The 110496-nt window shown below is 38.3% G+C and overlaps 2 protein-coding genes across 4 annotated transcripts; one reads left to right on the top strand and one right to left on the bottom strand.

Annotated features, from left to right (window-relative positions):
• Positions 1-10432: 10432 nt before the first annotated feature.
• COL6A6 (collagen type VI alpha 6 chain) lies at positions 10433-77837 on the bottom strand. Its single transcript, XM_054274063.1, is given in 33 exon segments — positions 10433-10605; positions 12269-12540; positions 12729-12822; positions 13638-14309; positions 17211-17301; positions 19187-19674; positions 19786-19797; positions 20361-20397; positions 21292-21327; positions 23561-23623; positions 23940-24002; positions 24130-24165; positions 25715-25765; positions 26240-26302; positions 27882-27944; positions 28631-28693; positions 29473-29535; positions 33941-33976; positions 34942-34995; positions 36054-36119; positions 37278-37340; positions 37572-37625; positions 37856-37900; positions 40367-40393; positions 40842-40913; positions 41398-41451; positions 42788-42880; positions 42975-43120; positions 43702-43780; positions 46805-47148; positions 50694-50790; positions 50793-50910; positions 77677-77837. Coding segments are annotated over 33 exon segments (3849 nt in total).
• A 68-nt stretch (positions 77838-77905) lies between these two features.
• CAPN7 (calpain 7) lies at positions 77906-107225 on the top strand. Of its 3 annotated transcripts, XM_054273515.1 has the most exons (21): positions 77906-78070; positions 82042-82150; positions 82788-82945; positions 85202-85269; positions 86395-86595; positions 87001-87087; positions 87772-87898; positions 88225-88310; positions 89978-90071; positions 91643-91789; positions 93428-93534; positions 95048-95168; positions 95428-95572; positions 97079-97178; positions 98890-99025; positions 99481-99556; positions 101829-101974; positions 102694-102756; positions 105140-105270; positions 106449-106541; positions 106622-107225. In XM_054273515.1, the coding sequence occupies exons 1-21, from the start codon at positions 77969-77971 to the stop codon at positions 106764-106766; spliced, it is 2442 nt and encodes an 813-aa protein (XP_054129490.1). In that variant the 5' UTR covers positions 77906-77968; the 3' UTR covers positions 106767-107225. The 3 variants fall into 3 exon arrangements, with proteins under 3 accessions (XP_054129490.1, XP_054129492.1, XP_054129491.1); XM_054273517.1 differs by lacking the exons at positions 98890-99025; positions 101829-101974; XM_054273516.1 differs by lacking the exons at positions 77906-78070; positions 82042-82150 and having other exon boundaries at positions 82863-82986.
• Positions 107226-110496: the final 3271 nt, after the last annotated feature.

The following is a 110496-nucleotide window of genomic DNA, read 5'->3' as shown; positions in this document are numbered from 1 at the left end:
GTCACTTCAACTGCCTTCTAGACTAGCAGGTCCTGGAATGGTTCTGTGAATAGTAGCACTTTACATATGTGCTATTCAAATAAGATATAGGGGCAATATAATTTTTTTCTTTTGTATTGTAGATTACCAGATTTATTTCCTTCTTCCCTTATTTGCTACATGCTGAATTAATAGCAAATGAGAAATAAGAAAGAATATGAGGTCTGACACCATTTTCACTCATAAGAGATGAACAACATGGATGGATAACATCAAAGCACCAATTTTCTTCTAGTAGTTCAGCTCATTTTTGTTAACTGAGTTATTCATCCAATATGTTCAAAGTCCATTTAAAAATACAGTCCTTAAAATAAAATGAGCACATGTTTCAGCATGGAGCAGCCAGCCCTTGTCAGTCCCTGTCATAGCAGAGAACATCTGAAGTTCCTATTCAGCCGTGCAAAAGCTTGTGAAGAAAAGGGAGAAAGAAACACATAAGAATCCACAAAAAGCCAGGATAAAAAAGTTGAGGGGAAATAAAAGTGATCATCTCACTGCTCTTAAACCAGCTTATTTCTTCTACAGCAGTTTTTTACCTAAAAGACAAGAAAGGAAGGTGAATTGGAACACATATAGTAGGATATTCAGAGATGGTCATTGCTTCTGTTTAGTGTGACTTACACAGGGACAGAGTATTAACAGCTTTTGCAAATGAGAGACATAACATTTAAAAATCAATACAAGTGTGAAATCAGCACATGTAAAGGAGGAATCTTAAAAAAAAAACCATTAAAGATCAATGATAATGTACTTGTCATTCTGCCTCTATATATTTTTAGTCCATGTTCTCCTGCAAGTCCCTTGTCCCCAGTTTTACCCTAGTTAGTTGGAAAAAATGCAATTAAAATCTGACAAGAAGTTCTTCTGATAAAAAAAACCAAGCTTCTCAAGAAATTATGATGGCATTTTCCCTCTGAAACACAAGGATATGGAATAAAAAAATTAGTCATAGATTTGTGTAAAAAACTCAAACCAATTTTGCACAGTAAAATAATTGACTAGTCAATAAATTTTACTGGAGAAAAGGAAAATGAGACACAGCTGTTACTTTACTGCAGCATCATAAGATAACAAAAGACTTGCAACATCTTGTTTCACAGAACTGAAAGTACTCCTCCTTTTAATCTGCCACAACTATCCTGTTGACTGGTGTGTTTTCTCCAAGTAATACTGTCTGTGGCAGAAACAGGCTGCTTCCAAAGTGTGATTTATCTACTTGTTTACTGAAGCACACACTGATTTCCCATGAGAACAGTGAAGAGCTGTCAGTTCAATTTATTTAACAAAACTTCTAATTACTCCCTAATTGCTGTGTAAGCACAAATCTTGGAGAAGATATTAACAGGCAATTTCTGTGAACAGAACATTGAAAATGTCCAGTGATATCAACAAGAACAAGCATCTGGTAGATTTTCTGTATCTATGGGGGAATGCATATCAGTCAGAAAACTGTGGAAACATGAAGTAATTCCTATTCTTCTTTATCCCATATACAAATGACAACTTACCAGAAAGTTTTGGGTCAGAGGTCTGCCCACAGTGTCACCAAACCATGGTGTTCAGCAGAGTGAACCAGCTTTTTCTGTGGTGATAGCTCTGCATCCACAGAGAGTACAGATGTTAAGAGGCCTTATTGTTTGAAGCCTAAAGTGTAGCACCAATTTCACAGATCAGTCCTATTTATGCAATTTGCATTGTTTTGAGAATTGACTGGGGTTTCATACTTCACATTCAGCCTGAAAAAAATAATTCAGTCTTTTGTCTGGCTAAATTATTCCATCAGATTGTGAAAATCAGTTTACTTACTCTGGTTTTAAATTAAATACACAATTATACAGAATATTTGAGAATGCCATGAAGGCTGCAGGAAGTGTGAGCATGAACAACAAAAATTCCAACTGCTCTTGAAAGCAAGTCCTTACAAAAGCCCCTGTGCCACTGCACTTGGAACAAGAGACACAAACAGAAAGCAGACCAAGGAGCAAAGGTATTTCATTTCACTAATGAACTAACTAGAATTCCTAGGAACTAAAATTATTATAATTATTAGATTAATAGCATCAATTCATACTTGATAGTTTCTGTATGACCAAATCTGTGACCTTTCATCTTGTTTTCTGTCTTAGCTTACTGTAAGAAAAGTTATTGTTATGAAAAACATTCAGACTTCAATCCTCAGCTGGTTACACATCCAGTACCTTATAATTAAACAACATAGCATGCTTTCAGTATATTCATTACTGGAAGACTCTTAGTTCCTGGTTCTTCTGTCCTTTTTGACCCCAAAAAATCAACATGTACAAAAAAGTTCAGTTAACACACACAAATAATTAATGTGAGGGGTTTTTTCCACTTGTGAATATTAAAAATGTTTACCTGAGGTCCTTTGTATCTCTATTTTCATTGCAAGCCACTGTAACCAGGCTGTTCACAATTGATCTGTTTCTAAATGACAACAAATCTTTTTCTTGTTAAGGCTTTTCTGTTTGACCTAACAGACAGTAATATGTCGGGATCCATTGTATCAAAAAGGTTTAACTTTTTCTTTACATCTTCCTCCTATGTGTAACATACTTCCTTGCATTTACAGATATCAATGAAGATTCCAGAAGGTCCATCTATTCAGTCTGATTTCAGCATTGAACACTGCAGACACAGAAAGAACTAGCAATCCACACAGCAAAAACAATTCAAAGTCAACAGTCCTGAAATTATACAGTAGTAATACTCTTGAAGTAAAATCTTGTGTATGAACATTAAAAAATCATTTCATACTGTTGTCACCAGAAAAGACTTGCTAAGCACTAGGCCTGGTGGTAGAAGCTGACACAAATAAATGAAAAATGAAATTTTAAATATCTAACAATAATTACATGCAAGCTATAAATACCTAAAACTTGCAGTTTTTTCTGTGCAATATTTGGAACATGTATAGCTCTGTGTGTTCTTCAGCATTTCTATAAGGACAGAAAGGGTAAGGAAGTTTTATCTGGAAGTGAGGTACCAAGTAGTTATTTTAGAGCATTGCATACTCCTGATAAAGACTACTACAACAATCTTAGCTGTTTTTTCCCCTGTCCTACACTGGCCTCTTCTACTGAATGTATATCCCATTTTCAAAACTACCTACTGGCTATTCATCAGTAGTTTGCTCTTTTTCAAAAGAGCAAAAAGTATTTTATGTCCTGTAATATCCCTTCTGATAGAAATTCTAACAAAAACAAGTGCGAATAACTTTTTGTTACAAAGTTGTGCCTTGTGCTTGAGAGTTTATTAAAGACATTTCTCACAAGGACAGTTTCATGAAATAGCCATACTATTGTCCTTAAATCCAAACCCTGACCAATAAAAGATGACTAAGTGTTACTGATATCCAAAGTCACCCTTTTTTCCTTTCTTTCCAGGAATCCCAAGAGATCTCTTAGAGACAAAATATAGTATATTATTTCATTTTTACCACTCAACAACTTTGAGGTCAAGAAGGCAAAAAAAAGGAAATAATCTATTTCTTCTCCTCTAATTCCATCACCCCCATCTTCGCCGTTGTTCCCTAAATAATAAACATGTGCATTAATTTTTTACATAAACAACCAACCAAACAGAAAAAATAAAAGAATACAAAACACCTAAACACAGGAATTAATGCTTGCATTTAGATTTCCCATGTGTTTCCTAGGCAAAACCACAAAGAGAGCACTGCAGCAGATATCTGCACAGAAAAAAGTAACATTGATGTAATAGTCACTGACATCTCTGCAAAACTCTCAAAATCTTCAATTATTGCAAGTGAGAACCCTGAAGAATACTGCATTCACAGATTCAGATTGTCTAGAGTAGTACTGTACATTTTCCCCAACAAATCCTTGCATCCATTAAAAGAAAAATGATGCCAAAAGTTAGAAAAATATGTAATAAAAACATTGAAGAATTATTCTAAATCGCAATTACACAGGATTTTCAGAATTTTTGTTAAATCTTTAGACCTCTTTTACCTGGATATCCCTTGTTACCTTGTCTTCCCTTTGGTCCTGGTGGTTCTCTCTGAGCATCCTCTCTGAGGGGGGTGAAAAGAATGGCCACAGTCAGAAAGCTGAACAAGCTGCTCTAACCATGCATGTGTACCAGGAAGAGCCAGCTCTATAGAAGTCCAGATGCACTCTGATTTTTTTTCTCTAATTTGAAGGAAAGTGGAAAACACAACTAGCCACCTATTAATCAAACAGTAACTATTTTTAAAAATGTGTTTTGAAGTTATTAACAAATGCCCTTAAGAAATGGGCGTGTTTGTGATTTCAGGAAGGCCGGGTCTCTTATATTGCTATACCACTATTTTTCAAAAAAGATTTTCATCTTCTTTTTAAAGTAATATGTGATGAAAATCTTTTTACAGAGTATTGAGTGGTCACTTCAGTTCCACAAATTTTAGTGGGAGCAAGTCTGTGCTCTAATATTTGATTTATGTGAACTTATTTTAGTTGAGAAGAATCCATTCCTATGAGTTTACTGATGACAGAACACTTGCTGCAAGAAAACATTTATTTCGCAGGATTGTTAGTATACTATTTACTAAAGATATATACATAAAAACACATATATGTGTATGCAAGTCATTAGGAAACAATTGTGAGTGCAAACTTCTGCAATGCAGTATTTCTGAACATAAAGCTGGTAGCTCTTTTAAAACCTCAGCAAGGCTACAGCCAAGCACCTAACTTCCTCATGAGCTCAGGCTCTGCTGATCCAAGGACTCTGGATGAGTCTCCACCACTCCATTACAGATACTGGGGGCAATCTAGGCACAGCTGAGATAGGGAGGCAGAACAAGAACAGGGATAAGATAATTGCAACATGGTCTTCAACTTCGAGAATATCTCTTTTGCAAGAGCTGGCAGTTCTGACTTTCAACCTCATTTTCAGTAGTTATAGAGTTGGCTCTTCATGGCCCTTCAGACATGCCCTTTCTTGGGGCTGTGACTTGCCTTGGGAATTCTGTGGCAGCTCAGAGATTTCTTGCCAGAGAAAGCGAAAAGATAAGAGAATCTCAGAACTTAAAGCTGTGGATTAAACTAGATGAGAAAACTAATTAAAGAAGAGGAATTATATGGTATTCCCCGCTAAGATCCCGCAAGAGAACATTGTCCTTCATGTCTCTATTACAGTAAACCCTTGACCTCTCTTGCTCTTAATTGGCTTTTCCTGTGTTGTCAGCTATTCAGCTATTTCTACAGGTTAGCAATAAATGTCTGGAAAGGTGTAATACACAGCCTTCTTCAAAGAAGCATTTTAATTGAAGAAGACATCAAGCAGTGTCTGGTTTTCACAATCAAATACCATATTTCTCAGATGAAACTTGTATGATCTTCCATTAGACACACTGAAGAGCTAAGGCTTTTCTTTTTTCTTATTTATTTACTTTTTTTTTTTTTTTTTTTTTAAGGAAGCAAGAATGGGATTTGGAAGTAAAAAGATTTTCCCTAAGATCTTAAAAACTGCTGACAGACATTCCTGGAACATGAAACATGCACTCATCCAGAAAGAAATCAATCTTGGCAGAAAAGGGTCATACAAAATGCTTCACTACACTACTTGACTCAGGAAACAGTGGATGCACATGGCAAAGGTGTCTGTTGTCCAGAAGGTGCATTCAGGTTTGATGTGAGTTGGACTATGCCAGCTGCCTCTGAAGTCATTGGGATCTCTTTTTTTGCTTCCTGTGAGAGACACAGTGATGTACACCTGCAAACAGGCTGTCCTGCACAATTGCTGGAGAGCAGCACTGCCATGAGGCTGCCAAAAAACTTGCGCCAGAGGTTCAGAGACTGTTTGGACACTTTCTTCTCCCTTCTTTCATCTCCTGAGCAAGGTCAGGTCCCAAGAACAGAAGATATACCATGTAGGAAAGAGCACATAGAGCACCCTCTGAAGGTAAAACAGTCAGGGAATATTGACCTTGACAAAGCAAAGGTGATACCAGTGAGCAGAAGGTGTCACCTAGATGAACTCGCATCTGCAGAGAAACCTCCTTTGACCAAGGACCCCAGAGCGATGTTACTCTGTCAAGCCAGTTTCTCGGCTCCTGAAAACTCTTGGATTTGTCATTGATGGACAGCCTGATACAACATTAAAAACAGCTTCAGGCACTTGGACACATCCTTCACCTGACAGGCCTGACAGAGATCTGGACTATGACTATCCAGGCATGAAATTATCAGCCTTTACAAAACTCTATCAAAGACTGCTACCAGATTTCCACAGTAGCTCAAGATTTGCTCAGAGATTTGTCCTAGTTGAGGGGAAGAGTTGAGACAGGTAAGAATGGCTGATGATGACTGTAACATAATCCATCTACAAAACTGCAGTTTTACATAGGGCTTTCAAAAGGGCACAGAGAATCTATTTGGTCTAGAAACAGACCAAAAAATTTAAACATCAAGAAAGTTGGTCCCTTGGAGAGAAGAGTCCATATTGGAGCAGATTTGCTGGCAGGACTGGTGACTCTGTAGGGGTCCCATTCTGGAGCAGCCTCTCCCTCAAAGGACTGCACTGTGTGGGAGGGACCCCACACCAGAGCAGGGAAAGAGCATGGAGAGTGGCTTGGTGGTCATCTGGCATCCAGACATGGTAAACCCACCACCTGTAGGGGTGGAGAATTTTCTGGTGTTTGCTGGCTGGGGTAAAGCTGATTTTCTTCACAATAGCCAGTATGGAGGTCTGCTTTGTGTTTGTGATGAAAACAGTGTTGATAATTCAGGGATGTTCTGGTTATTGCAGAGCAGTGCTTGCACAGAATCAAGGCCTTACCCTGCCACACCATCAAGAAAGCTGGAGGTGCACAACAAAGTGGGAGGGAGCACAGCTGGAACAGCAGATCCCCATTGATCCAAGGGATGTTCTATACCACATGGCAACATGCTCAGCATCTAAAGCTGAGGAAGATCAAAATGGGAGGTGTTCAGAGTGATGCCATTTTTCTTCCCAAGTAACCATTACACATGAGGTAGCCCTGCTTCCTAAGGGTGGCTGAACTGCCTCCCCATGGGAGTGGTAAATAAATTCCTTGTTTCACTTTCTTTGCATGCATGTCTTTTGCTTTAACTATTAAACTGCCTTTGTCCCAACCCTTGAGTTCTCTCCCTTGCATATTCCCAATTCTCATCCTTGGCTGCATGGGGCTTAGTTGCTGGCTGGGGTTAAGCCACAGCAATCCTTTCTAGCTGTAGGGTCTAGTGTACAATGGGTTTCTCTTTGCCTGAGGTAGGAATAACCCACACAGTTTGCCTCAGCACATTTTAATTTGTGCTACAGGAATTCTATCCCCTTCTACAGTATGTAAATTTTTGACTGGTCAAGGCCAGTCTGATTCCCTAGTGTTCACTAACCAGACGGCCTTCACTAAATGCCAAATGCCAGTATTTGAAGATCCCACCACCCAGTGCTCTCAGTGTCATCTTTAACAATCCATTACACTGTTTGATTTTTCCAGAGGCATGATTAGGAATGTGATACACCCACTCAAATGCCATGTTCTTTGGCCCAAGAGTCTATGAGACCGTTTAGGAAATGAGTTCCAATGATTAATTTCTTTCTGAAGTACTTTGTCCCGTAAGACTTGCTTCTCAAGTGGCAGTGGCATGGAGCACAGGGTATGTTTCCAGCCATCTGGCAGTTGCTGCCACCATTTTAAGCATGTGGCTCTTGCCATTGCAGGTTTGTAGGAGTGTGATACAGTCAATATGCCACACATCCTCATGCTTACATTTCAGACACTGTCCTCTGTACCAAAGACATTTCAACAGCCTGGCTTGCTTAATTGCAGTGCATTTTTCACATCCATGGATAATGTCTCCGCCTAAGTCCACTCCTCAGCCATGAGCCCACCTATAGACTGCATCTCTTCCTTGGTGTCACAAGGTGTCACGGACCCACTGAGATAGTAATAACTCATGCTTACATTGCCAATCCAAATCCACCTGAGCCACTTCAGTCTTGGCAGCTGCTGGTTATTCTTATGTACTTCAGTGGCCTGACTCTTGCATAATATGAGCATCTACATGACACGCCTGCACAATCAGATTCTCCACAGAGGCAGCAATATTTTACCACAATGTGGCAGCCCTGATGGGCTTAGTCCCATGCTGCCAGTTATCCTGCTTCCATTGCTGCAGCCAGGCCCACAGGGCACTTGCTAGCACCCAGAAATCATTATAAAGTGTTGACTACTTTTCCTATTCAGCATCTAAAGCCAGCTGGATGGCTTTGACTTCTGCCAATTGATTTGATTCACCTTCTCCTTTAGTAGTTTCTGTGGCTTGTAGAAGGGGACTCCAAACAGTGGCTTTCCATATCTGATGCCTTCCCATATGATGGCAAGATCCAGCAGTAAGCAAGGCTCATTGCTTCTCACATTCTGCTGATTTATTATATAGTGGGGCATTATCACCATGTGCTACCTCCTCCTCAGGTGACATTCCAAAATCTTTGTCTTCTGGCCAGCTCATGATCACTTACTTCTAAGATTCCTTAATGACTGGGGTTTCTTATTTGAACTCATTATGTGATCAGTGTGACCCAGTTACTCTATGTAACATTAGCTGCATGATGTGCAGAGGAACATCCAATCCAATATGGGTAATCAGGATGCCAGGAGAAGCACCTAAAAATATTGATCTCCTGTGCAGGTCCCTTCACTCTGTTTTGTTTTATGGCAAAACTGGCTTTCAAAAGGATTTGGACTACTTTCTTCCCTTTCTCAAAAACTTTTTTTGCTATATTGCCCTACACAATGGTATCATTGATGTACTGCAGGTGTTCTGGATCTTCACCCTGTTCCACTGCAGTCTGGATCAGTCCATGGCAGTAGGGTTTGTTCCCACCCCCAGGGCAGTTGATTTCATGGGTACAATGATGCCTCCAAGTGGAAGCCAAATGTGCCCTGCACTCTACCACCAAAGGGGCAGAGAAAAGGCATTGGCAGTGGCACCTGTAGCACAGCACTTGGCTGCCTTTGCAGTTCATATGGAAGTTCAGCATGTTTGGTCCAGTGGCACTGAGCAGTGGCACCAGAATGACTTCATTCATAAGATTCCCTGCTGATTTCTTCTACAAGTGGACAAGACCTTCCTTCCATGGAGTCAGTATTATAACCAGCCCTTCCATTTTGCTCACTGTTGTGTATGTGATTCCTCTGAATCAGCAAAGCCTATATTTTCAAAGGGAAATTATAAATTTATTTAAGGAAAGCTGGCACACATTGTTTATATCCAGTGGCATCTATCTTCATATATTGAATATATGTTATTATTTCCCTTTTTTTTTAGTAAGAAAAAAGTTCTGCATAATTTTTACAGCTTTTCTTCCAGTTTAATCTTTTTCTTATTTTTTTCAAGGGAGCATTTAGGAAGATGCTGCTAGATCAATTCTTGTATCTTGTAAGTGAATCCACAGAAGAACAAAATGCCAGGTAAGTACAGTCACCTCTGCAGAATGGCCTGTGGTGACAAAATTAAATGCACCATGACTTCTACAGCCATAAAATGGGCAACAACAGAATTTAGGTAAGTCATCAGAGTATGATCATCAGAATATGAAAGCTCAGCTAAGTCCTACCCTTCTGCAGGACACTGCATTTACTATCCTCAATCAGATGTCCTCAGGATTTTTTCTTTCACTCGAGAGCAGCCATGAAAATCGAATGTTCTAAAATAAAAGCACTTGTCTAACATCTGGTAACAAGGACAGTGGACCAATGTTTATTTACCAATAGGAAGCCACACCACGAGAATACACTTACACCTGCTTTAAGAACTAACAGCAGAAGTAAATAATTTGAGAATGATTGATTTTATTCACATGTTGGATTGTTCATTAAAAAAAGAAAAAGAAGCCAAGAATGATGCTATGGTAATAAATCTTTTAAATCCTTTAAGAGAATTAAGTTCTGTGAATTTTGTCATTTGAGATCTAAATGCTTTCTGGTATTTTCTACAAGCAGGATAAATGTAAGCAAACACATCAAAACATTTTGATGTCAGTGTCTTGCATCTGATATTATTTCATGTAAATCTCTGAGGCACTGCTTTGTTTTATGCAGTATATTCAGAAAGTGCACATTTTGGTATTTGTGGAAGAAAGTCAGGTTTCAATACTTTTATGCCTTTTAAATAGTACACTGTTGGCTAACTAGAGTTTCTCAATACTCAACATGTTAGATCAATGGAGAAACAGCCTAAGTTTTATTTTCACAATTACATTATCAGATAATAATTTTATAATCAAGTATTTCTTTCAGCTGAAACATGGGAGCTGAGTTGGTATGTAAAGCTTCCTCTTTGAATGCCTTTTCCACATCAACCTGATAGTGTCTAACTGAAGAGTTAATTTAAGAGTCTCTGCACTAGGTGGATTCTATACACAAGAATCCACATTCTTCTTGTGTTTCAAATCTATTTTTATTGCCTCCACAGCCCCCATACCAGAACTGACCACACATTTTCTGCTCTTTGTCGTAGTACCACTTCAAAATGTAATTCTGACATTCTCCACTATCTTGAACAAGGTCACATGCACCTGGAAAAGGGAAATAAGAGACAGATTTAATGAAAGAAAAATCTGCCCTTCTCAGCATTGTGAATTCAGGGGAAAATAACGTTCAGTGCAAACTGTTAGACAAAATGAGTAGCCAGTGTTCAAGGTCTTACACCAAGTATTCATCTATAACTCCACAGTGACAGTGTGAAAACCCACTTTTTATGGCTGCTTTTCCCAGAGAGAATGTCTGAAACTAGATTTTTCATTGCCATAACAGAAGGACTGCTAAAAGGTGTTTAGTTTTTTAACAAAAAGTTTTTTTAATGATTGTAAAATAACTATACCTGGTCCATAGAAACTAGGAGAATAAACTTTTTAATATTTCCCCTCTTCTTTATTCCAATTTCTTATACTGGTATCCATCAATAAAATTTCATAAATTAGTATATATAGGTTGTTAAACTATCCATGGTAGTCTCTTAGCCAAATCCAAGAGTATTACAGATTTAAATTGCATAAATTAGCAAAGTAGGTGAGAGAAGCATACTTAATAGCAAGCTGGTATTCGGTGAGAACAGCTCTAATGATCTTTCACTAATGTAAATTCAGAGTTACTTAAAAGAAGACAGAAAGGCAGCTCTAGACTTTGATGTCAATACAATATTAAAGAGGAAGAACTGAGAAATAAAGAAATATAATGATACAACTTAAAGATTTAAAATTACATTACCTTCTCCTACGCAACTGAAAAGCAAAAATCTCAAGCAAGAGATGAGCACAAAGCACATCTCTCAAAAAGCAAGCTCTGGAACTGGGCTACATGTTTTTAGAAGTAAACTGTTGGGTCACTAATTACAATACAGGACTGGGGAAGACAGTTCATACAGCTCCCATAAATGGCTTAGGTAGTTTCTTACTTAAGTGCAGTGACCATGACTACTTCATCAAAGGAAATATTTTATTAGTAAAGTATAAACAGTAACGTATCTTCCTGTTACTGATCCTCTCTCATCCTGAATGAGGCTACAATTCCAGAACTGTTCTTGAGTGGAGAGGGATGAAAAACGAAGGGATAACATCAATATAAATGAACAACCTCCCTCAAATCTATGCAGACACCTTTTCATTTATTTTCACATAAATTATCTCTAATTGTAGTTTAAACAACAAATTCACTCAATAGTGTTTTAAGAACGTTGGTGCCAAATAATCTCACAATCAGCTTCCCATGCCTATATCTAATGGCAAATCTGCAATGAAAAATGCATCATTACAAAGTACAGTTAAAAACACAAAGAATATGTATTTTGATACCTCTGCTGATGGATCCTGTTCTTCCTACAGGAACAGACTGTAGCAGAAATATAATTAGTTCATGTTGAGCTAAATTAGCAGCAGGAGTTACTCACTAACTACAGAGCAACTTGGGGATTTTAAAATTATCGGTTATTTTAGTAAGGAGGATTAGAACTTTACATGATATTGTTACAAAATTTATAAATCAAAACTGAAGTTATAATGAAACCTGTAGTTCAGTCTTTAACTACTATATAGTTTTGGACTAAATACTAACATGTGATGGCTAAAAACTTTGGAAAAATGTATCTGGAAATTCTTCATCGTGTAAAAATATTCAATTGAGTCCTTCACAGTTTAGTCTTTTTACTGAATCAAAAAAGATTTTCATATTCTAGAATCATACCATAATCATTACAGCCACTTCTAGTTTCTGCTGTGGTCTCTAAGTTTTTCTTGTTCTTCTCCTGAGCTTTTCCACACTCTTGAGGCTTTTCCCTTTTAGCATTTTCCTCTGTGAAATACACATTCTCCTCATAATCATCTCTCATTTCTGGCACTGTGTATACAGGTTCTTTGGTGTTCTCTTTCATACTCTTCATGAGTCTACTTTTATTTTTTTCCGTGTCTTCTAAAACTTGACTGGAACCACTTTCAGCCATTCCAGGAAAAGGTATCCTTCCAAGGAGAGAGGGGGGAAAAAATTTTAGCACCAATATAACCTTTCATTCCTTCTGAAAAACATGAAAAAAACTTGACCCCAATCCCATTTCTGTTAAAACTACTTTGAATGTAACAGCTAACCCAAAGGGATAAATCTTACATTCAGAGGTATGCACTCAAGAAGTTAAATGGGAATTTCCAACCTTTCAGTCACGGATGCTTCCTGTTGTATGTCTCCCCGATCTAAGTTTTCACACTCTTCTTGAAGTTCAGGTGAAGGATAACTGTTCATTTCTTCTGTAAGAAAGCACAGGTGGCAGGAGTGAGTTTTAAAGTCCTCAAAAGTAGGATTAATAAAAACCACTACATGGCTGGTTTTGTGAACTGGAGTTTGCATCTTTCAGTAAGTAACACACTATATTCAGAGTGACTGACACTGTGCCCAGAAAAATGAAAAATATTATAGAGATCAGATAGATGAGAATGATTCCTGAACCAACCTTTTATATTTTGTCTTACTCTTTAATACACTATTTATCCTTCTATAGAAACTTTGACATCTCTAATCATATGCTTATGATGAGAATTTTAAATAAATGGCAATTTCCTTTTTGCTATTCGCCTGTTTCCATGTCAAAGTATCTAAGACTAAGCATCTTCATGAATGTGTCTTGAAAAGTAAGTCCTGTCTCTGCTCTGTAGAGAGGTTAAGGTCAAATGTGCAAAATATTTATCTTGTACCTGTCCCAAAACCTAAATAGGTATAAACAGCTCAGTAGATCTGGACTTGTCAATGGTCTGAGGAGAAATGTGGGCCTAAATCAGGAACATGACAGTGTTCTCTTACCTAAAGAATGGTCTGTCTTTAGTGAAAGTGGAGTACACAAAGCCACACATTAAATAAAAACTTAAGGAAATAGACTGCTTTAGAATAGAATGCTGCTCTGTCATTACTGACACTTTTATTCATGTCCAGCATCTGAGGTAAACTAATCATGAACCATTAGCAGCAAAGTTATAACCAGGAACTGAATGATAGCACATATACACTGACTACACAACATTTGTCTTTTTTTCCACAAGTGAAGCAAATGCTGCTGTGTGATACTTACGTTGCAGAAGATTTAGGAATGCCCGGCTAAACCTCTGAGCATACGCCATCTCTGGGGTGGAAAACCTGCCCAGTGTCAGTGAGTGCTGATCTGTGGGGGAGCTGGACAGCTCCATCAGCTGACTGTCACTCACATCACTGCCAAGTGCAAGAGTGAATAAGGTGAACCCTTGGCACTTGGCTCCGAGTGAAATCTCTCTCAGCCTTTCTCTGTCCCATGTGCTTGTTCTGCTTCCAACTATTGTAAATATGACCCTGTGCTTCCTTTGTCTGGGGGCTTTAAAGAATACATTTTCAACTGTCCACTGTAGAGCAGAAGCAATGGCTGATGGCCCTTCCAGCTGGTGAACAGACTCTTGGATGTGTTTCTTCATCGAATCTTTATTGCTGTATGTGACTAGGTCAAACTCCAAGGCCACAGGTGTCTGGTTTCTGTCAGGCAGGAAGCCCCTGGGAGCCTGCTGCACCAGTGCCACTCTGATGCCTCCATATGATTCATTTGGCTGTGAGGAAACGACAAACTGATCCACCATGTTGCTCACAAAGTCTTTGGCTCTCTGAAAGTCTTCACTGCTAATGCTGCGAGAGCTGTCCATGATGTAAGTTATATCCATATCCATCTGAACCAGGGGAGAAAAAGGCACCTCACAGTTGGTTCTTGGATTGCATTTATCTAAAGAGGAAGACCCAATAGGCAGTGAACTATTTAACAATACAACAAAAGCAATGATTTATAAAAATGTCACACAGTCCTGTAGATCTGTATTAGGTTTGTGTGGTCAGGTTTTGGTAGTGGGGGGACACTACAGGGGTGGCTTCTGTAAAAAGCTTCTCATGTCCAGCAGAGCCAATGCCAGCTAGCTCCAAGAGAGACGTGCTGGTCAAGCCAATTAGAAATGGTGGACATGCTTCTGTGATAACATTTAAGAAGAAGACAAAAAATGCTATTGTGCAGATTTAAGTGTGGGCAGAGAAAAGCAAAGTGAAAATATATGAGAGAAACAACTATGCAGACACTAAGGTTAGTGGAGAAGGTGGAGAGGAGGTGCTCCAAGTACTGGAGCAGAGATTCCTCTGCAGCCCCTGGTGAAGACCATGGTGAGCTGTGCCCCTGCAGCCCATGGAGATCCATGGGGATGCAGAGATCTAATTACAACTTGTGGATGAACCCCACACTAGAGCAGGTGGACGCCTGAGAAGAGGCTGTGAACCTGTGGGAGGCCCATGCTGGAGTTGGCTCCCGGCAGGGACCCGCAGACCCATGGAGAGAGGAGCCCAGGCTGGAGCAGGTTTTCTGGCAATACTTGAGACCCTGTGCCTGAAGGACTGCACCCCATGGAAGAGTGACCCATGCTGCAGCAGTTTGGAGAGGACTCTTGCCCATGGGATGAATTCACATTGCACCAGTTTGAAGAGAACTGTTACTCGTGGGATGGACTCCTGTTGGAGAAGTTCATGAAGAACTATCTCCCATGAGAGGCACCCCTTGCTCTCCCTGAGCACTGGCAGAAACAATGTGTGATGAACTGACCATAAGCCCCATTCCTCATCTCCATGTGCTGCTGGTAGGGAGATGGTAGAGCTGAGAAAGCGGGAGTGGGGGGGAAGGTGGTTTTAAAGTCTAATTTTACTTTTTGTTAGCCTGCTCTTGTTTTGTTAGCAATAAATTCAATTAATATTTGTAATTCAAGTTTGTTACAGCTAATGAAGAAGCAATATAACTTCAATAGGTTCAGTGTATCTTACCATCCAATTGCTGGTGGGGCACCTACACATCGAGACCCTTTCCCTCAATCCCCAGGGAAGTAACCACAGAACCTGCATCCAGGCCCTGGGAAGAGGTCTCCCAGAGTTTCAGTGTGTGTGTGTAGAAGGCTTCTGCCTCTGTGATAACTCTGTGTCTTTTACAGTTTGTTAAACAGTGTCTTCCAGTCAAGAATATTTCCTGTATCTCTTCTCACATCTGTTCTCCAGACAAAGTTGATGATTCTTAGCTGAGGCCTGAGCCCTTTTGGAACAAGAGATAACCCCTTGCTGGGCCTTTCAGCCTCTAGGTTATCTCTTTAAGGACCAACTCTCTATGGTAGAGAGGAGGGGGTGTAGAAATCCTGCTGCAGCTCCCAAATTGATTAGAGGTTTTTTCATTTGTTTAGTTTGTTTGTTTTTTTAGTTGGTTTGTTGGGGGGTTTTTTGTTTGTTTTGATTTTTTTAGATCAAAGTTTAGGAAAAATAAAAAAAGCTTTTGTAGTGGGTTGACCCTGTCTGGATGCCAGACAATCCCTCCACAGCTGGGCAGGGGATAAGGAGATAAGGACAGAGAGATCACTCATCAAATGCTGCCATGAATAGGTACCTTTAACTTCATGCTGTATACATCTACTAGTAGTTTCTCTTTTTGTCCTCATTCCTGTGTCGTATTAGTTTGGTTTAAGCCTTATAACTCTTAGTTTTCTGTCTATTACTTAAATAATTAATTCTATAATAGACCAAATCAGCCATTATTAAAGAACTTGTGAATGAGAGTGGATTTTTTTTCTGGCTTCCTCAATAATGCTATTGCCTGCTGCCAGAGGCCTGGGCAAAAGGCAAGGACTTTTCTAAACCCCTACTTCCATTTGTAACAGGAGCTTGAAATATTTTGTGTTCTAGTAAGGAACAACAGATGAGTCTTACTGAAGAAGGTTTTGAGGTACCAGGGGAAATTATTCATGCATGAGAGCAGAAAAACATTCATAAGGAAAAATTTCATAGATAACAGTTCCCTGGAGAAATTTTCTTCTGTTGAAATCTGAACGTTGTAAAGGACACAGAATCAAACTCTATTTTTTCATCTCAGATCATTGTTCAACATTTTGACATACTATAATTTGGTAGCTTCTCCCCCTCTCACAGCATAGAATTTACAGCAAATGAGCTTGCCTTCCAAAAATCATATTGCTATTTTAAGTGCATTTCTATTAAAAAGGAAATGCTAAACACAGAAATTCATTTCACATGGCTGAGACAGAAATTAATTAAACAGCTTTTGTGATTTTGAGATTCTATTTCTTACCATCCACTGAAGAGGAAGTTAAAATTGTAACTCCTCATCAGTGGTATTCTGTAACCACAAAATTATCTGTCACAAAGGGTAAGAAGGCCCAGTTGCAGAAGGGTTCAACTGGCTGGAATGTTGAGACAGAAAAAGGAATAAAGTTTCCTCTTTAAAGGAGTGAAGTTTCTCTTGGAAATTATAAGAAGCAGGCACAGCACTGTCTTGTAGCCATCCTGGAATGGGAACACTCAGACATCCCCATGGACTGTAGAGCTGAGCTGAGTTGCTCCATGCAACCAACCACACTGTTCTTAATACATCTCTGCAAACTCCTTGTAGGACAATTTACAGCAGTCAGATTCTGACCAGTGCACACTTCATTAATATTTTTCTTTCATATTTAAGCACAGGTGTGTTTAAGGTGTACCAGAAAAATTCCCACCACCACATTGCAAAAAGAAAAAAAAAAAAAAGGTATAGAATTTGTTATTGAAATGGTAAATAGACAATACAACAGATGCAATTTGCAAAATGTCTTACCAAAGCACAGTGTACAATATGTGATGGCCTCCAAATTTTCGTCTTGTTGTCTTTCCCAAACAAATAACTGAAATCTTCTTGTGTCATCAATCTGTGTTGTTTTAAAGCAGACAAAAGCAACATTAAGAAGAAAGATGAAATATATGAAGACTCTCTTTTTTCTTTTTTTTCTGCCAGGGGAGGATTATCACTTTTTTCTTTTCTTAATAGTGTGCTATTTTTCTACAGAGAAAAGGGCAGAATATCTCAGCTTTTTCTGGGACAAAGAGTGAAGATGATTTCTTGGAGGGAAAATTCTAGCATTGGAAAGTACTAATATGAGAGCGACCTAAGTGTTTCTTGGGATCACCTGAAGAAAGACAATCTTTCACAGTGGAAGATTTGACCACAGAAATGCTTGAGGAGCCCTGAAGATGCTCCAACATTCTACAGTTTCACTGACCACCATCCAACCCATCCAGATGTGATCCAATGGAAAAGCATTTCCTTGTGGACTAAAATAAAAATGGCTCTAAAATATCACAGTATCACAGGAAATGAACATATATGAATAAGCTATAATGGCAAGCAAAGAAATAATTACTTCTTTGCATTAAACTTTGGCTTTGTGTGTTATACACCACACAATTAATTTCTGATTAAAGTCTCTATAGAATGTTACAGATAGAACTGTTCCAGGGAATTAGAATTGGCAATGGCTGCACGTGGTCTCTAAACTGCAGCTCCTGAAGCAAAGTAAAGCCAGTAAGTATCTGTGGCTACAGACTTGTAGGATCATAGAGATTTACACCACCTCTCAACTGCAAGGGCAGAAGTCCATCTGAAAGGAAAAGGGGAGTTGTATTTACTTGGGGGTGGTGGTGAGGTTGGTTGCCTTGCCATCACTGTAAACTTAAAGGAGTGCTGGGCAGTGAATTTTTTGCCTTTCCCCTGCTAAGCAGCTCTTTTAAACTCTTCTACTCTGAAGACAGATTTATGTTAAGTCACCAGATGTCAACACATGCATCCAGAGTTGTAATCTGCTTATACTAAGTAAAGAAAATACTGATTCTTGCTCCTGTTTATCCTGTGGAACACCCCAGGCAATAAACCATAAGTTTCCTTCTCATGTGTCAGCAGAAATTTTTCATTCTGCTAAATTATCATTTAGTCAGAAAAATACATGAATCAACTAATAAATAGGAGGCTGCATGAGAATAAATATAGCATAAATAATAAAGGACTGACTTAGATGTTGCTAGATCAGAACTTACACTCCAAGTTTTGCACTTTTTATCATGTACAAGTAAACATATTTCCTTTTAGAAGGACAATTTTGAGGAAACAGCAGCTGGAATGAATTTTACTTTGATAAAGTTAAAACTGAGCACAGATGATATTAAAACGAATTCAAAAGACAGAGAACATGCAATCTATATTATGAAACCTTAAATAAATATAGAATTGCTTTCCTTTTGTACCTTTTAAAATGGACTGTTAATTTTTTTTTTACTATCTTTTAGATGAAGTCATATTTTAAAACAAAATTTCATAATTTTCTCCTGTACAAATGGCAATAAAGATATCAAGAGGGGCTTTGCTAATTTAATTTTCTTTTGAAAAAACAGAAGGCATGCTTTAAGCTTTCTACTAATTTTTCTAGAAACTAGGGCCAGAGTTTGTTAGTTAAATTTCTATTACTTGTTACAACTTCAGAAATATAAAGGCATAGGCAAATAAGTGAAATTAACAGAATATTATGGAAATTTTCTGATTTTCTCTAAAAGTACAAGACATTAAAAATTCATGTTCAGAAAAAGGTCAGATGGTGACCACTATGGTCATGTGAATCACTGCTGCTTTGTTAAAATTGTAACATTTAATGTACCCCTTTCTAGTAAGGGATTGGACTTAGGCTGGAGAACAAGATTCACTCAAACCCTAGCAGATACTCAGCAAGTGGGTGACTGACTCAGTTTTCAATAGGTTCTACTTACAGAGAAGGCACGTCTGACATTTGGCACCTCACTGAAGGCAATAACCACCGGAGTGATATCCAAGGCACTCAACTCTAGCACAGCTGTGCTGATGGCAACATCATCCTGTGATGGACCATTGGCAAAAAACAGGGCAACTTTTCTCGTGAGGATGCCCTGACGAACACGTTTGAAGACATGTCTTGCAACAAATCTCATGGCTGCCCCAATATTTCGTTTTCCACTGGATCTCTCTAGTGGGATGCTCTGGATGGCTTGTAGCAGCAAGTTGTTCTTTTGGAATTCAGAGAAACGGATGAGGTAGTGCATGTTGGTATTGAAAGAAACAACAGAGACACGAGCGCCTGTTGGGCAATTGCTTTCACTGATCTTAATGGTCTTCAGCAATAACATAACAATGTTCCTCATTCTTTCAAATGCAGCTGGTGTAACATCATCAGACATATCCAAGGCAAAAACCACTTCAGTTGGATAAGCTGGGCATGTGTCTGTATATCAGAGCAGAAAAGTCACATGAGAATCTTTCCACAACTCAAACATTGTTCATTTCTTCTTCAAATCTATAAAATAATGGATACTCAGAGACCAGATGGGCTTACCTGATGAGCATGCTGGAAGGAAGAGAGGGAGAGCAATTAAATTATTTAGGACTAATATGCATTAAAATAGCGACTTATTCACTAGCTTTCAATGAAGAGCCTGGCCAAAGTTCAGACAACTGACAGTCTGTCAGTGCAAGATCATATTCCTCTTTTACAGTCAAATAGTCAAAATAGTCCAGTTTTACTGGATAAGAATTTAAAAAATTATCCTGAGTTATGCTGAGCACACATATCTGAGAATGAACACACCTAATCTGGGGGACAGCTGATACACAAATACTGTCTTTTCTCAGAGAGCACCCCAAAGGGTGTTGGCACAATGCCAAAGATTTGTTTAATCTTTAATGAGGAAGAGATATTTTTTAGAATTTTTGTAATAAATTGATAGGAAAAATAAGCAAAAGGCATAAGTCTGCTTCATACACCTGCTGAAACCCCTTACAATTAACAACTACCAGTTAAACTGAACCCAGACAAAAACTACCAGTTTATAGGGTTTCCAATGAAGGCTGTTCCATTCAGAAAGAGTGACTAGATGAAATCAGAGGTAAAAGAAGATGTTCCCCACTTACGGCAGTTTTTTCGGGTAAAATTCACAAGTTCACAAGGCTGCAGGTTCAAAATTTAAAAAAAGGAATTAATGGCAAATCTCAGACCACCCCAGACTGGGAATCTTAGAGTTGGTTTGAGCTGAAGGTTTTATCCCAGCTCCTAAAATAACTTTCATTACAATAAATTCAGAACCACAGAGTCCAGTCCCTTTTTATAACTGATAGTATAGGAACTCTCTACCCTTGCTGCAGAAACTAGGCACATTTTTTTTAGACGTGCTCTGTTGGCACTTAATGATGTTCTGAAGCATTAAAACAATCATTAAATTCTTTATGAATGAGTGCCATCCATTCTTTATTTTGTAGTGAACTGATCTAAGATATCATCAGTCAATGGCACTTCCATAAACAATGGGCATTCCAATAGTGACTCACATAGGAAGTGAGAAGCCCATGAAGGAGGAGAGATGTTCTCTGGACATAAAACACACCTGCAATAGTTCTGCCTGCAGGTAGTCATCCATGCAAGGATTAATGAAGCCTTTAATCAGAAGTGTTCCTTTAACATGGGATTAGGATTCTGAAGAAATCCTGCACTGTAATTCTCAGTGAAAACAACTGTTGCTGAAGAAATGCCTTCCTTTACAAGAAGAGAAATAGTAACCCTAATATGAGCTATTGTGTAAACTGATATAAGTGAAGAAACAGATAAATGAATATTAATTGTCTAACAGTTTGTAAAAGTTTGGACATGGTGTTAATCCACATGCATAAATGTTTCTCATTCCTTGGTTGCTTGCAGAATGGAAGAACCCACTGCACACTCTGACAAGCACATGGAAAAGATACTATTTTATAACAGCTAACTGTGCTCATTGCTGTTAGTGATTATTAATAGAAACTAAACCAGATAATTCCATGCAGTATAGTTAGCTGTAAGGTGATTACTTACTTCCATTAAAATGGTGCCCACTGGTCCCTTGGCACCCTGAAACAAATTAAACATAAGTCAAAAAAATCAGACCCTGCTAATGTATTCCCATGTATTACTCTGCAGCCCAAAGAAAATGCAGGCAAACAGTGTTTCCCAGCAATCATTCATGAATTTGAGAGGAGACAGCAGTTCCCTGCATAGATTTCTGTGGACCTGCCCAGTAGCTGCAGGCTACTACTCAGATTTATTTTTCAGTCCATTTTCCTTAATGGTTTTTAAATGTTCAATACTTGTTGCTCTTGGGGAGCAGTATAATTCAGAATTGGGTTCCCTTATAAACAGCAGTTTCTGTGCTATGGTTCTGTTATTTGCACTTCACATATTTTCCAACATCTGGTGTGTGACAAGCTTTCTCTCTCCTCTTGCACATTACAATCCCCACAGTTGTACCTTGAAAACTCCTGCAGACCATACACACATCATGACACCTTTGCCTACTCTGCAACTTTCTCCTTGGGAGCTGTGGAGAAACAACAGCACTCCAAGCATCTTTTTTTTTTCGAAATAAAAGTATTGTTTAATCTTCATAACAGGAATGAAATATAGGTAGAATAACTAATTTTCAAGGGAGCTTGAGTACTCATCATGTGTGCATTTCAGATGCATAATAAGACTACTGAAAAATTTGCCTTACTCCCATGGAGCTGCAGTGAGATACAGCAGGAAAATTTGAACTCCCCATCCAACTTCTTTTCCTCACCCTCTCTCTACCATAACACTACAGTTTACCAAAATGGTATACTTCCTTACATCTCCAAATTACAGCCCTGTCCCCATATTTGTTCTTTCCCCTTTTAGTTAACCTTCCATTCCTCCATCTGCCTGAGCTGCCTTCTTCACCTCCTCTGCTGTCTTGCTGCTAGCATCATCACTGCCATTCCATGCTTTTTTCTTCTTATGTTTCCCAGCAGTTTCATGTTCTTTGGTACTGTTCAGCAACAGTTAACTGTGAATTGCCTGGGGCCTAAAGAATGCTACTGATAGCAAATCAGTGGTGGTGTCAAGTCAGTGGTGCAGACTTGACACATATGGATAACCAAACCACCAAGGATGGATGAAACAAGCCTGTTTTGGCTGGCTCTGTCTACTACCTGTACCTCTTCCTGCTTTCCTAACTCTTCCACCTCTTACAGGGTTCCCGCTTTCTCATTTCACTGATGCACTGCTACAGCAATAACCCCACCAAGCCCATATACCCCAAGCTCTATTCTCACCTGAAGAGGAGATCTTGAACTTGAAATACCTCTGAAGATTTCTTGGACCGTGGACTGGCAAGGTCCACAGCTGTGGCTCATCAACTCACAAGATCTATCTGTAAATTTTGTGAGTGGCCAAGCAGCAGAGAGGGTAATGAGCTCCAGCTGGCACTCTTAACCATTCTTGTGCCCAGCATCATAGAATAAATTGGGACAGGTACATTCATTAACTAATACAGTGTAATGAGAAGGGAAAAAAATGTTTACTAAGATATGTACATCCTGTGATCCATGTTATTCAGGTAAAGACAGTATTACCAACAATGTTCCACATATAAATGGAAAGAGTAAGCTTAAGAAAGTTTAACAAGAAAATCATTAACAGTAGGGATTGTTTCTGGTCACTAGGGAGCTAATTTTCAGAATTGCCGCAGGATAAAGATAGACACATACAGGGATTTTCCTAACTACTTAAAGGGTTAGTCCTAAATCCTATTGAAATCCTTAATCCTTTCACCTGCTTAGATAGAGAATAAAACATTTTGTTGCTTAAAATGCAGAACACAGACACTGGAAAGTACATCAAGACATCTGGTTGTATTATGGATAAACAGGTTATAGTCAATTTAAGATTTAAATAAGTGCCTGCAACTGCAAGTTTCATTTTACCTGGCTTTTCTTTTTAAATTAAAAAAAGGAAAAAAAAGCATTGGCATTCAGCAGACCTATTCAGTTCTATATTTCAGTATTCTCTGTTCTTTCAATTAGATACGCACGCAGCCTGAAGAAAATACCAAATACTGTGGAAGAAATTCTGGCCAGCATTGTATTGTTGCAATTTCATTTCCAGCAGCAGGTGCTCCTGTGCACACATCCACAGGCAAGGCATAACTCTGTGCAACTGCCAGGCTGATTAAACATAGTTTACCATGTGAAACACTATTAGATATTCCACTAATCTAATAGTAATTTTAAGAACAATTTAAGAGTGATTTTTTTAAAAATAAAAATTTTATTTTAAAAAAAATTACCATAGGTCCTGATGGCCCTTGGTCACCTGGATCTCCCAGGGAACCTGGTGTGCCAGAATTACCCTAAAAATAGAAATAAATTATATTATTCTTTATAATTGCATGCACAGGTACCAAACTTCATCAAGGGAAGAAAAACCTCTGTAATGATACTTTGAATTCAATCCTGCATTTTCATAAAGATAGCCTACCACTCCTAACAATTATTAGCAACTAACACTTCTGAAGATTTTGACCAGCATTTTCTCAAGAATCTGCCTAATCATGGCAATAAAAGATCAGAGTGGTAACAAATTTAAAACTTTTGATAAAAAACACTTTTTGTGTAAGGATTTTACTTTAAGAACTCTCACAGAGTTAGCAGATTTATCATTCTTACTCTTCTACCCTTAATTCCTTTGGGTCCTTCAGCTCCTGGAATGCCCTGATCTCCTTCTTCTCCCTGAAAATAGATTAAATCCAGAATTTATTGGAAAGGAGAAGACAAACAGAAACACAGGCAACCTTTTATAAAGAAGAATAATGTAAAACAAGACAAAAATAAATTAAACACGCCCATTTAGTCATACCTCTGGACCAGGATATCCTATGAGTCCAGATTCTCCCTATGAAAAGAAAGGACAAAGACTTCATAAGAATCTAGAACTTTGTGATCTGGTTAGTGTTTGATGCCTTTAAACAAAAAACATTTTCAAAATTATTCTCAGCTTTACAACTTGTCCGAGCAATAGTGGCTGCTACTCTGGTCTCGAATGACATAATTTTAGATTAATACCTTGTTCATCTACAGGAAGGGTATTTTAAGAATATCTATCAGTTTCTAAATTTTTCACGAATATTCCATTTCTCAAGTGAGTGTTTTATCATAACTTATTCATGCCTCCTAATAACATGCAGAGGAATTCCCATGTAGCATGCGAATTCAGATTCAGAACTCAGTGTCTGAATGTAGCTTCAAAATTTTATACTACCCAGACTAAACAATGATACCATAATATTCCCTTGGCTTACTAGAAGTCAATTCATCAACTGTTTTCAGTTACTTCAGTTTCTAGTGTGTTCTTTGTTCACCTGTGAGAAATAGGGAAACTCTCACCAAAACCAATCAGAAGTGAAGTGTATCTTTTCTAAACATTGGAATTCACACTACTTATACATTTCCTTGTCCTCTTGCATATAACTCATGTGTAACCTATAAAACCCTGCTATCAAAGAAAACTGTTAGAGCTAAGAAGGTAAGAAAAGAGATTGGAAAATAAGAAGTATCAAGAGCCACTTTACCAAAGAGCCATTTAAGAAAAAGGAGTTCATCTGTTGGAGAGGCTCCTAGAAAGCCTTTCATATCTTTTTTGCAGTTATCTGCAGCACTCTGATTCTCTCACAGAAAGGGAGAGTGAAACAGATGGGCCTACTAGTGAGATTCACTGGACTCTTTCTGTTCACAAGCAAGAAGGGATTAGTGTTGCAATATTGCACAAACTCTTTGAAAGGAGATCTGCAGCTGTTTCCAATATCCTGACCACTTTGCTCATGGACTGATCCACAGGAACCATGATTTTGACCTCATACTTTCTGTATACTTTTTATTTTAACTGAATTCTTGTACAATTTTAGAAAAGAAGGCATTTCATTACCTTTTTTTTTTCAGCACTGTGAAGGGAATTCTAAGAATTTCTTAACAATCCAGAGGTTAATCCTCAGATCTTACTTCTGACAGTAGGAACACAAGGAAAAAAATTCACATGAAAAGAGTGAGGATGTTTGGAGACTATCACCCTCACCTTCGTAGTTAGGGAATCCCTCCTCTGAAACAAGAAAAATTAAAAGAGCCCATAGTGTCCAGCCCACCAACACTTGTCAATAGCAATGTTCAGTCAGGCAGGCTGAAGTGGGAAGAAAGCACTGTGCACTGCAAGTACAATCCTCCACATATATACATACACACATCAGGGAAAGAGTAAGAGTGAGTGGTCCTCAAAAGAATATCCTATGGAAGTGCGTCTCACATGGACTGTGGTAATCTTGAGCCTCTCACTGAACCTTAGGAATGCACTTTGCATGTCTTGCATTTTTCTTTTTAATCAAATATGGATGATCATGTTTGGTAACACAGTAGAATGGAGACTGAGAGGCTCTCTGACTTGAAGCACATACCTTTGTTCCTTTGCTTCCTTCAGGACCATAGACATCTCTGCCATCCATGCCCTGTGTAGGTTAAATATGCTATGAGTTAGCTTTTAATTGAGGATTAGGTTTATATCCAGTTTCATTTTGGAATTAAGATTGTCCCATTACAATGACTTGCCCAAGCTACTAAGACTGATGAAGCTGGACAAGCCATCAAAACACAATCTAAAAACACTAGCAAACAGTGGGAAAAACTGTAGAGGAAAAACAAAGATAGAGGTCATAGTTCCTTTCCACTGTGTGCCCCACCTTTTACATACTTTCTCTCTTCTAAAGAATTTGAGGGGAAAGATGATGCTGTCTCTAGCCCACAAGAAATCTGGTGTCTATAAGGAAACTGAGAATTAAAAGTGAAATCATTTTAATTGTATCAAATAGAGAAAATAGAAGGGAATGGACATTACTGATTCAGATGGATAGCTATTAAAATCCAGGGGTTCTGAATTAGGGCAGAAAAAATACAGGGGTCCTGAATAAGGGCAGAAAACTCACAGAAATGCCTCTCTGTCCAGGGGGTCCAGCTAAGCCCTTCTCTCCAGGGTCACCAGGTTCACCCTGTTATAATTGAAACACAAAAGACACTAGTTTGCCTCATTCAAGAGAATTCTTCTTTCTGAAATGCAAACCTGCCTGTTAAACTGAAGTGTGCCTATACATTTTATAGACTACTTGATGCTGGGCAAAAGTATTCTATTGCAGACCATGTTTCATGGACTGTTCCTGGTGGTAGAACTGGAAAGGACTTGGCAAATCAGAATATGCTGAGCATTCATGCAGCTAACCCCAAAGTTCAATAAAACTCCCATTGTAATACAGAAGTACAAAGTGGGGTTTGGAAAAAATTATATTAATGGTAGCAGGACATATTCTGGAATTCTACCAGTCTGAAGCACCTATTGATAGCAAATGATATTTCTCAGGCAGGCTGTCTGCAATGTGCTCTTAGCCCTCTTGCAGGGTTTCTTTTCTTCAGTTCCACTTTAGTTTTCACTTTCTAACTGAACATTTTTCTAACAAAGGCCCTAATATTAAACAGCAAAAAACCAGACTGAAAAAATGGAATGTATGATGGAAATTCCCATATATCTTCCCAATGTCAGTCACTGTTTTAATTATGTTTTCACACAGTGATTCTTTTCATGGCAGCACTTTGACCTTCTGATAGCTCTCTGTCGCTAAAGATTCCAACCCTTGAAAGAAATGGAAAGACTTAGCTGGCTGGTGTTATTTGTGATTTTTAGATTCAAATATACAACAGCACCTAAATTTAGTTATTTCTATTAAATAAAATCTCATATATCAACAAACATAAATGAAAGGTAAGTAAGGATAACATTTATTATAAGTAAGGGAACTCCAGTGTCAACAACCTGTTATCATAAGCCTTTCTGTTTGCCTTCATGTTTATTCAGTTCTTCTCAACATGTGCATTCCTTTTAAATAGACACCATAACAGCAAAAGTTCCTTGGACTGGTTTGGAATCTTTAGAAAAACAAGATTTAAATAAGCATCTATGGTTCTTTGAACTGAGAAGGTCAGATTGGACATTAGGAAAAAGTTCTTCACCTAAGGGTGAAGTCACCAATCCTGTGTTGGTCACTGGAACAGGCTCCTCAGAAAAGTGGTCATGGCACAGGGCCTGTCAGACTTCCAGCTGCAACTGAATGATCCTATTTATGGTTTAGTTTTAGGTAGTCCTGCAAGAAGCAAGGAATTGGACTTGATCCTCATGGATCTCTTCCAAGATAAGATATTCTATGATACACTGGTGAGTATTTTCAATGGATTGGACAGACTCTAGGAATCATCAAAAAACCACAAGGGTATGACCTGCCTTATTTCTGCTCCATTTTGTGAGAAGGCAGGTCCCATTCAGAACCATTACCACAAGAGCAATTAATGACAGTGATCATGGCAACACTAAAAACTTCTTAGTGTAGTTCTGATATGTGTAAGATTACCCTAAGCACATCACTTGTCTTGCCATGCAAGTGAAAAATATCTTTAAAATGTAACATTCTACACATGTTTCACAGCACTGAACTAACTCTTTGTTAGTCCATGCTTCTTTGGTCTGTCTTGAATGAATGACACCATTAGATTGCTGCAATTAGATACTTTGAAAATCTTTACCTTTGCTCCTCTTACACCTAACTTTCCAACAGAGCCAGGTGAACCAGGCATCCCCAGACTACCCTGTAATAAGAAGCATCAGTTAAAAGGTGCACAATGAAAAAATCAAGGGCTCACTCACTCACTCAAGGAATCATTGCCGCTTCAAATTACTATAGAAACAGTAAAAATATTGGGCTTTTGAGGACCACAAATAAGAGTTACTGGTCAAACTATCATTCTACTTATTTCCTGTCATCTGTAAAACTGCCATAAAATTCTCAAAATTCCATCAAGTATGACATGAATGTTATTTTCTATCTACGTAGATAGCTAGTGAAGACAGGCATATGTGTAAAAAATATTAATGTACATATATAATTGGTTATGTAAGCATGAGCATCATTAGTTGACTGAAACAGATGATCCAGGCTGACAGCATAGGACATTCAGTCCTGAGTTACAATGGTGTAATTCCAGAACAAGAATCCCCAAAATCAACAGCATCACAAAAGTGAGAAGTTCAGCAGACAGTTCAGCAGCTCAATAGTTGCAACCTCATCACACACTAGCACTTGCTATTCACACACCTAAATTTATTTTCAAGGCTGTTATTTTACCATATGAGACTGCAAATCAGTTTCCTTAAGTATTACACCAAAAATCCCTGTTTCTACTTTTTATAAGCTTTTTGAAAACTCTTTATAAGAACAACCCATCACTGATAATGAAAAAAAGGGTACAAGTGGAATATATTATTTAAAACTAACCAGAGGGCCTGGCATGCCTTGTGGTCCAGGAGGTCCTCTGATCCCTTGTGGTCCTCTTGGGCCCTGATGTAAAGAAGATATTGAAACAAAAAGTCAGTTCAATGCTAACAGCCCTTCAATGACTATCATATTGCTGCAATGACCAGAATCCCAGGGCCTGCTTCACAAGCTTTATTTTACAGGTGAAACTTCTTGCTGTTTTGTTATAAGGATTTGCCTGTTTGAAGCACCTGAGATGGCCTGACAGTCTGATTCAGAGACCCACTGAGGTGTCTAAGGATACCAAGGGAGCCATAAGCAGCCTCCTATCATCCAGGCATGCTTTCTCCATCCTAAAATGCAAGTTAAAAGCATCTTTAAACTTAAACATCTTTAAAAGTTAGAAGCACCTAAGAGCATCTTTAAACTCAAGGCTACTATAAGAAATCTATCACAATAATTCTGTTCAAAATTACTCCACCTAGCAAATTTTTTAAACACAAGGCTTTTCTCACTGGTTTTGTCAATGGAATAGGTTTTATGTATTTATTGTTGGCAATTTCTAATGAATTCATTTTGACAATTTCTGCTTGATAATATCATGTAAGTTGGAGATGTGTTGGCTAAATTACTTTTTTTGCTACTCATGCTCCTCTTTTAATTTCACTAGAAGTTGCAGCTGTATAACTTGTCACATTTAAATCCTTAGGCTTACAGAAAAGATTTGCCAAGACGGAGTCTTACTCATAACATTCATTAGTTGAAGTTAGCAAAGTTTTCCAAAATACAAACAAAACATCAAGGCAGAAAATTTATTTTCTCCATAGCTAACATAAAAACAATTCAGAAGTTCTATTAGTTACCTGGGGGCCTGGAAGACCAGTTTCTCCTGGGTAACCTGTTTCTCCCAGATCTCCTTGCTCACCCTGCCAGAACAAAACCCAAGAAAACAACAGTGAACACAGACAAATTAGTCTCTCTCATTTGTACATCAAAAGATAATAATCTAGTATCTGTACAGAGTAACAGTTGATAGAATGCTTTTCAATGCTCTCAAACAATTTTCAAAAAGCTTCAAATTCCTATTGAAGAAAACTCAAATAAAGAGCAGAGGAGTAGCTTTTCTTTGGTTTTTTGGAGGGTGTGATGAATACAAAAGCTGCAGCAGAAGAGGTCAGTTTTATTTTGCTGAATACATTTACACCATGTCTCAGCAATATTTGTGCATTACCTTTGTCCACTGTGGAGACCTGAAGTCATAAAGCCAGGCCACAAGGTCAGATCCTCTTTCCCCTTATCCATGGGAAATGGCTCTGGGGGGAATCATGACTTCACAATTACACTAGAATTAGACCCCTTTTTACTTCCCATCTTTCACTCTGGTTATTCAGTGAGGCAAATGAAATCTGCCTTGATGATGGAAAAAATAATTTCCTGCTCCCATCTCCATAAAGCTGCCATCTGAGGATGAGTCAGTTTAGCTGATGTCCATAAGAAATACTCACTGACTTCTGGATTGAGTAAAATGATGACAATTAGCATCAAGATATTACAGGCCTTGTAGATCCCCTTTCACTGGAGAAATCATAAACCTATGCCTGAAGATTCTTGGGAAACAGATGGTTCTGGAAAGAATCTTCTGAGGAAAAATGAATTTTAAAGGCTGAAATTTCATGCTGCACCATATGAATGAAACAAAAGATAACAACAGAAAAAAAAAAGCCAAAAGCAAAAAAGAATGTTAATTTATAGCCAGAGTAGGAGCACTGTAAAATAGCACATCAGCAAGTATATGATATTGACAAATGTAAAAAATCAAGTCAAAATAGATTTCTACAAAAATAATTTTGACAATAATAAAAATGGATACATATCTTAGGCACATTCTACTAAAACTCAAAACCAATTTAAAGTTTTCAGCTACTTAAATTTACTTTGAATCAAAACCTAGAAAAATTGCTGTCTTTTTTTCTCCCCTGCCTTTTCCTCTCTCTCTTGCCTTTCTCTAAGTTAATCTCCTTTTTCTCTTCACTATTTTGTTTTATTTCCATCACACAGATTGCAGTGCTGTTCTTGTCTGTGACAAACACCTCTCTGATACCACATCACACCTTCTATTCCTTCTGCCTGCTGACTACTTCTGACTGTTAAGAATGGCTATCTGTGCTTCTTTAGGTTATTTTAACTATTTGAAAAAATTAGCCTCCTTTTATCGCAGAAAGGCACAGACAATTGGAACTGCATGTGCTGGGAGGAGTCCTCTTTAGGATATGGTGAACAGCAGTGTGTTCATGCTGACTGCAAGAGAAGGTAATTACTTTGTTGATGAGGGTGTTATTTCAGTGCTTTTTATTAACAGCTGAACCTAAAACAAGTCCTTTTGTGTTAGGCGGGTGAATTCTGGCTCACTGTCTCTAACTTGATTATTTGTCTCTGACTATGTCACCACCAATATCTACAGATCTATCTATCTATCTATCTATCTATCTATCTATCTATCTATCTAATCTACGTGAAAGAGGGATTTTTTTTTATCCTATTTCAGCACAAAACCTTCCTCCTCCAGAGGGACTGGCCCTATCTAATTTCCCTACAAAGCAGGATACTGTGCTCCACAGAAGGGCCCTTGAAAACCCCACAAAAATCAAGACTAAATGGATCTGCTTCCTGGCCCAGGGACACCAGGAGAGCTTCACAGTGAAGTTCTCATAACTTCTGCTGATAGAGCTATGCTCTGTAGCAGCTTTGTAACATCCTGCCATGAAAGAGATCTCAGTGGGTGGACGCGACACACACAATCTCACCCAAAGATGGATGCCACTGTTATATTGCAGGGTTGACTGTTCCATCTTGCTTCTCCAGAGATGTGGAAGATAGAAGTGTGCAATTCTCTTTGCCATTCACTTGTTACAGCTTTTCAGTGATATCTACATTACCTGCATTTGATCATTGATTGGTACCTACCTTTCAATGCTCAACTGACCCAGACAAATGTTTTTTACATGCTTTTAGAAGTCAAAGCTGATCATCAAGTACTTGAATGAAAACAGTTTGAAAGTTCTCTGTTGCTGTGAGTTTCAGTAATTACTCTTGTTCCCTGCCATTTTAGAAAAGCATGGCTGAATGACTGGCTAAGGGGGCTTCCCTGGAGATGAAGAGGGTTGTCTCAACTAAGATTCAATAAGTTGAAAAGGTTCAACTAACTCTGTACTCTGTGAATTTACTAAACAAGTTGAACATTCTCATTTTTTAACCACATAAGGTTCTTGTGCTTGTCAGTACAACCAAGATATAGTAAAGATCCATTCCTACTGACTTCAGTTTTGGTCCTGTTACCAACCCATAGCTTAGTTGGACTATTTCTTCTTGTTGGTAGGTGACAGAATAATGCAAACATTCATGAGATATCAGCTGCAATCTAAGAGGGAAAAGAAAAAAAAAGCACCAAGTTTCCTAATTACCCAAGAAATGGTTTTCTGAGTGATCAAGCAAGGATTGGAATAATTAAGAGGCAGACTTGATGAATATTCTTCAAGATTTTAATCTAAAATGTCTTCATAAACCCTGTAAAGAATTTCTGAGATAGGAATAGGAAACAACTGCAAAATGCTTATATTTTTTCTAGTTATGCTGATCCTGGCAATAGCCAAAGCATGGTGCTTTCTTCCTGCTGGCAGATAGTATCAAAATTTTCCAGTCTATTCCTGTCTGCAATGACTCAGTGAAAATTTTGGATTCTCAAAGTGAAATCCAAATTGGGGCTTTCAGAAACCAGGAGGGGGAAAGGGTTTTGGCACATAGCATACATGTGTATTGCAAAAACCTGGGAAGTGACCAGACTGTAGTTTAGGGAACTTGTAGGACTCTCCCTTCTGATTGACAATGTTAATCTGAATCATTCTAAATGTAAAAAATCTGCATTATCTGGCTGCCACACAGAGGAAAAATGTAATAAAGGTATAGCAAAAACCTCTCAAAAGGAGAGCCCAGAAATCAGAGACAAATCAAACACTGTGCTGCTGAAGAAATATTATTGCCATAAAAGACAGTACTTTTTCTTCACTGAAATTTATGTTCTATATTGCGTCACTATGGTTATTCTTGTTATTATTTATTAATATTTTACACCTGACCTACTCAAAATGCTGGTTGACACTTTCATTCAGAAGCTGCAACTCTACCCATTCTCCAGACTCCAACACACAGCAGAACTTCAAGATATATTCCACACTGTTGGTACTGACAATGTTGTACAAAAAATTGCAATGTTTCCTTGGGTTTATATGCACTAAGATAAAGAGGGAAATGCTGTATCATGGCATATACCATCTTCCTTATCCGGGTTAGCAACTTGGCAAAGAGATTGGGTAAAATGGGAACCACTTGTGCTAAAGCAAGGTTTTCTGGAACAATCATGTAAACTATACTTGAGAATACTTAGAATTTAATTTTTACTTGCACTAACCCACTCTTGAATACAGCTGAGTTTAGATTTGCTTTGATAACTTTCATACCCTGGAAAAAACAAGTTTTCTTTTCCAAGAACATTATCTGGATCATCATTCAAGAGAATTGCAGTGATGTCTTTACTAAGTACGTCTCAGGAAAGTTTTCTTTCATTTTGACTCTGTGGAGTATAAATCTAGGAAAACCAGGGTTACCACCTAACAATGAGAAATATTTTGTCATCTCTCAATTACATGAGAGATTTTTCTACCAGAGGATCTTCCTGGAAAGATCAGTCAGCATGTAGTGGGTTTGACCTATTCTGTACATCCTATATTCTTCTAGATATTGACTTGGGAAATTATTTCCAAACTCTTGATTATGTTGTATGTTTGAGCCGATTGTCAGAGCTGCAGTTAACACTCTTTATTCTGAGCAAAGCATTGTGTAGAACTTGCCCTAATTCTATCTGTTGCTGCATGTGTGTATCACACTTATCTCTGTGCATGCAGCAAAGGAGGAATAAACTGTCAGACTTTGCAGCCTGACTTTTCATTCCTGTCATCTTTAGTGACAGTCTTTTCTCTAGTTACCGTCCCATACTTGCCCTAATAGTAAAAGTAACTGTCCTTTTATTTTGACTGTCCTTTCATCTCTTCCAATTCTAAATCCTTCAAGTCAGGAGGGTCTCCACTACATCCACCTGAGATTCAAAAGCTGCCTCAGCTTGAAATAGAGTTTTAATTGTTAAACATTTGTGTCTTGCCCCACAATGAGATTTTTCCCTTAAGAGGAGCAAACACTCAGGCTGGACATGTAGCTGCATACAAAGAGGTAGCAGTAGTGTCAAACACTCACCTTTATACCTGGAGGGCAAACACTCACCTTTTTACCTGGAGGGCCTCTTCGACCTGCTGCACCCTAGGAAGGAGTGGCAGGAGAGATTACATCCAGAATACTGAGCAATATGTGAAACAGCAGCTTATCATAAAACACATTATGCATACAATAAGGCCAAATACAGCTTAAAGAAAGCAGAGAATATTTCCACAGAAAGACTTAAGGTTAAAAAAATGAGAAAAAGGTGGATTTGGGACAGAAATTCTTACACAAGTAAGTATTTTCAAAAAGAAAAAATATTTTAGATCCTTAATGAGTGCAGAAAGAAGACATTTCAACAAAATTCTGGAAAATATTTTCCCAGTCAATTGCCCTTTGGCTAAAATAAAGAAAACAAAAGCCCCATTTTCCCCCTGTGAGCCCAGAGGTTTGCATCACTTCCTGCTGCACACTGCTCAGCAGTTCTAGTGAATGTTACTGCTAAACCTCACAAACTTAAGGAGGTCTTTAGGATGTTATTGCAGCCTGATTGAGGATTGATCATGCCAGACTTTGGCATTAGACACAATGCTGACAGACTAGAAGAGGGGCCTTCACTATTTCCAGTCTCCAGTGAGCTAAAAAGGAGCAGCTCAGCTGCCAGTGAGCTTATCTATATGCATGAACAGACATAGAAAACTTGTAGACTTGGGCAGAATGAAGACATAGATTAATCTGGGGTGGAATCTTGAAGCATTTAAGGCTCGTTGAAAAAGAAATTGAGTTTAAGGTTTGTTACTTTACATGAATCAGACCTGGAATTAACAGGAATGCAAATTCCTGATTTTAAAGAAAAGAAAACACATTGCAATATATATAAGCTACCAGAATTGAAGCCAAATGTGTTTCTCTTTGAAAACTTTAGACGATTTTTCTTCTCTCTCCTTGCAGGAGTTTGAAGGGTAGTTTAAAAGGAAGAAGACAAAAATGGGTTTTCTTGGTGGAAGCTGGAAGCCCCCTGTGTGTTTTATCAGTTATTTCCACCCCATATTGATTGTTATTCTTACATCTAGGCCAGCATCACCCTGCTCTCCTTGGGGTCCTTGTGGGCCTGGGTCTCCCTGCAAAGCAAAGTAATGACCAAGATCTTTTAACACTCTTTTGTTTTTCTTGTACATGAACATTCTTTTTTATACATTCCTTTGTTTCTTCTTCTAAGTATTTTCATTGCAATCAGTAGTGTCATACTAAAGTTGATTATTGCTTTTTACAAGTCATTTATACTTAAAAATTATAAACGAGATAGATCATGTCTGTTTTGGATTTCCAGTCACTAACAGCCTATAATAAGTCAAGGTTTCTGTGGAATCATTTCTGTTGCCTTCAGCCTTTCAGTTGGACTACTTAAGATGAGATTTGCTTCCAAAGCATCATCAAAACCCAATTATTCTTCCAAAAGTAAACCTCTGAATTTTTCTACTGCTTTCAGCACATTCTGCATAGACATACATGTATGCATACAATCCTACTTGTTCAGAGAGAAACAGACTTGTGAAGCAGTGGATTTTCCCCATATGTTTGCCATCCTCTTAAGCTTTCATTCACCATCATTTTTTGCCACTGTCCAACTACTTATCAGCTTTGTTTACTCTTTCCAAACAAATTGTAATGGTAATGCAAGCCATGCTTCTCCGTTATGCTTCTTTCCTCACAGTTTTGCTCAAACATCTGTTAAAAACTCAAATATCACTATACAAGCACATATCCCAGCTCTTATATTCTATTTACAGATCAAAATGGAGTTCACCCACCACCCTGAGGCAATAGCAGCTCCATAACAAAATTAGTATAGCCTGTTGGTACTCCATGAATTTTTCCCAGCACAATTTTTAACAGTATCCTTACAACCCATTACTGGAAGCCTTTCAGGCTGCTGATGTAGATTTGTGGAAGAATAACATATTTATACTAAATCCATGTTTTCCATTATCTCTACATTGTGAGAATATTTCCATAGTCTTTGCAAACATGTTTAATTTTTTTCTTTTTTTCTTGTATCAAGCAGTTCCTGAAGCTTTCTGTGTTGCAGACAAACAAAAACCTCCTTGGTCACTGGACAGCCAGTAGAAATTAGTCATTATGCAAATCCTCTCTCCACAAAATAGAACAGCTTGCTTACCTGTGATGCTAGGTTTCCTTTTTCACCCTTAGGGCCAGTAACATTATTGTTAGCCCCAGGATCTCCCTGAAAAGATCAATGGGAAGCTCAGCATTTTCTGTTACCATACCTTTATTACTTTGACTACGGCAGAAGGATATAGAAATAGAATTAATTAGATTTGTAATTGCAGAGACCAAGGAATAAAAAGCCTATTTTAAATGATGATGCTTGTAAGAGCTCAATATAGGAAGTTCTGCAAAGTCCACCAAGTTCTTTTCCACAGGGATTAAAAGCAAAATGACTAAAGGACAACAAATTAAACTGAAAATGTGAAACTGTTCTGGTTGATTTGGTATAGTTAATTGAGTTACAATCATAACTCATGAGTTTCATTTGGGGCTTACACTAGAATGGAATTCCATTTAGCCACTTAATGCTAGATCAGGTGAAATCCTGATCTCTCAAAGAGGCAAATTACCATGTCACTGGAACTCTTTTTTTTATCAATATAAGCTTTAAAGGCAGGAGTCAGCACAATATATGACTGTTTGGAACAAAGTGTTTGAAATATATGTGAAAAGACAAAGTTGTGTCTTTTCAGGACAAGAATTGTGGTATTTGCACTGGAATTTTAGTCCAGGGAATGCATTTATGTAGGTCTCTGGAATGTGCAAAGAAAAAATGTGAATATGAAGAAGCAACTTGCTTTTGCATCATAATAAATTGTTAACCAAGAGTCAGTGAGCAGGGCTTTCAAGTGATCCAGAATTCCTCTGCAGGGTGGGAAAAAACAGGGAAGACTGATCTAGTCCTGATGTTTTCATCAGACTGTCTGGTCTAGTGTGAGGTGTCCCTGCCCATGGCAGGGGGGGTGGAACTAACTAGTTGATCTTTAAAGTCCCTTTCAGTCCAAGCCATTCTAAACTTCTATGATAAGCAGCTCCAAAAGGAGTTACGTTGCCTACACTGAAAACAAACAAACAAAAAAACAAATAAACAAAATCATAAACAAGCAGGAGTCCTGAGGCTTAAACATCTGCTTCCAAGCAACACATCAAAACACATCATTCCATCTACATCTAAAGAGTTCAGGACTCCTAGAATATGCCATTCTTCTTGCAGAGTACTGCATTTTCTAGGACTGTGAAAAACTCTTCAAATCCTCAAATATTTCAGACCTCTCCATCACAAAATCGAGGAGCAAATCAGTGAAATATAGTAAAAATAAAGGAATGCACTTACATGATCTCCTCTTAGACCAGATTCTCCTTGTTCACCTGGTTCTCCTCTGGGGCCTTTTCTGCCCTAAATTCATAAAAAGAGAACAAACAATTCAGGTACAAGTATAAATAGTATCTCTGGCAGCAGAGGGCCAGATCTGTTGAAGTCAGTGGAGCTACACTGATTTAGAGCAGGAGTGACAGCATATCAGAGAACAGGCAGCTATTAAAAACAACTCACAGTCATTACAAACAGCATTACACTTTGGAAAGATGTTTCCATAAAATCTAAACATTACTGTAAGGGGTACATCACCAATTTCCCTCTGCTGCCTTTCTCTCCAGAAGGTCCAGGAAATCCACGTTCTCCCTAGATTCAGAAAGGGGAGAAAAAGAATAAAAATTAATATTTGCTCTTTCTGCTAAATCAGGTTCTCACATTTTTCTGGCAGAAACCAACTTCAATCAGATATACAATTCTAGACTCCCAACAACAGAACTACTGTTCAGCATTAGAGCCCATTCAAAGCACAAAATCTGTACCTTTGAACCCTGAGGTTGGTGTCTTTAGTAGCACTGCACATTTAAAGTAATGTTTACCTGCTCTCCATCAGTGCCATCAAATCCACTCTCACCATGTTCACCCTGTAGCAATAAGGAAAAAAAAAAAAAAGCCAGTTAGCATTAGTCCACTGATCTGTAGGAGCAAAGAAAGAAGTGTTCACCCACCCTGATTTGAAAACTTGAATAAGACCTGTGGTTTAAATGGCTAGCAAGAATAATAAATTTTAATTATTATAACACTGTCTAAATCAAGTAACTGTTACGGATGCTAAATAAAAAAATATCTACTTAAATTTTAGATTTCCATCAGGATTTAAATTCTGCTTTTTCTTGTTTTAGCTTTCAGATCTTTTCACAGCTGCAGCACCTTTAAAATCCAAATATATTCCAAAATAAATTACTAGTATTTGATCTATCATGCTGATAACCTTGTCATTTTGATTTCAGCCATCATATGTGTTTGTACTGTGCTTTTTTACATCATTTTATAACATGAACTGTGGATTGAAAAACCAGAAAGAATAGCCATGATTAAAAAATAGTCACAGAACACTGATCTTAGACTTTAGGATTTTTTAAGAAACTTCATAACTCTTTCAGCAAGAGTACATAAATACCAGGGCTACATGAATATCAGTCACCTTCACTTTCAAATTCACATTGTTTTTCTCTTCCCTTTGCCTGCAAAAATTATACACCCCATTTATGGAAGTGTATACAAACACATATGGAAGTCATTTTCCTACAAAATACTCATCCCAGACTTAAGGAGTTTGCAGTGTTTACTTGTGTGAAGCATCTAAATAAAGTTATGACTGTGAGACACTTATTTCATTTATGTATGCTCCCCAATGTTTCAGACTCAGCCAAATAACAAACTCAGTTTTTACAGGATATTTTGAAACTTCTTCCATCTTTCTTTACTAGGATAAAAATGAAGGAATTAACTGTGTTGGCTTAATTTGTAGTGAGAAATTAATTTAGCAGAGACAACTAACCAGAAAGCTGAAATGATATTCAACAAACACTGAAAGTGGCACAAGAACAAGTTAAAACCATCAGCAGTCTCACTCTGATAGAGACCACAGATATAATTGCTTTGTAGGTTTTGGTGCTAAATTGAGTTTGCAAAACCTCCTAGTTAAAATTCCTGAGGAAGAACTTCTTTCATTTAAAACAGTTCTGTACCTACTACAAGGAAAAAACAGCTGGCTGTACATTTTGATTAGATTAATACGTCACAAACAAGAATTTCTTGAATAAGCATTCCAGAAAAATTTTTAGCACTAAATAAGTAACCATGACTTTTATTGATGTGTTATTTTTTCTATCAGTCATTTCCTACCTCATATAAAACTTCATACTATGAAACATTCAGCATTTCCTTTTATTCAAATAGCTACAATAAAATGCCTTCCAGACTTCAGTAACTTCAATAAACTGCTTAAACCTTACTAAGTTGGCACAATTGAATCACTTTTTTATGTCCTGAAAGTTTCATATTTTTATTTTTAAAAAAATTGTGGATATAAGACACAACATAATGAAGATATTCATGTATTCACTGGATTTCAGTAGGGTGTGTGCAACTGGTAAGACCTACTGCACTATTTAACTTTGACAAATTGAAGTCATCAGCAAGTACTCTCCTTCTTCTATAATCAGACATTTTGAACATTGGAAGAAGGACAAATTACTTCAGAGAATGGAGAAAAAAAAGGAAAAGAAAAGAGAAACACATGAGAAGATTAAAAAGTTACTACAGAGTAGTACTTTAAATAGAGCTGAGGTTTCAGAAACTCTCTGAACTTTCTCCAAGCTGCTCAATTATGGAGGAAAACATCTTCTGAATCTTTGAGGCTCATAACTCATTTTTAGAAGTGGTTTTGTATCAAAGCATTCAATACAAGTTAATTTCATTTTAATCACTGTAGCTTGGAAGCTAATACTGTTATAGATAATTGTCTTCCAGGCTTCACTTTTCATTATCGAATTAGTGACCATATCTTCTTCATGTTTGAAAGGTTAAACAAGCAGACTTGAAATATCAACAGATGAGATGACAAACACAGCTTGAAAAGAAGTTTGGATATTGAAAACATGTCAATAATGATCTAGGGAAAATAATGTCCAAATCCCCAATAAGTATTAGTTACAACCTTTTTTTTCCCTCTGCTTCTCCTCACAATTAGAGTGAGATTCAGATAACCAGAATTATCACCTTAACAGATTATCAGACTAGTCAGTAAATAAATCCTTTTCCTGTCAGTTAGACTAATATCATATAAATATACTAAATCATATAAAAATACAATTATGACTGCTGATTTTGATTAATGTGATAGGTATCATAAATCCATCCTTACAGAACTATAGCAAAAGTAAATTGAATGCTGTTTTCACACTATTTTCACACTAAGCTGTTACACTATTTTTACATTAAATTTTTATGCTATTTGCCTTCCTTGTTGATTAATTTACAGGGTAATATGAAAGGGAGCCAACCTCCGTTCTCAAGGAAAATGGATCACACATGAAAATACATACCTGATTTCCTCTATAGCCTCTGGCCCCCTGAAATTGAAAATAAATATAGATGAAATTTGGTAAAAGTGTTTTTATTGAGCTTGAAAAGCAGGGCACAATAGCTTGTTGTGCAGAGGTATGCTGAGCTCAGTATTGGTAGTCCCTACTGTGAAACCTTCTACTGTCACGTATGGGATTTCCTTTCCTCTGGGAAGACAGCACAGGCTTAATTTTCATTCCCACTCCATAAAGCTTTATAGCTTTAACTAAGGTCAGTCTGGAGCTGATGGTGAAAAAGTCATCATCAAGTTGTTTAGTCAGCAAAATCCTGAGCCAATCAACCATGCTCACGTTACACAAAATACTTCTCAAAATTAGACAGCAAACACTGTCTGCCATTCTTTCAGCTGGATCTTAATGCTTATCCATGCTTCAGAGAGACAGCACAGGGTTTATGGGAAACAAATTAGGAAATGTTTCAAAGTTACACACTTGCCTTATGGCCTCTGACACCTGGACATCCCCTGTCTCCTTGAGTCCCACTGAAACCAGCTGGGCCTCTCTCCCCCTAGGAAACAAAGGAAAATGTTCAATCTCATCCATACAATGATGATTACCGGTTAATTTATCACACAAGACTAAAGCAAGACAGAACTGCACCATTCACTGCACTAAGAACACAAACGCAAGTCCTCTGGAAAATTTAATTCAGGCCATAAGAGAACATCAATTACTAATTTGAGTTGCACCTGGTTCTTTGCTCTCACTATCATGCCATGTTTATACTGCATTACCAATCTCTAACTCAAGTGTCTGTATTTGAAGGTGGGTTGTTTTTTTTAACTGATTAACTAACCCACTTTTGGTGAGTGGCTTTTTTAACTGTGTAACTAACTATGCTGAGGTGCAGAGGCACAGAGAAACAGATCTGTGTATTTACCTGTTCCTCTAACATATTTTGGGTTAACATTGATGGGTATTCAGTGAATAAGTGTAGACAGGCTCAGGCACTAACTAACATCATCATAGCAGGAAGACAAATGTTTACTTACAATCCCACCTTCCTCACCAGGATGGCCAGGAGATCCTCTGTAACCTGTACTTCCCTGAAAAAGAAGAATTTAAAAGTAACACTGTTCTCCAAGCACAATGGGTTCATCTCTATCAGATTATCCTGCACATAGAGATAGAAAATATTCCCTGAAAATTAGATCTAGTTATACTAAGGAGGTCAGCTGCTTGCATCTACACAGACACTCTCTACAGTCCTGTGTATTTGACATGGCTGGAAAAAAAACCCCAAATATAAACCCAAGAAAAGAACAATGGTTAATACACAGTTTCAGCTGTTATTTCAGGAAACTCTCTGATGGCTTAACAAAGCTCACGGGGATACCTGGTCAAATTAAACATCTTTCTAGTGATTTGGAAAAGAAAGCATTACAGTAATGAAATTCTAAGGTGAAATGAAAAATATGTGGAGTTGGAAACTTGTTAGGACAAAGTTATTGCAATGCCTTGCAAACACATAGGAACATTTCAACTTTATATTGGAAGTCATGCAAATATCATTACCCTTAAGGCAAAATTTGAGCAGAGAGAAACTGGAATACAGGGAATTTCTAGTTGCAAAACAACTATGTTTACATTCTGAACTGTCTAAGCACCTTAATCTAGTCTTTTAGTAAAACAGAAAGGTATAAGAAAAGCAACAAGAGCAATGGAAACAAACAATAATTTGGTTTACGAAGTATTAGAAGACTATACTTTTCTTAAGAGATAACCAAAACTTCATTTAACTGCAACCATATAATTGAAGAGTGTGAACTGCAGATATCAATTATCTCACATGCTGCTGGAATAAGTAGAAATAACGGAATTAACAGTAGTCAAATGGAGACTACATATTTAAAAACTTTAATAATTAATTCTACTAGTATGCTGTAGAAGTAGTGGTATCTGTAACATTCAAAAAGGCTTAAAAATCCAATTTTAAATAGTAAAAGAAGTAATCCTTCTGGATCAAAACAGACTTATAGAAGAGGACATTTGGAATAACCAGTCACAAAAGGATAAGGCACATATTGAGTGAAAAATTATCATTTTCGACTCTCAGCTTGTCAGTTGGAAGTTTCTCATTCCCAATAGATAATAAGCCTCTTGATTAATCAGGCTTATTTTTTTTAATCCCTCTCCATTTTCTGCTGAATTGGGGCAGTAAAATGCTTAATGATTTTTATATGTACAAATCATTTTCATTACAAAAATTTTTTCCACAGGAGAATGCAGCAGAGAAAGGATCACATTTCATGTTTCTCCTTCATCTGTCCTAACATTAAATGGTATGGAGACACATATGCATGCTCTGAAATACTACAAAAAGCCAGAAACACTTTGAAAAATGAAGAAGTTCTTATGTGATCTCTATCTTAGACCTCCTACCTTCTTTCCAGGATTTCCCCGGACACCATGATCACCATTTTCTCCAAGACACTTACAAATAACCTTACAGCATTTTCTCTCTGCAACAGTATCCTGAAAAATTACAAGAAACATTCCATTTACATATACTAATCATAAACAAAGACTGATTTCCCCTGCCTTTTATTTATATCACAGAAGGACTTACAAGATTTCTCTGCAAAATGTTTGCAATATCTGCAAACCCAACGCTCAGAGGTTCGTTGTATCCAAACCCTCTGCCAAACTCTATTTCCCAAAATTCAGTCAAGTTCTGTGTATTGTCCAGGCCAACTAGCAGAAGTGCATCAAGACCTTCAACATAAGAACAAATTTAAATTAGTGGATATCTGAAACATACAATTTAACCAACAATATAAACTTGAATAGCAGCAATCCTCTGGAAGACTTACATTTTATGTCTTCCATACAATATGTTAAAAGAAATCAAGCTATTGAGAAAAATGCGCAAGAGAAAAAACCACAGCAATAATTTTCCAATTGACTTTTCTCCCCAGCTGTCACACCAGAATGTTACTCAATGCCCAAACACAAGTTCAAACCTGCTTTTTCCTAGTGAAGTCAGAGTTGTATCTAACTTCTGGAGCTGTTCTCATCAGTGAGAAGGGTCTATCCTGAATTGCTCCAGCTGTTGGAGCTGGACTCCAGAAAATAGAACCTCTCCACCCCTAGGCATGTCTGGCATCATCTGCCATATAGTGACAAGTCAACATGTACACTGCTTCACATGGAGAAGCAAATACTCTCCCAGGGACTCCTGGGCAATTCCACATTAGCATGGAAAGGCAGTGTTAAGCAGAAAAGTTGCAGTGGGGAAGCTGTACCTCAGGCCTGTGATAGTAGGAGGCAGGAACGTCAAAGTGGTACTGTCATACCTTTAAAGCGAAGTGAGTCTGCTGCTTTCTTCAGGTCTTCCAGTGAATCATCCAGCCCATCTGAAAATACTAACAGAACCTGGCAGGAAAGGGTGTAATGACAAGTCAATTGCAAAGAAATGCAAAGCTCAGTCTTTGTAAGAATTACAGCTCACATTGAGAAATGGCTATGAGATGGTCAAATTGCACTACACTGTGATAGACCTGAAATGTGTGCTGGAAAATGGTAGTGAGGAACAATGAGAACAGAACACAAAAGCCTCTCTTCCCTGATAGCACTTCCATTTGAGGGATTTTTCTTGCTGAATATAGCATAGCTGTTATATTATATCTATCAGCTTAACATGTGAGGTAAGAGACAAATTCTTTTTTAACTTACCCCCTGAAAAACTTTCTCTGATGTCTGAAGAGTTCTCTTATACATGAATGTGGAGAAGAATGAAGAGCAAATTCTCCCATTTCTGCAAGAGCAGCTCCTGTTGGCTGTCAACTGAGCCACACCAGGAAGTGCATCCTCTCTGGGTCTAATCCTCCCCCATGCAGATATTTATGTCCTTTTGTCCTTCCACATAGGTAGGTCATCACCCTTCTCTGTTCTCTGCCCTATCTTTCCTTCTTAAGACATAAGGTTTAGCTCACTTCAGGATGCTAATAATTTGGATATGCATTGGATACCTTTCCATCATTTCAGGCCAAAGAGTTACAGTTAAGTTTCATCCAGTATGGAGGAAAAGCACAGTTTCTTAGTTCCCCTTCAAGCTGCCAGTCTCTTCCCATTTCTCTCCTCATATTTTCTCTTCAAACCAACAGAGGAGTTCTCAGGTCCCACTCACAGAGTGGATTAGTTTGCCCAGAAAGAAGCTGCACAAGTAAATTGTGTCCTATCACCAATGGCAATGACTTAAACTCCTCCTAAACTCTCTGACCAGCAAGTACACAAGGACAATTAGAGCTTTTTCCCTCCCACCCTTATTTTACATTCCCTATGCAAGGCACAGCTTCGATCAATGCAAAACCTGTCACTTTGGTTAAGGTAAATTTTTCCACATGTGACAAAAGCAAATGAAGTGACCGCCACACCAAACATCCCACTTCTGTACTAAAGCAGTTAGGAGACAAGAATTTAAGCTGGAACTAACTGGTAAGTTACCAAAAATACAATATGGAGGCATTGGTACAAATTCTATGCTTGCTCAAACACTGTGTGATACAGTGGAGAGCTGGACCATGGATGGGTAAACTCATCACAGATTGTTAGAGACAACGCTGTAGGCCTGGGTTTGGTTGTTTTTTTATGTTCTTTCCATTTTGAAAACATGGGGAACAGGGAATGTGGGGTGTTACTGTGGGTGTTATATGTAAATATATGTAAAGATACGTTATTATGTTTACGAAGCATTTGTTTATATCAAGCTCTTGTTGGAACACATCCATTGTTGAAAATGCTGGAATTAGGTCCAACTTTTTTGCTGCTAACATATAACAAAGAAAAGAAGAAATTCAACCAACAGATAATCATGGTCCCTGGTGAGTTTTATAACTAATAATCTTTACAGAACAAGCATGTTATTGCTTAGGATCCTAGGAAGATTAAATTGTGATTTCATGTGCATTCTAAAGTCTTGTACTTTCAATTTGTACATAAACAGTGTCAGAGAAGAATATTAATCCACTGGTAAAGTGCTGAGATATGCAGCATATTTGTTTACAATAATAATAATAATGCCTAAGCAGAAAGAAGCCTTTCTTGATGCTGATCTCCAGAACTGGCAATTAGGAGGAAAAAAAGCACTGCTTTTACTTTTATGTCAAACAAGTTCTTTCTCTGAGACTCAAAACAAGCAAAACCTTATGTGGTCATGTTCCCTGTTCAGACATTTTAAGAAATCTTTGGGAAAAAACTCATTAAATGTGCACTACATTGGTGCAACTTAAATTGGTAAATCAAACACACCTACGCAAATGCTGTAAAAAATAGAATGCCAACTTTCATCTGATAGCAGAGGAGTTTGTAATATGGCTTCCTCACTCCATGCCAGATTAAAATTGGCATTTCATAAAAGCAAAAATAAAGTTGGAAGAGGAAACCCCTTATGTATATAGCAAGAGCTAACCAGTCCTTCTTTAGTAGGAAGGTCTCCCTTCATGGAGACCTTAGAAGTGCTGGTATTCAAACAGCAACTACAGGACATACTCCGTGCTTTACACAGTCAGTGCCTCATCAAGAATAAACTGTAAAGGCATTGGCCCTGAAGCACACCAATGAGATCTGAATTTCTTGAACTCAAGTTGAAAGAATACCCATTCGTTTCAGGAGAGATTAGATGAAGCTTTATGCTTCTCCCCTCACTTCACTTCAAGATGGATAAATTCTGCATCTAGGCAGAATTTCCTGATCATCAGTTATCTGTAAGTAGAACTCAGCTTTGTGTTTTGAAATTATTTGACAAGTTAATGACATGAATAAATTTCTGTAAGCAAATTTCTCAGATGACCTTTTTCTGTGACTTCTGTTTCGATCCGTCACTATTCTGGAGAAAGATACAGAATCAGGAATAAGAAAGTAGTTTCCTTTTAGGAATAAGAGTTCCTGAAAGAAAACTACTTTCCACTCCCCAAAGTACAATAATTCCGTGGTAGATATAAGAAGGTTATCTGTAGGAATACTCATCACATGTATTAAGCTAAAAGTTCTGGGTACCATCTCACTACAGGAGTGCCTAGGGAACTGGAATTGATATATCAGGCTATATCAGGTCAACAAAATAATGAGAGGTTCTGTATAAACTTAAGAAAAGACAATGGTGACTGAGCACTAGCATTGGCTGTCTGGAGACATTGAGGAGTCTCCATTCTTGGAGATACACAAAAGCCATCAGGACATGGCCTTGGACAGCCTGCTTTAGTTGACCTTACTTCAGCAGAGGGACTGAAGAAGGTGACTTCCAGGGATTCCTTCTAATCTCTACCTTTCTGTGATTCTGTTGATTAGGATCATCTATTCCTGAACTTCTTTTTGTCTTCCTGGACTACTCAGCATCAGAGTCTGTAAATATTACACTGCCTAATTTTTCCAAGATATATGTTCATACCATTAAGTTACCTTAACTTTAGCAGAAGTCACATTAAAGAAGTTCTCCTCAAGTGCCTGCAAAAAGTCTGCATTCATGTAGGTGTCCACAGTGGTCTGTGCACCTAAGAACTTCTGGATGATCGCTTCATTATAGTCGTCAAAACCAGAGTCAAAGATTAATTGTTTGTTCCGTGCCAATACTTGGAACTTGAACCCAATTTCGACTGGAGCATCGCAGCTGGCATTTGGCAGTGACTTCATCTGGAGGAGAAGTCTGGGGAGGAATGCTTGCAGTCTCTGTTTCAGGAGCATTGTGGCTGCTGGCTGCACACTTCTTGAAATATCAATTGCTATAGAAAGATCTATATTGCATTCTGAAAAAAGAAAAGGAAACGGGAGACTATAAACATACATGCTTTGTGATCTTCTTTTTTGTCAGAATCATGGAACAAAATTCAACATAGTAGATTTAAAGCCAGAAGAATCGGTAAGATAGATTTTCCATACATGTAAAACGTCATCAACCCACAGGTGGTCATATGAACTTGCAAATACTAAATTACTCGACACCTGCACATTCCCAAACTGCAAAACTGTCTGTTCTCCAACTGCCCAGTGCCCTCAAAGGGATTAATCTTGAAAATGTCTCTATGAGTTTTGCTACCAACTGGGAATGTACCACACAAATTCTATTTGTGAAGGGAACCTAAATGACTGACTGTGCTTTGTAACTTTGTCACAAGAGCAGGTGATACATGCAAACATAGAACGGACCATAGAAACAAACATGAGAGAGAGAGGCAGCATTGCCTACATGAAATGTCATAACCATTGTGAAAAACAGCTGCTGTAAGGTGATGGCTACCTCAGCTAAAGAATTGCTTGCATTTTTCCTTGTAATAACAGCTAATAGTGTGATGTGGTTAATTCCTCCCCCTGTCCCAATCATCTCGCCCTCATTAAAACCTCAGCTAAACCACACGTTTTTTTTCTTCTCTATCTTGATTATTAATTTCTCATGTTGAATTTTATTCTGTGATTCTAGATGCATTATTATTCATTGTTGTACCTCTGCAAGGAAGTCAGAGGCATGCAATTTTAGCTTTATAACAGCACTCTACTTAATTTTATTCTCTTTTCACTCATTGACTCTGAAACACTTAGCAATCACAAGATTGCTTTCTGTGTTCACTAGTTTGGGCTTGTTCCTATTATTCCACATAATTTTTCTGGGTTTTCTCTCTCTCATGGAAGAGATAAATGTGTTCAGTTCTTTAACCAAATACTTCTAGAAATAATTTCATCTCAGAGGGACCAACATTATGTTTCAATATGTTCACTTGTGGTACAAACTGCCCCCTAGAGGGTGCGATCTGCCAGAAAGCAGTGTGAAAATCTTTGAGTGTAAAAGGTCCCATTGAACAAGATTTTATGGCTAAAAAAATCTGACATTCAGACCTCAGAGCAACACCAAAAATCTATGTCTCTTATCTTTTCAGCTCACAACAAAACAATCAGTTAAATATATCTGTACATGCATACAAGTCTACACATACATGTGAACACAAATCTAATGGATATGTCTTCCAGTATGTGTTGTTGTACAGGACACACAGTGTGTGTTCACAACGAGATTCTTCTAAGACTTGGGTCTTTTTAGCCACACAGTTTGGAGGTAGTGTGAAGGGGAAGCATGAACTCAACAGTTTTGCCCTGACAATTGGTCATCCACACTGCTCAGCTCTTTAAACGTTCTCTGTCAAGTCCTCATTGCACCAGCAAGAACAACAAAACAGCAGTAAATAGTTCACTTTTTGTGTTACTATGTTGTGCATGGGAATGTGTAAAACATCTACTGGTGGGTATCCTATACCTTGTTGATAATCTTCATTTATTTTCAGGAATAAACCTCTCTGTGTTGCCAAACTTTTTTCTCACCACCTGTTCTCCTACATACATCCACATTGTTAAACTATTCTATCTTACTGCTGCAAAGATATCTTTTTTTCTGCTGCCAACATGCTGTCCCTGAAATGCAATTCTTTAAATTGAAAAATCTGTCAGTTTAAGAGAAGGTGACTGGAGACAAGGGAATTAATACATTTATTACAGGAAAGAAGGTCAGTGAATATATTAAAACAGATGACAGGACAAGATAAAACAGGCTTCACAGAAAGCTGATCTTCATTTTATGAGACAAATTTATGCAGATCTTAGCAACAAATATGTGCATCACTGAGATGAAACCCAATATGCTTTCCTTAACTTCTCTCTCTCTAAACAAGCGTGTACCTGTGTATATATCTATAAAGTTTACTGCTGTATCTCCCATTAAATCTCCCTGTTCCCTGCCATGAAACACCAGGAGGTGCTACTGTGTCAGCTACGGTCATACTGGTCCATGGCAGAGCACTCCCTTTCCTCAGCAGCCCTCTCTCTCTGCCTGCAGGAGCCAGGGAATGCTTTTTCATCTGGGAGTCTGCTCAGCTCTTGATGGGATAAAGAGTGGGTGGAAGTACAGAGCTTATACTGAATCAGACCCAGCTGTCCTCTCTGCAAACTACCTGAGCAGATACAATTCACACAAGGTTGCTTCTGCCTTTAGGAAGAAAAGTTCAGCTCTTCATTTTGGCCCCCAAATGAAGAGCTGGCAAACACCAGCCTGTCAAACACGAGCCAGTTTTGGGGTGTTCAAGATCTCACTAGCCTAGGACGTTCAGCTGTTGTTACAAAACACCTTGGACAAGCAGTGTGGTCATCCCAGTATTCCTTTCTCAGTAAGTTTCCGATTACAAAGGGAACAAAACCTGGAGAACTGGGTTGGATCAATTTTATGGCATAACAAGGAGAACAAACATGCAAAATATCACATCTATGTGAACATAACACACAGGAAAACAACAAGGAGCTTGAAAGGACAGTCACAGTCCCTATAAGGATAAGCAAAGAGAGAAGAAATGCTCTAGAACTGTCTTATCTTGCCATACCCAACCAATGTCATGCACTTACACCAGTCAGAAGAGATCAGCTTTTTGATTTGTCATGCACTCCATTTTCCTTTTTTGCAACTTAACAAACACATCTACAGTATTATCAAACTACACAGCTGGCATGAATATGTAATGTTAAAGAGCAACTGTGTTTGTTCTGTACTTCAGTCTTCCCACATGATAAGGCAACTGGTAATGCAGCACCAAGTTAGAATAAACTCAGACCCAAAACCAGCATGTGATATTTGATAAAAGTTGCTATGTTAACTGAGGCATCACTGAACTTTTATTTTCTCTGGGGTTGGCAGCCTCTCAGGCTGTGTGGCATCCAATCCACTGTTCCTATCTAAAAGATGTAGTAAGAGATACCTCTTTCTGTTTCTCATCTAGGAAAAACTTCTGGGTAGCACTTTACTATTACCATGGATTTGTTATTCACATCTTGCCAATACCTCCTACAAATCCATGGATGGATTTTCTGACACACTCGCTGCACAGTGGCTCTATGAGGCTTCAGTTTTGTTGACAGACAGTGGCTGCTGACAATCCCACTGAAGCAGTATGGTCAGCTGGAGATGGCAAAGCAATGTTTCTAGGAGGTTCTTTTTAAAGTATCACTGAATTGCCTATTTCCCTCTTGTTTATTAAGATACCTGCTGGGGGTATCTGCTCTGGCTCCCTTCAGACACTAAGGAACTATGAGGGCTTAATGTGAAGCACTGTCTTACTTCAGAAGTTATTTACCATAGGAAGGAGTGTAGTGGCTCTTGACTGAAGTAAAGTACTAACTGCGAATTTTAAATGTGGGCAGTACTCTTTGGTAAAACAATTGCACTGCTGTGCAGTTAGATCAGGTACTTTTATCAGGGACTGCAGAAAACTGTATAGATATTTGTCATTATACACCCAACAAAAGGTTTGTTCCTTACCCTGACCAGGGAGATATTTGCATTAACAGACCTGAATGACATTATTTTTGATGGTTTTCAGTGCATCAAGATTTTTCACTGTGAACTCTCCCTGCATCAACTATTAAAAACAGTTCTCAAGGGGGATTTTATCATCCTTATGTTAGCTTCAAAGACATAGATCCCACTGCTCCTTAAAGCCGTTGCTGCATCCTCTACCATCTCAGCAGAGTGCTCACTGAAAAAGGCTTGGAACAAGCCTCTTTTTGGCTACCAGCACTTGCTGTGAAGTGATTGTCTAGCACTGGAGACTCTGCCCTGTTTTGGTGCCTTCTTCTTTGTAATGTAATTTTTGTATCTTCTATAAGGAATCATTTTTGTTATAAAAAGTGTTCAACAAGAATTCAGTGTATGTCACAACACTGTGCTGAATCACACCAACACAGATTTTGTCCTCCCATTGATCATTGTGCGTGATCATGAAGTTCTTTGTCCCTATACTCCAGAATCCATCTACCAGGAAAATTATGTCTGTCATGGAAGCTTTCCTGCTGACTGAAGAAATATGTTGTAAATTTCCTCTCTCCTTAAAGGTTGTGTAATCTAATGGAAAAGTAATTTTGAATCCTAATTGCTTTTCAGAATCCAAGACCTATTGGCCTTTTGCAGAAAAAGCCTTCCATCTATTCTGCTAATTTGTTGTCACCCGCTAGTTCCTTTTCCCCTGATTAGCATACAGAGGGTCAGAAGATACATCCTTCTGCAACACCATTCATGGGAAAAGGAGAGGTGCTGAAATCCACAACACCATTTTCATTCACGGTCTGCTCAGAACTTATCTGCAGTTAATGCATATTAAACACTCCTGTATGTGAGACACAACCATTGGAATATGTTGGCCTGCTCTCAAGAGTGCAAAGGAAAAGTCAGTCATGCACTTTGAGCTCCATTCTGCATGCATACATTACTAATCAATATTTATTTTCTGAGTGGGAAAAAAATAAGTTCACATTAACATAAGGAGTACTAAGCATATTTCTTTGTAGTAGGTGTGAAACTCATGTGTTTCCACAAATTCCAGAAGCATATAACACTAGCAGAGCATGGAAGGAACAGTCATTATTTCCTCAAATCGACAGTCATGCAGAAAATATCCTGCAACTGGGCAGAACTCTTCTCAAACAGATCTTCCAGAAGACCTGACTACCAAAATGGAACTGCTAAATACTGTGACTTATCTTGCTCTTGGCAGTCTTACAACTGTAAGAGATTTATATTACTTTTGCAAATATGAAACTTTAGCATGCATGTACAAACAAAATGTAATGAGCTGTTCCATTAATTTTTGCATTTTTTAGGAAAACTATCCTAGTGTAGTTATAAGTTTCATAAAAACTGACCACATTATCCCTAATTATAATTAATAGTTAGAAAAAATATTCTTCAATTCTTCATCTCTCTCTGACATTGGGTGCAAACGTAAAAAAGAATATTACAATTAACTTGAAAAGTAATTTCTTTAGTGTATTACCAGACTCCTCTGCCTCTGTAGAGAATGTGAAAATGTAGAGAAGAAGAAGTGGTTTCCAGACATCCATTTTGAAAACCTTCCTAGGGAAAAAAAAAAATCAAAGCAAAAGATATAAGAAATACAGAGCATAATTCCCTAAAAAAGAGACTTTTAATTGTGGAGGAATGGGATAAGTGCATTTTATTAACAACATGCAGGCTTTCTAGCTGTATGCAATTTAAAGCAGCACTTTAAATTCATAATTTTTCCCCTTAGTTTTTAACATACAGGCTTTGAACACAGAGCTGTAGGAGTTTGACACTGATGTACAGCATATAACGAAAAGGAACTGTTAAATGCTTTGCTCTCACAATCATGCTTTGTTCTGATTCACACAGCTATATTTACCATGATCTAAAATTCAACTAAAAGCAAGATATTCACAGTGCAAGAGTAATGGGAGTTATGCCTTTAAGATTCCCTTCTAGCCATGAAATTTCCCATCCCCACATCAATTTAAAGGAAAGCTTGGTGGTGTTATCTATATATGATACACATAGATAAGAACAAGCACTCATTTACAAATGAAATACACCAGTGGGCCAGTAATAAAGACAGTTGTCATAGAAAAAATGGAAATACAGTATAAAAATCTCCCAAAAGCCAAAATTCAATGCTGTGGATAATGGGAATGAAAATCTCAGAAAATACAAAATTAAGGCATGCTGAGCTTAAACACACTAAACAAATGAGAACAAAACAGCTTTGAATAGCTTTCTATTCTAGGACACAAGCACACTTGATTCTGACTTTAACAACTCATTGCACTGTTTATTCTGTGTCTTATATCTGCAAAGACAACTTAGTAGAAAGACTACAGCTGGTCTAACATTACAGCACGGGCCTCAGTCCAGGTTCTTAGGGTAACAGCATGTAATATTACCCTGGGTCTTGAAAATAACAAAAGGCAATGAATAGAAATTATCTAATTCAATCTATATTCTAACCTCAGGCAAGAGCAAAATTTCATTTCCAAGTATTGCCACACCAAGCTGCACTGAAGTTCTTGAAGAGTTCTTTGCAACCCTTAGGGGGAAAAGCACCACATTTCCTATATCTCAAGGCATTTATCAGATACTGGCACATTTCACTTTTATTACAACTGCAGTAACACAGAAATTCCTGCTGCAACTGAAGTCCCTATGCAACCAAAGAGGTTCTAGGTATTATGTAGTCCTCAACAGGAACAGACAGCAATGCTGGGGTTGGTGCATTGAGAAAACCTCCTTCATGCCTCTGCACACCACAATTTTCTTCCATAAGCATTACTAACATAAAGGAAACTGTTTTGTAACATTTTGCATGCTATGTCCGTAATTAATTTTTATCTTGGATTTAATTAATTTTTCTGCCTACATTCCTGAGAGTTAATGAATCTCTTAAGAGTTCCCCTTGATCACTTTGACAGAGATTTAATCCTGTTATCTATTTTCACTACTACACCTAATTATATGAGCTTATTTTTTAGATGTTAATAAGCTAAAACTTTATACTGAGAGACAACTAAATATTTTAATGGTAGTGCCAAAAAATAATAATGATTTCTAATTTGCATTACTGTGTTACACAGTTCCTGCTTTGATAGCACAGTTATTATGCCAGAGCAGCATTAACACCTTGAACTCTCTTGTTTGAATAAATTGCACACAGATCTACAGACCCAGCTAGATATGTACATACTCAAAGGCAGATAAGTAAGTTGCTGCCAGTATTTCCAAAGCCTCCAATTAGTGTTTTGCTCTAGAAATTTCCATGACTATGAGTATGTGAAAAACTCAAGAGCACCAAATAGCAGCAAGCTTCTAAAGTATATGCGGCTGCTCACACTCAGATGAGTAAAATACAGTTGGTGTTTTAGCAAGGGGCTAGACTTTCCTCAAATTTGTAAATATTCAGATATCATACCAAAATCTAGCTCTTGCCATCATAATATATAAAATAATCTGCGACTGTTTAGCCATGCATCTATTTCCATGCCTCCCCACAGCTGTGGTCTCTGCCTCCTTCAGCTTCTTCCAGCCCCACGACTCAAGAATGTTCCTTTAGAATGTTCCCAATTCTTCAGGTCAGATACCCAAGACCTGAAAAATCTCTCCCACTCTTCCTAAACAGTGCATGCAGATGGGAACCTATTTACCACTTGCTTTGGTTTTCCCTTAATTAGTCCCTACTGACATCAGGCAGCTTCTTTAAATATACAGAAGCACTGCAATTTAGAAACATGTGCAGACTGATTTTCCTACTTGTGCTATTTATTTTGCTTTATCTTCACGTACAAAATTCTAATCATGCACTACAAGCTGCACAGACAGAGGTGCTTTAGGCCCTCTGTGTGTATTCTTCATTATTTACTAATGCAAAATGAAAAGTAATTTAATGGAAAATTCAAATCATACTGCTCATAGATACTATGGATCAAACCTAAATAAACTCTCTCAGAAACATGCAGTGCTACAGAGCATTACACTGGCAATATCTTAATTTTAAAATTTATTTGAATGTAAAATAATATATACAAGGTCTTAGCATAAGGTTCTTATACATGCACATCTGTAGTTGCTTATATAAATATATATATTAAGCATAATTATGCAAGATGCTAAGGCAGCAATTCTTCAAAATCTAAGACACCTTTCCACTTTAATTCTGTACTAGGAGATAAAAGTTGAAAATTATTGAAAGTCCTTAGAAAATATAAAAAGTATAAAATAATACAGATTTTAAAGCTCATTTTACTGCCAGCATTTTTACATATTTGTTCCCAGATATACACATACATATATAAATCTCAAAGGAAGAAAAATATCAACAGTACTCCTGAGTCCTTTAAATACTTCACAAAGATTACTTGCCCATATATTTTATTTTTCTTTTTTAACTAACTAATGTCCCACTCTTATCTTCAGCTGCTTCAATGTTTTAGGCAGGTAAAAAAGGATTTCTGTAGATTTTTGCTGCCAGAGCCAAATGCACTCTCAAATGTTAATATGCTTCTTAAGCACGCTGTCAAAAGCATGGAGATCTTGAAGCAACATCTCTTTTTCACATATGATTTATAAGCATCTTGCATACAGGATTCTCCCTGCACACCTGACTGGGAATATTTTCCTTTTTGTGTTGATATACACTAACAGAAGGAACATAATTTTCCTTCTTTTAACTTAAACTCCCATCTCTACCAGTGCAAATAAATGCGATCACATAGTTTTCTTCCACCTACTGAAGTACTCCAGTTAGATTACTTAAACTTCTACATGCTGATTTCATTCCTTCTGAAGTCTTTGAAATAAGATCAAGTCCTGGAATACAGGGGAGAGAAAGCTTCAACTTACATGCCCCATTTAGTTATTTCTTTCCTCCACCATCTCCTTTTCTCTCAGTAAAGCAAATTTAAAGTCTGGTTTTAAACTGCAGAATTTCCTGGTTTCACCAAACAGTATAAGAGGAGGAGTCCATCCCACCCTACAACTCTCCTCATATATCCACGTATTGAACTTTAAACACTGAGAAATCATAGAACCAGAAGAAAGATAAATGTTGCTGTAAGCATAAGGCAAAATACTTTCTAGGTGCCAGCTCTTTATGTAAAGGAAGAAATATTTTTTTTTAGTTATCTCCTCTCTACAGCCACATATTTTTTCCTACAAGTACATTCTCTTTTTGTTAGCACTGAAATGTCTCAGGAAGAAAGTTGCTGCTTTACTCATTGCAGGTTTCCCAGAGAAAAAGGAGTTTCCTAATGATTCCAAGTATAATCACAGGGCCAGGCATTGATTCAAGCAAGGAGACCCTGGGTGACTTACCTGAGTTAAAGAAGTCAGTGTGAACAACATGAGGATCAATATGGTTCAAGGAATGGTTTTGCTTAGAAGGACATGCAGACACAGCTGGAAAGGACGTGGCCACCAGGACAGGAACACCCCCACAGACAGATGTAAGTACAGACAAGCACACCACCAGTCCATGAGGAGTCTACACCCAGTCTTACAAGGAAAACTGACTGACACTAAATATCAGTTTCATTTACTATCAAAATCAGTGTCTGCCTGTCTGTGAGCAAATGGGATGGATGTTTACTTGCCAATTTCATTTTAAAGAATGAAGAGACAAAATGATTTTCCATTGCAGTATTTGGTGCACCTTTTATAAGCCTATTGCATATTTTTCCATATCTGAGTAAAGCCTAGTAATTAGCACGTTATGAGCCTGTGAGTTATTTCCTTATCATTCATATTTCTATATTCCTGATGGTTTAAACAGAACAAATTGCAATAAGCACACATTAACAAAATTTTATAAGTAGACCCTGGCATCCTGGCAGTCTCAAACGGTTCTTAACCTACCATGAAATGAAAAATAAAATTACAGTTTCTCTCGTCAGTCCAGAAGATCCCTCAAAAACAAATCTTCTGTCAGAGAGCCCAGCTGTTTTTGACATCTCCATATCTGAAGTAACCATAACATATACCATATATATAACCATAACCATAGTGTCTCCTGAAGTTAAATGTGTTGCATGTATCAAGTACATATGTATATTCCCTTAGGATCAGGACAATTCCTTGAGAAGTCCTGAGCATCCTCTAAAAAATCTTTCTCTATTTTACACCTTTCCTTTGCTCAGCATGAGCAACCTGCAGCTCCCATAATGCATGATAATGAGACAGGCAGAGCTGTCCTTGCTGCCTGCCAGGTGTCAGAAGTAAAAACTCTGTAAGACTCAGATAACAAATTTTCTCAGTAAGACTCAGATAACAAATATGTTCCTTGCCCCAACTCCCAGTACTTTGCTTTTGGGAAATCTTCACTGAAGTGTCTGTGGTTTTTCCTCATAAAGCTATTTTTAACACAGAATAAAATGAAACAAATGGCTGAAAAGCTCATGAGTTGAAAATTAAATCTAACCAGAATACTTACAACATCTAAGACCACAGTTAGCTATTCTGAGAGCCTGATAAGCTTTCACTTCCTCACATTGAACACTCTGTAATTAGCTATTTACTAATCACACCTTAATTTAAACTACTATATTCAGTTGAAATTAATTAAAGCTTGCCTCTAAATGTATGAATTCAACTAGACTATCCCAAGTTGTCAGCAATGAACATAACTATACACATTACTATGGCTTTAAACACTCATGTTTTAGTTTCCTCTAGAAAGAGGTCGAGCTGAAGGTTGACCTTTCGCCTTTCATCCCAGATGGGGGAAAGAATTTTAAAACCAAACCCATTAAATGGAGCCATGAAACTTAAGAGTCTTTAAATCTTGAGTTAAATGAGTTCTTACTTAGCCATGACTCATTTTAACCCAGAACTAGTTCACTTTCAAACTCCTAAACACTCTGTTCTTTGCCCTCAATAAAAGAAGAGCAGAAGCCTCATACGACAATTTGCGACTGGAACCAATAACGTGTATATACATAGTTCACAGCAAGGTAATGTATCTCCAACTAAGGGATTTGTTAAAAGGGGTAAAGGAGGCCAAAAGAGCTGCTTCATATGGATGAGCAGTTTTCCCACATCAGAAAGTTCTCATGGAACTAGACATTTGTTATTGTTTCTCTCTCTCTTTTCTATCTGTTCTGGCCTTAGACTTACTTTGTTGTAGTAGCATGTCAGTGCCAAAGAAATATCATGGCAGCGCCACAGATCAAGTTTGTTTACATGCAGAAAAGAGTATAAAAGTGATCAATAAAAAGCATTAAAGCAGGAAACCAAAAGCATTTCACAGACCTTGTAAAATGGGTCAGCTAAACCTGGAGGATGATACAAGTAACTTTTCATATCCTTGCTAGTCCCTTTGACTGAAAAGTAGACAAATGTCAACAGCATAAATGCAAAACCTTACCCACATGTGCTTCACTGACTCATTGAGTAGAGGATATTAAGTGAACTAAACACAAACATTTCATTCATGAAAGCAGCTTCTCAAAGCCAAAAGCTCTTAAGAAAACCGGCAGATGTGACTCTCCTACTTCCAGGAATATTGAGTGGGAAAGCATCCTATCCAAAGGAGTAAGTACTCAAATTCATCTGGAACAAATTAATTTCATAACAATTCTTGTTTTAGAATAAAAAAAGTATAAGTCCCCTCATGCTAAACGACCACAAAGTGGGGGATTTAAAATTGAGGACAACAGTTTGTATGCAGCATTACACAATTTTTAAACCATCAATTATTCACTAACATATCCTAGATGTACCTTTGAGATAGCATTCTAAAAATAGGAGCTTCCTGGTGGTGGCAAGATGCAGATTCTTGCTTCATGAAAACTTAATGCTAGAAAAATCTTATCTTGCAATAGTCAATAGGAGTAAAACTTCTGCCAACATACTTGCTTAAAAGCCCAACTAATTATCCCCTCATTTCTAGTACTGCAAATTATGCATTTTTACCAGAATCTACCACTTTTGATGGCAGGAAAACATGAAGCTAGGTAGAATCAAGACTTTTGCTTGTGAATATCTTCACAAGACTACAATATCACCCATAATTAGTTCAAGGCTCACGTTGTCTTGTCAAATGAAACATCTTTGTAAAATGAACAAAGCAAAGAGACATCCGCGTTTCTGAAGCATCCTGATATTATTACTAGGTGCATATTTTACTTTGAATCATTTGGAATAAATTTTGTTTATCCAAAGGCTCTTTTCTTATTCATTGACATGAAGGAGATTTGTTTGACTGAATGATACTGTATTTGGAAGAATTATGTAAATGATTGTATGCAAGCCAATTAGAGCTGAGAAACTTTGTGGCAATCATCTTTAAAACTGCAGCTGTTGTAAAACCAATGAAAATTAAACAGCATGTTTTATATATTGCCACATGGAGAGAATAATCCATAATAAATTCTGCAAAGCAAGTGTGGAAATCTGACACTTTCTCGGATGTCTGCATGCCTATAAAGGTAACTTAGAAAATGTGTTTTGTGACACTCACCATGCACTAAAGTCACAATGCACCAGATAAAATGTAAGCTCATCCATATACAAACATTCATTAATAATCCTCAGAGATCTGCTATCTCACTATAGCAGATCTTGAAAAACAGTTTTGTGAGCAGCTAAGAAACTTAAAAATGTAACTTCGGAAATCAATGTAGTACGGAATCAAAATAAGACCAAAATTCCAATTTTTCCCCAAAGGTAAATAAATTTAAATACAATTTGGCACCTCTGAAGTGTTGCATTTTCTCAAAAATCAGCGTTCTCCAATTTATTTTTTTTAATGCTATAATAATAAGCTTTTAAATGCTGAAATTAGCTACATCATACTTGCAAAATGAGTGTTTGTCATACATGATTAGTCAGTACTACATAGAACTATTTTGGCAGATGAAAGAATATCACTTGAATCTCCAAACTACTGCTGAAGCTGTTGGGTTCTCTTCCTTCAAAGCCTTGTCTCTGATGTTCCAATCCAGCAAGAATTGTGCACATAAACTCTTTCACCACATTTTTTATAATGACAATGCCCACTGAAATTCACTTTATGCACACTGAATAACCTACATAGAAAATGTATTTTGAGATAACATACAATTAATAATAGTCATGGAATTTGGCCTCTACAGCATCATCTACAAAAAGAACCTTCTGTTTCCCTAGGACCACACAAAAGAAAACAAGTATAGCATCAATGTTTTTTCCCTGAGCACTACTAACATTTCCTGGACAGTGTTTCAGTTCAAGACTACCATATGCCTCTAATTATTTACTGATTAGAGTTCTTGCATGAGCCATTATGCTTCTACATTCTAATTTTGCTTCGGAAGGTTGTAGGTTCAGTTCAGATGTAAAAGGGCTTCTAAACAAATGCTTTTACTTTGTCTGGTGTCAGAAAAACTAAAAATAAGTGGAATCTTGCACACTATCCTGCACAACATACAGATAATTTAGCTGCAGTTTGGTTTTATTTTTAAAACATGCTAATTACTTCCAAGCACTACAACCTGACCTCCTGGGATCCTCTGAAAATTGACAAGTGGGTCAAAATACCACCCAGAGACATTGGCCTCAACAGACAGTAAAGTTCTCTTCAATGAGAGGGAGACAGCAACCACTATGTCACCAAATTTATCTGGAGTCATTGTAGGCAAGAAAAATGCTTCTTCATGTTACAGAAATGTTTGAGATGTCTCAAACTTAAATGGGAAAAAAACAAAAACAAACACGCTGAAAGCTCAATTGCCCACATCTGAGACATTGGGTTTTCTGTTCCCTTCAGGAGGGAGTCTCATCCATCTTTTTTTCTTTATGGAAGCAGTTTTGATGCAGGGAGTAGAGCAACTTAACCTCAGGGACACCCCAGGTAAGATGAATCATTATCTTTGTAATTGTTCATTTCCACTTGTAGAGCCTCACACCTATTGTGCAAGGGCATCTGGAAAGGGAGGGACAGAAGGCAAGAACACCTGGAAAAGATGGGATTTTTGCACATTCAGGTTCCTTAGCTGGTCTGAAACCTGATCTTCTCTTAAGGGGCATTTAAGTGGGCAATTTCCCAGTCCCTACCTTTAGACTCTGGAATTGGGTGACATGACTGGAGCACTTGCTAGTGAGGACTGAAGGAAAAAATGCTGTCGAGTATGTCAGTTTTGTACGTGTCAGTCACAGACAGGTCCCCTGTTTCCCACTGATCAGGCAGGGTGCAGTCTCTTTCTCTTCCTTTTTTGTCCTAAGTACCTAAGAAAAACTATTTGTTATTTTTAATTTCCCTAGCCAGGTTCAGTTCCAGATGTGCCCTGACTTACCTGATTCCTTCCATGCACCATGACTTTTTCTCTTCAGTATTTCATTTTATTTTCAATTTGCTTTAACCTTCAGCTGCGCCATCAGTTTTTTTGTTATTGTTGTTATTTCCCCAGGAAACACCTTCTAAGTATCATACAGTCTCAAAACCCATACAATTTTTGTTCTGTTTTATAGCAATCAGGTGTCTCAGGAAAGACAGGCAGCAACTTGGCTTTTTTCCCCCAATTTATTTCCTATTCTACATATCCCTTGGGATACAAATCAACAAAGAACCATGGACTTCATTAGCACAGTTTATAGTAGATAAGGATCTGGTGTACAGATGGGGCTTTTATTCCAACCTCTCCAGTAATGTCTTTCCTTAGAAGGAAAAGGGAAAGCTAATGCACTTGGACTGCCCAGCACAGGCAATGACCACCTATTGTAAGAGTGACTCTACAGGTCACACTGCTTCAAGATACAAGAGAGATATTTTGCTTTATTTCCAGTGAAAGATAGATTTAGTAGGAAAGTCCATCCCTTCTGAACACAGTAACTGGAAAAGATGCAAAAGCTAAACTAGGATGAGCTAATAATGCCATGGTATGCAAGGCTAAACTGGAACAGAGATCATATGAATAACGATTCGTGTGGATCTATCCCTGCTCAAGCACAAGGAGCTCTATATAGTATGGACTACATCACACCAACTAATGGGGCAATTGCACCATTTGGGATGGTTTTAGGGATGTAGTGGCTTTAATTCTATTTTTTTTTTAACCTTTTACTGAAAAACTGATTTCCAGCATCAAATACTGTAATGTTTTGCTAGTCTCTCCTACATTTTGGGGTAGGGAGCCCAATGGTCAGAAAATGAGACAGACACTGCTGAATGTTTCCCTGATCCATCATTCAAACTAAACCTACTTCCAGAACATCTGGAAAAGCTTCTGGATCATCCTGATCCTGTAGCACATTCACATGATGACAGTAGACAGGTAGTGTACTTAATCCTGTACAGATAAAAAAAATCCTCATTTCCTAGGAAGGCAGAAATTCTTCATAAAAACAAATTTTAAAAGCCTGACTTTCAAAACTTCTTACAAATATCTCAGGCTTAGCTTACAACCCTTCAGTGACATCCCATGGCTCCATAATAGTTCCAGCAGTGAACACATGCTGGCAGAGAACACTGGCAGAACTGAGGAACACAAATGTCTACATGTAGAAAACTGGGTAGCTGGCATTGCTATGGGATGATCTAACCCATTAGCTGGTAACACCAGACTCATTTATCCTCCCAAATAAACCTAATACAAAATACTGCCTGTTACAGGATACTTACATCTGTTTGTATACAGGCTTGCATCCATGTCAAGGATGCCAGATTTAAATAAAAGGATGGAATGGATGTGGAAAATAAAATTACAAGAAACTAGGCAGGGATTAGTGAAGTTAAGGAGCAGGGTCAGAGGAGCAGCAGCAGCTGCTGGAAAAATTGATTCCTACCCTTCCTAACACAGACAAGCTACCATGCCAAGAGGTCAATGCCTTAGGTAGCCACCTGTTTCAAGGGAAAAAAATAAAAGACAGTCTCTTAGTTTAAGAAGCCTGGAGCCATCACATGAATATCATTACAGGGAGCTTCATACTTGCATTGCAGAAGCCAGCAAGAGGTTAATCAATTCCATGTATTAATAAAGTTGACATTTTCTTACAAAGAAAAACTATTAAAATGCTCAGTCAAAACTGAGGACTAAACCCATTCCAGTCTAATCAATCACTGCATCTGTATACCTTTTCAAAATTTAATGCAAGATCAGTCTTTATTCCTTAATAAACTCAAAGCACAATATCATTTTCCAGGTCAAAAGAAACCACTGTATAATTTATTCTCTCATGATGAATAGCAGAGCTTTTAACTAGGTCTCTTGGGAACCTGTTTTGGGGTTTTTTTTCTGGTACTGGGAACATTAAGGTACTTCATAAATGGAAACAAACTGGAGAGGTAGAGGGAAAGAAATAGACAGGCTTACCTCATTGTAGCTGAGGGTAGCTTTTGAGCACAATACAGTTTTTGTGTCATTATTTTTAAAGGGATCAGACTCAGGCTTATGGTGAAAACTCCACTGTCCCAGCATGCCACCCTTGCATCATTCGTTCTTTATTTCAGTGGCTTAAATCCTCATCATGTCTTCAGGGTGTTGATCTGAGTGTGTGTGTACTGTCTAGAAGAACACATAGTGAGCTTTAAATAGGCTCTATTTCTGTTTCATTAGTTTTGTGACCTACTACAGATATTGAAAATTCTGAGTATTTAAAAACAGGCAATGCAAAAATAGTAAAACCTCTAAAGTTTTAACACCCAAAGGAAATAATATAAACTTTAAGGCTATAGATTCTGCATGATCTCTACACTCCTGGCTTTTGACACAGGTCATTACTGAACTCAATCCTTGCTGTGGCAGTTTTGGTATTGAGTGAAAATTACTTGGATTTCAATCAGAGGACACAGGAAGAAAATCCTCAAATACACCCCCAGCTTCCATGGAAATATGTTTTCCTCCTGTGGCAAACATCAGTTTTCATACAAAAGAAAGGAAATTAGAACATCTGGCAAAGTGAACTCTGCTATGTTCCTAAGAATGGAGAGTTCATTGAGATCTGTTTAACTGGAATACTTCCCACTTGGCTGGTACATAAAGATGAGATCAGATTAATAAAATATGCACAGTTGCACCCCTTTACTACTTCTCTTGATTTCCCTTAATTACTTCATAACACATATCATTGTCCATTAAACATTTGTTTTGTTTGGGGTTTACTTCTGTTCTTGTGACATATTGTTTGGTTTTGAAGATTTTGATCTATTGAAGAGCCTAACTTCATTGCAGGGATCATATGAGACACAGAAAGAAGCAGCAATGTTTGCATTTGGCAACACAGACCCTTCAAGCCCATGTATTTCTTTTCCTGCTTTTTTCTCTCATATGATCAAATACTCATGTCTCCATTGAAGTAAAATAACAGTGTTTTCAGAGATCAGCAATAACTTTGCAGATTCATCCAGGCACAAAGCAGGATAAAAAGGATAAATGAAAGGTATGGAAAGATATCCAAACATAAAGTGACTATGCAGACTACTGGAAAAAAATAGACAAGTGAGTGCAGATATGATGGGCGTTTATAAAGCCATGAGCAACTTGGAGACAGTGGCTCTTCAGCAAAAGGACAGGATATCAGCTGAAGCTAGATGCTGGCAGATTCACAGCAAGCAGAATGGAGGCTCAAGTACTGGGTGCTTAAATTGTGGAATGCTTTGCAGCAAGGTGCTGGTATTGCTAAAACATCAGATATGCACAAAGAGCCAATGAATTGAAAGTAAATTAATCAGAAGGCATTGAAAACCCACCTTTTATCTCTAGAAATCTCTGATCCTAGATCATTACTACATTTCTGCTGGGTTCTTTTACTCTTCTCTCACACAGACTTTCAGGGATAGTGCAAAAATTATTCTAAAAAAAATTTATGAACCAAGGATTGGCACAATTTTTTGATGAAAATTTTCTCTTCATACAGAACACAAGGATTCCTCTTGGGACTCAAGTTAAAGATCATTGCAGAGAGCCTGAAGTTAAGCTCTAACAACAGGATCCACTTTAAAAAAAGTGTATGCACGTCACTTGTAAAATACAGCAGAAAGACGATTTCCTGCAAGACACACTGGGGACTTTTTGCCCAAAAAGGTTATAATTTCCAGGCTGCTCCAGTTCCAGTTCTAAGCTCCTTCTTTGTTTCTAGGCAGCAAAACAGTCAAAGATGTTCAGCTACCAATACTGTTGGAGGTCTAGTTCTGTTTTCCAGACAGTGCTCACTGCCAACTCCCTTGCCTGCAGTACTTTAAAAATAAATAAAGCACAGGAATTGTCTTACCTCTGAGGGACATTTTCATATCATTATGCTGTTCACTTGTCTGAGGCAGACACAATTTAGTTAAAAAACAAATACCTTATTGCCTTTTGACCTTGAAAAATTCAATGTATAAGTAAAACATAATAAAAATGAGACCATCACATGCAAAGCCACTACTGTGTGGAAAGGTTATAGGATATGACAGCCAGATCGGAAGTGACATTTCCAGGTCATGGTTTTCTGTCCTTAGTTCTTTCTGATTGTACTCAGCCATTTTATTTTGGTAGCTCAGAGCAGACATGCTGCAGCAATGCAGATTATAAAACCCACTACATGCTAGACTTTATTCAGTATTGTTTTATCACACAGTTAAATTCTGTACAATGGTCTCACAGGACTAAAGGGAGACTCTGTGCAGAAGGAAAAAAAAATTAGGTTTGCATTTGAAAAATTGACTAGATTTTTGGTGTGCTATTTTTTTATTAATATCTGGAGAGTTTTGGTCAGGTTAAGAGATTCACATGCAGTGTGACTACACTTTTCTCTTGTTCCAGCTGCACAAACACTTATCCCCATGAGCAACTTAATCCTAGTGAAATTTTCAAGGGTAAAGTAAAAGTTTAGGATTTGCAATAACTGAATGAGGCCCATCATTACATACACATTGGTCTCCTCAGGACTTCAATGTCATTATTTTTTTCTGCTGCATTCCTATGCAAAATAAATGGCATTATCTTAGCACTCATCATGGAATCTGCCTGCTGCCTGCCTAATAAGTGCTTAGAACAATGTTTCTGGCCTCCTTTAAAAATGAAAACTCAAACAAAAAATGTAATTTGATGATTGATGAAATCATGTCATTTGACTTAAAAATTGAAAAAAACTGTAGTAAAAACTGGCTTGACTGAGTACAAGTGTATTTATGCACACAGGGAAAGATTGGAGAAAGCTGAAGATGTACACTTGGTATCTACTCCAAATGCTATCAAATTTGTTCTCTGCATCAATTTATGAGGGAAAATTTTCTCAGAAAAGTGACAATTACCAAGATGGGTCAAAACTGTCTCGGAGCAATTGTACTCCATCTTACAATTACAATTATTCTGAGCTCTTTTTCCTCATTCCTTCATGTAAATTTCCCCATTCCTTCATACACATTTGTTCTTTTCACCTAGATTACATAGATTAAGGACATGAAAATGTTTTTACCACAAAGCTATCTCCAAAATTCAGTCAGATGTCATTAGAACAGTAATGAAGTTCATTCAGGAAGGAAAAGGTTCTTCGAGCATCCAGTATCTTTCTCACCTGGAAGATAGTTATAAAGAATATGGTTATTTGATGAAATCCTGCAAGAATGTACTTTAATGAAGAAGCATTACTTTAATTAAAGCAAAATTTCAGTTTTTAATTAGAGTAAGCACATCAAGCAAAATAATTGAATTTTTACAGACCAACTTCATTAGCAGTATTGGCAGGAGGATAAACTACTCAGTCCTGTATCAAACCATCTTACTTAAAAGCCACAGAAACCATTAGTGTGATCCCAAGAATTTCCCCAAATAATCAGCCTCCCACAGTCCACTGAGCTGACCTTGTTAATCAAGTCCAATGGATGTGAATGTTCTTCAAACTTTCACCATTGTTGGGCATTTCCATACTAGGATGAAAGTTGAAATTTAACCCACTTTGATATATCTGTATTTATTAGAACTGTTAAACTTGCTAACAAATCAGAGAGTGCAATCAGAACCTGAGTACAATGTGAGATTTGGGGGGTGGGTGGGGGTGTGTAGATTGTAGTCAAAAGAGACCAATCATGCACCTGAAAGACACTTGAGAAAGTCTCAAACAAGGGAATGATATGCAAACAAAATTACTGTTAGGGAAGGTCAAGTACAAAGTCAAGGAACAGTTGCCCCATGTACATTACCCTCTAAAAGACAATATGTACAAAGCAGTTTTACCTTCTCACTGATCTCACTATTTAGTATTGCTTTCACACAGTACTTGACACAGCACAGCTGATACACATCAAGTTCAGAAATTTAATTTTGCTGGTAAAATGGCAAAAAATATGTTCTTACATGAACCTGCTTCCAACAGGAGAAGACAAGACTCTTAAACCTTCATGAGAGCAGTAGCCACAGGAACATACAAACTGTACATGAAGGACAACCCACAGGAGCCATCAGTGGTTTCTGACGTATGTCTCCTTGATCAGCAACATGGATCTTCAACAAGGGCAGCCAGATTCAGCAATTGCCAGCTGAGGCAGTAGGGATTGTTTCCTTCTGCAGCTGTGGATTTAGCTTAGCCCAGGGTACACCCTCTGCAAAAAGAAGAGGGTAACCCTAGAAAGGGAACTTGAAATCCATGTATCCTCAATAAAAAAAAAACCTTCCAACAGATTTTCAATTGTGCCTTACATATGTAATATCAAGCAGTAACTAACCCAGTCCAACTGACTGCCTCAGTTTTACTAAGTTGCCTGTTAAAAAATTTGAGGAGGAAAATCTTTATTTGGAAAAATCTCTTCTTCCTCCTCAAGCTCATCTCTTTATGAATACACTGGGCTATAAAGAACTGGGTTCTAGTAGTGGTGGGGGGGTTGCAGGAGTGGTCTCAGTGAAAAGAGTTATGGGGCTGCTTGTGTCAAAAACAGCTGAACCAGCAATGGACCCACAGCACAATGAAGGCGAGACAGACAAAGTTTGTTACACCTCTCCAAAAAATATTTTTAAAAAGGGCAGAAAAATCTAACAGTGAGAGTACCAGTATAAGGTGAGCAACAAGTTCATGACATGCCATCAAGTGCATGGACATGCACCAAAGCTTGCCCAAGAGATACCCATTGAAATTGCAAGATTTGGTTTCCCTTCCCCCAAGGAAATGAAAACAGAATCTTGTGAAACAGAAAAGAAAGCTTAGAAACAATCTGGAATGGAGATAGGATCAAATGAAACGCAATTGAAAAAAACCAAAAAAACCCAGAAAATTGGGAGATTAAGTGCCTTCAAAAAATGGTTTCTGAGGAAATGAGGTGCAGTGCAAAGGACCAAAAGAGGCCAAAACTAACCTCACAGATGTTGCAAAAGCAGGGGAAAAAATCAAGGAGGAAGACAACTTGGAGGGGAAGATATGAAGGACATGGCATGGATATTTAAAAAGAAAAAAAAAAAGAATCTTCGGTGAAGGGAAAGCCATGAAAAAGCATGGCATACCATCAAGTGCAGGGACGTGCACCAAAGCTTGCCCAAATTGATCCCCATTGAAATCACAAGATTTTGTTTCCCTTCCCCAAAGGAAATAAAACAGAAAAGAAAGGCTTACAAACACTCTTACAAGGAGATGGGATCAAATGAAATGCAATTTAAAAAAACCCAAAAACCCCCAGAAAATCAGGAGATTTAGTGCCTTCAAAAAATGGTCTCTGAGGAACTGAGCGGCAGTGCAAAGGACCAAACCAGGCCAGAACGAACCTCACAGATGTTGCAAAAGCAGGGGAAAAAATCAGAGAGGAAGACACAACTTGGAGGGGAAGATAGCAGACACATGGCATGGATACTTTAAAAAAAAAATATATATATATATTCACTAATATCAAAGCTATGAAAAGACACAGCATGCCATCAAGAGCACAGACATGCACCAAAGCTTGCCAAAATTGATCCCCGTTCAAGGCTGAAACAGAAAAGAAGGATTTACAAACAGTCTAGAATTGAAATACCATCAAAGGAAATGCAATTGCAGGAAAAAAAAAGAAAATTGGGAAATTTAAACACTACAAGAAAATGGACCGGGATTACATCAGGTGCAGTGCAAAGGATCAAAAGAGGCCAAAACTAACCTCACAGCTGTTGCAAAAGCAGGGGAAAAAATCAAGGAGGAAGACACAGCTTGGAGGGTAAGATATGAGGGACATGGCATGGATACTGAAAAAAAAAAAAAAAAGAAAAAAAAAAAAAGGAAAAAAATCTTCCCCAAAGCCATCAAAAGGCAGGCCACATGCCATCAAGTGCAGGGACATGCACCAAAGCTTGTCAAAACTGATCCCCATTGAAGGCTGAAACAGAAAAGAGCCACTCCATGCTGGAGGACGGACAACTCCAAAGGCACTGGAGTCAGTGGAGAACTCACACCTGAGCAAAGCACACAAGTGAACACAGGAGAAGAATCGAGAAACAAGGAGGAACAAAGAGAAACACACTGACCTCTAACTCCTCCATCATACGTCGCCCTCTCTTAAAATACTACATGTAACTTGCACCATTAACAAGAGGGGAGGGGAGGTGTTTGCAGTGAAGTTAAGCCCAGAGTAGGGGGAGGAAAAGTGTTTTCACAAAGTGTTTAAATGTTTGTTATCTTTGTTTCCCAATGCCCAAATCATTAACCAAATGTTTATGTTAATGGGCAATAAATTAATTTAATCCCCAGCTGGAGTCTGTTTTGTCAACAGTAAGGGGTGAATGATTTCCTCGTCTTTATCTTGACTCATGAGTTTTCTCACTCCTGTTCATCTGTTTTCTCTGTTCCTCCCCCAGCCCCATCCTGTTGTGGAGGTAGAAGTGTGAGAGCTTTGCTGCCAGCTGATGCATCCATCACGAAGAGGAATGTGTCTAGGGTTTTAAATTTTTAATTACCTGGGAGTACAAATTTGACAGCATTACAAGCTGTTTCAGTAAAGGACTTCCTTGATTAAATGCAAGTTTCTTGCAAATAACATTATTCATGCTAATTAAAATGCCTTCGTAGGAAATGAGAAAATAAATAGCACCAAAGGAACCTTTAAAAAAGGCTCACCTCGCCCAATGCATGGAGTCTGAATTTAAATTTTTCTTCAAAAAGGAAATAAAAGATCAGCCAATACTAACCCTTTAGGAGTTGCTTCTGGTAAAAATTTGATATCCTATAAAGAATAAGGCTTTCTTTACAGAAATGTTTTTCAATGGATGGCAGAGAACCATTTGGGCATCTATTTTATAGCTTTTCTGTCCTTGAAATTGAGAAAATTAACTATGGCTATGTTAAATATTTCGATATATTATTATCAAGATATATTTCTCTCTTTTCTTCCTTCTTTCTATAATAAGGAACACTATCCCTGTTATCATGACTGTTTTGAAACAGATTCCACAAATTACAGCCCAGAGAGCTGAGAACCAGTGTTTTAAAAGTGTAAGGAGGAACATTTTGCTTTTAGAAAGTTGTATTACTTTTTGCAATAAACTAAAAAATAAATTTTGGAGCACTGCAATTATCTCTGCTGAAACTGTGTTACTTACTAAAAAAAAATCTACAGAATCTTTAGTAAAATAATTTTGTATTTCATACTTTTATTTCTCCAGAGTTTGGGGGACCAATATTTCTGACCAGTCTGAATACTGGATGTTTGACTATAAAAACCAAATCTAATTCTCTGTCAGGGAGTCAAGAACACTTCAAAACCAAAATTAACTCAAGCAACTTTAACCACACTCATAGGTAAATCAGAGTCAAACTAAAAATGTATTTTTGAAATTCCTGTTCCTTTAACCATACAAAAATTTCTAGCTTCAATCTAATCATAGATGGACACCTAGTGGTATAATATAATTGATTCTTTTATTCAAATAGTTTCATAAATCCAAAGCCCTGTGAATAGAAGGGATTTCTAGCATATTAAAAATTAAAATATCATATACAATCTTAAAGACTTTATCTTCACCTATGCTTTTCCTGGCATCTTATTTTCATAAAAGTATCCTCTGCAGCAATCAGGGGTCTGGGTTCATATTGAGAAGCCTTCAATCAAGGAAAATTTAATTTTGTACCAAAAGATTTTTATATAATCAATAGGTAGGGGGTTCAGTCCTTAAAAGAGAATACTTAGGTAGCCTGTGTAACAATAAATTTGTGGTACTTTGCACAAAAATAAACCAAGATCAGTTAGTCTGTTTAAGAAAACATTTTATGCACTGGAGAATATAAACAGACTTGCTCTGGAACAGCCAAGCAAAAGGTGCCCACAAATATAGGTGTTGCTGCTAGATAGCAGAAAAATGTGGGCAAAGTTTCCCTAAATTATTGCAGAATCCATTTAACACTTGTGTATACACATTCAACAAGCTATTGATGAAACAGGTATTGATATTCAAACATGTTCTGAACAAACAGCAGCCATTCTTTAGTGAGCTATTTTTCCATCCTTAGCTTCTTGTCACTTTTCTCCATTCCTCCAAGTCCTAGATCTCCCCAAGTCTTTAAAATATAAACCATCACATGTCTAAAATAAATTAACCTGACAAATTATGTATTGAATCAAACTGCAAAACACAAACCCACAATCTTTTTATGCAGGATAAAGAGATTATTCAACATACTTCAATGACTAAAATAATACAAATTACATGAAGGAGGAGGCCTTGGATGTCCAATGTAGTGGTTAGTTTTATTTATTTTAGAGTAGTGACAACTACTATAATCTTGCTGTAGTTGGAACTAAAAAAAGGAAGAGAGTACCTGTAGTCTGACTAGACATGAAACAGCACAGTCCATGGAAGCAATGAGAGAACACTGTCCTGGCTAAGCAACAGTGTCAAAATATGAACAGCATCTCAGGTAGAGTGTTTGGAAAACAACTTGTAAAAGGAGAGGAAAGCACTTGGGAAAGGATGTCACTCAAAAGAGAGGAGAAATCTGGATGACAGCTCCATACAGGGGCACTTAAAAGCTTCCCACACAGCGCTCTTCTTTAACAAATAGAGGAAGAAGTAACCATTGGTAAATATAGAGGATGCTGATTCTTCAAATGGTGAAGGGAGAGGCCCCTGTAGAACCTGAACACAGCATTTCCAATTTCTTTTTCTGAACAAGGTGGTCACCTATTGCAAAAATTCACAAGTCACCTAAAAATGGCAAGAAATAATAAGGTATATAATAATAATAATAATAATAATAATAATAATAATAATAATAATAATAATAATATAAGGTATATAATAATAATAATAATTCATGACTGGTGCAGTTTATTGGAGCAACAGAAATAAAGATTTGGAGCAGCCATTGATAAATGCACTTATTGCGTTTGTGACAAATATATCAAGGCTAGCTGGTGATTAATTAAGCTAAATTAACAACTCAAGCTAAAGCAACAAATTCAGCTTTTCACTATGCTTAACTTCACTGCTAACTAGCTTGGTTTCACCGGAGTATGCTCTGACACAAGTCAGAATCACAAATCTTACCAAAAAAAGGCCTACCAGTTTTGGGGAGGAGAGAGGAGTAAGCCCAACAACTTATCTATAGTAGGAGTCCTAGTAAAATCTATGTATTGTATAAGTGGCCTTGACCCAATCCTAGTTGTTCCAAATGGACTGCAGCTGTGATGTCCTTAATTGGGCAGCAGCTGTGGCTAATGAAGATAACTGGGATAAAAGGGGGTGAGCTGGCTGGTTAGGGAGGGCCTTGGAGCAGCCCTGATGAAGAAGCAGGAGCAACACTGTTGTGAAGAGCTGTGTGTGAGAAAACCACCCAGAAGTATGGGACTTTAGAGACACAATAACAACAATAAGAGAACAGCGAGTGGTGACCCCGATGTGATAGAAGATAGGATAGCTGAGAGCTGTGGCAGCCTGAGAGCTGGGGCTGTAGAAATATAAAAACAAGATGTGGTAGAAGATAGGACAGCTGAGAGCTGCAGAAGAACATGGCCTTTGAGCTGAGGAGCTGTGACAGCCAGGAGCTGTAAGAATATGGCTTTTGAGCAAGGAGCTGTGTGTGTGTTGTAAATGGCCTTTGAGTCATGGGGAAATGTATGCATTGTACTTGAATATCTATATTGTATTTGAATATCTGTAAGTAAAAGAAAAGGGGCAAATATAGTAGGAGTCCTAGTAAAATATATGTACTGTATAAGTGGCCTTGCCCTAATCCTAGTTGTTCTAAATGGGCTGCAGCTGTGATGTCCTTAATTGGGTGGCAGCTGTGGCCAATGAAGATAACTGGGATAAAAGGGGGTGGGTTGGCTGGTCAGGGAGAGCCTTGGAGGAGCTCTGAAGAAGAAGCAGGAGCAATACTGTTATGAAGAGCTGTGTGTGAGAAAACCACCCAGAAGGTATGGGACTTTAGAAATAAGATAACAACAATAAGAGAACAACACTTGTCTGTGAACTGGGGTCAAATTTTCATCCTCTCCATGGAGGATTCCAAATGTCAGTGTTAGACTTTTGGGTAAATGGGGATGGGACTCTAGTCAAATATAATTGGTCAAAAGTTGCTGCTGCCATAGGTGGGGGGGCAGCCCCTTTCTCATTTTCATATTGATGGCTGTATTTTTTCACATGCAAAGGAAGGATGAGGAGGGGTTTTCTGACTTTTGGTCAAGCTGAGCTATAGGACTTAGGGAAGAATGAAAGACAGAATAGAACCTTGATACTTCAGCATTGCTTCCTCTCCAAAAAAGTCAAAGCACCAGTAAAGGCTGTCTGATCTCTGCCCAGTAGTCTGCTTCTATCAGCATGTTAAAACCACACATCGTTGTCTCCTCAAAGGACCAGACACACACTTCTAGCAAGGCCTGTTACACCTGGGTGAGCAGGATTCACATCTCACACCCCTGCACAGAGGTGTCCGTGCTCTTCTGTGCTTCACTGAGACAGCATTGGGCTGGGAGGCCTCTGCTTCACCCCGCACGTTGTGTTGGTTAGCCTTGCTCTATCCAGGTGCAAGAAAAAATGTCTCAGCTCACACTGGCTCAACCAGCCTCAACAATTCTCTGCAGCAAGCCTGGCAATATTCCACAAATAGTCTGGTTTGTGAAAGCTTGCAAAAGAAAGTTGTGCAAGGATCTCTCCTGTGCATGCAGTAAACAGCCTGTGAAATTAAATGCTGGTAAGTCACAGGGGAAAAACCACCACATTAGGTACATAATGACAGATGCTAAACCATCAATCCTTTCTCAGAAAAGCTGAGTCATTCTGGGGAGTGCTCAGAACTTGGGTCAATGCTAAGCAGGGGTTAAAAGTGCAGAGTGTTAGGAATCATTATGAAACAGAAGAAAACAATGCAAAAGGTACAAAATTAATAAGACAACTCTAATATTGCACACTATTCTAGTCACTCCATGTCAAAGGAAACATTGTGAGATTAAAAAGAGATTAAATGTGTGACAAAAATAATGGTAGGAAGATATAGTAACGAACATAAATTTATGGACAAAATAAAAGATGTGAGTGATGGGATCATAATTTTTTATAAGAAGGGGAGAAAGGGTGGGAAAATGCACTGAGAAACAGCATGGAAGTCGATTTATTATTTTGGGTTTTGGTTTGTATTTTTTTTAAAGGAATGTTATACAACAAATTTAAACATTCCCACAAAATATTTTGAATGCCAAAATCAAAATGTGCTAAAGCAACAATTAGACTAATTATTTGAAAATAAACCCAGCAAGCAGTATCAGAGGCAATAATGTGAGTTCAACCCACAGCCTACGGGAAGCTGAGACAAAACTCTGCTTTGACTTTATCTTGATCCTGTACTCTTCCAACAGGCACCAACTGCACTCCAGTCAGAGGAATAAAGGAGCAGAGTAACTCCTGTTCTGACTCTGTATTGCCTCAACAGAGTGAAAGTAACTGTGGAGGAACTCACAGACCAGATCATATCCAAGGCTTGTATCTTTGGGGTTTTCAGTGCCAGGGTGGGGGAAGCACTGAAAGCTTTATAAAGCATGAAAAAGCTTTGGCTGCAGTCAAATGAAAATAGGTATGGCAACAGGCAAAATTTAGGTAAGAAGCCTCATCATCATGCAAACATCTATCCTTACAACACATGTTTGAAAAAATGAGGAGAAGAGGCAGAGAAGCAAGAATCAAAATCAGGAGGCAGGGAGAGGAGTTGGGAGAGAGCAAATTACATCATTATGTGAGACAAAAGGAAAACAGGGATGAAAGTGTCTTCAGAGGAAGAACAAATGAGAACGAACTGATTCTGTGTCGTTATTTCTTCATTTCTTCATGTCATTTCTTCATCTGATACTGCCTCTGCAAAAAGCCATGGGCTGGATGGAATAATATTAAGGTAACATACAGATCTATGATCTTCCCAGACAATATTGACTGCAAAAGGCAGCCAGGAAGGAAAGAAAGCAAGCATTAGATGAGATTAGGAAGGAAGGCACATAAGGCAAGTAAAAGGTGGGAAGTAAGGGATACTCAGAACAAATATCACCAAAGGGAAGAAAAACTGAGGCAGAAGAGCACCTGGATGTGGAATTGGGATTTGTCACAGTGGGAAAAAGGGTTTAACAATCTTAATTAGTGGAAGTGGTTTTCTGCACAGTATCTTGGGAGGCAAGAGTTAACCATACAAAAATTTAAATCTCTAGGATGTATCAACATCAATTGAAAGAAATTATTCTTCCTCATCTAGAAAGAAAACGGGCCAATTTTAATATCTGACTCCAAAAGTAAAACACCACTACATGCAAAAGGCAAAAAATTTATATGTGTGAAGTCTTAGCCACAGCCATCACCTTAATAACTTACTGTACTTTCTGTACATTTTAAAGCCTTTTGTAGAATTTTAGACAGGATTAGTAAGGAACAGAAACACACAAGCCATTTATTATGTGAAAAGGGCCAATCACAGTGATCATCAAATAGTTAAAAAAATAATTCTTCAAAGTGACATTTTTGAATCCTGATTAGCTGGAAGAGGTCCTAGCTTATGTTACAGAATAGGTGGTTTGGGCATGTAGATTTAAGTAAGGAACAGCATTATCTGTTGTTCTGCCCAGTTCAGCCTCCTTTGCATCATGCATGTCACTCTGAACACTGCAGAGTTGCATTTGATCCAGAAATGGTTTAGTCTGAAGCAAAATGATACCCACTGATACACATGATACACAAATTAATTTAGGCTATGCAAGTTACACCACTATGCCTCAACATCAAATTGAAGCAGACCTTGACTGAAACTCCTTCATTTTCATGGTGTCATTAGGGAAATATGGAACAAAGAGAGCTTTATTCAGGAAAAACCCTTTAGCGTAATGTGAATCTTTCCTGTGCTCAGACAAAACCTGTAAAATATACTTTGAAAGAAAAAAGTAACTTTATAAGGAGCACAACCAAAAAGGAAAGCCATGAAGAACACAAGAACTTCCCTGTACCTGGCAGATAACAAAAACAAAGTTTCTTTTTGCACTAAACATTACTGTATTTATATAAATGCAGTCAGTAAAGCACAGAAGGGATAAAAAAGAGAACAAGATGGATTGGGAGCACTTAACTCTGCACTTAAGAAAATTACAGGGAAAATAACAGATTTCAGTATTTCAGTACCTAGTACTCCTGCATTTAGCTGCACCTCCAACTAAATCTATAATCAGAAAACAGGCTGAAAAGACACACAAGAAAGAGAGCTGCAGAATAACTTGCCAGAGAATATTTTTATATCTCATGAAAACAATGCTTTGCAATAAGTTGTATTTTCAGGCTGAAATAAAAGCTTGTAGAACCACAGAATTGTCCAGGTGAGAAGGAACCTTGTACAGCCTTCTGTGGGAAGGGGAACACAGATGAGACTAGCACCCTGCCTATACCCTCTTGGAAACCTCTAGCAATGTCCCCAGGGAGGCTGTTCCAACAAATGGTCAGTGCTTCTATAAAAATTTTCTTTCTTATCACAAAATGAAAGCTCTCCCAGTGCAACCTGTTCCCATTACCCCTTGCATGTAGCCCCTTGTGCACGGACCCCACTCCTCAAGAATCCCACCCCTCAGATTTCTTCTGATTGCCTCTTATGGTACAAAAAAAGAGAAAATCCTGAACATCCTAGCGCTAAGCAATCTAGGTTACAAAATGGCTAGCTCAATTTTTTTGTTTTAATGAAGATCAATACATAAAAAGGGTTTTTTGTTTGCTTTCCATTTTACACCTATATGAAAAACAGATGCGCACTGAAAACAGTTCCCTTTAAAAGCTAGAAAACTCAACCTCAGGGGGATTAGCCATGTCCCCCTCTATTAAAGAGAAAATGGAAATGGAAAAAAAATGGAAAATGAGAAATAGAAAAAAAGGAACAACCCCACTCTGCAACCCCTGGACTCCACCTGCTTTCTTCGCCCATGGCTGACAACCATGGGAGAGAAGGGATGGAAGAAAACGCAAGGAAGTGATTTTTCACCTGTACTCCACACTGGTCAGGCTACACCTTGAGTGCTGTGTCCAGTTCTGGGCCCCTCAGCTCAGGAAGGACATTGAGGTGCTGGAGTGAGTCCAGACAGACAATGGAGCAATGGAGGTGGTGAAGGGTCTGGCACACAAATCCTGTGAGCAGCAGCTGAGGGAGCTCAGGCAGGCGTTTAGCCTGGAGAAAAGGAAGGGAGCCTCTCCTCTCCAGGGAGACCTCACTGCTCTCTACAGCTCCCCGAAAGGAGGGTATATCTCAAGCGACAGGACAAGAGAACGTAGTCTTAACCTGTGCCAGGAGAGGTCCAGGTTGGACATTAGAATTTCCTCGCCGAAGGAGAGACTAAACACTGGAATGTGCTGCACAGGGAGGTGGTGGAATTACCATCCCCGGAGGTTGGACGTGGCACTTAGTGTCACAGTCTGGTTGACACGGTGGTGTTCGGCCATGGGTTGGATTTGATGATCTCAGGGATTTTTTCCAACCTAACTGATTCTGTGATTCTGTAACTCTGTAATTTTGTAATTCTGTTATCACCGCTCTGCGCTCGCTCGCGCCTCCAGCGCCTCAGGCTGGCGCGCGCCGTTCCCGCCCACCGCCTCACCGGCCCCGCCCACCCCCGCGCGCCCGAGCACGCACAGGGCCGCCGGGGCGCGCGAGCGTGAGCGCGCGGCGGGCGTGGCCAAACGAGGCGGAACGGCCGCTTTCGGAGCCGGTGGGCGTGGCCATATACGTGGCCGCGCGGGCGGGGGCGTGGCCAGACATGGGGGCGCGGCCGACGGGCGCGGCGGGGTCAGGGAGGCGGGGAAGGCGGCCGGGCTGGCGCGGGGACAGGGACACGGTGGGCTTCGACGGGAGCTGTCGCCGCTGCCGCCGGCACCGGGAGGGCGCTGGCCATGGACGCCACCACGCTGGAGCTGGACGCGGTGAAGTTCGCGAAGCTGGCGGTGCAGCGGGACCAGAGCGGGCGCTACCAGGAAGCGGTCTTCTACTACAAGGTACGGCGGGGACGCGCCGGTTCCCTCGGGGCGCCGCCGTCTCCTTCCCCGCGCCGCGGGCCGCGCGATGCTCTTGAGCTGCCGGACGGTTCCCGCTCCCCCCTTGGCCCCCCGAGGGCCGGAGAGGAGTGCTCGGCACCCCCGCGGCCCGGCTCGGCCCTGCAGGCGGAGGGAGACGCGCTGGGTCAGCGCGGCCGCCCCCGCCCTCCCCCGGCGGGTGTGCCCGGGAGCGAGCTCGGCCCGGGGAGGGCGAGGCGGTGCCCGCCGAGACGAGAGCGGAAGGCCGTGCGTGAGCGTCGAAAGTTTGTCAGTGTTCGGAGGAGCCGCGTCCTTCAGGGCGGGTTGCGAAACGCCTTTTGCCTGCGTCCTGCTTTTAGGTGGGAACCAGCGCTGCCCGGGCCTGATGTTTACCGACAGGCTATGGGGAAGCACTGCAGGTACTCGGGTTAAAAACCGGGAACGGGCGCTTCTTCCAGCTGCTGGAGACACAGCCCCTTCAGTGCTGCTGGGAGGATTCATCGTAACCTAAAAACGTCTCTGCCCCGCTGGTTTTACGCGTTCATTCCTGGCCTCTCCCCCAGGCCCTGCCAGGCCAGAAAGACTGATCAGTTTTATGCTGGGCATTTTGGAGAACCCCAAGTGGGCATGCTGCTGCTCCTGGGTGTGCAGCTGGAAGCAACTCTCTTGTACAGTCACCAAATAGAGAGGTGTGTGGTGAAATACAAGCTGCTCAGCAGTAACACAGCTTCAGATCACAAGCTATCAGTGACAGGTTTGTACCTTCGTGTGAATACTCTTTCCGTTAGGGACCAGATTTTATTGTTTCCGTAGAGTGTCAGGTTGGTGTAGCTAAGGGTATAATGATGTTGATTCAGTGTCTTACTCAATATCTGTAGGTTTACAACTAGTATTTAGTCGGTTTTGTGCAACCATTAGACATTTTTCACCTATGCAAATTGTTCTTTTATGTGTCGTAAAGTTACATTAAAGTTCCATATCGCATTGATCTCTCACCTGCGAAAAGCCTCTTTGAAGCCTCTGTTTATCCTTATCACAGTAATCATTCCACAGATTCTGTTATCCTGACAAAGTGATTCTCTTCCAATAATTTGTTAAGGGATCTGTTGCTGGCCTTTTATTTCATGAGCACAAGGTGTCTGTGAAATGTTCAAAAAGCATAGTGTTAATATCTTGGTGGCCTATTCATGTAAGTGTGAAAGAATAGGAAGAAGAGTCTGTTTTTCTTTTTTTTTTAACCCAGTTGTTAATTTTTAGAGGGCTAAATTTATATATGTATACTTTATAAATGCAAAAATTTTAGTTGCTCGTAATAACGCCTATAAGCTCTGTGTTCATCAGGAGCAGCGTGTGTGCATGGTCTGATAACCATGTGCAGTACTGCTTTAGCACCGTATATCTCTCCTTTTATCTGGCAGAAATTAGTCAGTGCTATTCAGAATGAAAGTATCTTTTTGTGCAAATAGTCACCCCTGTATGCTTTTGAACATACATCTGTGTGGAAAATCTTTTTCACATGCTGTGTACAGGTGATATTCTTGCTAAGTGGAAAAATGCACCCCTGGCAGTCTTGGTGCACTTGAAGCTAGACAAGACAAGAGGGTAACCTAGATATGTTTAGCTTTCCAGATTTTGCCTGAAGAATCACTTCCATGTTAGATTATACAAAATAATTACAAAATGCCATTTATTATTTCAGGGATACGATACTTTATTTATTTATTTATTTATTTATTTATTTGTTCCAGCACAGTAGAAGTAAGCTCTGGCCTGTCACCAGCTTTCTTATGAACTGCTCTAAGAAGTTCAGAGCCCACTGGTGCAATTACTAAGCATGTGGGAAAGCTTGGGTACTGAACTGGCTTCTGCAGGAACTCGACCCTAAGGATGAAATATGGAAAATGTCACAGTTGGTGCCATAGACAACACCAAGATGTGTGAATGGGGTTCCTATGGTTAGCAAGTGTGCTTGGCTTCCTGTTCCATGTGACTTTGATAGGTGCCATGGGGGGTGCTGCATGTGAGCCAGCTTTGGGCAGCTTGCTAATTAATGGTGCTCTGCAGAAATGTCAGGATCATATTTGGACACCGATGACTTCAGCCAAAACTGCTGAAGGCTGTTGCTAAGTCTGGCTGTTGACCAGCTGTGAGCAGCTTGCAGACTGATGAGCTGTAGTTAGCTTAGTGTGGCTGTGGCACACTGCTCGTGACAAACAGGAGTGACATTGGAGAGATCATAAATGCTAAGTCTGAATTGCACATCCATCTGGTCACTGGAAACAGCTGGCATGCTGGCTCCACAAGCACTCTGTCAACTGCTTCAGTCCTATGCAGATTTGCTTTATAAAAGACTTGTTTCCATTATGTTTACATCTTAAAACCAGGCCAAAAAAAATTGTGCTTGAAATCACAGAAGAAACATCAATTATACACTGGTTTTGTAGCACTGGTTTGGAAATCCACATTTGTGCTTTGCATCATTTGTAGACCACATACCTGTGTGATACAGCACCTGTTTTGTCAGTCTGTACTTGCAGTATGTCACAGACAAATATACCCATCCCTTGAGCACATAGCTCTTTTGTAGTGCACTTTTTTCTCCTGCAAAAAATAGTTGTGTGCTAGACCTTAATGGTATTTAATTGCTACATAGAAATGGTACTTCTGCTTACCCTTCAGTGTCTGTGGATGTTTTGTGTGATGTAGTATGGAGATGGATGCTGGCAGGGAGCATGCACTTGGTTCTGTGATGTTTCTCAGTGAAAATTTATCCTGTTAACAAATACAGGCTGTGTCAGGATCAGTTTTAATTTTGGGCAAACGAAACAGATGGATATGGGAGCAAACTGCTAAGCTTGACCAAAATATTGGCCATAAAACACACAAGGGAGCCCTGGCCATGGGTCTGTGCAGGGCAGCCTCTCTGAGCACCATCCCTGTGAAGCAGCTCTCCAGTTACTCTTGTGCTTTCTGCCGCCTTCTCCAGTTACTCTTGTGCTTTCTGCCTTCCCAGCCTGCCTGCTACCCCACCACCTCCTCTGCTCTGCTGCTGCTGGGAGGGCAAGAACTGCCACAAAACTGGGGGGTTTTCCATGTCCATAGTGGGAACAAAACAAGGTTTCTGTCCTCATTTCTGTGGGGTGACAAATGTCGATTCTCCATGTGGTTTAGAGATTGTGTCAGCTCTGCCTCTTTATTGCAATCCTGCCAAAACTTAGGTGTTTTTAATGAATTCAATGAAAGGATAGACAGCTTATGCAACTGAAGGCGTTTTTTCTTAATAGATTTGTACAGGATGGAAAAAGCCTTAATGTGGGTAATGTACTGTGCTTCTGAGCCAGAGGCCTGTGCTCCTTCCTGGAAGCAGACTTTCACCCAGTATTTTGTGTATATACATTAAAAAAAACAAGTTGGAGAAGCTAGGAAGCCTCACATTTGTAGATGTTCCAGATTCGATAGTTTTATCTCAGTAATAATAATTTTTAAAAATGCTTTCTAAACAAAAATTCTTAGCATTTGATTTTTAAAAGCTTATATAATTGTTTACTTTTGTTATTACCAGATTAAATGCAAATAACTGAAATAGCTACGTTTTTCTCTTAACCTTCAATCCTCAACTTTGAAACCAAACTGATTTCAGTGCATGCATGAAGAGTTTTACTTAAAATCTCCTAATTTCATACATTACAAACAGGCCTAAGATCTGATCTTACAGAAATTCTGAATGTTTTTATAGTCTTACAGGTTATCCCAGATGTGAGAAATTAAACATGATCTAGTTTATAACTTGAAACTTTTTCTTTGGAGTAGAATTTCCCTGCAGCCACTGAGTCTTTTTGCAGATTTAAGGGCTTGATTTCATGCAACTCATGGCTGCTGTGGGCCCTCTGTTTATGGTAAGTAATTTTCTAGGCAGCAAACATTAACTTTGTCTCCAATTCTTCTCCCTGCAGGAAGCTGCACAAGCCTTGATTTATGCTGGGATGGCTGGGTCCAACTTGGAAAATATTCAAGAAAAAATAAATGAGTACTTGGAGAGAGTTCAAGCTCTCCATTCAGCAGGTGGGTAAGGAGCTTTCTAATTAAACCTCTGCTTAAATTAATTGAGTGGAAAGTTGTTTGCTGCTGTGAAATACATTATCAATGGTGTTTGCTCTGTTTTTATTATTCTGATTTTCTTGTCCTTTGTGAAGAATCACAAATACAATGAGCGCATCAGTGCTTTGAATTCTGATGGACCATAAATTAAGTGGAGCATGACTTTCTAAGGACTTGGGTGTGGGTGTTCTTTGCTTTTAAATATTCTAAGGAATCACATCTGCAGAGCAAATGTGAGAAAGGTCATTAGTAAAGGTATTAAGTGAGATGGACACTGAAGTATATTATTGTAGGTGATGTATTTTCACAAATGATGCAATATTTCACATAATTAAACATCCTTGTTCTCCGTGTAGTATGAAAGAGATTTTACTTACATTATTTCAAATCTGAAATATCCTGAGAGCTAACCTCTGCTTCAGGAATTGTGATGGTGTTTCCTTGCCCTTGCATAGATGTTTTTAGCAAAGTTTAGATTTTGTTACCAGACAAGAAATAGACATTCCTCATCTGATTAGAGCTGCTAGTGTTTTGGTGACATATTCAGGATGTTTTTACATGTCTGCTGCTATAGAAGGCTAAAGACTGGTTTTTTCTTTAGTTCAATCACAGAAGACAGACCCTCTGAAGTCAAAACAACAGTTGGATTTGGAGCGTGCTCACTTCCTAGTTACTCAGGCTTTTGATGAAGATGATAAAGGCAATGCAGAAGAAGCTATAGAGTTGTACACAGAAGCAGTGGAACTCTGTTTGAAAACAGTATGTTAAGCTACAGGTTAACTTGGTGGAATTATGTGATGGTAAGAAATTCTTCCACTCTCACAAATGACTGACCCTTAAAGGCTGGCTTGAAAATGAAGTACCTGTATTTGTAAAAACTACCTTTTAAATTTTTTTTGTTTGTTTCACTGTTTTTGGTTTTTTTTTTTTTTAGTGTTTCTTACAGTCTTTTTTATGTTCTATACAACACTGTAAATTTATGGGGACTTGTCATTTATGTGGATTTTTTTTCTGAACTGGATTACACTAAAAGCTAGAAATATTCTGGAATATTTTTGGTGTTGATTTTTGCCCTGGAGCAAATACCACAAAAACAGAAATTAAAAACTGTTAAAAATGAAGATGACTTGCCAATGTGTCAGCTGTATTAATTTCTGACTACATTAAAGGAAGTCATTTAAGGGAAATTTGTGTGTGTACCAGTTTCTGAAGATGTAACAGTCTACTGATGCCAAAACTATTAAAAATACTACTTGATTACTCAAGTGTTTAACACTAAAGCTGTTATGAGTGAATTCAATTCACACTGTAATTAATAAGGATGAATTGGCCATTACATAAACAATGAAGAATATAACTACAGGTACTGCTTTTCTCCCTTAAGTCCAGTTGCCTTAACTAACTCATTACAAGAAGAGCTCACCATCATAATGTAACTCCACCAAGTCTGTTTTTCTTTTTCTCCTCTTTTCAATGTTATAATGTAAATATATTTGTGGGTTGGTGAGGGTGTTGTGTTACTGTTGCTGCATGCTTGAGTAAATCCTTTCCTCTGAATTATGTTGACCGGTTTTACCTGGGCTAAAACCCCTGGTGGTACAGTGTAACCAGATCAAAAGTTAGTAGAGCTGCTCTAGTTTTTCCACTTGAGCTGTTGGAGCAGAATATTTTCAGTCTATTACATAACATTTACTGCAGCAGCATGCTCCTTTTCCTCTGCTGTGTTCCTCCTTCTGTTGTGTCAGTGCATGCAAATATTACTGAAGTTAGTCTGAAAATATGTCATATTAACAGCTGCATTTATGGGGTATTTCATTAGGTACAAGATACTGCTGAAGTTTCTTTTAATCTTGACTAGCATATTCTTTTGTTGACATGACAGTAAGATTTGTCCCTTGGGGTGACCCAAAAGTACTTTCTTCTTCACAGGATGAAAGGAGATTTAAGGGACTCTGCTATCTTGAAGCTTTACTCCCATCTTTCTCTGCAGTATATTCAGGGGCAGAGATTTGTTTCTTCCTTACCCTTGAAGAACTCAGAGAGCAGCCATTACTCCTCTTCTGTGTCTGATTCCCAGATGAGTGTGCTGGTGTTCCATCTCCATTTCTTACCTTCATAAATCTTTTAGACTATTTTCCAACCAGGAGCCTCAGAGTGTTATTTCTTTGCAAATGAAATTAGTTGCTTACAGAGGGTGTTTCTAGTTTCGTTCCTTGGGGTGAGAGTAGATTGCTTTTTGTATCCTCAGTTGGCATCCCTGACCTGGAATAATTGGTCAAGGCACAAAGCTGGAACCTGAAACCTGCTTTTGGGTGCCACAGGAGAGGCCACACCTCTTGTTGTGCCTCCTGCAGATTGTTTGGCTGCAGAAGCCATGCTTCATCTGTAAGGGAGACAAAAGTATAAACTGTCAAAAATGACCTCCCAAATTGGAACTGATGTTAACACTGTTCACATCTTTGTCACTCTGTCCTAGGTTATTTAATGCTTTTGATTGCAAGTTTAAAATGTTGTTCTTGCACCACTATGTTGTTCATTTGAAAACACTTATCTTATGAAAGTAAACATTTAAAATCTTTTTCCTAAGTTACTATGATCATTTTAACACATTTGGGGAAAAGAATCAAAATGCATCCAAGCTCACATACTTGCATATACTGCAACATTTTGTTATGTCTTCTTTATGCCAAAAGTGTTTGAATAGAGTTAATTCTTTTGGAAATTCTCTTTGTGTGTGGATTGTTTTTCATGCTGAAGAATTTTAGACATAACTTCCATTCTATCAAAATTTCACTAGAACAGCAAAATGGTATTTGCTTACGTAGTATTTTTTTATGCTGAGTTTAAAAAAAAGAAACAACAATAAACAAAGCAAAATATTTGCTCATTCCAAAAAGAGAATTGGAATAAATAACTAGTTACTCTTTGCTGTAATCTAGAAGTATGACAACTGAGCTAATGAAACATGTTGGTGATTTTTGGATGTGTAGATTTTTCTTTAATTTTGCACTTTAGGCTACTGAAACCTCAGAAGCAGGCCTCCAGTCCAAACTGAAACAGCTGGCTCGACAAGCACTGGATAGGTAAGTACTGCTAATGTTAGTAAACATACTAATGTTAGTAAAACATACTTCGTGTCAGGTCTGAGTGCACCCTCTGAGTTGGGTTCTCAGTCTAACCTGTCTGTGTGGATTCTGTGTAGACTGAGCTCCTGCAGAGTTCACCTTGGAGCCAGTTGCCAGCTGCTTCACTGCTGAATGTGGCAGCTGTTGTGCCAACCCTCTGGGAATCTTGGGACATGCAGAGATAGGAGAGGACTGTGTGCTTGTTAGAACAAATGCAGGCCTTCAGAGATATAATCCAGTGTACTATAATTATTGGCCTCTATAAAAGATGCTGAATTCAGGCTAGCATGAAGTCAAAGTGTCAGTGTCCCTCCATAAGGAAGACAGCTTGGAAACTGGGAAACTTTTTTTTTTTTTTACAATAGCAATCTAATTACATAGGGTGTGTGTATTGAGATCTCTGAAACAATTTACACAAGTATAAGGTCAATGTACACCTTTTAAAATCAGCTCTATGATGGTGAATCCCAGGCTGTGTTGGGCTAAGTTTCAGTATAAACTGGGTTTTAGCATTTCTCAGTCTGTGTTAAGAAAAAATCCCAATACTTTGCATGTGTGTGACTATACAGAAACTTAATACAGCAGTAACAAAATTAACAAAATATGTCTCCTGCATACACAGTGTTCAAGCAGTTGAAAGCCTGGGTTGTGAGAATGCCCATGGGTTTTACTACTATTGTACCTGCTAGACAAAATAAATCTGGAAGGTTTGAGAGGATGCAGATCAATTTCTTCTCTGTGTTTCAGTGATCTTGTTCTGAGATTCCACATAATGAACACTTACAGAAATTCTCCTATTAGCATAATTTAGAGGCAATAATAATCTAATGAGTTCTGTCAAAAGTAGCTTGTAAGAGTTGGAAATGCTGTACTTTAATTGATTCAAAAACAGAACAATAAAGAAGTACCAACATCAGAAATCAATTTGAGTTATTTTTAAGAAAAAGTAGTGTTGGTCAACTGGGGCATTTTCTCATTCCATTTAACATATGTGGGAACATGAACAAAGAAAATCAATAATTGAACTGTAATTATATTTTTTTATCACTGTTGTAAAGCAAATACATTCTTTATTTGCTTTAGAGCAGAAGCACTGAAGGAATCTATGTCAAAGTCATCTCAGAAAGAAAAGTCAACTGCAGCCAAACCAAATCAGCCAGTCAGAACATTCTTTCCACTGGGACCTGATTTTTCTTTAAATGATAAACCACAGACAATCAGAGCAGTACAAGCTAGTGAATCTCAAGGTCAGAGATACACTGCAGAGGAGATTGAAGTACTCAGGTAAGTCTAAGATTTTCCAAAATGAGTTCATGGAAGGTCTGACTCTGAGAAGTCAAAGTGCAAAGTTGTTTTTATAGATTGTACAGCTGCTACTTCACTGGAAATAAAAGGAGCATAATATTTTATATTACTCTGCCTTCTATTCCATCCAGATCCTTTTACTTTTGATTTTTATTAAAGGTGAAATAAGCTACAAATAATTTATAAAACCATTAACTTAATTTGTGACTTTTGAAAACTATCAAATATATAATGTTCAAGAGGTAGTGATCTTGTTTTCAGAAGCACTGTGTATTACTAGTTTTTAAAAACTTATTTCGTTGTTACCTTCTGCAAGTTAATCTTCAGAAGATGATTGATAAGTTTGTAGCTCTTCTTTTTTGTTGTTTTTCTTCTGACTTGCAGGAAGACTTCAAAGATTAATGGCATTGAATATGTACCTTTCATGAGTGTTGATCTGAGGGAACGTTTTGCCTTCCCTATGCCTTTTTCGTAAGTATGCTTCAGTTACTGAAGTTCAGTTTTGTTTTTATTTTCAAAGCTTCCATATTTAGTATTTCTGTATTTTATTCTTCAGTGTTTAAAATCATTTACATGGGCTTTTAAGCATGATTCAGGCAGAGATATTTAAATACTACCACTTCCATCTTTCACTTTGAACTTAAAACTTTACTGTAAGCTGATCCTGCTCTGTAGTACTTTTGCACTTGTGTCTTCAAGCCTATAAGGATAATATTATATTTGGCTTTTTGGATTATTGGGTTGGGCTGGCAGCTTGAGTCTGTTTTCTGATGCTGGTCCATGCTAATGAGTTTAGCTCTGTTGCCTGTAAAATGCAGGTCATAGCTGTTTCTTCTGTAAAGGGATATTCCAAGGAAGAGTGTGATATATAACAGCTAGATTTTCATTCATAAGCAATAATAATATGTTAAGATTACACAGCCATAATAGACAAAGACATTTGTCTGTTATGATCTTTTTTTAACATTTTTCCTTTTTCCCCCTTAAAAATCACAAACTTCAAAGCAGTGTTCCTTGAAATTGTTTTACAGCTTTGTACTCGTTTTGTGCATATTTTGCACCATCTATCTGACATATTTAAGACTGCACATACCATAAAAAGCTCTTCCAAACTGCTATTGATTTATTTCTACTTTTTTCCTCTCTTAAATCTAGTGATAAGTGTGGGAAGCTACCCTTATCCCCCAAACAGAAAGCAATGTTTGCCAAGTGGGTGAGACCGGATGACATAACAAATAACCCTACGATGATCTACACCGTATCAAGTTTCAGCATAAAGCAGGTAAATTGTTCCTTTATGAAAAATGTGTGCTGCTAGTGGTTTATCATGGGAGACCTTGTTGTTCAAAAAGGAATCCCCAAATATGAGAGTGCTTTCCTTGGCCCTTATGAGGTTAAGTAAATGGAAAAAATTTTGCTTGTAGGGGCCTCATGTTGAACAAGCATACATTTTCTGCCTTTTTAATAGGCTTTGCTTCTTTTGGTTTAAATCCTTCCCTTTTGAAGAGAATTACTAACTGACTGTCTTCCTTCCCTCCACATACTACATTCATCTCTCAGTAGATGAATTATGACTAAATGTCCTCACTGGCTTTCTTCTCTTTGCAGACAATAGTGTCAGATTGTTCTTTTGTGGCATCACTAGCTATCAGTGCAGCGTATGAAAGAAGATACAACAAAAAATTGATCACGAGGTAAGTAGCTGTTGCTCTGCAAGATCTTTTCAGATTTAACAGTGCCCAGCTTTTGCAATATGTTCTGTGGCAGCTGTACACAGTCAAAACCAGCATTTGTTTCACCTTCATCCCCCCTGGACCTGTGTTTTCAGCACTTCTAAGCTGGAAGCCAACTTTATATTGAAACAAAGGGTTTTAAGTTTAAAAGCAAAAAGCTGTTAGACAAACATTCCTAATAAATATTTTGATCAATCAAAATTGGGAACAGATAATGAATTTATTCACCATAGACATGTTCAAAGAAACAACAGTTTTCAAACATTCATTTATGCTCTAATATCCAAGATTTTTTATAGATACTGCCAAAACTCTGCACAATTTATTGCATCATGGTATAGGTGTTTTGTGTCTTTTATTTCCACCAGAACATCTCATCTGTTTTTATTTAATGGATAGTCCAAATTTTATCCAGCCAAGCAGCACTTTATTAAATTTGCTGTCCTGGTTGGACAATTACCATTGATTAAGTTTTCTGGGGCATAACAAGTCTATGAAGTGGCTTCCTTACTGTACCTGCAGTGTATTAATTAAGGTTTTCTGGGGTGTATAGGCCTTTGACTCCTTAACTTGCTCAAGATAGCTTTCTTTTTCCATGACATCTTATTCATCTCTAGTTATATAACTATTGAACAATTCTTTATTGAATTTTGTTCTTCACCTGCTGATTGAGTTCTCTGAGGGGTATGGGTTCATGGAGTTCCTTTCTGCAGGTGCTGTCAGATAATTTCTCGGGGGTTTTTTCTGACACTCAGCCAACACAGATCTAAATCAAAGCCAGCTAAAATCACAGTCAAACATTCCTTAACTAATTAAGCATAGTTCATGACAAAATTTTTTAAAACTCATAAAACTCCTGTCTAAGATATAACTTGCTGTCAATATGGGTATGTATACAGAACTGGAGTCCCACTTCAGATGTGCTTTGGCAAATAAGAAATAGTTTGGAAGGATTTTGTATTTGTTTGGGATTTTTTAAATATAAACTTTATTTATAATGCCCTCTGGTTTGATTTTTCTATTTTATTTGCTGCTGTGCAACAGGTGGTCCATTTTACAACTCGTTGTGGAATTAATGTTAACAACACTATCTCAGCTCCACTCAATTGGCATCCTATGATAAATTTGCCATGGATTTTCTGGACTTTGCTAGGATGCTCTTGCCAGACCAGTGTGTGAATGTTTTTGGATTGTTTTGTTTTAATCTGTTCTTTTTGGAACTGAATCTGTATTCTTTTCAAGAGCAGCCAGTTCTGCACTGCCTTCTCCTTCAAAAGTTTGACTTATCATTCAGGCAAATACTGTATTTATATTATAGATTTGTAAATACTGCTTGTTTAATCATAAGATAAATTTGTTTGCCTTGCTTCTGTTTGAGAAACAATTAGGTTACTTATGTTCTTTTTGCTACTATATTAAGTAGAAAGATGCAGCAAGAACTGAAAAAATAAAACCTATTTAAACATGATTATTTTTACTAAATTTGAGTTGCTTTTCATTAAACATGCCATATTTCTGGTCAGTGTAAATTCCTTAAATAGACTGTGCTAATCCCACTTTTATCTTTATAAGTCAAGTAATTTATATTATAATTTCCTCATTTTCTTTTTTTATTTTCCTGTTAACAGTATAATTTACCCTCAGAATAAGAAAGGAGAACCGGAATATAATCCATGTGGTAAATACATGGTGAAGCTTCATATCAATGGTGTTCCTAGAAAGGTAAATCTTTTGGGAGAACTTACTGATGTTACTGCAAAAGTCAAAAAGTGTTTTAAAGGCTTGATCAGCTTCACTATGAAGTGCTTGCATAGCAAAAACTTTAGGCAGGTGTTTTTGGAAAGTAGTTTTTAATTGTTAAACCTTTTTGAGATTCATTTTTGGTTTTGAAGTATGCAGCCACATATTTCTTCTGTCTGTACTTCTATAAACATTAATAGAAACAGCCTTACATTAAATTAATGTAAAAAAATGCCTTATATTACTTAACAGAATTGTGAAAACCAAATAGGAACAAAGCTATGTATCCCCTATTTATGAATTAGGTGTGCATTCTTCCACTCCATCTTAGAAAGAATTAAAAATTATAGAGGGGGATATCAGGAAGAGTATAGATATGAAATTACCACAGTGGATTAACTTGACTGATAATTCAAGCAAGGCCTTGCTCAACTACAGATTTTTGGTAAGAAGAGGAAATGCCTGAAGATAAAACTTTGCAAACTCACAAACAACTTCATTTTCTTGGCAGTGCAATAAATAAGAACATAAAATAATGTATTTCTTCATATCATACTTAACTGTAGCACAGATCATAGTGACTGATGAATGCTTACGAGAGGTCAGAAGTTGAGTGGTCATATTCACAGGGTGGGGAAGTAGGGAGAACTCCTCAAAGATCTTAATTGTTAAAATATAACCTGTGGGTCAGAAAGTCCTTGAGCTGCAAAATTCCAGAATCTGAATGTTCCAGGAAAGTATAATTTTTATGTCTGTCTTGCTCTTAATATTCTTTCCAAAATATCTCCTAAGGGCTGCCTTTTGTTAGGATGAATGGCCATTTTTCTCCTATGAAAAGGTCTATTCATTCCTGCACAGATAGGATTTGACCAGAGAATGGGCTGTGTCGGTACCCTGTATTTGTAATGGACCAGTGCCAACAGGAAACTGAAACATCTATTCACAGAAACTGCTTCAGATTACTGCAAATATGCAGTCAGAATCTGTAGTGATGATGAATATATAGTACCTAATTTAAAGAAGAAATGTTAATGCTGTCAGAGCTGCTGCTTTGAGGTGTTCTTCCTTTTCAGAGAGAAGAAACTTAAATCTGGAACTAGAGGCTATGAAAGTGATATGACACAAATTATTTCCTTAAAGATAAATAAATATTTATTTCTCTGCTGGCTACCAAGCATCGTCCATGCTCTGATTCCTAATTAGATGAGGAATATTGTTAGGCTTTTCTTTACTTTTTGTGCTTGAAATTGCATGGAAACTTTCTGCAAGTGCCTTTTGCAGTAGCTGTTGCTCACTTTATATGAGTATACTGTCACCATCAGTCAAGGCAGCCCCTCACATGTCACCCAGTTAGACCTGTGCAATCAAGAGCTGGCAGTGGAATTTCTTGTTCACTTGGGCAAACCACTGCAAGGTTAATAGAGGTGTCCAAATGTGAGAATAATGGTCAGGTGTGGCTGTGTCTGAAAAGCTTTGTATTAATGAGGATTTTGTTTGATTTTCTGATTACTTTCAAAATACTTTATTCATAATACTTCATTCCTTTCACACAGGTAATCATAGATGACCAGCTACCTGTTGATCATAGTGGGGAACTTCTCTGCTCTTATTCCAATAATAAGAATGAATTATGGGTGTCACTAATAGAAAAAGCTTACATGAAGGTCATGGGAGGATATGATTTTCCTGGATCAAATTCTGTAAGTATGAGATTATTTCTGAGAGGAAAAAAATCCACTTAAATAATAATGGGTAAAATAATTTCATTCTAGGAAATCAAAGTGAACAGCTTAGGGAGACAAGTATTTGGTATGACATTTTCTTAATTTTTTTTTCTGTTTCTTTCTTTCACAATTATTTTTAGCTGTACTTAATGGAATTATTCCATCAAAATAGAACGAGCAAGACATCTTGATGGTCAGAGTTAATCTTAGTTCTCAGATTTCAGTATTGATGCTTGTGGGTAGGAAGTGTTTATATAGAATCTAGGTGAACCTGTTGGGTGAAGTCAAGTTCTGTTTGCCCATATCAATACTGCTGATTTTGGTTTCTAACTCTTTCAATAAATAGGGCAGTTCTCCCTCATTAGGTAATGGAGTCAGCTAGGAAAGGAACAGTCTAGACATTTAGAAGGTCTGTATAGAGGGAGCAAGTGCTTTGATCTGTGCAAGTTTGTTTATCAGATTGTTCCACTCATCTCCATAAATATGCATTGGGTTTCTATAATGTGGGTACTAAAGAAACAGTCAACCTACATCATACAAGTGACATGCAGGTTATTCTTTGAAGAGGAATGGTTTGCTGAAATGAGTAGCCCATATAATTTATTACTTAGGAAGCCTTTGTGATTTAAACTTTATATTACTAAAATTTTAAATATTTTTTTCATGGTGCTAATTGGTGTCTTGACAATCACATTCTTGGTGGTTTTACTTAGTAATCATCACCTCTTGAAAAATTGTTATGGAGACAAATGTGGCTTTGTGTAAGGGGTCAATGTAGCACATATTTTTAAGTGTCAGGACACTTAAAAATATTTGTTTTGAAGGACAAAAGCTGGTGAGAGTAACGATGTTTAATTCCCATTGTCATCCTCTAACTTGCAATCTGGAAAAACAGCTTGACTGGTGGCATTTAAACTCCACCCTTCCTGCCCTCTCCACTTTCCACTGTATTCCAGCTTCCTTCTGTAATCAGAGTTACTTACAATCAGACTGAGTTGTATTTGTAATTCCTCAAGTTTCCAGCCCCCAGTGCTGGTTATTGACGCTTCAAGCATTTACAGTTTCTGCTTTTGCTTTGAGGAGTACAAAGCAAAAGAATAAGAATTAAGCAATATTTCAAGGAGTTGGGAGATTAAAGCATCTTTTTATGGAAATACATATCAGTGTCAGCTTTACCAAAAAGAATAAAAAAACCCAAACTCTGAGCTTTAGAAATAAAACATAAATTATTTAAAATGCATATATAATAGGAAGGTACCAAATAGTGCTTCTGAGATATGCTTTAAAAGTCTGTAAATCAATGAAATAAATAGAACACATCACACAGTTGAGCATGACTGATGATTCTGATATGCCTCAATTGCTCTGGAATTCCAGTTTATTTCATCAGTTCACTTTCCAGCTTTTTTTTTTAAGATACTTGGAAACATTGTCCTTGTCTAATCAAAGAGTTTTTTGTTTGTTAGTCTTGATCTTGACCCTTTTATGTGTAGAGCTGTATTGTAACTTATGTATACTTGATTTCTTTCAAGGTGTTTTATAAGTTGTGTACAGACATCATATGTTTATATATGGATTATCTGTTCTGATTTCCTTTGAATACTTGCATTTCAGAATATTGATCTCCATGCACTGACAGGTTGGATACCTGAAAGAATTGCAATGCACTCTGACAATCAAGCCTTCAATAAAGACAGCACTTTCAGAATGCTTTATCAGAGGTAGACATTTGTTCTTTCCTAAGTAATTAAAATTCTTGCTGTGTAGTAGTTGTGTTACCACTGTAAGAGCAGTAGTCACCACAGATGCTTCAACAGCAAACTGTGCTTTATAAAACCTCCATGTGCTTTCTGGAAGAAGAAAAATGAGGTGTTGGTGGCTTTGTTAAAACAGAAGATTAAAATACTGGGGAATTTTGTGTTGGAATTCTTCTTCTCTATGTATGAATAAAAAAAATAACTCTTTTGTTAATAAAGAAAACAGAATATAAAGTCAAAGAAGAGCAGTTTGGAGCCAATATACCAGTTATATTATAACTGGTACTAGTATAATATATACCAGTTAAGCGTTTAAAAAGAAGGAGGAAATGTGTTCTGTGTTTCCACACAGTTCCCCAGAACTATATTGTATCTGCTGTCCTTGGCAAGCAGATATAATGCAGTGTTTCTAATTGTATCACAAGGTTATGCCCCATCAGTAAATCTCCTGGAGGAGCAGCAAAAGTCTCTCAAAACTGCAATACTGGTTTTCAGACCTACCACAGCAGTTGTATGTGCTGGTGTTAAGGGTACAAAGTAAATTATTATTTTATTTTGCTTATGGTGAAAGATACAGCTGTAAATTAAAAATGCCAGGTATACCAAGTACTTTGATTTCTTTCCAAATGGTTTTGTGCAGCCAGTGTCTTATGTATTTCAGTGCAGTAGAAGGGGATTATTCTGTTGACTGAAACATCTGCAACCACAATAAAAGAGTCTTTCTGCAGAATTTTTTCAGTTGCTTAGGAGCTCTCAGAGCTGTCAGCAATTTTTCAGATGTTTTGGTGTTGTAATTTGAAGGTATGACTAAAGTTAGGATGGGATCTAGCCATTGGAATATTGCTGTTGTTCACCTGGAAATGTGTTGATCCTGCAGTCCAGTGATCCTGTAATCTGTCTAGGGACACTGAGTATGAACTTGGATTTTTAGCATAGGTTGGAAACATGTTAGTGTGTTTTCACAACAGTAATTCTTCCAAAATTAACAATTGCTATTCAGAACACTAAACTTGAGTATAAACACCTACAAAAGTATAGAAGCATGAACTTCTTTTTCAGAATCCTGGGGGTATGGCAGACTTAATAATTTGCTATATGCAGTCATTGACTGAGTGGTGATGAAAACACATTTGTGCTCAGCTGTGGATTTGTGAAGAGTATCTTAAAAGTGACACAAGCTGAGCTTCAGGTTGATAAATGCTGAATTTTGTTTATGAAAATATGAAATTACATTTTTAAAATAATTTTTAATTTTAACTGTATACTTAATTGTGGAAGAAAAATAGTTCCACTTTCTCAAAATTTCTTCAGAAGTGATTTCTGTTGACAAAAACCCCTCTATCCCAGTTTTATAAAACAGGGTCACACTAATGGGCAGTGTACAAACATGCTATTGTGGTGTCTGGCAAATGTTAGATTGCAACTTGTGGGATTTAATTAAGCTATTTAAGGTATTTTTTCACCTCTTTTTGAACAGATTTCACAAGGGAGATGTCCTTATCACAACAGCAACAGGGGTGATGTCTGAAGAGGAAGGAGAAAAGTGGGGTTTAGTTCCAACCCATGCATATGCAGTCTTGGATATAAGAGAATATAAGGTATCAAATGAAGCTGGAGGTGTTTTCAAACTCCTGTTTGAAACCTACATGTGCTGCTAGGTTTACCCTAGATGGGTAGCTACTGGTTTTTTTGCTCTAATGGCTAATACATTGTATTTTGTCTTGGACTTGGACTCTACTGGGAAATTTCAGAAAATGTAATCATTCTGTGTTTTCATGATCCATATAAAAGCACTTTCAATATGTAGAAATTACCATGACAAGCTGAATTGACAATTTTACGTTGTGTTTTTATTAGGGACTTCGATTTCTTCAGCTAAAAAATCCCTGGAGCCACTTACGTTGGAAGGGACGATACAGTGAAAATGACACACGAAACTGGACCCCAGACTTACAAAAATACTTGAACTTTGATCCCAGAACAGCTCAGAAAATAGACAATGGTAATAAGGTTTTAAAAGTCATTATCTTTTCAAATAGTACAGATCTTTGTGGTGAATCCCTGCAGGAAGGGAATGCTTAAGCACAAGGAGAGTAAAACAAATACTAGAAACTAAACAGTCCAAAATTTTAGGAAGTATTTGTGTATTTAAATCTGTCATTTCAGGTTTGTCTGGGGTTTGAGTAATCTAGACTGTTAAATATGTATCTCAAATTAATTGACAAGAAAGTACCTCCTTGGTTAAGTGTGCTGTGTCCGTATGTGGGAGTTCAGTGCAAAGAGAACATTCTGACAATAAGCTGTGTAATGCTGCTTTTTGATATGTGAATGGACTTTCTGGGGGGTATTTTCCTTTCTAATGTTTTCAAATATGTATCAACATGCTTACTCTAATCAGCATTTCAGTCAATCTTTCTTGTGCATCAGCTGCATTTTACTTTCAGAAAGATGTTTCTGCTTTTTGCTGTGTCCTAGTTACTGCCTGCAAATCTCTGATGGAGCCCCTTTGTTCAATGTCACTGTTTTACAACACTATGCCCCCAAATCCATTAGATTAGAGCATTTATTGATAAGCCTTGTGCAAATGCCTGATGAAAACTTGTGATTCAAACATAAAAATAGCAGTCCTGGATTTGTGACAGTTATGAGATAATAGTTTATTATTTATTTACCAATTCATTTAGTAAGTAATTTGTAGCATCTGGTTGTTAAAATTTTATACGTAATTACCTTAGTAATTCTAATGGAGTTATTTCTTCTAATTGGATTTACACTTTGGCCTTCTTGGTTTTGTGTAGTTATTATTACTGGTTTTTAGTGCTGCAAGATCTGCAACTGCCCCTGTCAGAGACATGATTTATAAGGCTGCTACCATTTTAAAAGTTCATTCCACTAGGAGTTTGTTGTTTTGCAGGCACTGTTGCTGGCTAGAGTTGCAATTAAGGGAGCTATGGAGAACTAGAATAAATGCATGAGAATGTTGCAAAGATACAGCAAATTTAGGGTGCAAAAACCAGTGGCCTAGGTGTTGGATGAAGTGCCTTAGAAATACATTTGAAAATACTCACATGTTGGTTGAATACTTGATTGTGCTGGATGACTGCTGAAGTAGGTTGTTGAATTGCAGGAACCTGTTTGACTGTGTATTTTATTTTTTTGCTTTTAGAAGCCTAGGAAAGAGGAAATCAGGTCAGAATCACCTAATGATGTCTCTTTCAAAATAGCAGATTTTCTCATACCTTCTGCTTAGTGCTTGAGAATGGAAAAGCATTCTGACAGCTTCAGAAAGTCCCTGATAATAAGCAGAGACTAATTTGTTTTTTCTTGCTTTAACTTGGTTTGGGGGGCAAGTTTAAATTTTGCCATTTAGGCAGTGCAGACATTACTACTACATTTTGCAGAAATGTGTACTTATATAAGCTGTACCATTTGCTCAGAAAGAGACTTTTGAGAAACAAGTAAAATCAAGGTATCTGTAAAGAAAATAATAACAGCATTTCCTTTTCAGGCATTTTCTGGATTTCCTGGGAAGACCTGTGCCAGTACTATGATGTTATTTATTTGAGTTGGAACCCAAGTCTTTTCAAAGAATCTACATGTATTCACAGGTTGGTCCAAAAGATAAAATTTTTGTTTCAAAATCTCAGTAAGTGTTCTGTTGTGATGTTTCCTTCCTTCAATTCTTCCAGGTTATAGCTAGGGGCTTGAATTCCAGCCCTGTTCTTTTGAGCCTAACTTTACCCTTTCTCAGCCCAGGCTTTGTTTTTGATTAGTTCTGTAACATCAGTGGAGCTCAGTGACCCTTGTGATGTTTCTGTGGAACTACAGCTGTGTAACCAGATCCTGACCTCAGTCCCACATCTCCCTATCAGAATAAAAATCAGGTTTTTTGTGCAGTCTATCTCTAAGCAGTGCCCAGACAGTGCCTAAGTGACCTAGTTATTATTTGGAAATCATTTTTCTGGCCACTTGCAAATGTTGTCTTTACAGGGTGTGTTCACTGACATCAGGGTAGTTTAACCAGTTCTGGGTTTGAGCAGTTGTAGTTATCATAAATAATCTTCCTTGCCTGCTGATTTGTTTCCTGAGTCTGAGTGCCTCTTACCAAATACCCATTACATTCAGGGGTTTTCTCCCAGTTTGAGGATGTGTGTGTATATGTGTCTCCATTTTGGAAAGCAAGGGTTTCTGTACTTTTCCACTCCACTAGACTGCACTTTGCCACTGCTTCCACACTGTCCCTGCCTGTGTTAGCTCTGCACAAGCTCCTTCATCCACACTGTGACTGCTGAGCTTATCTGTAAAGGCTCCTTCCATCTTTGCACTCCAGTTATTTCTAAAATACACTGTGGTGATGCAGCAAGATGAGATAATGTGTCTGCTGTGTCAGAGCTCACCTACTGGTCTGTCTGTCCTTACATTATCAGTGATTGTCTTCCCTCTGTGTAGGGAAAAGCCTCAGCACAGTTGCAGTTGCCATAAAATGGAAAGTAACAATGGTGATAATTTGGAACTTTTTTAATGCAGCCTTCCACACATGCTGTTCAGTTTTACAAGTGTGAGAGGGACAAGGAGACTTAGGAATAGCTGTATACACTTCTGCTTCCAGTGTGCCACACTTTGTGTTCAGTCATCAGCGCTTTTTGGTTTTTCTCACTGTATTTTTCTTGTCTAGACACTTCACGAGGCAGCAGGCAAATTCTGCAGTAGGGCACCTCAAAGATCTTTAACACTTCCTGCAGGGCACCCTTACAAGCATGAAACAGGGCACATTTTAAAATAAAATTACACCAGGAAAAAAAGATAAAAAGGAGGAAAAAAATTTGGCAAGCTTTTGAAGCCAACCATAGCAGATGGATAGAGAGATGGATGGATGGATGGATGGATGGATGGATGGATAGATAGATAGATAGATAGATAGATGGATGGATGGATGTTAGATTTTTACAGTTACAAAAGTGTAGGTGTTTTTTCATTTAATATTGGTGTGTGCAATCATGGCTATGGTTGTGTAGCCCAGGCTGCTTGAATGGTTCAGCTTTTTCTGTGCTTTGTGTGGTTGCAGTCACCAGTCAGGCTGTTTGTATTTAGCATTTTTCATTATCATACATGTATTGTGATGAACTCATTTATAAACAAGGTTCTAAGACAATGCTTCTGATGTGACTGTGTTATGTAACCACTGCCATAGATTCCTGTAGAAAATTAGGCTTTGGTAATTTGTTACTGATAATATCACACTCTGCATATGTGTAGGATTCGTTTCAGAGCACAAATTAGTTTCTTACTGGTCTAATAAGGTGTGTGTGTCACTTTCAGCACGTGGGATGCAAAGCAGGGCCCGGTGAAGGACGCCTACAGCCTGGCCAACAACCCTCAGTACAAGCTGGAGGTGCAGTGTCCACAGGGTGGTGCTGCTGTCTGGGTCCTGCTCAGCAGGCACATCACTGACAAGGTGCTGGCTCTGCACTGCAAGCTCTGCCACAGCTTCTGTACATCTTTCTGTATGGCTTTCTCTTGTTATTTCTCTTATTATTTCATAGGCAGTATATTACTGCCTGTGTTCAGGTGTGTATGCCTGCGTACATGTGGAATGTTTTAATTCAGCAGGTACATGTACCTCCAATTGAAACAGAGTAAAATTGGAGCTAAGTGATTCTATTCCACTGTAAAGCTTCTGAAGTAACTTTGAATCCTGGAGCCTGAATAACTTAAATTAGTGGATGTTTGTTTACTTCAGGCATTTGAAAAAGAATTCTGTTGGGCATCCCAATAAATACAAGTATCACATCATACTATGTGCTGATCAAAAGGGATGGTAGAAGGTGTTCTTGACTCTGATTAAGCATTCATGATGTTTCACAGAATATCACAATTCTGATTTGTGTTTTTTTGGGTTTTTTTTAATAGGATGACTTTGCACACAATCGGGAATTCATTACAATGGTTGTGTACAAGACTGATGGCAAAAAAGTTTACTATCCAGGTTAGTGTGCCTTAATAAAGAAGCTGATGTTATAAATAAAATGAAGGACACAGAATTTTGTGGAGAGTAAAGGCCCTTTTTTCTTTAAAACTAGATGCCTCATTAAAAAGTCAGTCTTCTGAAATCATTGTTTTGCTCTGTTTGATCCTACTTAAAGTCTACAGTGAAGGAATAGGCCATTCTTAACATGCTGTAAGCATTCTCAAGAGGTCTGCATAGTCCTGCTGACATTTATTTTGATGCAACATTTTCTTTATTTTTTCTGGTTGTTTTTCAGTGCCAGTAGTTAATGTGTAGAGGGAACAGATGTTGTGTGTTAGTTTCTCTGATAGCATAATTATTTCCTATATTTGTGAAATTATTTAAAGGTCTACAGCTTCCACAGAATGAAAATAATCAGGGTTAATTGTCCCATGAACTTGGCTTAATACAATACCTAAGCAAGCTTATGAAATGTAGGTGAACACTTCAACATATTTCCAAGTATCAGGTATGGAATGTTAAAAATGTTCAAATTTTATCAAAATGTTACTCTTGGTCATCATATGTCAGATTCTTGTCACCTTGAGGAGAAGTGGTTTGCTGTAGCTGTGAAGTAGCCAAGTATGCTTTATTTCAGGAGAGATGGCAGATCTGAGACACAGGCTGAGACACAGGGTGTAAAGGTAATGCCCAGGTTGAATGGATAGGCTGAAACTTTAAGGTAGAGCTAGTAAGATCATCTTTTTATTTATTCTTTAAGTTAAAGATTGCTAGAAGTTAAGTTAGGGGTTGCTGTTAAGTTAAAGATTGCTAGAAATATTCCTTGGAATTATTCAGTGAAGGTGCATTCTAAAACAAGTGGGATTGGCCGGTTGCTTTTACAGATAGGAACCTCTTTAGAACCAGATTTGCATTCAGGTAGCTGCTCATGCAACAGCTCCCTCAGTAGATTTTAAAGCTTTTTTCACCAAAGAGTGGGATTTATGGGACTTTTTCTATTGGAATGGCTAATGAGCATTGCATAGTTTGCATCTGATCTTGTTCAGTGAACTCTGCTGACCAGTTCCCCCAGAATCCAAGCTTCCCTGAGAATCCAAGTCTTTCTGTGGAAAGGTCTCTTGACACCTGACATCATCTGGTTTTGCAAGAGCTCCTCTGTGAGGAGAAGTAAATGCCCAAGTTGCTTCTGGTGTTGCTGGTGGTTGGAGCAGTGCTTATTTTACACATGTCTCACTGAAAATGTCCTTAAGTGAGCAAACCCAAACACAAATGTATAGTAGAGGGAACTGTTCAGTTGTGCTTGAAGGAGACTGGCCTAACAAGACCAGTACCAAAAACTGAACAATTTGTATGTTTTGTCTTGCTGCACAAACTCTTAAAAACTTCTGATCTCACGAGCTCAAACTTGTTTAAAACCTTTTTCCATGGAAATAGATTGGTCAAGCTGCACTATTATTTTTAACCATCTGTTAAAGTGAGATGAGAACAAAGCAGTTTAATCCTTTGGCAGCAAGGCCGAGATTTCCCATTCCTAAGCTTCTTATTGTTTTATATTAATCCTTTCCCCTCTCCCATGTTGCTTTGTGGAAGAAAATAAAAGGACCTGATCCTGGGCCTATTGAAGTAATTGGCTAGACTTGATCCTGCTTCACTGAAATTAAAAGAAGTCTGGAAAGAACCAATTAGAGACCAAATAACAAATTACACTGTCTAATTATAAAAGCAAACATTTGGCATCTTTCTAAGTACCACATGTGCATTGGTGCTGGGATGCAGCTACATCTGTGTAATGATCACAGGGATTTGAAGAGAGAGGGACAGAAAGTGTGTGTGGTTTAGTTAAAGGAATTAACATGTTTTGGAGTATTGTTTACAGGGTGGCCCAAGTTCTGGCAGCTGGCATTCTGGAACTGTCCAGCCAATGGAGAAAGAGCAGACACTTCAGAGATTTTCAAAGAGTGCTTAAACATTCATTATCTTTCTCTTGAAATTTCAACATAATTACAGAAACTAAGTCTTCTTTGAGTAGTGGCATTGGTGGGAGATGGATAAGCAGTCCTTGCACGTCTTGGGATTTAAGCTGTACTTTCAAGCACAGAATTTGTGTCTTGTCATGTGTGATGTACCCCTCATGAAAACAGTAGCTGATGTTAAGACTGTCCTTTCTATATGTAAATCTTGAGGCTCTCATCTGTTCAGAGCACTCAGGTCTGTTCATTGTAACCTGAGAAGTTTGCCAAGCTGGGGGGTTTTTTGGTCAGGAAAAAATGTTCATCCTTTTCTTTTTCAGCTGATCCTCCTCCTTATATTGATGGTATTCGGATCAACAGTCCTCATTATCTGACCAAGATAAAGCTGACCTCTCCAGGATCCCATACATTCACCTTAGTGGTGTCCCAGTATGAGAAACAAAACACCATCCACTACACCATCAGGGTATGTGCTGTTGTTTCATAATGAATGTAAGCAGTTAAACTATAAAGTCTACTTTGTTTTTAAATTTGATAAAAAGGGTATTTCTAAATTAATATTACTGTCTTGGGGAAGGAAGCTGTGAGTGATGGAGCAGAACCACTGGATGGCGTGTTTGATAATGTTTTCCATTTGTAGTAACAAAATTTTAGTGACAAAATCAGCTGAAAAATACTCTTACTTTCTAGAATAAAAAAGTATCTATGTACAGGCAGATCATGGGCTTTCTATGTATCCAAATTAAGCCTATTTTAGATCCTGGTTAAGATTTAAAGGTTTTTGACTTCTCCAGGTCTTGACTTAGGATTTGGGTTTTTCTCTTAACTGCTGAGTCATACAATGATCAATGCTAGGATTTTTTTCACTGAAAAAAGACTAAAATGCATATTGTTTCCATTTTGCTTTCTTTGTTGGTTGGGTTTTTTTGTTGGGTTTTGTTTGTTTGTTTGGGGTTTTTTTGGGGGGGTAGGGGGCAGGGTTTTTAAGTAGAACTAAGTCTTAGTCCCAGCACTATTCTGAATTTTGAGTTTGACACAGGGTCATCTGGTTGGTAATACAGGCATGAAGTGAACAAGTATCTAAAAATGTTGTGTGGGCACTTCTGTTTTCTTTTAATTTTGTCATGATTTTGTTTGAAAGATGCAAATTAAATGTGTAACCTGCTGCTTCTTTTTACAATACAGGTGTATTCCGTGTGCAAGTTCACCTTTTCCAAGATTCCCACACCCTACACCATTTCCAAACGGGTAAAGAAACATTTTCTTTTATGCATCACTGGTTTGGCTTTTCCACATTTGAGATGTACAAGGTTTCAAAATATATTTTGATACTACTGCCCCACCTCCAGCACAGGGTGTGTTGTTGCAGCTGTGCCATTGCAGACATGCTGCAAAGCCTTTGTAGAACAGACTGGCCTTTGGAACAACAACCCATACCCTAATAAGCCATCACTCTGCAGAAATCAGGTTGTGTTAGTAATGGTGCAGAGTGAAAACTCCCCAGAAGTGTTGCTCATTTCCCCTTGGGAGAATTGCATGATTTTCTTGGAAAAACTCTTGGCATGATGGGACAAAATCAGCAATGCCAAACCAAAGGCACCAGTAGCAAGAGCATAAGAAACAAACTTAGGATTGCAATATCACAGCACGTTACCTGTTCCTAAATTTTTCAAAGATACCTCTAGGGTCTATAACAATTGGAATAAGCACTCCTGTTGCCAGACAGGATCAAGGAAGTATATCCATTGTACATTTCCTGAGAAAGTAAATCCACTGTACACTCACTCCCTGAGAGTATAGGAACAGGGGGGAGAGTGAAAAACTTTACTGAAACCAGGTCAGAAGCTCAGGCAGTTTTGGGGCCAGCTGCTCTTCATATTTCAGCTGTCAATATGAGCTGCAGTTTCACCTTCAGCTGAAGTATAAATCCAAGAGCTCACAGGATAAGGTAACTTGCATGTATTTTCATGTTTTAGCAGTTTTATGCTCAGGAAAGAATAAACCAGTAGCTTTACCTCTGTACCTACCATGCATTCCCTGGGGAATCCTATTGTAGTCAGAAGTCTTGTGTGCAAACAGTCACTTGTTCAGGAAGAGAGAAACAAGGGAGTTTGGAACAGTCCCTTTGCTAGCACACTCGTGCCTGAAGCAGGACTGCATTACTCTGTGTGCTCAGGGGGACATGCTGGCTTGCAGCTTGGCTCTCGAGTTCAGACAATGTTCCATACCAGCTGGTATTTTTGGAACAGTCCCTTGAAACCTGTTCTAGAGAATGGTGAGTGAACAGAGATTCCTGGGAACAGCAAGATGGTTTGTTTGGTTCTTCCAGAAACCATTGTCGTATAGAGCTATTAAAAACTGGGCTTACTTTGAGGAAGTGTTTTAAGAGGTCAAAAATATTCAAGGTGAAAAGCCTGCTTGAGGAGGGACATCCATTTTATGTTGTAATACGTTTGAAAAGAGAATTAAGTATGTTGAAAACTCCTGTTGATTATTTGAACATGTCTGTCTAGTATTCAAAAAAAAAAAAAGGTATCTTCTATCTATCCAATGCCAGTTCTGTCTTTAGGATTGAATACAAAAAGTTAGTTACCTGTATTTAATGCCTGTTTGGTGATTGCTTAGCAGTCATCACACTCAAAAGCAAGCAGAGAACTAAATGACAGTTTAGCAGTAAAAACAAGTTCTCTTAGATGTCCTATACTGGAGTCAAGTGGTCACCTCTGGAGCTCACCAATCCCTGATGTGATGCCTGGAATTAAGTGCAGCAGAAGTGGGAAAGGGCTAGAAAGCTCAGCAGCACACAGCAGTTTTAGGTTCCTGGGTAGTAGCATGGTAGGAAGAGAAATTCCCCTTGCTTCTCTACTTACCAGGTTAGAGGGGTTTGGGCACTGAGTGAGAAATTAAATCAAAAGGGAAAATGCTGCCCCTTGCTGCTTTGACAGAGACAGGAGAGAAGTAACAGGAGAGATGGATCTCAGCTATAAATCTGTGGGAATGCCTGGCATGCCTTACGAGTCTAACCTTTCAGTTTGATGACTAGCAAGAGGAACTTTTAAGCAGATGGGCTGCTTCTCAAAGTCTGAACAGCATTTTTCCCCTTGAGTGTCTTTATCCTTGCAGAATCTGTCCTTGTGGTTATCTTGTCATTGCAGTGCTGGCTCTCAGAGTGCACAGAGGTGATGGACAGGGCTGGAGGCAGAGATCTTTAAAAGCAAAGTTACAACACTGTTGGTGTTGTACTCCCTGTATTGCTGCTGTTTCTCATTTAATCCAACAGGGGAGTGTCTGAGGACAAAAAAGATAACCTGTGTAGTCTAGTAGGCATGGGATAGATGGGAATGTGGGTGCTCTGTTAGCTGCAGTTTGTCACAGTCAGAAACAGTCACTCAGAGCTTGTTTAATATAAGCTGGAAAAATACAGTACAGGGAGGGAATGTAAGGCTTTGAGGGCGAGCTTCACAAGACTTTGTGAATGCCTAACACTATCTGGCACTTCACTTTGAAAATTAGGATAGGTCACTAAAGTCAGTAACTTCCGAAGTGAGAGGACCCTCTAGTCTTGTTTTTGTGTATATATAAGCAATAGAAATCCTCAGGATCTGTTTTCTGTACTTTTGACTTCTTTCAGGTTAATGGACAGTGGAAAGGTCACAGTGCTGGAGGGTGTGGAAACTTCAGAGACACCTACAAAAATAACCCCATTTATCAATTCCAGCTAGACAAGAATGGACCATTGCTAATTGAACTACGGGGACCAAGGTTTGTAGAAAATAATTGTGCATCAATACAGTGAAAGCATTGCATGCCAAAGATAAAGCTTTGTCACTATCCCCTTGGAGAGGTGGAAGCTCATGGAAAATCCAGAAAACAAGGTGTGGGAGTTGACTCAGAGTTTGTACTATTTGTTTCTATCTTTAGCATCAATAGTGTTTTAAATCTATACATTAACTACTGAGGGAAATCCTTGACCTATAAGGAAAGCAGCAGCCTTCCTTTCTCTTCATGTTTTGGGGTCTGAGGAGAGCTAGGGAAGAAGGTATACAGGATTTCTTCTTAAAACTAATTATGATCATAATTTCTTTTATTTTGTAGTAGAGCTAATATGCAAGATACTAAACCCTTAGGGCTCTCAAACACCTCTGAAAGTGCATTTATTCTGCTACTAGCAGGCCAGAAGTGCTGGATATCAATGTCCCATAAAGTAGACTTAGGCAGGCCAAATTCCTTTGGCACAATTAATGATTACCTCAAAACACCAGTTTTCAGTACTTCTGAATAGCAACATCTCCTGACCTACAGTCAACTGTTTATCCTTTGCAAAGCTGCACAGTGAGCCCTACAATGTGACAGAACTTTTCTATCTCTCCTCTCCTCTTTGAGGAAACTCCTTCTCTCATGAAATGAAGATGAAGGCAGAGGTGTGGCTGCACAGTTCCATGAATTGAGCCGTTCTTTGTTTGCATTTTTTCCTGCACTTGAACATCATATTTGGGTAGTTTGAAGGACAGAGGCAATGGTGCCTGTCACATGCATTAACAGGAGCAGACAAAGTGTCCCAAGTTGTTTTGCAACATGAGAAGTTCTGCTGAGATCACTGACACTGAGTCCTCCCATAAGCAACCTGATCACACCCCAGGATCTGTGCCATGTGGCACAGGAGTGTGTCACAAGCTTAACTGCTTGAATTCTGCCTGAGTGCACAGGCAGCTTCTAGCAGGCATTTTCTTTGCAGTCCAGTTCTAAACCTGAACTGAGTTTTGTCTTCCTCCAAATACTGCATTCATGTCATGGTAAATTTGACTTTACATTTTGCCACAAATGTGGTAAAACTTCTAGGTGTCTTTCAGTTATCCTGTATAGTTTTTAATAACTAAGTCCTCTTCATGATAATCCTGATGAGCCAAGCATCTAAAGCAAGTCTGCCATGTCACTTGCAGGCAATACAGCGTTGGTTTTGAACTGGTCACCGTCTCAACAGTGGGAGATCCTGGTTCCTATGGCTTTCAGAAAAAAAGCAGTGGTGACTACAGGTAACACTTAATGACATCTGTACAGAGGTTTGAAACATACTTTAGATCTCATTCCTAACAGGTAGTTTTCTTTATCATAGGTGTGGATTTTGCTACTTGGAGGTGGAGAACACTTTTGCTGGAGTTTACAACATTATCCCCACCACATTCCTGCCTCAACAAGAGGGGCCCTTTTTCTTAGATTTTAACAGTACTACTCCTCTTAAGGTGTCACAGCTGCAGTGAGGAGACAGAACTGTGCAGTGCTGTTTAAGGAGATGGTTTTGACCTGTCCTACAGTCTGAGAACAGGTGAAGAATCCTTATTACACCTGCACAAAAGAGAATTACATCCTGAGTTACAGCCAAAAGCATGGAATGACAGATTGCCAGGTAATTGTGGCAGGCAGTTAGCTGTGGATTTGCTGCCATGGTCCAGGAGTGAGCACTGTTCAACAGGCTTGGGAATAGGCTAAAATGCATATATTCAAATGAACCAGCAGAAGAACTCACTTTATTGCAGTTTTTCCACACTTTGATTCAAAGTCTAGTGAGTTACAAGAAAAACTAATATTGAAATTCCCTCCTCCCCACATACAGGGTATATGGGCTAAAGATTCTATTCTTAAAAGTAAACATATAAGAAAAAAATATTCTTGTGTATTCTGCTTATTCAGTCTCAGGACCAAATAGCTTTTATTACATATTTGTGCTGCTATCTATGTTTTCAGCACTGAACTGGTTCTCCCATCTAAATGTAAATGTACTACTGCTGAGCCAGCAGTATTCCATGTGTCATCTTCTCTGGAATATGTATACAGGAGTACAGGAAAAGGAAGATTCCAGCTTTAGCTATTTCTAAAAGCAAAGCAATTGCTTTGCTCATGTTATGTGTACCTTGAGAGCTGTTATTTCATATCTGTATGACTTTAGTACATAATACAGCAGGAGGTTCTGGGGCTTTCTTCCTGCCATCTGCCAGAGCTAGGTTGATCCTGATGAGCAGGAAGGAGAGGAGGTTATCCAGCATAGTGACCAGGCAGTGCAGCACAGCCCAGCCTTCCCTGAGCAGCTGTGAAAGGTTTTCATCTGAAGATCCCCTCTAAGATTCACTGTATCTGCTGAGGGTACTCTCAGTCGCTGGTGCAGGGGGATGGGGAACTGCCCACCATCAGCAACTCAGCAAATATTTCATTTTCCTCACTTTTGTGAGTAGGTGTCCTGTAGGGAAGGATCATTTAAACCTTTCTCCCAAGACACCACAGCTGCAAGGAATGCACTTGCTGATTCCATTATGCAAGACCTCTTCGAAAAGATACTTTTTCCCTTTTAAGTTGAAACCAGTGAAGGAATTGAGCACAGGGCCAGTGTCATCAATAGAAGCAGGGTCAGAGTTCTTAAGAAAATAGTGGAGGTGGGATTAATGCAGAACAAGTTATTTTATTAGAAGACCCCTCACCATGTGTTCTTCCTCTAGATCTGTGCACATTTTATCTGAAGAGGATTCAAGATGAGAAGTTATTATTTAATACCAACTGCCTCACAGGTCCTGAAATGGATTAAATTTTGTCATTTTTACAAAATTTACAATATTTCACAATGGGGAGAGAGGGTATTTTTAAAAACAGCCATGGGAATTTTGCTGCCATTCACACTGGTTTGGCAGTTTTCCAAGCAAAAAGGTGGAATTTAAATCTTGCTTTAGGTTACAGGTGTCACTTGGCCATTGGGAAACTGAACACATATTCTACAGTAGCACCAGAAATAGCTGTGGGCTAAAATTATTCCCACAGAAATCTGCTATTAGTCCTCTCCAGAACGTAAAAGAACCTTTTGTTTCATCTCCTTCATCAGACAGCTGCTTAACAAGTGACTGGCACTGAAAGGGCAGGGATAGCTCCTGCCTTGGAGAACACTTGCCTTGCCGACTGCAGTTCTCTCAGAGGCCATCTGGGCTGGGGAATTTGTGACAAGTCTGTCACAGAGTGACTTACCTTCTTTTGCAGGGAAGTTTCTGATGGTTATTGCAATAAATCAACAGAAGGAACAGCATAAGCACAAGCTGAGAATAAAGCAGATTAAGTTCTTTGTGGTTATGCTTGGCTTTTGGAGTATGTGCCAAGGACTGCTCCACCCCTAGAATATGAAAGTTTCATTCAACTCCCATTTTCCCTACAGGTTTTTAAGTTTTTTATCTGAGGCTAAACCAGAGTAGCAGTGAGGTCCTCCATGTATCTCATCACCTCTAGAGTTGGAGGCAGTGAGGAAGTCTCAGCTGAGCATCTTTTTTTTGGCAGTATGAAAGGCAGATGCCAGAAGTGCCAGCTTTCAGCACCAAGTTCTTGCACAGTCTCTGCTGTTTGAGATCAAGCTGGTAGACTTGCCTACAGGAAAATCTGTTGTTGTTCTTCAGTAGTTCGTTTCTATCCGGCAGGAAGGAGTTTTTCTTTCTCTTTCCCCTGAGCACAAGTTGGTGCCAAAGCTTATGCTGCATGAAATGAGAGCATAAGGCTCAGCTTCCGTACTGTGCACAACTTAAACTGAACTGTACTGAAAAGTAAGAAATGCACCCACTTTCCTAATGCCAGGCAAAGACATTAAGGCCAAAGGATCCTGTCCCCACCAGGATATGCCAATATTTCTTACATATTTGGAATAGTCAGTGGATTGGGCTCATCCCCATTAATGCACAGGACTTAAGTTTAGTGTCAATCTTATCTATATAAAGCAAAGTCTGTTCAAATATTGCACCTGCATAGGGTACTAGAATGCCATCACTGTGCACTTCCCTTCAGATATAGGACAGAACACTCAGGTGAAGTATTTAAGAGGTACTACAAAATATCCATAGAAATTGCAGCCTAGGGATTCTGGTTATGGCAAATTAATTTTACAATAAAATTTTCTTGCCCCTTTTTCTTAAGAAAAAACATTGATGTAAGCATTTAGGATTTGCTTTAGTGTTTTCTGTCAAATATATACTTTTATGTATTTTCCACAAGTAAGTCTGGAAAAATTATTGCAAAGTGAACTGATCCTTAGATTTTAACATGACCTCAGGCCACTAAGTTAAGCTTTTCTTTCCCCTGTACTGTTTAGCATTTTTTGAGCCATATGACAGAGAATATAGTTTGTTCTGTTTGTTTTGATCTTGGTTGATCCAATCCCTCAGTTCCCAAAGATTCAGTGAGACACAGACCATGGATGAATGGTATCAACAGCTTCCATCCCACTGCCCCACACTGTGAGTCTGAGCTCAGTTCTGGTCTCCTGCTGCAAGCTTCATGTAACTATTTTGTACAGTAATCATTCATTTAACCACACAGTCTCTGCAGCCTTTGAACAGCCACCTATTTAGAGCTAAGTTTGTGTGTACTTACAGTAGAGGTTTTCATTGTTTCATCTAAAAGGACACTGAAATTGTTTGATAATACCAAAGAGAAGTAGAACTCCTAGGTTAACATTTGCTTTATACATTCTCACATCAGGGCAGATGAAGCAATCATGTATACTTTGATACACCAGAGGCTTATTTTTATACCCATGAAGGCAGCTACCATCATGTTACCCTTCAGAATCCATGAAGAGCTTAAGTAAAAAGTAACTGGAGAAAGCTTGTTCATTTGCTTGTACTCCATAGCAATGTATGTTCATTTAAGTCTGTCATATTTATAATTATGGCTTTTATGAAGTTTAAAATAAAATGAGTTTTCCATTAATTTATTAGACACACAGTTGTGCCTGTTTGCTTGCACCTTTGAAGGGTGATTTACCTGCCAAGTCTGGGGCTCACCAAGGAGAAAGGCTGCACCAAGATCTTTCACCAACTCTTGCAGCAGGGTGATAGAACAGGAAGGGCAGAGGGGGTTCCACACTCTTTCAAACTTCCAGATCAATGGCTTTACCCAGCTGGGAGCTGAACCCAATCAGGACATAGGCAAGGCAGCACATACACAAAATTAATTCATTGTGCCCAA

Source organism: Melozone crissalis, unplaced genomic scaffold (assembly GCF_028551555.1).
Source record: "Melozone crissalis strain CALT ecotype California unplaced genomic scaffold, PUWL_Pcris_2 ptg000016l_1, whole genome shotgun sequence".
In the NCBI taxonomy this organism is placed as follows: domain Eukaryota; kingdom Metazoa; phylum Chordata; class Aves; order Passeriformes; family Passerellidae; genus Melozone; species Melozone crissalis.
This window is presented reverse-complemented; position numbering and strand designations above follow the sequence as displayed.

Bases quoted from the DNA above. Each gene is read 5' to 3' on its own strand.
- CAPN7 (XM_054273515.1), top strand. From the start codon at position 77,969: ATGGACGCCACCACGCTGGAGCTGGACGCGGTGAAGTTCGCGAAGCTG. The intron at 88,311-89,977 runs GTAAGTAGCTGT...TCCTGTTAACAG, and splicing joins AACAAAAAATTGATCACGAG to TATAATTTACCCTCAGAATA. The intron at 105,271-106,448 runs GTTTGTAGAAAA...TGTCACTTGCAG, and splicing joins ATTGAACTACGGGGACCAAG to GCAATACAGCGTTGGTTTTG.